The following is a 144179-nucleotide window of genomic DNA, read 5'->3' as shown; positions in this document are numbered from 1 at the left end:
TTGGCCAATTGGATAAGTAACTGGCTATGACATAGAAGACAGCGGGTGGTGGTGGATGGAAATGTTTCAGACTGGAGACCAGTTACCAGCGGTGTCCCACAGGGATCAGTGCTGGGTCCTCTGCTAGTTATGATTTTTATCAATGACTTGGAGGAGGGGGCTGAAGGGTGGGTCAGTAAATTTGCTGATGACACCAAGATTGGTGGAGTAGTGGATGAGGTGGAGGCTGTTGTAGGCTGCAAAGAGACATTGATAGGATGCAGAGCTGGGCCGAAAAATGGCAGATGGAGTTTAACCCTGATAGGTGCGAGGTGATCCATTTTGGTAGAAAAAAATTTGAATGTGGATTACAGAGTCAACGGCAGGGTTCTGAGGAATGTGGAGGAACAGAGAGATCTTGGGGTTCATGTCCACAGATCTCTGAAGGTTGCCACTCAAGTGGATAGAGCCTTCACTACTCTTGTCTTTCTCCTCAATCTCTCTACGGAGCGTCCTCACGACCTCCTCTGTGCCTCGCAATTGTGCCAAGCAGGCCACGATTGCCATCGGCTTGTGAGCTTTCCCTAAGCTCTTCGTATGGATCTCTGTCAGGTTCTCCCACCAAGTATGTCCTATACTTCGGGACCTGTTTCATCATTGGCGCAGAATTCACTCCAAAGGGGCCATCCTTTCCCTTTGAGATATTTTCTGATCTCTTCTTCCCAAACGGGACACTGTCCTACTCTACTGGTTGCTGCAACCTCGAATTCTTGGGGGTTCATAAGGCGTTCCATTGCCTTCATTGCCATTTTTCTCTATCTCTGTGGTCTCTACCGAATTTGGAACAGGGGGTGATAAAGTGGTGATGTAAACACGGGTACGGCTTACGCTAATTTCCGGCCTACAAAACTCCCGACAGTTTTACACAACAAAATCTCTCAGGTTTACCTTATATCCCTGTTAGTAGGCATGCATTAACACACTTCCAAATCTTGGAGGTTTGTTCAGTATCGTTCTTACACTTGTGGTTTTTCTGTTTCCAATTCAAATTTGGGTTCTCTTGGAGTGACTAGGCCACTTCTAGGTCGAGTCCCGTCAAAGGTCACCAGTAAATGTTGCTCTCTTTGATTGTTTCTAAATATGGCGGTCAATATGGTCGCCTTCCTTAATTCTAATTACGTTTGCTTTAGAGTCGCCAGGTATCTTTCGATACCGCCACAAGGTTCAAACCCGAATACTGATCAAAGAGTCGGTACACCAGTTAGTTAGTTCAAAGTTAATACTATTTATTTACATACACAGCAATATCTACTCATGCACGAAATACTACAGACTATACTTAGCTTTGGGCGCCCACTCAGTCAGAGGAACAATGGCCGTTGTTCGGTTCTGAGGCTGTTGGGGTCGAAGTGGTAGAGGGGAACAGCTAAGGTCGTCCGTGATGCACAATCAATTGTACAAATACAGGTTGGATACAACTGTGGCTTTATTGCAGTAAGATGTGTGGCCTCCCACAGCAGCTGGCGAAATGGCTGCTGAATAGAGGACACACATATTTATACTCCTCCTACTGGGCAGAGCCAGCAGGCAGGGGCTACCGGCGAACCTGTAGTACAGGTCCTATCTTATATCTCCTAATACAGGTGTAACAGTGGTTTACCACATTCACCCCCTGTTAAAATGAGTCCGGCGGGGGTGGTGGAGAACTATAGACGGTAGTGAATTTATGTACAGTGTTTTATTAGGAGAGAAAAAAAATGTCTTTTGAAAGTCCGGTGTCAGTTCGAGATTCAACCGGTCTGGTGCCTTGATGTTCCGCTGCAGCGACGTAACGGTGGCGGCGATGTCGATGCTGGTAACGTCGGTGCAGGCCTGATGTTGGGTGCCGAAATCCTCTTCATCCTCTTGTGTGGGCTGGGGATGGAGGGATGGTCCTGGTGGGGTTAATGTTGGGAGTGCCGGGGGAGGGGAGGGTGGCGCCGGGGAGGGGAAGTGTGTATGAGTGGAACCTGCTGATGCCAGGTCCCTGAGGGAGACAGTATCTTGGCAGCCGTCGGGGTATGCCACATAGGCATATTGGGGGTTGGCATGGAGCAAGTGCACCCTATCCACCAATGGGTCTACCTTGTGGAGTTGGACATGCCTACGGAGCAGGATCGGTCCTGGAGCTGCGAGCCAAGTCGGGAGCGACACCCTGGAAGTGGACTTCCTGGGGAAGGCATGAAGGCGTTCATGGGGTGTGTTATTCGTAGCGGTGCACCGTAGCCGGATGGAGTGTAGTGCATCAGGGAGGACCTCCCGCCAGCGAGAGGTTGGGAGGTTCCTGGACCGGGTAGGGCCAGTTGGACGGCCCTCCAAATCGTCCCGTTCTCCCTCTCTACCTGCCTGTTTCCCCGGGGGTTATAGCTGGTTGTCCTGCTGGAGGCGATACCCCTGCTGAGCAGGAACTGACGCAGCTCATCGCTCATGAATGAGGATCCCCTGTCACTGTGGACGTAGGCGGGGAAGCCGAACAGAGCGAAGATTGTGTTGAGGGCCTTGATGACGATGGCAAAGGTCATATCGGGGCAGGGGTTGGCGAAGGGGAACCTGGAGTACTCATCGACCACACTGAGAATGCACGTGTTATGGTTGGTGGAAGGGAGGGGCCCTTTGAAATCCATGCTGAGGCGTTCAAAGGGGCGGGAAGTTTTCACCAGGCGCGCACGGTCTGGCCGGTAGAAGTGCGGCTTGCACTCCGCACAGACCTGGCAGTCCCTGGTAACTGTCCATACTTCCTTGACGGAGTCGGGCAGATTGCGAGCCTTGACAAGATGGTACAACCGTGTGGCCCCCGGGTGACAAAGGCTGTCGTGTAGGGCCCGGAGTCGGTCTACTTGTGCGCTGGCACATGTACCTCGGGATAGGGCGTCTGGGGGCTCGTTGAGTTTGCTGGGGCGATACAAAATCTCGTAATTATAGGTGGAGAGCTCGATTCTCCACCGCAAGATTCCTCCACTCCCACTCTGAGGCCCGCTTCCTCCATTCTCACTCTGAGGCCCGTACCTCCATTCTCACTCTGAGGCCTGTTCCTCCACTCCCACTCCGAGGCTCCCTCCCTCCATTCCCACTCTGAAGCCCGATTCCTCCACTCGCACTCCGAAGCTCCCTCCCTCCACTCCCACGCCGAGGTCCCCTCCCTCCACTCCCACTCTGAGGCCCATTCCTCCACTCCCACTCTGAGGCCCATTCCTCCACTCCCACTCCGAGGCCCGCTTTCTCAATTCTCACTCTGAGGCCCGCTTTCTCCATTCTCACTCTGAGGTCCGTACCTTCACTCCCACTCTGAGGCCCATTCCTCCATTCCGAGGCCCACTTACTCCACTCCCACTCCGAAGCCCCCTCCCTCCACCCCCACTCCGAGGTCCCCTCCCTCCACTCCCACTCCGAGGCCCGATTCCTCCCCTCCCACTCCGAAGCCCGCTTCCTCCATTCCCATTCCAAGGCCCGCTTCCTCCATTCCCACTCTGAGGCCCATTCCTCCACTGCCACTCCAAGGCCCATTCCTCCACTCCCACTCTGAGGCTCGTTCCTCCATTCCCACTCCGAGGCCCATTCCTCCATTCCCACTCCGAGGCCCGCTTCTTCCACTCTCACTCCGAGACTCGGATCCCAGCTCCCACTTTGAGGCCCGCCTTCCTCTCCTATTTCGAGGCTCGCATCCCTGACTCCAGCTCTGAGGCCTGCTTCCCCCACTCCCACTCCGAAGTTTGCTTCCCCCACATCCACTCTGTGGCCCGCTTTCCCCCGCTCCCACTCTGTGGCTCTGAAGAAGCCAGCCTCCAATTGTGCAAGCAGCTGCTTCTCGGTTTCCTAATTTTATATATCAGCCTGGCCCTGGGAGCCTCCTGCCAGGCCCACACCATGCAAGGAATGTTGTAATTCACGCTGGCGCGTCATCACGAGGACGTGATTGGATGATCTAATGGGGGTTTTACCAGGCGGCGAGACCTGATGATTAAATTAAAATTCATGATAATGATGATGTGGTTCCTGATATTGAGCATCGGGAATTCCCGTATGTCACTGGCGAGGACATGGGAACAATTGCAATGAAACTTCCTGTTGACCTAAAATGTGATTTGGGCCTTTCATGGGATGTCCCGCTCCGGTCAGCAAACCTGCCTGAAAAGAATAGGAGCAGAAAATCCTGGCCAAGGTGTTGCCATTTAAGACCATAAGACCATAAGACATAGGAGCGGAAGTAAGGCCATTCGGCCCATCGAGTCCACTCCGCCATTCAATCATGGCTGATTTCAACTCCATTTACCCGCTCTCTCTCCATAGCCCTTAATTCCTCGAGAAATCAAGAATTTATCAACTTCTGTCTTAAAGACACTCAACGTCCCGGCCTCCACCGCCCTCTGTGGCAATGAATTCCACAGACCCACCACTCTCTAGCTGAAGAAATTTCTCCTCATCTCTGTTCAAAAGTGACTCCCTTTTATTCTAAGGCTGTGCCCCCGGGTCCTAGTCTCCCCTGCTAATGGAAACAACTTCCCTACATCCACCCTATCTAAGCCATTCATTATCTTGTAAGTTTCTATTAGATCTCCCCTCAACCTCCTAAATTCCAATGAATATAATCCCAGGATCCTCAGACGTTCATCGTATGTTAGGCCTACCATTCCTGGGATCATCCGTGTGAATCTCCGCTGGACCCGCTCCAGTGCCAGTATGTCCTTCCTGAGGTGTGGGGCCCAAAATTGCTCACAGTATTCTAAAATGGGGCCTAACTAATGCTTTATAATATTTAAAATGGAGATGGGATTTTTGTTCTCTCAGAGGGCTGTGAGTCTTTGGAAATCTCTTTATCAAAAAGTGATGGAAGCAGCGTCAAAGCAGAATTGGATAGATTGTTGGCGAGCGAGCGGCTGATCAGTTATCGGAGGTGGGCGGGATACAGATTGGAGGTAACTATCAGGCCAGACGTGATTTTATTGAATAGTGTTGCATGGTTGAGGGGCTGAATGGCCAACTCCTGACACTTGTTGGTATGTAGCTATGTCCTGATTAACTTTGTAAACTTTGCATACAACAAGATCTTATTTAGAGGAAGAAGCCAGCGAATCCTGCGACAAATCCACAATAACAGATCTCCCTCTTTCTCTCGCCTCTCTCTCTCTCTCATCTCTTCCCCCACGCCTCTCTTTCCCCTTCCTTTTCTCTCTCCCTGGGCGCAATTCTCCGAAATGGAGACAGAGTGTTCACACCATCGTTAAACGGGCGCGGGAACTACTGATTCTGGCCCCCACAGGGGGCCAGCACGGCGCTGGAGCGGCTCACGCCCCTCCAGCCTCCCTTCCCGGCACCAAATGGGCGCCGCGCCAACCCACGCATACGCAGGACACTTCTTCAGCGCGCCGTCCCCGATGCAACATGGCGTGGGGGTTCGGGGCCAGCGGCGCAACAAAGTAGGCTCGGGGGGTGGGGGGGAGGCCGGCTCGACGATTGGTTAGCTCCGATCGTGGGCCAGACCTCATCAGAGGCCCCCCCCCCCCCCCCCCCCCCCACAGTCTGCCCCCCCGACCCATCGCGCAGAGTTCGCGCCGGCAGCGACCAGGTGTGAACGGCGCCGGCGGGACTCTGGATTTTCCGCGCGGCCACTCGGCCCATGCGGGCCGGAGAATGGGCGGCCCGGCCATGTACAGCGGCCCGCGACCGGCGCCGCGTCAAACGCGCTGGCGCAAACGGCACCGATTCTCCACCCCTCGGAGAATCCATCGCCGGCGTTGGGGCGGCATGGCGCGGTTGCGGCAATTCTCCGGCCCGGCGCGGGGCCCCCCATCTCTCCCCATGTCTCATTCCCCCTTAATCTGTCTCTCTATCTCACACATACCCCCTCCCTCCACACCGCTCTGCCCAACGCAATGCTGTACCCCTAAGCAGTGACGAGGGCAAGGTCCGGCTTAGATTGCTAAGTGGTAAATGACATGTGAGCCACACCAGGGCAGGACATTACAACAAGAGTGAATTTAAACAGTTTCCCTTTCCGTGACACAACAATGACTAAATTTGCACCCTCCCTCCACTTCCCCCCCCCCCCACCTCCCCCCCCCACCTCCCCCCCCCCACCTCCCCCCCCACCTCCCCCCCCCCACCTCCCCCCCCCACCTCCCCCCCCCCACCTCCCTCCACTTCCCCCCCCCCCACCTCCCCCCCCCCCCCCCCCCACCTCCCCCCCCCCCCACCTAACTCACTCCCCCAAACCCTGCTTGCTATCCACAAGGAAGAAATCAGGAGTGTGATGGAATGCTCTCCACCTTCCTGGTTGAGTGCCACTCCAATAACACTGAAGAAGCTCAATGCCATCCAGGACAAACAGCCTATTTGATTGGGAGCTCACACACCACCTTAAACATCCACACCTGCCTCTCTGGTATGCAGTGCCAGAAGAGTGTATCATCCATAAAGTGCTTTGCAGCAGCTCACCAAGCATGCTTCCACCCAGAAGGGTGAGGGAGGCAGAGACATGCTAATACCATTATCAGGAAGCTCGCCTCCAAATCACACACTATTCTAACTTTGGAGATATTTTGCCTTTCCTTCCACCTTGCTCGGCCCAAATCTAGGGATTCCCTAATTATCAACACTCGAGTTGTACCCCCACCACCACATAGATTGCAAATGCCAGTCTGTTAGCTCAGCTGGCTAGGCGGATAGTTTGTGATACGGAGTGATAGCAACGGTGTGGGTTCAATTCTTGCACCAGCCGAGGTTATCCACGAAGGCCCTGCCCTCACAACCTTGTTTGAAGTGTGGTGACCTCAGGTTAAATCCCCATAAGTTGACTCTCGCTCAAAGGGCAATGGCAACCTTAATTTTCACCTAGAATGCAGTGGTGCAACGAAAACGCTCACCACACCTCCTCAAGGGTAATTATGTGTGGATAATAACTGCTATGTTTGACAAGAACACCTACATCCCATCAACAAACAATAATCTAACCACACCTCAGGGTAAACAGATACCAGTGGTCATATTTGAACCTGTAAAAGTGCCATTGGTTGAGAAAGTGGGCGGAATTCTTCCATTCCACCTGAAGTGGGTTTTGTGATGGACAGGAGCAGAGAATCTAGTGGCAAAAGGCGGGAACTAACCAGCGTAAAAACAATTTGCAATTCTCCCAAAGGCGGGTTAATGGCGCCTCAGTTATCCTGCTGCCTAGTGGTGTGAACACCATTTGTGTTTATCAGCATCTCGTGAATGCTCATTAAAACAGCTGCTCGCCGGAATCTCCCCGCCAATCTTCCTCCTTCCGGGGGGGAATCATGTTGGCATCAAACCTGTTTGAAAAAGAGTGCCGTGGACTTCCAGTGCGACATGTAGGCGGGAGGGCGAGCTTTTCGGAGCTTCGATCGGGATCCGACTGGTAAAAGGATTTTCGCCCGTTTTTTGGGATGTCACTCACCAGGGAATTGCGGAGACTGGCAGGTTAGGCACCCACAGGCAGATCCCAAGTCCAAACCTCAAGGAAGAGAGTCCATGAAGCCTGAAACTGACCAGGGGCTGGATTCTCCGGTTTGGAGAAAATGTCCCCATGCCGGCGTAGGAACGGTGGTGTTTTACGCCAGGAAAACAGGTGTAAAATGGCCACCGATTCCCCGTTTTGCTGTGGGCTAGCACGACGGCAGCATAGAGCACCCGGCTCTAGCTGCCGATACGCCCCGGAGAATAGCCAGGTCCGTGGCCGCGCATGCGTATGGCGGCGGCCTGCAGCGGCCGATCCGTAATTCATGGCGGACGCAGCCCGTGGACCCAGCCCGCAAAATAGTCTGCCTCCTTTCGGCCGGCCCGTGCGCCCCGTACGCCCCACCACAGTGCCCCGAATTTGTCCACCGCTGCCCGCAGATCGGCCTTCCCCCGACTGAGCCCTCAGCCGCCACGCCGAGTTCCCGACGAGTGAGACCATGAGAGACCCGCGCCATCGGGAACTTGGCCAGTTGGAGGTGGAGCATCGGGAGGTGGGTCTCAGGCAATGGCCTGAGGCCATGGATACATGGCGTGGTGTACTCTGCGAATACGCCGCTTTGGAAAGGGTGGAACATCATGCAAGCGGCACCACCCCTGATTCTGTCAGGAATTTGGATTCTCCAGCCCTTCACCGAACGCGATTTTGGCGTCGGCGACCGGAGAATCCAACCACAGATCTCGGCCGACCCCGGGAACTGTGTGGAAAACCTCGGCACTTAAGATGGTGACTGCAGAGCAGCTGTCCCAATCACGCTGGACACACTTTCAGACACCGCAGCCAAAGAATTCAATGAGCAATTTAACTTACATATCGAGAAGCAGTGGAAGCTGATCTCTCACAAAATACGTAAGTCAGTGGAGGAGGTGCTGAGACCGGTCCGAGCGGAGATAGAAAAAGCCGTTGGAACAGTAAAAATAACCATGGCGAGACGTTCGAAGGTGTCAAGGAGGCGCTTACGAGACACGGGGACCAGCTTGCGTCGCTCTGACAAGCTGCAGCTGCGTATACACATTACAATCCCCACGCACGCCAACCCAGCCAACATGATGGCAGCAGGGGGCACGGCCTCACGCTTCAAGGATGCCGAGCTGGAGACTCTCCTAGACGCAGTGGACTGGAGGCCTTTACCACAGGAAGGAGGCTGCCAGCTGCCGCCGTCCGCCGTGCCTGGTGGCAAGTGCTGTGGGCAACACAGTCCAGACCGGCCAAAAAACTGTACGACCTCCTCAGGGCAGCCAGGGTGAGTAGGCAGCACCCTTCCCCTGGCATTAACACCCATCGCACACACCCGTAACCCTACCCCTCCCAACCCCGAAAGCGGCAGAACCCCTACCCTGCACCACATGAGGGCACTCATACTGGCTGCCATGGGCTGGGTGCTCTGGTCACTGAGGTCACCAACTACCCACCCCCTGGGCATGTGTCTGGCTGTTGATTTCTGTTTGCCTCCCCCCCCCTCCCCAGAAGAAGGCCACCCAAAATTGCCGGGAGCGGGAGAAGACTGGAGGGGGACCGCCGGACTTGCGGCCCCTAACCATGGCAGAGCAGAGGGCCCTGGACATGGTCTGCGGCCCGGTAAATAGCGAAATCGCCGTGTGGAGTTCGGCTGTGGGTGAGGAAGTGAGATCCTGCTGAGGTGCAGTTCCCCATGACACGTGTGTCAATCCTCCCCCTCCACTACACCACCCCGCATCACTACCCCATACCATCCTCCCCTGCACACCACACTCATCTCGAACCTCACCCTACCCTCAGCCCCACACCACCCTCACCCTCACAACACCCTCACCTTCACTCCCACCCTCACCCCCACACCACCCTCACCCCCACCACCCACATTCCCCCTCGGCCCGCCGTCTAATCATGCATCTTGCCTTGTGTCTTACAGGACCTGCTGGGGATGGGGCTGGTGTCCCCGCCCCCAGCCAGTGACACAGCTGTGATTCGAGCAGCAATGAGGAGAGCAGCTCGGACACCAGCCCTCCACCCGAGACCCCAGAGTCCGAGTCTGATGATAATGACATTGATTTCCTATCACAGCTGTCTCCAACACACTCCACCATCCCAGAGACACTCACCTCCTTCTCCTCCAGCACATCACCCCTCTGCTGCGCGATGTTGTGGAGGATACAGTAGGCCGCCACGATGTGGGTGTCCCTCTCAGCGTCATACTGGAGGGCCCCACCAGAGTGGTCCAAGCACCTGAACCGCATCTTCATTAGGCCGAAGCACCTCTCGATTATGCCCCTGGTTGCTGTATGGCGTTGTTTTAGTGGGTCTCTGCGTCGGTCTGTGGCCTCCGGAAAGGTTTCATCAACCACGACCGCAGCGCGTAATCCCTGTCGCCCAGGAGCCAACCCCCCAGCTGGGGGGAGGGGGGGAGGGGGGGTGGGGGTGGGGGGGGGGTGGAGCGTGTCTCAAACATGTCAGCAATCGTTGTGTGTGCTATGATGAAGGCCCGGGTACCGGGCGCAGACGTGTATGATGCAAAGCTGCATGTTCATCGATTGGAACCCCATTCGTTTTGTGTATGGTAGCCGGTGACTGCGCGGATGCACCTGCTCACCGAGGTCTGTGAGCCCCCGGACAGGTCCCCACTCAGCGCCTGGAAGGACCCCATGGCATAAAGGTTTAAGCGACTATCACCTTGATCGCCAACGGGAGCGGGTGTCCTCCCCCCATACCCCCGCGGTGCCAGGTGAGCCATGATCTGGCAGATAGGTCACACTGTCTCTGCTCAGCCAATGTCTTCAATGGCGTGTCCGGCAGGTCTTCGAATGACAGGCGATGCCGGTGCACACAAGGACTGGGATGGGGGCGGATTTGTTTGCCTTTGCCTCACTGATAGCCCAAAGGTGGGTTCTGTTGGGTTGGGGAGCGTCCGCTCCACCTGGTGCTTCGCCTGGTTGGGTGACCTTTAGTCTTTTTATACCTGGAGAAGGTCAAGTGCACCGTCAGAGGACCGGTGGAGGGATTCTACCTGAGGTAACAGCCATTTATCTCTCACTTCAAAGAGTTAATTAGCTGTTAGGGGGAACGTAGGGTTTTTGGATTGGGTTAGGGCGTATAGAGGGAGAATTTAGATGTAGCTCTTGTTGGGTATTTTTTCTATATCTCTAATGTTTTGTGTAGTTGATGCGACAATTGTACCATGTTCGAATAATTTTTGCAGTTGTGTTGTAGTTCAGTTCATGTTTGTTAAATATAAAACCTTCAACAAAATATTGTGAAATAAAAAAGAAAAAAAGTGGCGTGCAAAAGTTGGATCTCAGTTTGCTCGTGACAAAGAACAAAGAACAATACAGCACAGGAACAGGCCCTTCGGCATTCCAAGTCTGTACCGGTCATGATGCCACCCTTGGCCAAAATCCTAAAGGACTTTGAGGTGCGTGCAGCACACACAGTCGACTTGCCATTGTGCTGCGCTGAGCTTGTTGCAGTGATTGCTGGGCGGGAGAGTTGATCTGCTCCTGCTATTTGCTGACCTTGTCCAGAAGGATAACATGGTGCTGTCGTACACATGCAGGCCTCTCCTTTCTGACCAGTACTGAGGCTGGGGTTTCAGAGTGCAGGGGTCTTCTGCACCCGGTGGCGGACACTGTTGTCCACAAGAGGGCTCCACTGTGCAGTGCATCAGGCAGCACTCCACTTCCACAAATGAGCATTTTGACTGGGGGGTGGGGGTGGGTATGACAAACACAAGGGGACAAAGGGGGAAGCAGGGAGGGAAGGCTGTGCGAGGACTGTGAAGTGGAAAGGACAAACGCATGGGGGGGGGGGGGGGCAATGGAGAGGGAAGGCTGTGCGAGGGCTGTGAAGGGGACATGATGGAAGGCAGAGGGGAAAGGAAGTGGAGGGGGGTGAGGAATGGAAGGTAGAGGGGAGACTGAGGGGTGAGAAGCTGGAGCCCAATGAAATAAGGAAAAACAAGGGGGACAAAGTGACACCACAGTTTTGACTAGAAGGGGACGTACACAGGCTCAGGAATATTGGGGGTGGGAGAGTTGTCAGTGTGGAAGATGAGGAATGGGTTACACAGACTCAGAAGGTGGGGGGGTGAGATGGTCTGGGAGGGGACACTGTCGTCCTTAGTCAATGGGGATCTCTGTGAAAATCCATGTGCTTGGTATGGGGTTGCAGTCAGTACTCACAGAGCACAGACACTCCTGTGGCGATGTGGAAAGGAGTCACAGATTACAGTCAGTCTCGGGGCTGATTGTCAGAAGCCAGAGAGAGGAGACAGTCCAGGGTGCAGCGGCCATACAGCAGGAGAAATCACTGGGAGCGTGGTGTACTCCAGCTGCAGGAAGGAATAGGATCGTGTGTTGCAGAGGAAAAGAAAGCATAGTTAGATATACCGGCCTGTCTCACAATCGCTGTCCCTGGGCTTGGCCATCTCTGTACTGGGTTGCAGACAGAATGGTGATGATTATTGGAGACATCTGCAGCCTGTAAATTGGAAACACATAATACAGTTGTGGGATAGGGGTGGTAGGTGAAAATCTCCTGGTGGGGGGTTTATCTCGGTAGGTGACCATGCACACAACCTTGAGATGCGGCAGCTACAGGTCCATATTGGGCATGGGCACATAACAGGTGATGGGCTCAGGGGTGGGTAGGAATGGCCACCAAAATAACGATGGGATCCAGCATTATTGGGAGAGGCTGAAGTACAGGAGGAAGTTCTACCTCTGGTTATTATATTCACATCCCAAAGTTTGAGGTGTATACTTGGCACATGCATGTGAGAGAGGGAGTGTTGGATTCTGTTTGGAAATAGAAGTGAAGAACGACCACAGTAATGGCACTGGCTCAAACAAAAAGACCAGCGAATGGGAAAGGGTCTGCGGCACTACGGGAGGACCGCACCTCTGGGCAAAGAGTCCTTTCTGGGGGCCCTCTCTAAGTTGCTGGTGCTGCAAGAGTGAACAGCAGTCATGTTAGAAAGGAGGACGGTCTTCTTGGGAAGAAAGCTACAGAAAGCCAGTGGGCGGGGTTCTCCGTCGGCCGACGCTGAAATCGGGAAACGCGGTTGGGCGGAGAATCGGTCCCAACGCCACAATTGTAGTGGATGCCAATTTCAAGCCGAATCACAATTGTCTGTCACCTTGACAGCAATGTCAATGCGTTCCAGAACACAGGTACTGTAAACACCGTTTGTATATCATTCTAATGTTCTCTATGTTCACGGATGGCGAAGTCTTTGTGGTTGAATCAGTTAGAGAACATACGGCTTTGTTAAAGAACAAAACTAACTAAACACTATAAAGGTTTCTACGGTGTGAACAATAAGTACAGTTGAATACTGTGGCTAAATACAAATAATTATGATTAATTAGTATTAATTACTATTGACTAGGGAGCTACTCGATATGCGACTGGACTCTACGTCTGCTATTCACGTTCTGCTGCACCCCTGGTGTATCACTGTAATGTTCCTTTCTGCTCATGCCATCTAGTGTTAGATTATAGAATTGTAATCTATACACACAGGCACTAATGTTTATATACAGTTTGGTTATTATATTATATACACAGATGATAGTTCACATTTCATCACAATCATTAGCGGGCCCGATCCGGTATTCTCCGGGGCCTCCGAGACAGCAGGATTGACCTGCGCTTTTAAAAATCGTGAATCAGGTATCATGGCCAACGAGGGAAGTAGGATATGAGAGGTGTGATTGTGCGCTGCTGGGCTGGACATTGGCCGGGCAGGCTGGGTTGAGGGCCCTGCCAGGGCCGGGGAGTGGATGGGGTAGGGGGGGGTTGATGGGGGAATGGGCCATGTGGCCGAGGTGACCCCCCATGGGACTGAGGCAGTGTTCAGGGATGGACCATCATTGCTGCGGCCTGCAAGGCAGCTAACTTTCTGTGCACCCCACTGACCACCCACCTTGGCCCCTGGTTCTGCAAAGTGACACCGGCTGTGTGGGTGCTGGTCATAGCTGATGATGACTATCCGGAGGCCACAGACTGACACTGAGACCTACTACAATGATGCCCATGCAGTGACCAGGGTTGTGATTAAGCAGTTCTTCGACCTCCTGAAGATGCGGTTCAGGTGCCTGGGCCGCTCTGGAGGGGCCCTCCAGTATGACACTAGGGTGCCCGATTGCGCTGGGCTATTCAATGGGACAGGGGCGCGAGGGGAGCTGTCCCCTGAGTCTCCCGACCACCTGCGCTGCCAGTCCTGGAGGCCCGCTCTGGTCTCGACCAGGGTCTGCACGCTCACGGCCATGGAGCACAGGGAGTGGACCATCTCCACCTGGGACTGCGCCACATCACCCATTGACTGTGCCACCACCTTCTGGGTTTGTGTCACATCAGCCAGTGACAGCGCCATCTCCCTCTGTGTCTGTACCACATCGGCCAGCACCTGGGCAATGCCACCAATGTTCCCAGCCACGGCCTGCTGTTACTAGGCCACATTCATGAGCGCGGCTGCAATTTCCAAGTGGCTCTGGCACATGGCTGCCTGTGAGTCGGCAACCCTGTCCTGGGCCTTGGCCAGCAGCTGCATAGAATGCCCCAGGCCTTGGACACGCTGATCCATAGCCAAAGCTCTCGCCCCCAATACCCCCATCGCAGATGCCACCTGTGCGGTGTTGGCCTGGGTGGCATGCATGGTCGGCATCACCTCCTGCTCCTGCACGCGGTTGGACACCTCCAACTGCACTTACAGGTGCTGGATGCTCGCGCAGAACCCCTCATGTAGTCCCTGGCTCTGCGGCTGTAACTCCACAATCAATGGGACTGTCCGTTGAGAAGTCCGGAACACCTGCTGTACCGGATAAGCTGTGTGGTGAGCGCCAGATAGTGTCCCAGGAACCTCATCACTAAAGTGGCCAACTGAGGTGAGTGTCTCTGGGATGGTGGAGGGTGTGCAGACAGCTGTGATGGGAAATTACTCTCATCATCAGATTGAACTCCAGTGTCTTGGGTGGAGGTCTGGTCTCCGAGCTGCTATCCCTCATCACTGCTCAGCTCTGGAGGGGGGGGGGGGGTGCTCTGGCTGGGGGCAGGGCATGACAGATGGACCCACCCCATTACCAGCAGGTCTTGCAAGACACAGGACAAGGCGCATGATTAGATCGCGGGCTGGGGCAAAGTGGGGGTGAGGGTGGTGTGGGGGTGAGAGTGAGGATCGGGGTAAGGGTGGCGTGGGGCTTTGGGTGGTGTGGGGGCGAGGGTTGGAGTGAGGGTGAGGGTGGTTTGGGAATGAGGGTGAGGATGGGGGTGAGAGTGGGGGTGGTATGGGGGTGAGGGTGGTTTGGGGGTGAGAGTGAGGATCAGGGTGAGGGTGGCGTGGGGTGTGGGTGAGGATGGGGTGAGAGTGGGGGTGAGGGTGGGAGTGAGGGTGGTGTGGGGTGAGGGTGAGGATGGGGGTGAGAGTGGGGGTGAGGGTGGTTTGAGGGTGAGGGTGAGGATTGGGGTGAGGGTGGCGTGGGGGTGTGGGTGGTGTGGGCGTGAGGGTGAGGATGGGGGTGAGAGTGGGGGTGAGGGTGGGAGTGAGGGTGGTGTGGGGGTGAGGGTGGGGATGGAGGTGAGAGTGGGGGTGAGGGTGGTGTGGGGGTGTGGGCGGTGTGGGGGTGAGGGTGAGGATGGGGGTGAGAGTGGGGGTGAGGGTGAGAGTGAGGGCAGTGTGGGGGTGAGGGTGGTGTGGGGGTGAGGGTGGGAGTGAGGGGTGGGGGTGAGAATGGGGGTGAGGGTGAGAGTGAGGGTTGTGTGAGGGTGTTGGTGGTGTGGAGGTGAGGGTGAGGATGGGGGTGAGAGTGGGGGTGAGGGTGAGAGTGAGGGTGGTGTGGGGGTGAGGGTGGGGATGGAGGTGAGAGTGGGGGTGAGGGTGGTGTGGGGGTGTGGGTGGTGTGGGGGTGAGGGTGAGGATGGGGGTGAGAGTGGGGGTGAGGGTGAGAGTGAGGGCAGTGTGGGGGTGAGGGTGGTGTGGGGGTGAGGGTGGGAGTGAGGGGTGGGGGTGAGAATGGGGGTGAGGGTGAGAGTGAGGGTTGTGTGAGGGTGTTGGTGGTGTGGAGGTGAGGGTGAGGATGGGGGTGAGAGTGGGGGTGAGGGTGAGAGTGAGGGTGGTGTGGGGGTGAGGGTGGGGATGGAGGTGAGAGTGGGGGTGAGGGTGGTGTGGGGGTGTGGGTGGTGTGGGGGTGAGGGTGAGGATGGGGGTGAGAGTGGGGGTGAGGGTGAGAGTGAGGGCAGTGTGGGGGTGAGGGTGGTGTGGGGGTGAGGGTGGGAGTGAGGGGTGGGGGTGAGAATGGGGGTGAGGGTGAGAGTGAGGGTTGTGTGAGGGTGTTGGTGGTGTGGAGGTGAGGGTGAGGATGGGGGTGAGAGTGGGGGTGAGGGTGAGAGTGAGGGCGGTGTGGGGGTGAGGGTGGGGGTGAGGGTGGTTTGGGGGTGAGGGTGAGGATCGGGGTGAGGGTGGCGTGGGGGTGTGGGTGGTGTGGGAGTGAGGGTGAGGATTCGGGTGAGAATGGGGGTGAGGGTGAGAGTGGGGGTGGTGTGGGGGTGAGGGTGGGGGTGGTGTGGGGCTGGTGTTGGGGAGGATTGACACACTTGGCATGGGGGACCACAACTAAGCGGGATCTCAATTCTTCGCCCAAGGCCAATCTCCACCCCGGCGACCTCCGTTTCCTCTGCCGCCAATCGCGTCCATGGCCCTCTGCTCTGCCATGCTCAGGACTGCAGTTCCAGCGGTCGCCCTCCAGTTTTCTCCCGCTCCCATTGGTTATGGGCAGCATTCTTCTGGGTGGTGGGGGAACAGAAAGCGACAGTGTTAGACAGGCGCATGCATCCTCGAAGGTGGGTAGCTGGTGGCCTCAGTGGCCAGGGCACCCAGCATGGTGATTGGTATGGGTACCGGCATGTGGTGCAGGGTGGGGGTTTGCCCGCTCTCCAGGTGGGGGTCTTGTCAGGTTACGGTTGTGTGTGACGTGTGTTAGTGCTAGGGGCAAAATGTTGTCTACTCACCCTGGCCGCCCTGAGGATGTTGTGCAGTTTTTTATGGCACTGCTGGCTGATCTGTACAGTGTTGCCCATGGTGCTGACTGCCTCTGCCACCTGTACCTAGGTGAATGGCAGAGGCTGGTAGCCACCTTCCCGTGCCGGGGTACAGGGTCATCCGTCTCCAGGAGGGTCTCCAGCTCGCCGTCCGTGAAATGGGATGCCGTTCTCCTCGCTGCCATCTTGTTGGCTGGGATGGTGTGTGAGGGGAGTGCAGTGTGTACATACAGCAGCAGCTTGTCAGCCTCCTGAGTGTCTATCGCGAATGCGGCAAATCAAACACCGTTTCCCATTGGAAACGATTGTGTTCCACAATCCGGCCGAATGTGAAAGTCTTTGAGATACAATCATGTGGTCATCTAGCGTTCAGTTAAAGATATGCAGATCTGTTCATTTCTGGCACGGCAGATACAACTGATTCCATTATTGCCATGAATACCAGAGTGGGTGCAGAAACCTTGCAGTTTAACTCTCCCTCCTACCAGTTGCCAGCAGAACTGGTGCCCAATACATTGACCTGGCAGAATCAATGTGGACAATGATGCTGTCCGACTGGTATTTGATACAACGATAACCGTCCCCTCCACTCCTGTGTTGCCAACACATGAACAGAGAAGGAATGAAGTCAGCAGGCTGCCTCTACCTCTGCTACAGATGTCAGGGCTGCACCCAGGCACAGTGGTAGGGTTCAGATTGTTGAATTGGAAATCTTTCCTACTTCGAGACTGTGGAGAAAACAACTTTACAACTATTTTTTGATAAAAATAACTTAGTCTTTATTGACCAAAGTCTGCATGCAGTACGGCTACAGTTTGAAGTGAGAGAGCAGTTAATGCAAAACTGCTGATTCTTCCTCAAGCTCGCAAAGACATAGAGAAACCGTTCAATATTTATACAGAAGCTGTATCATTTTACAAAAACAGACCTTGTTCAAAAATGTAATCAGTAGTAAGGACATCAATACAGTCATAACTTCTGAACAAACATGTTGTCAAGGAAAGACACTGACTTGGCTTATTCGCAGTATTTTGTCTTTAGAGGGTTTAAGACGTGGTCCTATTTTGCTTTCACCTCTGCCCTCATGATGCCTTGACGCAGATGGTCCTAGGTCATGAGGAGGTTGTGTTATTAGGACATTCCTAGGTCGTGACTTTGTTATCAGGTTTTACTAAGGTCAGGCACTATTTTCCCTCTTCTGGCCTTGTATGATACGATTATGTGGATTCTTAGCTTTGTCTAGTTTGCCAGGGTCTGGTCTTGGCAATAGCTGACAGCTTTCTTATACATGGTTACATAAGTTGGCTATTTTTCCCATCATGCTATTGCTGAGTTTGTACACTTTCACAAGATCATTGAGAAAGTTTGATGTCGCTTTTGGGTCACAAGTGTGCTATTTCTGGACAAAAGAAATACATTTTGTGCAAATATTTGATGGTTGTGTGGATGTTTTGGTCAATTGGTGTTATGGATTTGTACATTGCACTCCTCACTTGTCGAGGATTAGCCACCCTCCCCACTGTGAGATTAACATTCAGGTGATGTCAACCTGAGTTCAACTAGTCTCCACACCCTAGTGTGATGTCAGGGAGATGTGTTTAAATCTAACCTGACATCCTCGAGGAACACCATTGAGTGAGGGCAGCTTCTCAGCATTGATATTGTAGCAGCATCTGTGTCTCATCAGAAGACGAGACGTGCACAGGAGAGATCCCTAGGCAGGTCCTCATCTCAATCGCTGCAGTGTTTGCATCATTAGATGGCGGCGAAAGCTTCAAGTCTTCTCTCGCATCACTTTTGTTCCTCAGAGAACTCTGTTCTCAGAGTGAGCTCAGTCGCAGGGCACCATGGACTGTAGCAGAGCAGAGATCATGGCCTGCCTATTCACGAGTCCAGAATATTCAATACGAATGCAGGACTCGTTCTCACTGCGAGTGGTCGGACATTCCCTGAGATGAAAGGAAATGACATTGAGGGCTCGGAGAGATGGGAGAGATGCGGTATTATGTCACCACCTAACTTTACTCTTCCGGCAACCTGTCAATAATTAAAGTATCTCAGACATTTCGCCCACGACTTCCTTCCTCTGTGGCAGCATCGCTTATACCGAACCTCAGCGACTTCCAGAGGTTCCGGAGCCTCTGGATCTTCATCCTCCGATGAGCCTTCACCCGCCTCCAGGTCATCTCTGTCAAGCGATCATCTCTTTGCATTGCCAGATCGTGAAGGACACAACACACTGCCATATTGTGGGAAACCCTATCAGGAGTGTATTGTAATGAGCCATCTGAGTAGTCCAAGCGTCTGAAGCACATGACCTGCTCTATAAGGGAGCATGTGAAGCTGTGAGCAGCATTGTACCTCTCCTTGGAACGGCTCTGGGTGCGACGCACTGGTGTCATCAGCCAGCGTTTCAGTGGGTAGGCCTTATCCCCAAGCGGCCATCCCTGCAGCCATAATGCTCCCAATAAAATCTTCTGCATCTGGGGGTGACTCAGGATGTAGGAGTAACGGCAACTCTCAGGGTACCATGCATAAACATGCAGTATGTGCTTCTAATGATCCCACACCGATTGTACATTGATGGAATGGTAGCACCTTGGGATTTATAAACATTAGGGGCTGCTGCCATGAAGCTGTGTAGCCACTGTCAGAGTCCAAACACAATGGAGAAAGCAAGGGAGAGAAAGGTGATGCTGAGCACAGCTCCAGCAGGAGAGCCGTCTGAGGGACATGGTCAGAGGGAAACCACAGTATGAACAGGAACATCCTGCACTTTTAGGAAGCCTGACATGGTGACAAAGCCAGTGAGTCTCGCAGCCTTGCTATCTTCGACCAGAGCAAACCTGACATATTGATCGATCTTCCTGTAAAGGATATCAATAACCTTCTTCAAACACTGATGTGTTGCAAACTAAGAGATAGCGCACAGGTCTCCTGTTGATCCCTGGAAAGACCCAAAGGCAAAGAAATTGAGCTCTGTGGGCACCGTCAAAACCATTGGCAGGGGATAGCCTCCAACCCCATGGGATATGAGGTCTTCCTGAAGAATATGACATTAGTGATGTACCAGATCTCGGGACACTCGCAGACGTGCCCGACATTGCCTCTCGCACATTTGTAAACTGGAGACTCTTCTATGATAAACCCTCAGTCTGGCGAGTTGCCTCTATTATCTTGAGATCTCTGCCTGATGCTCCTGTGGTTCACCTTGACCATGTCCCTCAGACAGGGCTTCCTGCTGGAGCTGCGCTCAACATCGCCTCTCCCTCCTTCGTTCCTCCATTGCATTTAAACTCTGACGAAGACATTATTGAGCCCTGGATCCACCTCTCTGAAATGACACATTGAAGGCAAGAATTAATAAAGGTCATGAAATTAAGCTCTGAATATGAAATCTATGGGAAATGGAAGGGTCCACAGCATTTCCTGCCCTACTTTCATGGTAGCTGATGCAGCCTTGTCCGTGGGATGCTAGCACACACATTGAGGTGCCTAAGATGGCATCCCAGAAATGTGACACCTGGAGACCTACATGTGATGATTAGGTATAAACGAGCGGTCAAACTAGCTTGTGCTCCAAACTCTGATGTAGTAAGCTAATGACCAATCAGGTGTTCATCGTCATAGTCGATGTCCTTTGGCCCATTATGAATGCCAATTCTGGTAAACATGTGACTAGCCTTCATTGCTGGAATGTCGTATATGATAGAGCTGTGCCTCCTTCACTATTGCCTTCATTCACAAAGTCTACGGGTGGGATTTTCGGGCCCTCACAGCTGGCGGGACCTTCCGGCCCCATTGAAGGTGACCTCCCAATGCAGGTTCCCCAGCAGTGGGGCGGGTGAGCCACGCTTAAAAGTCATAGACCTCATCGGGACTGGGACATCCCGCTGGTGGCGAATGACAAGCCACCTCCACTACTGGAACATGCCACGAGAGGATCAGAAATTCCTGGTTTACATTCCAATGTGTATGTAACACATGAGGTGTAGTGAAGCCACTGAGTTCTGAATATCCCTTTAACAGCGCTGACAAAGGCATTCGGCGGGAATCCCCATTCCTGAGACTGTGTGATGGTGCCAGGGCACGATCCGTGAAATTTCACGACAGCAAAGCTGGTGGCGCACCTGGACCGATTCGGCGACCGTTGACGGGCAAGCACCGGCGCCACGTGGAACACGATCTATTCCAATCGAAAATGGTGTCAGATTTGCCGGGGTCGTGATTGACACTTGAATGGCTGACAAGCTGCAGCCGCATATTCTCATCCCAGCCAACAAGATGGCACTGGTTGCGCCGGAGCACGCCCAGCCCATTGATTGGTCGGCTGGGACCAGATGGTACCTGGGAAAGGTGGCCTGGGGGGGGGGGGCACCCATACAACCTGTGGTGCTATGTTCACAGTGGGCAGCCAGCAACATGCGCAGTCACATGGCTGCCTGGCAGGCTGCGGCAATGGTGTTCTGTGCCCGTCCACCCCAACCCCACGGCCCACCTCCTGGCCGCCCCACCGTGACTCCCACCCCAGCCCTGGCAGAAACCTCCCGGCAAGCGGCACAACAGTCAGCACACTATAGTGATGTTGGACACCCTCCAAACTTCGCCGTTGTGAATTCCCCCCTGTGGAGGCGGAGAGTACTGGGTCAGGCCCACTAATGATATGCCAACAGCGTTTACTGTACGTGCGGAATGGAACGCATTGATGCAGCTATCGAGGCATCGGAGAATTGCGATTTGGCGTGAAACCGGAGCTGGCCACGATTTCAGCATCAAAACCGATTCTCCGCCCAATCTCGTTTCACGATTCCAGTGCGGCCTGCGGAGAATCCCGGTCATTGTTTTTGTTCATATTTGAAGGTTTGTTCTTGAGGATCTGGAAATAAATGCAGTTAGTTATCACCAATATCAGTGTCTTTTGCAAATCTGTGAGAAATGGGGTCAAATGGTCCAAATCTGTGAAGCCAATTGTGATTGTGGAACAAAGGAGATAAAGAGAGGATGAGAATGTTTCTCAGTTGATGGGAGAACAGTGGAAACTGTGAATGACCTGGGACATTGGTGTGTTTCTTGATGCTGCAAAATAAGAGATCCCCTTGTCTGGGCCAGAAGGAAACGTAAGTAGCAGACAGGCTTCCATCTGTGAGAGCTCTGTTACAGACTGCTGCTAGGATTGCTGATGAATTTGGAGTCTAACAGCTCCAAGTTGCATATGTGATGAACAAATTTCAGCATTGGCTGCCTGCGCCCATATCCGCTCTGCCCCATGGTATCTTGCCTGCAGAAGGAGAGATGTTGGGTGGCCCACCTACCTGTCAGCTAATTAAATGGCCAATTTATGGCCTCTTAAATACCTCTCCCTGCCACTACTAGGATTATACCTGCAGCAGGGAACCCAAAACCGGGTGTCAGCCTGGGTTAGGATCAGTGGCTCTTCAGCTCCCCAGTGCTAAAAAAAAAAATCAAGGACGGGCTAAACCGATGAGAAATTCCCCAGGGCCCAAAAAAGTGACTGAGTGTCATTGAATAGCGGTGGGGAAAAAAGCAAACTATTGCGGATGCTGGAACTTGAAACCGAAGAGAAAATGCTGGAAAATCTCAGTGGGTTTGGCAGCATTTGTAGGGAGAGAAAAGAGCTAACATTTCGAGTCCAGATGACCCTTTGTCAAAGCTAAAAGACAGAGAAAGTGGGAGATATTTATACTGTGGAGTGAGAGAATGAAAGTGGAGTCATAGCCACCGAAACCAAGGGAACAGGGTGCTAAAAGCCACAGAAACCTGCTGGCAGAGTCGGCGAGAAACTCCCTGAAAAACCTGCCACTAATGAACTCAGAAATCTTTGGCGAGAATCGTACCCTGTGTTCTCAGGACCTCCTCTAGCGGTTGATTAAAGACATGACCCTGGACACATTATTTGCAAATAAAGTGCAGGAGTGCCCAACAGGGTTAATGAAATCACCCTGTTGCACGCCTCCAATTTTCTGTACTCCTACTCTGATAATTCCTCATTCCTCTTAAATATGGGTGGGTCCACTTCATTGTAGCCACTGCACATTTTCTAAATAATGTGGTTTGCATAGCTGGAGGTGTTAAAATTGAATCAATAATTTAAAGGTGTAACTTTGCGAGCTGCTTTCACATAAAGTGCAGGCCCAGGGACTTCCCACAGTTGCATAAGATGGTCACTGATGTTCTGTATGCAAAAAAGATGAACATTTTGTGATATATTCTTATTGTCTTTTCGTGCCCTGGTGTTGTGATAATAATCACAATTTAAGCGTTGAAAGATGAGAGCCATTTATCTGCTGCTCTGCACAAAAGAAGGACTAGTTTGGGTGAGTTCTGTTACACGTGGAAGGATCCTTCCTGGTTATAACCTTATTTCCCCTTTCTTTTATTTTGCTCTTGCATTTTTGATCTATGGATGATTAATGAACATGCTACTTCAAGACAAGCAGCCTGTAAGCAGCCTGTACCTTTAACTCAAACAGAACAATCCGGAAGGCTATGATGGTTTAACTGGTGATTGCAGGCTCGCCGGCACCAGTGAGGGCTCAGTTTGATTGATTGGCTGGTGGCCAATTTATTGGTCCAAAGGTCTGTGCTCTGCCCAATAGGGGCCTGAATGTGAACATCGAGCTGACGGTCCAGTTTGATAAGAATTAAGGGGTGCAAATCTCCGGAAAGATTTCTAAGTGTGGTAGCAAGCGGGAATTACCACAAGCTTCCTGGAGCTCGGCCCAGTGATGCCGGCAACGCTATTCAAGTTAATTGGTCCACTTAACGAGGCCTCACGGGCTTCTCGCCACAAATGAAGGATCGACAACTGATTCGCCGGGATGGTGCTCGTCAGCCCCGCGCAGACAAAGTTGAGCTGCACTTAAGCTGTACGTGCTTGGCCAACCCCCGCCAGCTCGCAACAATGGTGCCAAGGTGACCAGCCCCAAGATTTGGGGGTCAGATCTGGGAATGCTGCTAGATGCAGTGGAGGCCAGGAGGGGGGCCCTGTTCCTCCGAGGATTCCAGAGGGTTAGCCATAGGGCAGCCAGTGCTGCCATGGGCGAGGTCGTAGCAACTGTGAACTCGGGGAGTGTGACCAGGAGAACAGGCCTCCAGTGAAGAAAAAAAGTCAACAACCTACACCGGGTAGCACGAGTAAGCAGACACCAACGGCCCCCAACTACCACCCCCCCAAGGGAGCATCCACCCCTCAATTCCCCCAACCATCCCTCCACCCTTCCCCCTTCAACCTCCCCCCCCCCCACCGAACCCTTCCGTCACATCCCCCCGCCCCTATCATTGTGAACCACGCATGTGACTAACAAAGCCCTCTCTGTGTCTTGTCTTGTGAGAGTACCTTTAAGAAATGTGTGTTTATAAATGGGTTTGCATATAAATATCTGTAGTGAGAGTACCTTTAAGAAATGGGTGTTTATTACTGCAGAGATGTCAGAGAGTGGGTGGAGCTGGGCTGCCTGTCAGCTTTTTACTTTTGTTTTAGGCTGTTTGCTGCAGGGTATGTTTTAGTTTTGTTTTCAGAGCTGGATAGCTGCAGTCACATCCAGAAGGTGTATGAATTTCTCTCTGTAATCTAAAGACTGAAAATCGATCTTGGTGATTTAAAATTAATAACAGTAGTGACTTTAACCTGATGTGCATCTGGTAAAAGGTGTTTTAAGTCTTATGGATGTTAAAAGGAAAGCTTAAAGGATTACTTAGTGTTGTATTCTTTGGGGGTTGTATTTGAATTAATGGTTGCTAAGGTGTTCACTGTATGTTTTAAAAAGGTTAACTTGAGTTCACAGAATAAACATTGTTTTGCTTTAAAAAATACTTTTCCATTTCTGCTGTACCACACCTGTAGAGTGGGCCATGTGTTCCCCATACCACAATCTAGTAAAAGTTGTGGGTCAGGTGAACTCCATGATAGACTTTGGGGTTCTCTAAACCCTGGCCCATAACAGTCTCCTCAGGAAAACCTTTCCCATAATCGTCGGGAGAGGGCCTGGACTGACAGATGGATACAGGACTTAAGAATCCTTACCTCCTTCGATGAGCAGTCACCAACGCGGAGGATGCCGCAGAGGTGAGGAACCACTGGGCTCCACCCAGAGGACCTGTCAAACGTGCCTTACAGACTGACCCAACTCTCCCACTGACCACATCTTCATTCTCCCACAAGTCCTCCAGCCAATGGTGCTGGCCCATCCCAGGAGGCACCCTCTCCTGACTCTGAGGAGAAAAGCTCTGAGGATGCAACTGTGTCTAGTCACGGGACTGTTGTCATCCCCACCCTCTGCCAGCACAGATACACACACCTCGGTGGGACATGTTAGTGGGCAGGCTCCTGTGGCACAATCTGGTGAGCACCACACTGCTGATGATGCACATCAGTTCGAGGCAGGAACCCCCAGGCAAGGCAGCAGTTGGAAGGCTGCTGGATCGCAGAACCAAGCTGGGTCCCAGCCTGATGCAGAACCTGTGGAACAGGGTTACCGGGAGCCGATTGAGGCGATAGGGAGAAGCCGGGACTTTCAGAGGGAGATGTCTGCGGCACTCCAGCAGGTTCATAACTGAGTGGAGGACTCACAGAGGCTACGGGTGCAGGAGATGTCTCCGGCAATGCGCGGCACTGAGGCCAACCCAGCTAGGGTGGCGACCGCAGTGGAGAGCCTGGTGCATAACATTGGCACCGTTAGTGAAGGTGTCCAAGGCGTTGCGCAGTCGGTGACGGCCATGGCTGAGGGTCTCGGCAGAATGTGATGTGACCCAGTACCAGGCTGACTTTGATGATGTTCTGCGGGACATGTCCCGCTCTCGGATGGGAATGGCCGAGGAGCTGCGGAGTTCATCCCAGTTGCAGGTGGGCATTGCCGAGGCGCTGCAGAGCATGGCCCAATCACTGAGGCTGATAGCGTCAACACCATGGTGCAGACCATGGGGAACCGCCAGGGCTGGCAGAGCCAGAAGGTGCAGGAGCAGCCGGGTCTTGAACCAGCTACCCCTCCATCCCAAACTGAACCCCAGGGCCCTATTGGCACCGTCCGGGAGGAGGGGGCATGATGCCAACCCAGACCTGCCCCATGGAGTGGCTCCCCCGAGTTCCACCCCATTGATGAGGCCATGTCTCAAAGTCAGCACATGGGACTGGGTGGGCCGACTGTGCATGTGCTGCCGGCAAGTGAGCCGAGGTCCCCTGGCCCCAGAACCCCCAGAGGACGCCCACCAGGGGCATCGTAGGCTGCCTCCACCTCTGATGTGCATCCTGCGGAAATACCTAGACATAGTGGTAGAGCTAGGAAGGCCAAGCACGTTGAGGGTCACTGAGGGCACCAGGAGGAGAAGGGTGTTCGGGTGTTGACTGCTGCGTGTTGCCTCCCGCAGTGTTAAAGCACAGGGTCCAGGCATCAAGGTGTGATTGGGATGCTGGGCAATGACTCCCACACGCTGCCGGTCCCACCCACCCACGGGAATCCACTTGGAATGTGTGAAGTGCACACTTAACCATGATAGTCAAGTCCCTGTTAGCGATAGCCTTCAGCCACACGGCCAGAGGCCTCGGCAGTCGATTGGGGTCATGAGTGGTTGGCGGGGCAGACAGGCGGGATCGAGGGTTTCCCCCAGAACAGGTAAATGATTCTGGGGTTGGCATGGTGGTGCTGCAAGCAGTTGCCCCCCGGTTGCCTTACCAGCACCTCCCCCACTCACCTATGACAGCCCACACATGCGGAGGGTCCCCCATCTCCCACCGCGCACTGGGATGGCAAACCCAGCACCCCCGGGCTCTTTCCCTGTGAGCAAAGATGGCTGCTCATCTCCTCAGCTCTCCACAGATGCCCTTCCGCCAGGTTCATGTTTTTCAAAAGGAGTACTAATCGGTGCCAGCGTGACCACTTGCTGGGGAGGCTGCTGAATGACAGGAGGCCATTCGATATGGGGTCGCTCTCGTTAATCGTATGGAAATTGGGCTAAAGTGGTGATAATTGTTTTCTCGCCACGCGACAGCGTGATCCCAATTTCGCCTATGGGAGCAGGCCAGTTGCATCAATAACTGTTTGGCGCCTGGCGTGCATCTTGATTTTGGCCTCTCTTGCTATTCACTGGCTCGTTACACTTGAGTGAGAGCGCAATGAGACCTGAGAATCGTGCTCAAGGTATCTCTCCAGGAAGCCTGCTGCCTGTGAGTACTGCATTTTCAAAACTACAGGGACCCTGAATGAATGACTCTTCAAAGAAGACAATTAAGGCTGTAAATCAGAGACTTACTCAGCAAGTGTGCTGTGTAGAAAGTGTGCTAAAGAACCACAATCTAAAGCAAAGACTGTTATATTTTGACCTTCATCCTTATTATTTTTACCCATGTCCACCCCTCTATGTTTGTCTGTCTTGTATGTGTGGGTAGAGTGTGGAACAATTAAAGGGGGTAGTAGGTATTAGCTTGTTGCTATCCAGTTCTATTTACTGCATATTCCGTGATAGTCCTTGTTATAAATAAAGAGTAATTATGTTTAAACTTACAAACCTGGTGACTGTTATTACAGGGCAGCCAAGGGGCAAAGACTTTGGGTATTTTCATGAGAGTTATTGGTAATTCACTTCTGCTGTGACTCTGGGGCATGTGGAGCTGGAATTGACTGAGCACTAGCCCAGGATGGCATAACTCACATCACATGACTCTCTGGTGCAACAATGAAATGTTGTCTCAGCACAATTTCAAGTAACAATTAGTTCCCAGTTGATTGGTTCCTTGCTCTTTACAGACAATACCACAGTGTGTAACATTCCTTTTACTTCAAAACATAATGCTCCTATCAATGTATCTGTTTCAGTTCGTAACCTTTGTAAACTTAGAATATTATCAATTGACCTTTGACAATTAGACCTTCTTTAGAGTATTTTATAACATGCATTCTTTTGTTAAAAATATTATTCATGGCATCTGAAAAAATGTTGTGCCTCCGACTTCTCGATTTGTCATTCATTGCTCTTAGTGCTGCGTTGGCACACTGCACCGGTGATGATGTGTGTTTCTGTCCCTGGCACACTGCACAGGCAATATTGTGTGTTTCTGTCCCTGGCACACTGCACAGGCGGTGTTGTATGTTGCTGTCCCTGACACACTGCACAGGCAATATTGTGTGTTTCTGTCCCTGGCACACTGCACAGGCGATGTTGTATGTTGCTCTCCCTGGTACACTGTACAGGCAATGCTGTGTGTTGCTCTCTCTGGTACACTGTACAGGCGGTGTTGTGTGTTGCTGTTCCTGGCACACTGCACAGGCGATGTTGTATGTTGCTGTCACTGGCATACTACACAAGCAATGTGTGTTTCTGTCCCTGGCACACTGCACAGGCAATGTTGTGTGTTGCTCTCCCTGGTACACTGTACAGGCGATGTTGTGTGTTGCTCTCTCTGGTACACTGCATAGGCGATGTTGTATGTTGCTGTTCCTGGCACACTGCACGGGCGATGTTGTGTGTTGCTCTCTCTGGTACACTGTACAGGCGATGTTGTGTGTTGCTCTCTCTGGTACACTGTACAGGCGATGTTGTGTGTTGCTGTTCCTGGCACACTGCACAGGCGATGTTGTATGTTGCTGTCACTGGCATACTACACAAGCAATGTGTGTTTCTGTCCCTGGCACACTGCACAGGCGAGGTGGCATGTATCTGTCCTTGGCATACTGCACAGGCGATGTCGTGTGTTGCTGTTCCTGGCACACTGCACAGGTGATATTGTATGTTGCTGTCCCTGGCGCACTGCACAGGCGATGTGTGTTGCTCTCCCTGACACACTACACAGGCAATGTTGTGTGTTGCTGTCCCTGGCACACTGCACAGGCAATGTCATGGGTTGCTCTCCCTGGCACACTGCACAAGCGATGTGTGTTGCTCTCCCTGACACACTACACAGGCAATGTTGTGTGTTGCTGTCCCTGGCACACTACACAGGCGATGTGTGTTGCTCTCCCTGACACACTACACAGGCAACATTGTGTGTTGCTGTTTCTGGCACACTGCACAGGCAATGTTGTGTGTTGCTGTCCCTGACACACTACACAGGCAATGTTGTGTGTTGCTGTCCCTGGCACACTGCACAGGCAATGTTGTGTGTTGTTGTCCCTGGCATATTGCACAGTCGATGATGTATGTTCCTGTCAATTCCTGAGGTATTTTGAGTTCTCTGCAGACTTCCACGGAAAGTGACTTCTTACAGCCTCCTTTATACCGTTCAAAATACACAAAAATAGTTGCTGTGGTCATTTTTTAATATGCTAATAGGATGTAGGTGTCACTGGCTAGGCCAGTATTTATGGCCCATCCCAAATTACCCTTGAGAATGTGGCGGTGAGCTGCTTTCTTGAACTGGTGCAGTCCAGGAGTTGTTGGAACATCATCAATGGCGTTCGGGAAGGAGTTCAGGATCCTGAACCCATGACAGTAAAGTTAATGTTCCATAAATCATTGTTTCAAACAAGCAAGGAAATTAATTGCATTGAGGTCCTCTGACATCCCTTCCAGTCTCCTGCTCCCTTTGTAAGAGTCCTTCCTCTTTATTTCCTTTGTTCCCATTTCCCTTATTTTGTTTTATTGTTTTGGTCATTGGACCCATAATCAGGATGTGCCTTTAAACAGAAGACTTAAAGTTGGAAAAGCCTGCTTGCCAGGACATCGTGTTCCCTGGTTTCATGTTTGGAAGAGGAGAAGCCAGACTCTTCAGCACCGGGTGGATGTTAGGAACCGGTTGTGGAGGGAGTGGTTTTATTGGTTAACTGTCACCCAGTGGGTTTGTCAAGGACAGCATTCTGCCTGCCAATGGTTAGTGATTGGTTCCTGCGCGATGCTTTCTGAGAGAACTTGGCAGAAGTGTTTTAGATCTTGGAAGTGAAAGGAATGCTTTCTCTCTTCCTCTTGTTTGAAGATAAAGAACTGCTCTATTGGTCTGAAAGCAGAGTGCGTGGCACATCCTTTGCTGTGACCTGGAATGATGCTGAGTCTGCAGAGAGGGTTGACAACCTTGCCTGAAAAAACATATCAAGCCTAGAAGGAAGAAGTACCAAAACACAACCCTGAACGTCAGAAAGACATTGACTAGAAGTCATCCCAGTGCATTAAAGATCCTGAACATTTTATTTTTATTAATATTTTCTTTCCTTTTCCACCACCCTTTCCCCTCTGTTTGTCTGTGTGTGTGTACTGTGTGGGGCGAGTTAGGAAAGGGTTGGGAAAGGGATATTAGATAGTAAGTTACATTTTCTGTCCATTTAATTATAATACTGCACATAATAAAAGGCTACTTGTTGTGTCAAATTACAAACTCAGTGATTGAGGTTTATTGGGCTTAACCAAGGACCTGGGGAATTTTAAATAAAATCTAACCTGTGTTGCATCTCAGGGTCTATTGGGGCTGGAATTGACCACACACTAGCCCAAGGTGTCGTGACACCTTAGATGCCAAAATGTTTCCACACCATTTAGAAGATTCAATGGACAACTCTGGAGAAGTCTTTGTATTCTGTAGACTCTTTGAAGCCAGCTCTAGAGGTAAGGGGCTAACAAGGTTTGAACAGGCTGTCTGTCCATACTTCTATTTTAAAAATGGCTTTTAAACTCAATTTAAAGACTTGGGAACATAAATGTACCTTTAAAACATTTGTCCTTAAAATCTGTAATATCATAATCACATGCTAGTGAAACTACATACTGCCAAAAGGACCTTTGGAGTAATTTCAGAGCTATGTCCTGAGCTAAGTTGCTGCCAAGGGACCATAAAGCCAGCCTGTAACACCCAGGAAGAGAGATAAAAATCCTGGGCCCTGGTGTTTCTCCTGTTTCTGGGTCCTTATCCACTCCTGTTACAAACATCTGGTCAGCCCTCAATAATGGATAAGCTACTGAACCAGAAGTATAACTTTTTAAAGTTTTAAGATGTTGCAGAAAGATCGATTTGTTCCAGGAGTGATAATATAAGAAATAGGGCATGGTTATTTTATAAACAAACTTTATTAAAACAAAATAATACAATGTTTAAACTCTTAAACTTCAACTCTACCACTAACTGTTTACATATAGTTTCTTAACCTTAACATAATCAGTTCCCATTAAACATCACTCTAAATAACACACAACTCTTTTCACTTAGATAGACAAGCAAAGATGATTCTTGTATATACAAAACAATTCTGTGCTCTTTCGAACTCTTTTTGAAAGTCTATAATCTGGAACAGCTTCCTTCATGACCTCTCTGGGTACCTCCACAGCCTGCTGCTTCTTTGCATATTCCACATTGATTCTTTCTTTCTCGCTAAGCTCTGGCCAGCCCTTCAAAGGTCCTCCTCAGGAATGTCCAGACTGGAACTTATCAACTGTGGTTGGGCTGCTTGATTGCCCACTCCCGTGTACACAAAAAGCCAGAGCTATGTCATTCATGTGCAACTACCTTCCATTGATGGACAATGGGTCATCAGACTCTGTAATAGGATAATGGTTGGTCATGCAGGGATGTCCCAAAAGACAACGGACCTCACATGAATTACCTTATGCATTCCCTAACGACTTTATGGCTGAATGGGACCATTTGTGACTCAACCAGGTGTGAGCATATCCCTTTGAATCCGGCTAACAGTATGCTCTTTCAGATTGTTTAAAGCCTAAATTGCCTGCTACATCTTGGACCCCATTTCTGGACCCAGTTCCTAATATCTCCCTATCATGACAGCCCTCCCCTTTAACTGCCCCTCATATCCTTCAGGTGCCCAGAATTTGGAATTACAGTGACATTGAAATGAAATGAAAATGAAAAAATGAAAATCGCTTATTGTCACAAGTAGGCTTCAATGAAGTTACTGTGAAAAACCCCTAGTCGCCACATTCCGGCAGCTGTTCGGGGAGGCTGGTACGGGTCAAACTATTTTATATATGCCAATTTTCTTGGCTTTTGTACTTTGTGCCTCTATTCATAAAGCCCATCCAAAGTCCAGGTTTCAATATGATGGGCGGATTCTTCGTTTCAGAGACTAAATGCGAATGCTGGGACTGAACCGGAGATATTATACGACCATGAAATCAGTGGCAGTCCCGGAGCAATTCAGGATCCGTTAATGTGCTAGCACCTGCGCCACAAGGAACTAGTCTAATTTCAATGTAAAACAGCACCTGATTTGCCGGGGTCAGGATTGGCACTCGAGAGGCTGACAAGCTGCAGCCATTCAGGGCCCATAAGTATTCCGTTACCCACACACACTTATCCCAGCCAAGAAGATAGCATGCCGAAGAGTAGCGCCCCCCCCAAGGAGAAGGTGGCGCACAACCCCAGAGGGAGAGAGCAAACTAGAGGGGGACTGCCGGACATGCAACACCTCACCATCGTGGAGCGGCAGGCATTGGACCTGATCGGTAGACCCAGAGAGCAGGCAGTCGCCGAGGCGGAGGTCAGTATTGGGTAACCAAGTGAACCCCTGCTGGGTTGCAGTGTCCCTACAGCATGCGTGGCATCACCCCCACACCCCAGCGTACCACCCGGCCAGCACTCCACACACTCCACACCACCCCTCCACTACCTCCACCCCAGCACCTTACCCCCTCCCACCAATGCCACCCTCGATCCAACCATGCTTAATGTTTTGTGTCTTGCAGGGTCACCTGGCGACGAGACGGGACCTTCTAGTATCCCCCGCCTCTGGCCACAACACCGGACATGTCGATTGACGAGGCGGCACCAGACAGTGCTGCAAACCGCCAAACGCCAGCCTGCCAGACAATCAGGGCACCAGTCTGGGGTGACACCGATTTTACGTGACAGCTGCCTCCAACACCCTCCACCATCCCAGAGACACTCGCCTCTGTTGGGCTTTATAGTGAAGAGGCTGCTGGGCACTATCTGTTGCACACCACATACATGCAGCGGTACATCGGGTGGAGGTAGGAACCCCCGAGGGGACGGCTGGTTGGAGGGTGGCCCGACCCCAGGGACTAGCTTCCGTCCAAATGTGTCTCGAGCTTCTGGAAAGGGTGGTCCCATCGATGCAGACACAAAGCCGTGGACTACATGAGGGGGTGTCAGCAACAATCCGCCGCCTGCAGGTGCAGTTCGAGGAGTCCAAACGACTGCAGGGACAGGGGATAGTGCCGATCATGCGTGCCACCCAGACCAACACTGGTGGCATCTGTGGTGGATGCCTTGCGAATGAGGGTATCGGCCACGTGTCAAGATGTCGAACGCCTGGGACACTCTGTGCAGGCAGCAGCCCAGACACATGACAGGGCTGCCCTATTACAAGACGTTATATACCACGCCACCTGGCCATTGCAGCGGGGCTCCAGAGCATGGCCCAATCACAGCAGGTCATGGGTGTGGGTATTGACGATACTGCCCGGGTGCTGGTTGACCTGAGCCAGTCACAGAAGGAAGTGGCCCAGTCCCTTGCTCCATGGCCACGACCAGTGAGACCCTGGTTGAGACGAGAGAGGGCCTGCAGGACTGACAGCGCCAGATTGCGGGGAGCCACCAGAGACTGCTCCAACTGTACCCCATCCCAAGGAGTAGCCCAGAGGTCACCGGGTCCCCGAGAGAGGAGCAGGTGATGAGGCCCATGCCGGTGACCCCGCAGGGGATGTGTCTGAACACCGCAGCACCTCGGACTCCCCCCCGCCCCCCATCCTGCCCCTGACACATCCGATGGGCAGCGGGCAGAATAGGATTGCACCACGTGGCCTGGGACACCCGAGAGCCTGCCGGGCCTGACCAGACCCAGTCGCTCCACAGGATGGCCGCCAAAGGGGACCCAGGTCACAGGGCGGGAATTGCAGCAGGCCGGCCCCACCCCTTATGTACAGTCTGGGGTCCACTTAAATTGAGCGTTAGGGCCCATAAGGCCAGGAAGTTAGACGCCTGTTCAGTTGGAATGGATACAGCACACAGGATAACGTTAGGACCTACGGCACAAACCAGTAGAAACATGTTCATCTGCTCACAATAAACACCTGTTCACAAACTTTCCAACCTGCCTCTGTGCTCTGTCAGAAGGGCGTGAGGGATGGGCTGGGAAGGCTGCAGAGGGGAAACTGGGGGAGGGGCACAGGCTAAGGCCCTTTGGTCAGCCACCGCACATCTCCCTGGTACCCAGCTCCACCCCCCCCCTCCCTTTCAAACCCCTCCCTTGACCCCGTCCCACCTTTGCCAACCCAAGGGTTTGATGGGACCGTGTGGAGGAATGGTCAGCTTGCATGCAGGGAGCACCCAGGTGCACAGTGAAAAGTGCTACTGTGGGCAGGAATCAAACATTGTCGAACGATGCGTAGAACCAGACCTCATCGCAGCGTGGGTCGTCGTCATCCTCCAACCCATGGACCAGACCTGCTGATACTGTTAACCCAGGGCCCGCACCCCATAGTGAGGCAGGTAGAAGTCACGGAGGGGGCTAGAAGCGCGAGGGGGAGGGGGGGATAGAGTAGACATGGACGGGGTGGTAGGCTGGGGGTGGGAGAGGAGATGTGGGGTGGGATGGAATGTTCGTGGCATCATCGGCCCTCCTCCACATCCGCCTTGGCGGTCGAGGTCTGGCGTTCATCCCCCCCCTCACCCAGCACGTTGCCCATCTGCCGCACAATGTTATGGAAGACGCAGCAGGCCACCATGATGTGGGAGACTCTCCCAGCGCTATACCCCTCCAGAGCAGTCCAGGCGCCTGAACCACATCTTCAGGATGCCGATGAACCGCTCGTTCACGGCCCTGAACGCAGTATGGGTGTCATTGTAGCGGGTCTCCGCATCGGTCTGGGGCATCATCATCCATGACCGCTGCGGACAACCCCTGTTGCCCAAGAACCTTGGGTGCACATCAAAGGTGTTGGGCACCATCGAGTGTGCCAGAATGAAGGCGTCATGCACGCTGCCTGGGTAGCATCTCGTGATCACACACCAACTGCATGTTCATGGAATGACATCGCTTACGGTTTGTGAAGGCTACCCTCATAGGGTATGCCGCATATGTGCCGGTGCTCATAGGGGGTCATACATTCCATTCATCACCTCCTGGACCTGGGCATCCCGGCGATGGAGGCCAACCCTGCTAGCCGGGTAGCCTAGTTGGAAAATTCTACAATGAATTTGATGTAACGTGTTGACTGGGCATATGGCGCCTCCGTGATGGCACGGATGCACCTGTGCACCGAGCTCTGTGAGATCCCAGACAGGTCCCCACTCAGCACCTGGAAGGACCCTGTGGCAAAAAGCTTCAGAGTGACCGTCACCTTGACAGACACTGGGAGCGGGTGTCCTCCCCCATACCACCTGCACACGGGGGGATTTTTGAAACAAAAAGTTGGACTTTGCATTGAGTGATAAATAGTTTCTAATTTTAAATCGAGATATATTACACATACAAAAGCTCAGCTTGGGGAATATAAGAGAAGATCAACCACTGTAGATGCTGGAAATCTGAAATATAAACAGATGCTTGCCAGGCAGCATCTGTGGAGAGAGAAACAGAGTCCCAATGGTGGCAGAGAATTGGGCATCGGGACAAAAATGGATTGGTGCCTATTTACGATGCTCCAGCCCCCGCCCCCACCTCCAACCCCCCCCCCCCCCCCACCTCCCCCCCCCCCCCCCCCCCCCCCCCCCGGCAGTGGGATCGGGGGTCTCTCGCCTATGCGGCAGCGGGAGGATGCTAATGGGACTTAATGAGCCATTTGCATCCACTTAGTGGGCGGGGCATCAGATTCTCTAGGCCCACGTGATTCTCCAGTCTACTGGGCATGGATTACAATAAGTATGGACAATGTTTACAACCAGCTACCACATCAAATAGAGTTAAGTGCATTCCAATCACAGCCCTTCATGCTCAAGTGATTTTAAAATACTGAGCTGGAAATTGATAGCACTTAACTCTCTTTGATGTGGTTGATGTTTTTGAACGTTGTGGTTACAGCACTTTTTCTGGGGGGGTGGGGTTCTCCCTATTTAGGAGTGCCCTATAGGGGGTCTTCCTATTTAAATGGTCCCTGTGGAGGAGCGGGTTCGGGTCTCTGCCCATTGTCATTGTCTGCTGCGCTCTCTCCAGGGGTGTACCTTTGAACCATAAATAAGCTGATGCTGTTGGTCTTGCCTCAGACGAAGACACCAACATCCACTGGGATGCAGATCCTGGGCAGCCAGAAGACCAGGATGTGGAGGCTGAAATCAGGAATCTTCAGGGGAGCAGGGACACCAGGGAGGCCTTGGTTCAGTGCTCTTTTGGCTAGGCTGGCATGCCCTGCCCTCCCACAGTGTCCAGAGGCAGTACCCCATCCCAAAGAACTTACACTTAACCACTCAATGAGCCCAACTGCCTCAATAATAAAGATTTACACCCCAGATATTTCTCTACAGACATTTAAGAGGCTGACATAGTACGAGCAAACAAGACACTGATGGGTTATGAGCAGTAAGTAGTTTATGGCAAGAATAATAACATAAAACAAATTGAAAACATCCGGTTGAATCAGCAGCAGTATACAGTGATAGGGAAATAAACAAACCCACACTGTGCATACCCCTGGTTGTGCTCGCAGTGTCTTCAGTTTACAGTTGCGGGTCCTATACAAAGAACAAAGAACAAAGAAATGTACAGCACAGGAACAGGCCCTTCGGCCCTCCAAGCCCGTGCCGACCATACTGCCCGACTAAACTACAATCTTCTACACTTCCTGGGTCCGTATCCTTCTATTCCCATCCTATTCATATATTTGTCAAGATGCCCCTTAAATGTCCCTATCGTCCCTGCCTCCACTACCTCCTCCGGTAGTGAGTTCCAGGCACCCACTACCCTCTGCGTAAAAAACTTGCCTCGTACATCTACTCTAAACTTTGCCCCTCTCACCTTAAACCTATGCCCCCTAGTAATTGACCCCTCTACCCTGGGGAAAAGCCTCTGACTATCCACTCTGTCTATGCCCCTCATAATTTTGTATACCTCTATCAGGTCGCCCCTCAACCTCCTTCATTCCAGTGAGAACAAACCGAGTTTATTCAATCGCTCCTCATAGCTTATGCCCTCCATACCAGGCAACATTCTGGTAAATCTCTTCTGCACCCTCTCTAAAGCCTCCACATCCTTCTGGTAGTGTGGCGACCAGAATTGAACACTATACTCCAAGTGTGGCCTAACTAAGGTTCTATACAGCTGCAACATGACTTGCAATTCTTATACTCAATGCCCCGGCCAATGAAGGCAAGCATGCCGTATGCCTTCTTGACTACCTTCTCCACCTGTGTAGCCCCTTTCAGTGATCTGTGGACCTGTACTCCTAGATCTCTTTGACTTTCAATACTCTTGAGGGTTCTACCATTCACTGTATATTCCCTACCTGCATTAGCCCTTCCAAAATGCATTACCTCACATTTGTCCAGGTTAAACTCCATCTGCCATCTCTCCGCCCAAGTCTCCAGACAATCTAAATCCTGCTGTATCCTCAGACAGTCCTCATCGCTATCCGCAATTCCACCAACCTTTGTGTCGTCTGCAAACTTACTAATCAGACCAGTTACATTTTCCTCCAAATCATTTATATATACTACAAAGAGCAAAGGTCCCAGCACTGATCCCTGTGGAACACCACTGGTCACAGCCCTCCAATTAGAAAAGCATCCCTCCATTGCTACCCTCTGCCTTCTATGGCCTAGCCAGTTCTGTATCCACCTTGCCAGTTCACCCCTGATCCCGTGTGACTTCACCTTTTGTACTAGTCTACCATGAGGGACCTTGTCAAAGGCCTTACTGAAGTCCATATAGACAACATCTACTGCCCTACCTGCATCAATCATCTTAGTGACCTCCTCGAAAAACTCTATCAAGTTAGTGAGACACGACCTCCCCTTCACAAAACCGTGCTGCCTCTCACTAATACGTCCATTTGCTTCCAAATGGGAGTAGATCCTGTCTCGAAGAATTCTCTCCAGTAATTTCCCTACCACTGAAGTAAGGCTCACCGGACTGTAGTTCCCGGGATTATCCCTGCCACCCTTCTTAAACAGAGGAACAACATTGGCTATTCTCCAGTCCTCCGGGACATCCCCTGAAGACAGCGAGGATCCAAAGATTTCTGTCAAGGCCTCAGCAATTTCCTCTCCAGCCTCCTTCAGTATTCTGGGGTAGATCCCATCCGGCCCTGGGGACTTATCTACCTTAATATTTTTTAAGACACCCAACACCTCGTCTTTTTGGATCACAATGTGACCCAGGCTATCTACACCCCCTTCTCCAGACTCAACATCTACCAATTCCTTCTCTTTGGTGAATACTGATGCAAAGTATTCATTTAGTACCTCGCCCATTTCCTCTGGCTCCACACATAGATTCCCTTGCCTATCCTTCAGTGGGCCAACCCTTTCCCTGGCTACCCTCTTGCTTTTTATGTAAGTGTAAAAAGCCTTGGGATTTTCCTTAACCCTATTTGCCAATGACTTTTCATGACCCCTTTCATGACCCCTTCTAGCCCTCCTGACTCCTTGCTTAAATATACCTCAGTGCATTTCCCAACCTTGCTGTCATGAGAGGCAGGTTGCTCAGTTGGATGCCTTGTTGGTGGGGCCTGAGTAGGCATCACCTGGGAGGGTTGGCGACATAGCTGGGCACTCCACTGTCATCACGGTCTTGGAGGATGTGGCGGTGACTGGCAGAGAGGAGCTGCTTCCCTTGACCAGGGTGCTGTGAGTGGAGGCCCTAGAGACAGCAGCCAGATTGCCCACCATTGCAAGGTGAGTCCTCGCCTCCCTGATCATCAATGAAGGATGGGCACCCATCAGAGAGACTGGTTGCCATATTCATCTCCCACATTGGCAGTGACCTGTGTGAGGGCTTGCAGGTCTGAGCATAACCCAAGAATGCCTCATTCTGTTACTGGAGTTGCCTCTCCGTGACAGTCCCCTCTCTCTCAGTGACTGAGGCTGAGTGCTCAGAGACAACTCATCCGACACAGTAATTTCTGCACAGGTGTTTGGTGCTGAGAGAGGGTGTGCTGTGGGTGCATCCTGCTCATTATCACACTCAAGAGTCAAAGGAGGGTAATTGGCCTTTTGGCTGCCTCAGGTGAATGAGTCAAGCGAGGGATGGAACAAGTGGTCAGAATAAACACAGGTATCACACAGAGTCACTTTTCAAAACGTTATGCTCAGTGAGATTGGTCTCGGTTGCCTTGAAGTGTTTCAGTGACTGGTGCATCACTGAAGTTGTTCTGAGAGATGAGACACCCGAACCTCATTCTTTCACAAATCAGCCCACTGGGCTCTTCCCTGCCCCCAGAGACTCCAGCCTCTGCATGACTTGATGACCTCCTTCTTTGCTCCAGGGTTCCTAGTTCATGTCTGGTGAAGATGGCCAGATAAGCACCCCACTACCATTGGCTGCCCTCTCCCACTTGTAGCTATGTTTCTCCTGCAGAGCTCCATTGAGTACCTAACCCTCCACCTCCAATGCCAAACCATGCTACCCCCCAACTTAGATCACTCCCGAGAGACTAGGGGATGTTACCACCACTTTCGACACCCGGCCCTTTAATGGACCTAAGGCTTTAGATTCTTCTCTCCAGCCTTGAGACACATGGGCAGAGGTGTGCTCTGAGACTCCCTGAATCCCACACACTCGATTGCAACAATGAACGGGCAGCTTCCTCTCTCCCACACACTGGACAATACACACTCAGGCCTCACTCAAGCCGAGTGCAGAAGTTCACTGAACCTTTTCCAGTACTGGGTCCACTGAACCTTTTCCAGCACTGGACCAGGTCATGCCCACTGACCTAATATGCCACCTCTGCCCATGCCTTCTTGATGAAGTGGGTGGCCTCCTCCTTCCATCCCTGGGCAGTAGTGGCTGTCACCTCCTCCAACACGACTCACGTACAGTTGTTGGAGAAATGAGGGGTTTGCTGGTGGCTGGAGAGCCCTTAATGCATGGCGAGGGGGCCGGGGGGGGGGGGGGCGGTTTCCAGCATCCTCCAGTTTCTTCAGCGAGTTCAGTGCATTGCCTTTAAACTTCGTGGCGGGCCGCTATTGGACACGGAGTACGCCTCGCGCCAACCCCACTCACCCAATGTGGCCGCAATTCACGCTGACTGCTACTTATGCAGAATGCCAGCATACTCTCACGATTCCTGGGTGATCGGGGGCGGAACCACAAAACGCGGCTGATTCCGGTTCTGCCCACCGAACGGGCATGAAATTCTGTCCCCGAGTGAGATAGAAATGTGGTCATTCTGTTTGTTTAGGGAGCGTGTGTCTTTGGCCTTTCACTCTCAAATCCAAACTTTCTGACTTGGTTCTAATGGTGCTAAAGTCTTCATTCTCAGCCTGGAGGTATACCAGTATATCTACTGTTCCCGTTGGCTGTTCTCCACATTCCTCATTCTTTTGTGGATTCTGATGTAACCTTTTGTTTTAAGTTTTACTTCATCAAATAAATTTGTGTTTTCAGCTGGTCGGCCCATTAGCAGCTCTGCCGGTGAAAAGCTTTAGGGTGTAGCTCTGTCATTCATCAAAGCTAAATTCCAATCGCTATTCTTAGTCATGAGCATTTTAATATTTTTCACCAGACTTTCAATGTCCCATTGGCCTGAGGGTTAGAGGAGAACCAGTAATGCAAGTGATCTCACAGACTTCAATAACTTTCCTGAAGCGCTCGACCATGAACTGAGGTCCATTTTCCGAAATAGTTCTGTGAGGAAACCTGTGTGTAGAGAAGTTATTCCGTGATGCGCTTATCACAACCTCAACCCTCATAGTGTGCAGTAAGAACATGAGAACACAAGGACTAGGAGCAGGAATAGGCCTTCTGGCCCCTCGAGCCTGCTCCGCCATTCAATGAGATCATGGCTGATCTTTTGTGGACTCAGCTCCACTTTCCCGCCTGAACACCATAATCCTTTATTCCTTTATTCTTCAAAAAACTATCTATCTTTACCTTGAAAACATTTAATGAAGGAGCCTTAACTGCTTCACTGGGCAGGGAATTCCATAGATTCACAAGCCTTTGGGTGAAGAGGTTCCTCCTAAACTCAGTCCTAAATCTACTTCCCCTTATTTTGAGTCTATGCCCCCTAGTTCTGCTTTCACCTGCCAGTGGAAACAACCTGCCCGTACCTATCCTATCTATTCCCTTCATAATTTTATATGTTTCTGTAAGATCCTCCCACATCCTAAATTCCAACGAGTACAGTCTCAGTCTACTCAACCTCGTAATCCAATCCCCTCAACTCTGGGATTAACCTAGTGAATCTCCTTTGCACACCCTCCAGTGCCAGTACGTTCTTTCTCAGGTAAGGAGACCAAAACTGAACACAATACTCCAGGTGTGGCCTCACTAACACCTTATCTAGTTGCAGCATAGCCTCCCTAGTCTTAAACTCCATCCCTCTAGAAATGAAGGACAAAACTCCATTTGGCTTCTTAATCACCTGTTGCACCTGTAAACCAACTTTTAGCGACTCATTCACTAGGGCACCCAGGTCTCTCTGCACAGCAGCATGTTTTAATATTTTATCATTTAGATAATAATCCCTTTTGCTGTTATTCCTACCAAAATGGATAACCTCACATTTGTCAACATTGTATTCCATCTGCCAGACCCTAGCCCATTCACTTAAACTATCCAAATCCCTCTGCAGACTCCCAGTATCCTCTGCACCTTCTGCTCTACCACTCATCTAAGTGTCGTCTGCAAACCTGGACACATTTCACTTGGTCCCCAACTCCAAATCATCTGTGTAAATTGTAAACAATTGTGTGGTAGCTTCTAAGCACCCTGAATAATTATCCACTGTGACGAGGCATGCTTTTCCTCTAAAGATGAAGAGATCTAGTCCCAATCTTTTCCAAGGCCTATAAGCTAATTGGTACTAAAGGTTCTGTTGGTGGCTGGCATGACAAAATTATGTCTTATATTGCCTTTGAAGTTCCTGCCCACAAATCTCCTGGCTCAATTTACCTGCATCGGAGTGAAAATTTCTGTAACTTATTGGGAGAAAAACCAGTGAAAGCACATATTACAGTGTTGGTGCACAGAATTATGACAACCACAGTTTCTATTAACTTGTTCTTTATTTTCAATAGGATATTTGATTTGTGTAGTGAATCCATTGAATTTGTGGATCAGTAAAAAGAGGTATTTTGGGCTAAATACAATTAATATTCTAAACTGCTTTCAGTGTAAACATGTAAGAAATGACATTGAAACATATATTGCACAGCAAAATATAGTAATAAAAGCAAAATATTGCAGAAATAATGCTGGAAATCTGAAGTAAAAACAGAAAATGCTCGATAAACTCATGTCTGTCCTTGGCCTGCTGCGATGCTCCAGCATTACCCAACGCAAACTTGAAGAACAGCACCTCATCTTCTGATTAGTCATGTTACAGCCTTCTGAGCTCAACATTGAGTTCAACACCTTCATTCTGTGAACTTTCCCACTATCTTGACTCCCCCCTTTTGTTTTCTGTTATTTGATACCCTGGGCTGTCCCAACACAATCCCACCCCTCCCCCACATGGCCACTGTCCCTTGTTGTTCAGTTTGTTCCCACTGAGCACTGACCTGTCTTCCTAGTAACACATTTCGCTATCCTACCTTTGCCACTATGAACACTCTTCAGTCCCTAAAGGGCACCATTAACAGCCCCTTTGTCTCACGTCCATGACATTTTTGTCAATCTCTCCTTAGCTCTGCCCTAACAATGGCTTTCTATTCTGTCCCAGTCCCTCTCCAAGTATATAATTCATCACATTTCCATCCCTCTTCAGTTCTGAGGAAAGGTCATATGGACTCAAAACATTAACCCCGTCTCTCTGTCCACAGTTGCTGCTAAACCTACTGAGTTTTCCAGCATTTTCTGCTTTTATTGTAAAAATATATTCACAGTACAATGTATGCTAAAAGGTGTTTTAAGGCTTAAATGTCATATTAACATTATCTTGTTACAAATTCTGCAGTAAATTGAGCAATTAAATCAATTGATTGATCAATTTCAAATTAAAAAGCAGAAACTATATTATGAAATAGTTCATGATTAAGCTTCATTGAATAGTTAATTTTGTCTTACATTGACAATAACATATCCATTCTCTATAGGCAAAATATTCTCCATGAGTCGATGGTGCAGTAGCAAAGCACATTTACTTAGGTACAGTTCATCCACCCAACTTGTCGGGAAGATATTATTAATTTAGTACCATGGTATTTGTACACAGAAAGTCCACTTGTGAGGTAGTAATCCCCTGTCAATTGAAAAAAAGTTTATTTATTATTTGTTTAAAGCATGCAAACTGCATTTCCTCATGTGTTCCATTAGGTTTATGTTGTGACTCTAGCAGGACACTGAAACATCCTAAAAACAGAGGGATGCATGGGCAGAAGCTTCGTAGAAGGCCAATTACGTCAAAAGTACAGAGCGAGAACAGGGGGCAAGGATTCCTGATGTTGGGATTTCCTAAATTTCTAGACCAGAAAGGATTGATGTAAGGTTCAAAACTGGGATTCCATGAAAGAGCAAATGTAATGATCAACAAAATGGTGCAAATGTGTGCCATTGGTATTGCCAGACCTGCGAAGCAAGCATTAAAAAAAAGATAGGCTTGCATATTGTGGCGAATGTAAGAAATTGTTATCTATTATATTTTATATTTGTTGCAGCAATGTTATTAAAAGCCCTGGTTTAAGATATATACAGGCAGTATGTCTGCCAAAGCTGTGATTAAGAGGTCATAAAAGTGAGATAATCATTAAACTAGCCATTTGCTTGTTTACAGAAAGATGGCTAATGGAACACTGTTATGATTTTGGAGGATCCCTGGGGTGTAGATATTTAATGACGGATGGTGCTTAGTCCTGGATAAACAAGTCATGGGACATCTTAGTGGGAGGAGACCAAAGTATGGCTTATGATGTAATTAAAGGATGGAGCCAGGTCTGTCTGTAGTTTTGCAGTTTGCCAGAGGATTTTAGTCTGACAAGACAGAGCTTAAGCTGGCTCCTGAGAGCTTCTCTCCAAGGTATTTGCAAAGAAAAAAGCAAGTAAACCTGTTAGTGGTTTGCTTAATTGAAATATATATAGTTGCAGGTGTAGGAAGTAAGTTAATGTTTTTCTTTTTATTTAAAAATTGTTTCAACTGTTAACTGTAAAGTTGTTACTTTGTAGCTTATGTGATTAATTCAGTGTTTAAATTAAAATTTGTTTTAACATAAAAGATACCTACTGGTCAATGTTATCATTCCTAGAGTGAAGTATCCTTTCCTCACAGTTTTACCAATTGCAAATTATTGTGTTCTCATCCGGGAGCCTAACTATATATATATATATATATATATATATAATAAAATGCTTTTCACCACACATCCGTGAATAAGAAATTGAATGGGATTGACAGGGTTGATGTAAAATGGATGTTTCCTCTTGTTGGACATTCTGGAAGGAGAGGCCATAGTTTTAGGCTAAGGGGTGGCAGATATGAAACAGAAATGAAGAGGAATTACTTCATCAAAGGGCCATGAATCTGTGGAATTCTCTACCCCAGGGTGCAGTGGACGGTAGAGCACTAAACACATTTAAGGAGGAGATAGATAAAGTTTTAAATTCGTAGCGGGATGAAGGATTATGGAGAACGAGCAGGAAAGTGGAGCTGAGGCCGAGAAGAGGTCAGCAATGATTGTACTGAATGGCGGAGCAGGTGCGAGGGGCTAAATAGCCTAATCTTGCTCCTAGTTCTTATGCTCTTATCTCAAAGCACTTTCAGCCAATGATAGTGTAATCACTGTCGCTCTGTAGGAAACCAGCACTCAATGATCTACCCAACTTCTACATTCAGATAATGTAGAGACAATGTTGTAACTTTGTTAATACTCTTAGGAGTATGTGTAATTAGGGTTGGAGAAATTTTGTTTTCTCTCCGAAAAAAAAGACTCTGCTCTGCTATTACCATGCCGAAAGCAAAATAAAATATATTGAAAAAAAAAGGCCGGAAAAAGTATCTGTGACTGATGTTATGGGCCAGGGTTTAGAGAACCCCAAAGTGTAGCATGGAGTTCACCTGACCCACAACTTTTAATAGATTATAGTATGGGGAGCACACGGCCCACTCTACAGGTGTGGTACAGCAGAAATGGAAAAGTATTTTTTAAAGCAAAACAATGTTTATTCTATGAACACAAGTTAACCTTTTTAAAACATACAATGAACATCTTAGCAACCATTAATTCAAATACAACCCCCAAAGAATACAACACTGAGTAATCCTTTAAGCTTTCCTTTTAACATCCATAAGACTTAAAACAACTTTTACCAGAAGCACATCAGGTTAAAGTCCCTACTGTTATTAGTTTAAAATCACCAAAGGATCGATTTACATTCTTTAGATTACAGAGGGAGACTCTGATACACCTTCTGGCTGTGACTGCAGCTATCCAGCTCTGAAAACAAAACTAAAAACACACCCTGCAGCAAACAGCTTAAAATGAAAGTATAAAGCTGACAGACAGCCCAGCTCCACCCCCTCTCAGCTGGCGGGGCGGAAATCCCTCCGGCGTCGGCCTAGCCCCTCAATGTTGGGGCTCGGCCCCCAAAGATGCGGAGCATTCCGCTCCTTTGGGGCGGCGCGATGCCCGTCTGATTGGCGCCGTTTTGGGCGCCAGTCGGCGGACATCGTGCCGTTGGGGGAGAATTTCGCCCCACATTCTAAAGAGAAATGCCGATGAGTAGAGGAATGGATGGATTGTGCAGAGACGTTGTTCAAAGAGACTGTCAATCGAGAAAGATTTCGGTTGGAAGAAGAATAACAAAGAAAAATGGACTATATTGTTATACCTGTTTGCATGTGTTGTTTTATTTTAAAGAAACAAAAATGTATATTTACTGTGTGGATTTCTTACTGGATGGTGCAAAAGTGAAAAATGAAACCATCTTGAAGTTGATGGGTTTTTTTTCTTGGGGGAGGTGTCATGCAAGAGTGCCTTTAAGAACTAGATGTTTAAGCAATGTACCTTTAAGAAAACAGTGATGTCATAGAGTGGGTGGAGCTCAGCAAGGTTCAGCCATTTTGCAGTTTTGATTTTGCAGTTTTGAAAAGTGCCTGGCTGGTTTTGCTGAGAGCAGTTTAAAAGTGCCTGGCTGTTTTGAAGTAAGGGGTGTTAAGAGGTGATTAAAAGGAGAAAGCCAGTTTGAGACAGCAGCTTGAGAAGTTCTGGTTTGCTGTGATCTGATTAAATGGTGAAAGCCAGTTTGAGACAGCAGCTTGGGTGTGTCTGTGTGTGTCCAGAGAGTTTGCAGGAAGAAAGCAAGGTGCTGGCACTGAAGTCACCCAAGCTAATATATCTCTGCCATTCTACAGAAACTATATATATCCTTTAACCTGATGTGATACTGTTGAAAAGTGTTAAGTCTCTTGGAAGTTTGAAGGAACATTTTGAGGAATTATTTACTGTTGCAATATTTTCGGAGTTATCTTTGAAGTAAGGGGTGTTAAGAGATCCAATGTTTATTTAAGATGTTAAGTTGAGTTCATGGAATAAACATTGTTTTGTGTTTAAAAACCCACGTGTAGGAGGAATCGAACGGACTCTCAGAGATGTTAGTGTATATGTATAATATGTATAGGTAGTTGTTATAGGTAATTGTATATTGGATTGTTGGATTGTATTTTTGGAGAGTATTTATTTTGGACAAGGCAGTTGCCATTCAGTTTTGTTTTTGTTTTTGTTTATATATTATTTATTCACTTGTTTAAAACTGGCCACTGTTATTTATATTGCTTTATTGTTGTGTAAAAGAAATACTACGTACTGTTATGTTTGGCCAAAAATCTTGAATAAAATATATATATTTAAAAAAACCCACATGTCCATAATTGTAATCCCACACCTAGGGAAAAAGCCGTGTACGAGGAAAAGCACCAAATCCATTAAAGGGAGAGGTTGGTTGAACTCCATGTAACCATTTTGGGGTTCTGAAAATGCCTCGCCCATAACACTATCATCAACCCTAATTTACATCCATTTGAATCTTATTAATGAGATTGAAGTCGAAAGCAGCGGACCCTTCGGAATTACCCAACTCTCCAGCGGGATGTCCCGTGGGCGTCGTTTATACCCCTTTCCAAAAACGTGAAGTTACCGCAATGGCTACCGAGGGGAAGTGAGGAGGTGAGTGGCCATGGCAATTATCTGGCATGCAGCTCGAGGGTCCTCGGGGAGGGTTGGGCATGATCGGGGGGCTGAAACGTTCTCGGTTGGAGGTTGTACCTGGGCCAGGGGGTGGTCAGGGGCTTTGCGTCTGTGAGGCCTTCAGGCCATCTTTAAATATTATGGAGGTCCATAACAGGGGCAATCACAGTTGCACTTGTCTGCCCTACCAAACTCTTCCAAGACAGATCCATGCTCAAGCTTCTCTCCTGAAAATCAATTCCATTCCCTTTGAAGTCAGCAGCCTCTAGCTTCACAGCTGAAGGCTATTTCAAATGAGGAATTACCTTGCTAGTTGTGAGAGCACTTCATGCTCCTCATCTTTCAGATGCCTATGATGTGGAGATGCCGGCGTTGGACCGGGATTCATGTCGCATTACATTCATCCCCCAACATCTGGCCTGCAAAATCCCGCCAACTGTCCTGGCTTGACACAATTCACACCTCTTTAACCTGGGGTTACCCCATCTCTGGATCTGTAAAGATTTAATCACCTGCTAATGCTCGCATTCCAAGCATTGTCTGGCATCTTTGAATCTGTCTATATATATGTTTCTGGAACATACCTCTTCATTCACCTGAGGAAGGAGCAGCGCTCCGAAAGCTAGTGATATCGAAACAAACCTGTTGGACTTTAACCTGGTGTTGTAAGACTTCTTCAGGTGCCTAAGGCACAGGTGCCATGTCTCCGAGGATGATTAGTGCACTGCATGTCCAGCAAACATTGATCCTGAACAGTGTGCCTGTTCTCGAGGAGCATCAGCACCATAGAGGCAGTTGTCAACAATCAAACAGTAAAGAGCGGGGCTTCACCACTGAGGACCCTCTCACGGTCAAAGGGTCTGTATATGGATGAGTAGAAGGCAGTTCAGCATGGCCTCCCTAATGTTCCCGACAGAGGCCTGGGATCTAGAGGTTCCTGATCTGGCTGGGGCAATTGTACAGAGCAAGGTTTACCAGAACAACTGGCTCGCTGAATGGCACTGCAAGAGAAGACGGGGCAGTCATAGTAAGGCTGGGGAGATTTTAAGGCCCCGGGATGGAAGTCCTCACTGATAATCGATCTCTCTCCTTCTCCAATTCCTTCCAGTTAAAACTGTTTGTTAGTCTGGATCTCGCGGAGGCTGCCTTCACTGTGCTTATGGTAGCAGAGGCGGGCAGAAGGCAAGGGCACTGATGTTCCAAGGTGTACAGGCGTCGTTGGTTATTCACTTAGGAGGGCCCCGGCTCACTTGTCAGTGGCACATGTACAGCCGTGTCGCCCTGTCCCGTGTGCTGACCCCGAGACGCAGCCTCATCAGGGGGGTGGAACACAGGTATGCAGGTGGCCACTGTTGCTGCCCCATGGGACAGGCCAGGATTAACACTCAGAGCCTCCTCCTCCCGGTCAGTGCCCATAGATCCCTGGGGTTCACTTTGGGAGAGAGGGGCAGCTGGTTCAAGCCCCGTCTGCCACTGCATCATCTGGCTCTGACAACCCTGATTGTTCACCACAGTCTGCACCATCGTGTTGGCGCCCTTAGAAATGCTCCTCAGTGACTGGAACATGCTCTGCAGCACCTCAGTCATGCCCACCTAGGACCGGATCTTATGTATCTCTCCGTATTATGGAGAGATACCAGAAAGTCTCCTGTAGTCTAAAAAGTATAAATTAGTAAAAGGACGAGGAACAGGGGCGAAATTCTCCCGAAACGGCGCGATGTCCGCCGACTGGCGCCCAAAACGGCGCCAATCAGACAGGCATCGCGCCGCCCCAAAGGTGCGGAATGCTCCGCATCTTTGGGGGCCGAGCCCCAACATTGCGGGGCTAGGCCGACGCCGGAGGAATTTCCGTCCCGCCAGCTGGCGGAAACAGCCTTTGTTGCCCCGCCAGCTGGCGCGGAAATGACATGTCGGGGCGGCGAATGCACGGGAAATTGTCAGCGGCCGCTGACAATTTCCCGCGCATGCACAGTGGAGGGAGTCTCTTCCGCCTCCGCCATGGTGGAGACCGTGGCGGAGGCGGAAGGGAAAGAGTGCCCCCATGGCACAGGCCCGCCCGCGGATCGGTGGGCCCCGATCGCGGGCCAGGCCACCGGGGTCAGATTGCCCCGCGCCCCCCCCAGGACCCAGGAGCCCGCCCACGCCGCCTTGTCCTGCCGGTAAATAGTGCTTTAATTTACGGTGGCGGGACAGGCAATTTATCGGCGGGACTTCGGCCCATCTGGGCTGGAGAATCGAGCGGGGGGGCCCGCCAACCGGCGCGATTCCCGTTCCGCCCAATCTCCGGTGCCGGAGACTTCAGCAACCGGCGGGGGCGGGATTCACGGCAGCCCCCGGCGATTCTCCGACCCGGCAGGGGGTCGGAGAATGACACCCCAGTTATGACAAATTTAGTGAAGTTCTCCCGATGGATGCCTTGCTTTACGGAGCAGAGATCAGAGAAATGACTGTCATGTCCGCTGCATTGTGCCAATTCTGATGTTCCAGTGACAATATTTGATCATTTCATTTCATTTCCTAAATTCCATAATCCACGTTCCTATAGATATGGGCCGGGATTCGCTGAAATCCTGGGCAAGTGTTGATGCCGGTGACAAAACCGGTGCGTGCGACGCCGGTGTCAACGGGCTGCCAGGCCCTGGCATTCACCGCTTCCTCGGGGGCTAGAATGGCACCGAAGTGCTGTGCGCTGCTCCGGCGCCGAAAGCCAGCCCGCCACGGCCGTCTCCACGCTGGCCTCCGGGCAATATGGCCGAGCCCTCCAGGGGCCCGGCACGGAGGAACTTAGCACCCCCCCCCCCAGAATGAGCCTGCTCACCGATTGGTTGCCCCCGATCGCGGGCCTGGCCACCGTGGCGGCTCCCAACAGGGTCGGCTCCCCCCGCCCCCCACCAGGATGGCCCCCGCATCCAGAACGGTGAGGTCCCGCCGGGTAGGACCATATGCAAACGACGGCGGCGGGATTCGGCGGAACTCGGCCAGTTGAGCACGGAGAATCGCCGGGGGGGGGGGCACTTTCAACGGCCCCCGACCAGCGCCGTGGTGACCGCGCCGGCGCGATTGGCGCCGATTCTCCAGTCGTCGGAGAACCGGCAGCCCAGGGTCAGCGCGGCGTGGCAGGATTCGCGTGCCCCCCCTGCTGATTCTCCAACCCGGCGCGGGATCAGACAATCCCGCCCATGGAGTTTGTTCAACCAACAGTCCTTATATTATTAATGAAGATCCATTTAGTTAAGAACTTCTGCATTAAAACACAATCCTTTAAATTTCTCTAGTGCATTTCATACAGTGATTTTATTATTTCAATTGTGCTGCTGTTCCAAAACAGTCATTTATCCTTCTCTGCCAAGTGGACACTTACCATGATCCTTAACAGCTGCATCCACGGTCGAAATGTTGCTAAAGACATCTGCAATTAAGCTTGGGCTACTGCTACTCATTTCATTTTCATCTATATTATACCTAAATAAAAAAGTATATGGTTCAGTATGTTATGATTTGCAGGGCAACACATAATCACAAAGGCGTCAGATGCTGGGTCAAACTTAGAAAATGTTATGAAAGTGCATACCTCCAGAACTGCTCACCCACAAAAAACAGTATCCAACTCCGGTCAACTCGCATTGCGGCATCTATTTTAGTAACATTGCTCAGAAAACCAAAATCAGAGATAGGCCTTGGGAATCCCGATCTCAGAACATTCCCAGTGTAAAGCCAGTATCGAGATCCTGCAAGGTAAATGGATTTTATTTAAAGAATAACCACAGAATTATTGGCCAGACTGTCATTCAGTTTCATATCAAAGCAGAGCTTACAAGGTTTTATGATATTGTGACACCAGAGGGCTGTATTTTACACATCTCAATGAGTTTATCAGGCAGGATGGAAACGGATTGGGAGGACAAATTAAATCATGAGGGTATCATGTCATTTCTGTAAATGAGACATGATTGAGAGAGGGGCAGGATTGACAGCTCAATGTTCCAGGATACAGGATCTTCAGGCAAGACAGGAAAGGAGGTAAAGGAGGAGGCGGCATCGCAAGTTCGGGGAATCAGGGAATCAATTACAGCAGTAAGGATGGATGGCATCTTAGAAGGCTCTTCAACTGAAGCCATATATGTAGAATTTAAAACCAAAAAGGAACGATAATATTGCTGGGAGTGTTCTATCGGCCCTCCAACAATCCGAGAGAAATAGAAGAGCAGATATGTAGACAAATTTCAAAGAAGTGTAAAAGTAATAGGGTAGTGATAGTGGGGGATTTCAACTTCCCAAATGTTAACTTGGGTAGTCATAGTGTAAAAGCTTGAGAGGGAGTGGAATTCTTAAAATGCATCCAGGAGATGTTTTTAAGCCAGTACGTAGAAGGGCCTACAAGAGAGGGGCGGTCCACGACTTAATTTTTTGTATTGAAACTGAGCAAGTGGTTGAAATATCAGTGGGGGGAGCATTTTGCAGACAGTGATCATAACTTAGTTAGATCCAAGATTTTTATGGATAAGGATGGGCCTGAAATCAAAGTTCTAAACTGGGAGAAGGCCAATTTTAATAAGATCAGATATTATTTGGCCAGAGTGGACTGGGAGCAAACACCCTAGGTAAATCTGTGACAGAAGAGGGAAACGCATTCAAGAAGGAAATAGGGAGAGTGCAGGACCAACATGTTACATGAAAGAAAAAGGGTGGGACCAACAAATCCATTGAACCCTGGATATCGAGGGATATACAGCATTTGATCATGAGAAAAAGGAAGGCTTATGGCAAATATTGAGGGCTCAAAACAGCAGAAGCCGTAGAGGCATATAGAATGTGCAAGAGGGAGCTTAAAAAGGAAATTAGGAGAGCAAAAAGGAGACATGAAAGGATACTGACAGGTAAAATAAAGGAAAATCCTAAATGGTTTTACAAGTTCATTAAGTGTAAAAGAATAATTAGGTGAAGATAAGGACCACAGGGGAAGGCCTCAGGGGAAGTCGGTACAGTTCCAAAAGCAAGTAGCAGGGCAGAGAGTAAAGAAATAGTCAGGAACCCAACTTCTACTGCAGCTAATGGTAAAACTACAAGTATACAAGAGAAAAATAATAAACAACCGAATAAAGCATCCAGTGCTGAAAGACAGGTTCGGGGGTATGCCCCAATTAAAAGAGTTCTATATACTAATGCATGGAGTGTAAGAAATAAACCGGATGAGCTGCAGGCGCAAATGCAAATTGAACATTATAAATTCATAAATTTCTAAGATATTGGAGCAGAATTAGGCCATTCGGCCCATTCAGTCTGCTCCGCCATTCTATCATGGCTGATATGTTCCTCATCTGCTACCGACAATGTTACAGACCAAGAGCTGGATTGCAAAATCAGCCAAAGCATCTGCTCCCTGGAACACATGACCTAGGAACAGGAGTCAGCAATTTAGCCTCCCGAGCCTAACACACTCAATGTGGTCATGGCTGATCCCACCCTTGCCTCAACTCCACTGACCTGTTCATTCTCTATAACCCTTCAACCCATTACCAATTAAAAATCTCTCTAACTCCTCATTAAATTTACTCACTGTCCCTGCATCCACCACACTCTGGGGTAGCGAATTCCACAGATTCACAACCTTTGGGAGAAGTAATTTGTCCTCAAATCTGTTTTAAATTTGCTACCTCTTATTCTAAGATCATGACCTCTCGTTTTAAAACGCCCCACAAAAGGCAGCATCAGCCCCACGTCTACTTTATCCGTACCTTTTAGCATCTTGTATACCTTAATGAGATCTCCCCTCATTTTTCTAAACTCCAGAGAGTACAGGCCAAAACTGTTCAATCTCGCCTTGTATGTCAAACCCCTCCTCTCTGGAATCAATCTCGTGAACCTCCTCTGAACTGCCTCCAATGCCACTACATCTTTCCTCAAATAAGGGGGCCAAAACTGTCACAATACTCCAGGTGTGGTCTTACCAATGCCTTGTATTGTTGCAACATTTCCTTACCTTTATACTCATTCCTTTTGTTATAAATACCAACATTCAATTTGCTTCCCTTATTATCTGCTGCATCTGCATGCTCGTTTTCTGTGACTCATATACAAGGACACCCAGATCCCTCTGCACGGAGCACCCCAAAGTCTCTCCCCATTCAGTAGCTATTATGGAGACATGGCTGCAGGATGGTCAGGACTGGGAACTAAAAAGAAACGGTTATAAAGTTTGCAGGAGGGACAGGGTAGATGGCAGAGGGGCAGAGCAGCCTTGCTGATTAGAAATACTATCACCTCAGTTGTGAGGGAGGATATAAAAAATATCTGCACTGACCCACTGAAAGAGAACTCCACCCAAGCTCACCCCCATCCCAATAACCTCCTCAGCCAACCTACACTAAAGGGCAATTTAGCATGGCCAATCCTCCTAACTTGCACATCTTTAGACTGTGGGAGGAAACCGGAGCACCCGGAGGAAACCCACGCAGACACAGGGAGATGGTGCAAATCCACACAGTCACCCGAGGCCGGAATTGAACCCGGGTCCCTGGCGTTGTAAAGCAGCAGTGCTAACCACTGTGTTACAATTAGCCTTTACTCAAAGTCAGCCTGCATCGCTGAAAGTGTAGATAAATGTTGACGAGAGCAGGTGCTGAAACTGGTTGCATAAGAGAGTGTGGCCTCAAAGACCACTAAATAACAGCACAACATGAGACAGTATTAGTTGCAAGATTTTCCAATTCCACATTGAAGGCCTTGGTGAGAGATATGCAGAGGACCAGAGATGCCATCTACTTGAAATGAAATGAAATGAAAATCGCTTATTGTCACAAGTAGGCTTCAAATGAAGTTACTGTGAAAAGCCCCTAGTAGCCACATTCCGGCGCCTGTTCGGGGAGGCTGTTACGGGAATTGAACCGTGCTGCTGGCCTGCCTTGGTCTGCTTTCAAAGCCAGCGATTTAGCCCTGTGCTAATGAGGGGAAAGCATCCAATGGAGACCATAGGGGTAGAATTGAGGAACAAAAAAGGATCTAAAACCGTAATAGGTGTTGTGTTTTGACCCCGGCAGCAGTTCTGAGTGATAGATTGTATAAATGCAGGAATTAGGCAAGTGTGTAGCAAAGGCAGAGTAGCATTATGGAGGATTGTAACTTGCACATAGATTGGGAGAGGCAGACACGCACCAAGAATTCCTACAGTGCAGAAGAAGGCCATTCGACCCACCGAGACTGCACCATGCCTCTGAAAAATCACCTTACCTAGGCCCACTCCTCTGCCCTATACCCTTAACTTCATAACCCCACCTAACCTGCACATCTTTGGGCACTAAAGGGCAATTTAGCATGCCCAATTCACCTAACTTGCACAGATTTGGACTGTTGGAAGAAACTGGAGCACCCAGAGGAACCCATGCAGACAAGGGGGAAAAGTGAAAACTCCACACAGTCACCCAAGGCTGTAATTAAACCCAGGTTGTCAGGCAGCAGTGCCATTGTGTCACCCCAGACCTGTCAGAAAGGGTAGTGAATTTTTGGAACGTGTCCGGGATAGTTTCCTGCAGCAATATTAGATTTATTTATGAGCAATGAGCCAAATTTAATTAGTAGCCTAACTTCACGAACATTTATCACATAATGATCACAACATGACTGAATTCAGTGTTGTGTTTGAAAATGAAAAGCATGATTCAGATACTAGAATTCTAGACTTTCGTAAATGTGACTTTAAACGGAATGAGGCCGAGGCTGTCGATGGTAAGCTGTGTCCAGAGGGGTCCTGCAGGGATCAGTGTTGGGGCCTTTGCTGTTTGTGGTTTATATAAATGACTTAGATATTACTGTGGGAGGGTTGATCATTAAGTTTGCGGATGATACAAAAATTAATGGGGTGATAAATAGTGACAAGGATAGCCTTAAATTACAGAAGGATATAGACGGGCTGGTCAGATGGGCTGATCAATGGCAAATGGAATTCAATCTGGATAAGATAGAGCACTTGGGCCGGACAAACAAGGCAAGGGAATACATGATAAACGGCAGAACCCTGGGAAGTACTGAGGATCCGAGGGACCTTGGTGTACATGTACACCAGTCCCTTTAGATAGCAGAGCAGGTGTATACAGTGGTTAAGAAGGCATATGACACACTTGCCCTCATTAGCCGAGGCATAGAGTTTGAGAGTAGGGATGTTATGCTGAACTGCATGAAACCTTTGTTAGGCCACAGCTAAAGTATTGTATGAAATTCTGGAATCCATATTAACGGAGGGATGTTTAGCACTGGAAAGAGTGGAGAGGGGATTTACTAGGGTTTGCCTGCGCTGGAGAGTTCTAATTAGGAAGAAAGTTTGCATAGACTTGGATTGTTTACCTTGGAGCAGAGGAAACTGAGGGGAGATTGAAATGTATAAAATGACGAGGGGCTTAGATAGAATAGATAGAAAGAAACATTTCCCCTTGGTGGAGGCATCAATGACTAGGGGCCATAGATTTAAGGTAAGGGACAGGAGGTTTAGAGGGGATGTGAGGAAAAACTTTTTCACCCAGAGAGTAGTGGGAGTCTGGAACCTGCTGCCTGAAATGCTGGTGGAGGCAGAGACCCACATAACATTTAGTAAGTATTTAGATGTGCACTTACGATGCCAAGGCATACAAGGCTATTGACCAAGTGCTGGAAAATGGGATTAGAATAGTTAGATGGTTGTTTTTGACCGGCGCAGACAGGATGGGCCAAAGGTGCTGTAGACCCCTAAGACTCTATGGCAAACACACCCTTGTTTTACGGCACTAGGTTCTGTATTTCTGGTAAGTAAAGAGTTTAAATGTCCCAAAGATTCTTAAAGGTACGGAGAGAAGGTAAGTGTTGAAGAAGACATGTTTGATAAGGAGAATGGAGAAGAGAGTAGAGTGGTAGGTTGGTGAGGTGGCAAACAAGTAGGATGGCAGCTGGGTGGGATGGGTAGGTGATTAAGGTGGTAGAGTGACAGGTGGGCAAATCAGAAAAGGTTGCCCATTAAGACGGAGATGTGGAGGAATTTGTTCTATCAGAGAGTAGAAAATCTCTGGAATTATTTTCTGTAGAAAGCGGTAGAAGCTGGGTTGTTAGGTTCATGGTTGAGATGGACAGACTTTTAATCAGTAAGGGAATCAAGGGTTATGACATAAGGCGGGAATGTGGAGTTGAGGATTATCACGTCCAATCAGTCATGATCTCATTGAATGGCAGAGAGGCTTGATAGGCCGAATGACCTACTTCTGCTCCTACATCTACTATTTCTAGGGCCACTTCCTTAAGTACTCTGGGATGAAGATTATCAGGTCCTGGAGACCTATTCACCTTCGATCCCATTAATTTCTCTAAAATTATTTCTCCACTATTACTAAATTCCTTCAGCTCCTCACTAACGCTTGTGTTTCTCATAACTTCTAGTACATTGTTCATATTTTCCTTTGTGAAGACAGAAGCAAAGTACGAATTTAGTTCCTCAGCCATTTCTTTGTTCCCCGTTGTGAATTCCCCCGTTTCTGGCTGTAAGGGGCCTACATTTGTTTTTAGCAATATTTTTGTCTTTACATACCTATAGAAAATTTTACAGTCAGTTTTTATGTTCCCTGCTAGCTTACTTTCATATTGAATTTCCTTGGTCTGCCATTGCTGAATTTTAAACTGTTCCCAATCCTCTAGTGCACTGCTTTTTCTTGCTAACTTGTATGCCTCTTCTTTGCATCTAATACCATCTCCAATTACCCTTGTAAGCCATGGTTCGGCCACGGTTCCCATTCTACTTTTGCACCAAATAGGAATAAACAACTTTTGGATTTCACCTATTTGTTCCTTGAATGTCTGCCACTGGCTGTCCACTGTCCTTCCTTTCAGTAATGTTTCACAGTCCATCATAGTCAGCTCATGCCTCATACCATCATAGTTACCTTTATTGAGGTTCAGGACCCGGGTGTCAGAATCAACTACCTCACTTGCCCCCTTTATAAATAATTCTATCATAGTCTGGTCACTCATCCCCAACGGTTCTCTCACAACTTGATTGCCGACTAATCCTTTCTCATTGCACAACACCCAGTTCAAGATGGCCTAATCCCTTGTTGGTTCCTCAACGTATTGGTCCAGAAAACTATCCCTTATATACTCCAGAAATTCCTCCTCTATTGTACTGTAACTAATTTGATTCACCCAATCTATATGCAGATTAAAGTCACCCATGTTCCTTTAACACATGCATCTCTGATTTCCTGTCTCGTTCTATTCCCAACATTACCACTCCAGTTTGGTGGTCTCTCTACCATCCCTACGAATGATTTGTGCCCCATAGTGTTTCTTAATTCAACCCATACAGATTCCACATCAACTGTGCAAATATCTTTTGTTAATATTGCGTCAATATGAAATGAAATTAAAATATTTTCTTTAATCAACAATGCAACTCCACCACATTTTCTTTTCTGTCTGTCTTTCCTAAAAACTGAATATCCCTCAATGTTTAGTTCCCATCCTTGGTCACCTTGGAGCTATGTCTCCGTAATCCCAACTATTTCACACACCTTTACATCTATGTGCACAACTAATTCACCCATTTTATTTTAAATGCTCCGAGATTCAGGTACTAAACCTTAAGGCTAGTCCGCTTAACGTTCCTTGACCCACTCCTACTATTTTTAACAGACATTATATGATCAATGCCCTTGGTTTCTCTGCCGATCACTTTTCTTATTCCACTTGCTTTTTTCTGTTGTTCCTGATTCCCCTTGCTCTGAATGCTTATATAGATCATCCCGTCCGCCCACCGCCCCCCCCCCCCCACCCCCCGCCATATTAGTTTATACCCGACCCAATAGCTCTGGCAAGAAATCCCCCAAGGGGTGGTTTGAGGAAAGGTGGGGGATGTTTGTGACCGTGTTTGAGGGGCTTTTCGTCGCTGGGGAGGTTGGGGATGAAAAAGGGGGAAAATCTGTGCAGACTGTATAGTTGATTGTTGGGAGGTATGTTTCCCAGGGTGTTTATTCGCTGTAACCTGTTTTGAAACATGTTTGTAATCAAATGCATTTAAAAAAAAAAAAATCCCCCAAGGACATGAGCCGTGGTCCTGCCCAGGTGTACCTCGTCCAGTTTGTAGAGATCCCAGCCCCCCCCAGAACCAGTCCCAATGCCCCAGGAATCTGAAACCCTCCCTCTTACACTAACTCTTCAGTCACGTATTCATTTGATATATCCTGTGTGGTAGTCACCACTGTTGTATTATATTGTATATACTGCACTGCATACGAGGGTATTACGGCAAGGCCCCTGTATTACAGGTACGCGGGTCGATCCCAGCCTGCTGGCTCCGCCCAGTAGGCGGAGTATAAATGTGTGTGCTCTCCGAACTGCAGCCAATTTGGCAGCAGCTGCAGGAGGCCACACATCTATGTGTAAAAAAAGCCTCGATTACTCTCTACTCTCGTCTCGTTGTAATTGATAGTGCATCATCCTGCTATTTCTACTCTGACTAGCATGTGGCACTAGTATTAATCCTTCGATCGCTTCCTTTGAGGTCTGACTTCTCAACTTTCTTCCTAATTCGCTATATTCTGCTTTCAGGACCTCATCCCTCTTTTTGTACCTATGTCGTTTGTATCAATGTGCACCACGCCCACTGGCTGTTCACCCTTCCCCCCACCCAGAGTCTCCTGTAACTGCTCTGAGACATCTTTAACCCTTGCACCGAGGGAGGCAACACACCATCCTGGAGTCTCGTCTTCGGCCACAGAAACATCTATCTATACCCCTTACAATTGAATCCCCAATAACTGTTGCATTCCCATACTTTTACTCCTCCCCTCTGCAGCAGAACCAACTGTGGTGCAATGAATTTGGCTGTTGCTGTTTTCCCCTGAGTTTTAATGCCTACCTCAGAACGACCACCGGCCGGGTCTCAGAAGACCCAAAACTGCAGGTCCTGCACTCGAGGGTGAGCACGGAGATTTTCTCCCTCATCGAAGACTCGGAGGATTTCCAGACGGCGTTCGCAGCACTGAAAAGTCTCTATGTCCGCCCAGTTAACCAAATCTACGCTCGCTACCAGCTCGCGACGAGACGGCAAGCTCCCGGAGAATCGATGGAAAAATTCTACGCCGCGCTGCTGATTTTGGGACGAGCCTGCAGCTGCCCGTCGGTGAACGCAAACGAACACACGGACATGTTAATGCGCGATGCTTTTGTGGCAGGTATGCAATCCTCCCAAATCCGCCAAAGACTTCTAGAAAAAGAGTCGCTAGGACTCTCAGAGGCACGGGCCCTAGCAGCCTCCCTAGACGTGGGCGCACGTAATACCTGCGCCTACGGCCCCGACCGCGCGGCAACCCATTGGGCCCCGTATGTACCCGTCGCGGCAAACCTCCTACCCCCCTCCCCGGACACCCCACAGGCTTGCGCGGTCCAAACGCCGAGTCACACCGGGGGCGCCCGCTGTTATTTCTGCGGCCAGGCGAAACACCCCCGACAGCGCTGCCCGGCCCGCGCAGCTATCTGCAAAAGCTGCGGGAAAAAGTGCCATTATGCGGTTGTGTGCCGGTCCCGCGAGGTCGCCGCTGTCCCGGGAGCACAGGGAGCCCTGCAAGCAGTTTACGCGCCCCAACCCCCCCAGCACGCCATGTACGACCCGCAGGCGCAGCCGCTCTGGGTCCCGACCACCGCGGTCCCGGGAGAACTGGGAGCTCTGCACGCCACTTACGCTCCCCAACCCCCCTCCCCGCAGCCCATGTATGACCCGCCGCCGGCGCTACCGCTTTGGGTCCCGGCCAACACTCTCCACGGAGAGGAGGGAGTTTTGCGCGTCCCTAACGCCACCCTAACCCCCACTCCGCGCCGCACGCCTGACCCGCCGGCGCCACCTACTTGGGCCCCGACCACCGCTGTCCCCGGTGAGGGAGCTCCCCGCGGTCCTAGCGCTCGCGGTCCTAGCGCTCGCGGTCCTAGCGCTCCCCAGCCCCCCCAGCACACCATGTGCGACCCGCAGACGCCGCCATTTTGGGTCCCGGCCACCACGAGGGGAGGAGGGGCGCCAATGTGCGACCCGCAGACGCCGCCATTTTGTCCACCCCCGCCGCCATCTTGTGACCCCCCAGCCACGTGCGATGTATGGGGGCGGCCATTTTGTCCATCCCCGACGCCATCTTGGACGGCAACAACGGACCCCACTCCACTACTACAACTACGGCTCGCTTCAATTACGCTCGATCAAGCTCGGCCCCGGACACTCCAGACGACGACGACAACGGTGCTAATAAACGGCCACGAGACGCCATGCCTAGTCGACTCCGGGAGCACGGAGAGCTTTATACACCCCGACACGGTAAGACGCTGTTCCTTGACCACCTATCCCAGCGCACAAAAGATTTCCCTAGCTGCAGGATCCCACTCCGTACAGATCCAGGGATTCTGCATAGTTACCCTAACGGTGCAGGGGAGGGAGTTCAAAAACTACAAACTAAACGTCCTTCCCCAACTCTGTGCCCCCACCTTGCTGGGACTAGATTTCCAATGCAATCTACAGAGCCTTACATTCAAATTCGGCGGCCCCATACCCCCACTCACTATCTGCGGCCTCGCAACCCTCAAGGTGCAACCCCCGTCCTTGTTTGCGAACCTCACCCCGGATTGCAAACCCGTCGCCACTAGGAGCAGACGGTACAGCGCCCAGGACCGGACCTTCATTCGGTCCGAAGTCCAGCGGCTACTAAAGGAGGGCATAATCCAGGCCAGCAATAGTCCCTGGAGAGCGCAGGTGGTAGTAGTGAAGACAGGGGAGAAACAATGGATGGTCATTGACTATAGCCAGACCATCAACAGGTACACACAACTAGACGCGTACCCTCTCCCCCGCATATCCGACATGGTCAACCGGATTGCCCAATATAAAGTCTTCTCCACCGTGGACCTCAAGTCCGCCTACCATCAGCTCCCCATCCGCCCAAGTGACCGCAAGTACACAGCCTTCGAGGCAGAAGGGCGATTATACCATTTCCTACGGGTCCCTTTTGGCGTCACAAACGGGGTCTCGATCTTCCAACGGGAGATGGACCGAATGGTTGATCAACATGGGTTGCGGGCCACGTTCCCGTATCTCGACAATGTAACCATCTGCGGCCACGATCAGCAGGACCACGACGCCAACCTCCAAAAATTCCTCCAGACCGCCAAAGCCTTGAACCTCACGTACAACGAGGACAAGTGCGTTTTTAGCACCGATCGGCTAGCCATTCTGGGCTACGTAGTGCGCAATGGGATAATAGGCCCCGACCCCGAACGTATGCGCGCACTCATGGAATTTCCCCTCCCGCACTGCCCAAAAGCCCTGAAACGCTGCTTGGGGTTCTTCTCATACTACGCCCAGTGGGTCCCCCAGTACGCAGACAAGGCCCGCCCCCTAATACAGACCACGACCTTCCCTCTGTCGACAGAGGCTTGCCAGGCCTTCAGCCGCATCAAAGCGGATATCGCAAAGGCCACGATGCGCGCCATCAACGAGTCCCTCCCCTTCCAGGTCGAGAGCGACGCCTCCGACGTAGCTCTAGCGGCCACCCTTAACCAAGCGGGCAGACCCGTGGCCTTTTTCTCCCGGACCCTCCACACCTCAGAAATCCGCCACTCTTCAGTAGAAAAGGAAGCCCAAGCCATAGTGGAAGCGGTGCGACATTGGAGGCATTACCTGGCCGGCAGGAGATTCACTCTCCTCACCGACCAACGGTCGGTAGCCTTCATGTTCGATAATGCACAGCGGGGCAAAATCAAAAACGACAAGATCTTAAGATGGAGGATCGAGCTCTCCACCTTCAACTATGAGATTTTGTATCGTCCCGGAAAGCTGAACGAGCCGTCCGATGCCCTATCCTGCGGCACATGTGCCAACGCACAAATTAACCGCCTCCAAACCCTCCACGAGGACCTCTGCCACCCGGGGGTCACTCAGTTTTACCACTTCATCAAGTCCCGCAATCTCCCATACTCTTTAGAGGAGGTCCGTACAGTCACAAGGGACTGCCACATCTGCGCGGAATGCAAGCCGCATTTTTTCAGGCCAGATGGAGCGCACCTGATTAAGGCTTCCCGCCCCTTTGAACGCCTCAGTCTCGATTTCAAAGGGCCCCTCCCCTCCGCCGACCGCAACGCATATTTTCTTAATGTGGTGGACGAATACTCCCGCTTCCCTTTTGCCATTCCCTGTTCTGACATGATCGCGGCCACAGTCATTAAAGCCCTGAACAGCATCTTCACACTGTTCGGTTACCCCGCTTACGTCCACAGCGACATGGGGTCCTCTTTCATGAGTGACGAGCTGTGCCAGTTCCTGCTCAGCAAGGGCATAGCCTCAAGCAGGACGACCAGCTACAACCCCCGGGGGAACGGGCAAGTAGAGAGGGAGAACGGCAAGGTCTGGAAGGCCGTCCTACTGGCCCTACGGTCCAGGGACCTCCCAGTTTCACGGTGGCAGGAGGTCCTCCCGGACGCTCTCCACTCCATCCGGTCGTTATTATGTACGAGCACTAATCAAACGCCGCATGAGCGTCTCCTTGTTTTCCCTAGGAGGTCCTCCTCTGGAACGTCGCTGCCGACCTGGCTGGCGGCCCCAGGACCCATCCTGCTCCGAAAGCATGTGCGGGCACATAAGGCGGACCCGTTGGTTGAAAGGGTTCACCTCCTCCACGCGAACCCCCAGTACGCCTACGTGGAGTACCCCGACGGCCGACAGGACACGGTCTCCCTGCGGGATCTGGCGCCCGCCGGCAACACGCACACCCCCCCGACACCATCAACCCAACCCCCCCCCTTCCTGCCACCGCCGCACCCCGCGACCGCCCCCTTCCCAGGAGGATCGGTTCCCCTCCCCTCAGCACCGACCAAGAATAAAGCCCAAGCTGAAACCGTAAGGCTCCTGGAGGCGACGACAACGGTACAAGCACCACCACCACCGGGGCCGAGGCGATCGACACGGACGACCAGACCACCCGACCGACTCGTGGCGTTGATCTAAAACTAAATATGGACTTTCACAAGAACATTTTGCTTTTCTTCCCATACCCTCTGTAAATAGTTGCAACAGGACAAAATTGTACGATACTGTATTGCCTTGTGAATATTTTTTTTCCTCCCAGGACCAGCCCTGTAAACCCTTACCACCATACGAAGCATCACCCCGCCGGGTTCATTTTTGACAAGGGGTGAATGTGGTAGTATGTATTGGGGGTCATGTGGGACTGGAAGCCCTAATGTCATTGGCTGACAGATCCCGGGTCCTGGTTGGTCGTTGACCTCTAGCTCCGCCCTGAAGGCGGAGTATAAGAAGCCGGAGTCTTCCCCCGCAGGCCAGTTTACTATCGAGCTGCGGGGGAACAGACACGCTTAATAAAGCCTCATCGACTTCACTCTATTCGTCTCACGGAGTCTTTGTGCGCTACAGTAGGTTACTGTTGAATTCACATCGAAGCGTTCGCCAGGGAGGCCGAACATGCTGAGTGGTGATGGATACCTGAGCAGACGCAGGTGATTCAGCAGCTCAAACAAACTCCCACACAGGCACAAACCTTACAGGTTCCCAACCCAGAAACTCGCTTTGCATTGGAATATGCAGCAACTACCTCAGCTATCTCTGCCATTCTGTTGCACGAAAGACATGGCAAATTTAAGACTGTCGCCTGTGCTTCACAGCAATTAACTTCACTGGAACAGGTTTCCTCTGTGTGTGACCGCCACCTTTTGCTAGTATTTTGGTCAGTCCAGTATTTTAATGATATTACAGGTTAAAATCCCCTCACCATCCTGACTGATAGAGCACACTCCTATCCAACATTTAATGGATACGAATGTAGGTATTATGAGCAGAAGTGGGCAATTCAGCCCTTCGAGCCTGCTCCGCCGTTCAATCAAATCATGGCTGATCTCTTCCTGGTCTGAAATCCACCTCCCTCGCTGTTCCCCATATCTCTTCAACACATTTAAAAAAATCAGAAATATATCTATCTCCTTCTTGAAACCATTCAATGATTCAGACTCCACCCCATGATGGGACAGTGAGTTCCACAAATTCACCACCCTCTGTGAGAAGTAGTTCCTCCTCATCTCAGTTTTAAATCTACCACTTCTCAACCTATAACTGTGGCCGCTGGTTCTAGATTGCCCCATAAGGGGGAACACTTAGTCTATGTTTACTTTATCAATCCCTCTTAGTATTTTATATATCTCGATCAGATTCCCTCTCATTCTTCAAAGCTCCAGCAAGTATAATCCCAAACTCCGCAATCTCTCCTCATACTTCAACCCTTTCATCCACAAAATCAATCTGGTGAATCTGCTCTGAACTGCTTCCAATGCCACCACATCCTTTTTCAAATAAGGGGCGGGATTCTCCGACCCCCCGCCGGGTCGGTGAATCGCCAGGGGTCGGCGTGAATCCCGCCCCCGCCGGCCTCCGAATTCTCCCCCCCCCCCCCATAAACCGGCGTGGCGTGAGTCGCGCCTCCCGCCTCGGAGAATGGCAAAGTCCGGCGCGACTCAATGGGCCCCGGAGCCGCCCGAATTCTCCGGCCCGCGATGGGCCAAAGTCCCGCCCGCCTGTAGCTGGTCCTGCCGGCGTAACTTGGAGTTGGTCCCTTACCGGCGGGACCTGGCAGTGTGGGTGGCCTCCGGGGTTATTGGAGGTCATGGGGGGATCTGGCCCCGGGATGTGCCCCCACGGTGGCCTGGCCCGCGGTCGGTGCCCACCGATCCGCGGGCGGGCCTGTGCCTTGGGGGCACTCTATTCCTTCCGCACCGGAGGACGTGGTCATCCGCCATTCCCGGTGCGGAAGTGACTCCATGTGCGCATGCGCGGGGAAGACGTCAGCAGATGCGGACCCGCGCCGGCTGGCGGAGCCCCTTCGGCCCCGGCTGGCGCAGCGCCAAAGGCGGGGCGCAAACCGCTCCGTCGCTGGCCTAGCCCCTGAAGGTGCCCGCCGATTCCCGGAGAATCCCACCCAAGGAGATCAAAACTGGACACAATACTCCAGATATGGTCTCACCAATAGCCTATATAATTGCAACAAGACCTCTCTACGTTTATAATCCAGTCCTTTTGCATTAAACGCTAATATTCCATTTCCCTTTTTGATTACATATTGTACCTGCATACCAAAGTTCTGCGATTCATGAAAAAAGACACCAAGACACATTTTGAATCTGCTTTCCATTGAGATAATAATTTGACTTTCTATCTTTTCGGCCAAAATGAATAACCTCACACTTATCCACATTAAACTCCATCTGCCAAATTCTGGCCCAATCTCAAAGCCTATCTATATCCGTCTGTAACCTCCTTATCTCCTCTTCTGGATGGACGGATAAAAGATGGCACATTCAGCCACAACCGGATTGCTGATGGACTCTTGTGCTCCAGGGTTGGGATATCGCAGTCAAACAAATTCACTCATAACCACTCTTAGTGGACAACATTATTTACCATGGGACCACACATGAATGTACTCCTTGAGAACAAATGTGCTCAAGGGCCCATTTGTGACAAAATTTAATGGGGAGGTTCCGAGAGACCATTGGACTTACAATTAGACCTAAACTAAAATTTTCAGAGATGGATCTTCCATGGTGGAGCATAGTCCTAGAAAAACAGGCCGTGGTATTTACGTTGAACACCACACAGGCGAACCTGTGATAGGATTAGCATTGAAGCTGCACTTGACAATGAGTGCACAAGCAGCTGAACTGGCAGCTGTAGCCTATGTGGTTAGCTATCCAGAGGATCTTGCACCACCACTGTTATCTAGTCAGACAGTATGTATGTGTGCAGCAGCCTAACAGATTTCCTGCCTTTATGGCCAGCACTAAGCCTGCTGGGAAATGTGGCCAAGTAACAGAGACACTGAAGAAACCAAAGAGACATTAAGAGCTGAGAGTACAGATTCTGAAACAGAAAAGAGGACAGCAGATGATGGCCCCAGACTGCTAGATCGATCATTATTGACAAAAAGTGCAAGAGGCTAGAGATGGAAAAAAGGCCGGGAACAATCACCCAGGAAGAGGAAGCATGAAAGATAAGTTGGTTTGAAATATATTGGGCCATAAACATTAACATTTGCTGTGGTCTGTGCGATGGAAGGGGATGTTACGTGTAGGAATTCATACAGGTGATCGGTCACACAATCCCAAGAAAGTTTTAAATATCAACGCAGAAGTGGCCAAGGTACGCAAAATCTTGAGGAAGAACAATTGCAGAAGATAATCTCAAGCCTCCAGCTTGAAGACAGTATCTGACCCCCACTTGTGCTTGGCCAGTATGATTGGGTGCTGAAATCTCCACAGGTCCACTAAAAGTTATTCGATAAGCATTAACAGTCTAACCTATGCTTAAGAATGTATAGTTTAATACAGAAAGGTAGATTCATTTGTGTGCTTTTGATACAGTGTATGATAGAACTTGTCTTGTAGTAGTGATACGTATTGGGATTTTTGTTTTGTGTTTAATGATTCATAGTTAAAGGTTTTGTGTCCATCTATCAGCTGGAGCAAGGGTCCCGGTCAACAACTTAAAGGATAAGGCATTTTTTTGTCTCTTCTTGCAAAGTGCCCTTAACTTATTTTGCCAGGACCAAACACAATACCACTCATAAATTATCTACACCCCAGGGGTCCTTCAAATGTAAACAATATTCCATTAGCTGGCTACCTGTGAACAAGTAAATAGCTCTCAAGATGTATTCGGAGGCATGTCACCTAAAAATCAATGATTACCTCACTTTTATAACACCTTAATTATCATTCTAGCAGCCATACTGTCTGTATTTGAATATGTGTAAATTGAAAGAGTTGGATACTCAGTGAGACCTTGGTATTCTCGTGCATCATTCGCTGGAAGTAATTGCCAGACACAGCAGGCAGTAAAGAAGGCAAATGGTATCTTGGCCTTCATAGCGATAGAATTGGAGTTTAGGAATAAGAATGTTTTACTGCAATTGTATAGGCCATTGGCGAGGCCACACCTGGAGTATTGTGTGCAGTTTTGGTGTCCTTATCTGAGGAAGGTTATTATGGAGGTAGTGCAGCGAAGGTTTACCAGCCTGATTACCAGGAAGACGGGACTGTCATACGAGGAGAGACTTAGTCGGTTAGGATTATATTCATTGGAGTTTAGAAGAGTGAGAGGGGATCTCATAAAAACGTATGGAATTCTAACAGGATTAGACAGGGTAGATTCAGAAAGAATGTTCCCCATGGTGGGGTGTCCAGAACAAGGGGTCATAGTTTGAGGATAAGGGATAAACATTTTAGGACAGTGGTGAGGAGAAACTTCTTCACCCAAAGACTGTGGAATTTGCTACCACAGAAAGTATTTGAGGCAAAAACATTGTGTAATTTCAAGAAGGAATTAGATATAGTTTTGGGGGCTAAAGGGATCAAGGGATATGGAGGAAAGGCAGGATCAGGGTATTGAACTTGATTATCAGCCGTGATCATAGTGAATGGCGTAGCAGGCTCGAAGGGCCGAATGGCTTCCTTCTGCTTCTATTTTCTATGTATGTCTCTATGTATACATATCAGGTTTTAATAACATTATTGCAAAAATCTAAAATATGACAATTTCTTATATTCATCACAAGGAGGAATTACTGAAGAAGAGTCATATAAACTCGAAATATTGACCGTGTTTCGCTCTCTCCACACTGCTGCCAGACCTGCTGAGGCTTTCCTGCACTTTGTTTTTATTTCAGGGGCGAGATTCTCCGACCCCCCGCCGGGTCGGAGAATCGCCGGGGGCTGGCGTGACTCCCGCCCCCGCCAGTTGCTAAATTCTCCGGTACCGGATATTTGGCAGGGGCGGGGATCGCGCTGCGCCGTTGGCGGGCCCCCCCCCGGCGATTCTCCGGCCCGCGATGGGCCGAAGTCCCGCTGCTGGAATGCCTGACCCGCCGGCGAGAATCAAACCACCTACCTTACCGGTGGGACTAGGCGGCGCAGGCGGGCTCCGGCGTCCTGGGGGCGGAGCGATCTGACTCTTTTCCCTCCGCCTCGGCCACAGCTTTCACCATGGCCGACACGTAAGAGACACCCTCCCTGATGACGCTCCCGCGCATGCGCGGACTTCCGCCGGCCGGCGAAGTCCTTTCGCCGCCAGCTGGCGTAGCGCCAAAGTCCTTCCATGCCAGCCAGTGGAGCGGAAACCACTCCGGCGCGCGCCTAGCCCCTCACGGTGAGGGCTTGGCCCCTAAAGGTGCGGAGAAATCCGCACCTCTGGGGCGGCCCGACGCTGGAGTGGTTCCCGCCACTCCATCTCGCCGGGACCCCCCGCCCCGCCGGGTAGGGGAGAATCCCGGCCCAGATCTCCCACATCCATAATACTTTGCTTTTACTCAACTTGAATCAATTTGGTGGTTATTATTTCCCAAAAGCAGCTCCCATCACCTTCTCAGGGTGCTTAGGCGATCTTTAAGAGTCTCAATCTTCTAGGTCAGCTGTGCATTATTCTAGCTGCACTTGCACCTCAGCGTCCCGCTGACCATGCAGCCAGTCAGCAGCATTTTTCACACAGGACTGCAATCTGAACGCATTTCGATGAGCAGGCACCATGATGTTTGTCTGCTGTTTGTCTCGCTAATCTTTCCACTATGGTTCCCTGAGCTTTTCCTCACTGGTTTTCTTTGTGCCATTTCAGGATTTGTTTGGTATAATTCATGGACATTGAATACATCAAAGTAGGTAACGTGAAATGCATTCAAGTATGAAGGGAAAGATGGATAAACAATCCACCAAACATCTGTCTCTGGAGTAATAAAATTGTTAATCACTGACTAGTGAAATGTATTGCCGTGTGAAATTGAATGGGAGTTTTGCATTTCAAATACTGTCAAAGGATTTGAAATTCTTTTAAGTGTACTTGGCTTTTGAGGAAGTCTCTGACACTTTTGTCTGAGGCAGCAGATGTTAGGGAAGGGTAAGTGAAACTGCAGTGATTTTTCGCTCTACTGCCTGGACTGTTATTCAGCTTTCAGGCAGGGATGCCTGATGGGATGGGGGGGGGGGAATGTAATCTGATTGAGGGCGGGTCGTGTGAAGGGAAGGTGTTGGGTTACCCGCATGTGTGCATGTTGTTGGGGAGTGACCTGTTATTCCTGTGGTGGTGGTGGGGTTGCTGCTCCTCGTAAGGGGGTTGGGGAGGGGGGGGTCCACCGCCAGAGTTTGGGATCGGGCTACCTGCTCCAGATGGAGCCCTGGTTACAGGATTCCAATGGAATCTGGTGAACTCTCCACCATGTGTAGATTTGTGTGGAGAAAGGGAGAGACTCGCATCCTGAGTCTTGCTCGACCACCAGCAGAGACCAGCCCTGCGGATCCTCCACTGGTGGGAGTACTAAGGCTCCAGGACAGAGAATCCTGGTCCTCCTCATCTTCAGCCTTCTTATTACCTCTCTCATTTGCACATTAACTGATCATTATACTCACTGCAGAAAGTTAGTGCTCAGAATTAACAAGCTAAGTACTCTTTTAACAATGCAATATTTGTTAATACAATGCTGATCAATCTCCACAGCCCAGTAAGAGACAATTTAAATTATACAGTCTTTCTTCTAGTTAATTATTCTGTCTGATTCAAACATTGTGGGCTGGATTCTCCGTTCGGTGATCGGCTGGAGAATCCATGTTTACGCTGGAATCGGGGGTGGCACCATTTTTCCGATGCTCCGCCCCCTCAAAAACAGCAAACACGGCGAGTATGCTGCATGCCATTGGAACGGCCTCACACTGTCACCTGAGCCCCTCCCCCAATGCTCCGCTCCCGATGGGCAGAGTCCCCGAAGCCGTGGGGCGCATGTCCTCACACCTTTTAAGGACCTCGCGCGGCGGCTGTGGACTGTGTCCAGCACCGCCAAAGTCGGGAGGAGCATTCTGTTGGCAAGGGGGGCTTCGGCAGGGGCTGGGGGGGGGGGGACTGGTGGCGGTGTTCCGGGGTGGTGAGGGGATTTACACGGGGTCAGTTGTTGGCAGGCTGGGACCACGTGCGGCTGGCGCCATGTTGTACAGCGCGACCGCCGCAGACCGCTGCCGTGCACATGAGCGGCCACGGATCCGGCCATTCTGCGGCCATATCCACAGGTAAAGCTTTATGGATTGGATTGGATTTGTTTATTGTCACGTGTACCGAGGTACAGTGAAAAGCATTTTTCTGCGAGCAGCTCAACAGATCATTAAGTACATGGGAAGAAAAGGCAATAAAATAAAATACATAATAGGGCAACACAAGGTATACAATGTAACTACATAAGCACCGATCGGGTGAAGCATACAGGGTGTTGTGTTAATGAGGTCAGTCCATAAGAGGGTCATTTAGGAGTCTGGTAACAGCGGGGAAGAAGCTGTTTTTGAGTCTGTTCGTGCGTGTTCTCAGACTTCTGTATCTCCTGCCCGATGGAAGAAGTAAGATGGAAGGGGCGCGGCTGCTATCCCCCCACCGGGTGGAGGATCGGTGCGGGGGTGTGCTGACTTTTTGGTCATAAGAACAGATGGATCCTGTGGACATAGCTGCAGAATTGGAGAATCCAAGCTTATAAATTTCATTCAGAGCCCAGGGCCGGGATTCTCCCCTACCTGACGGGGCGGGGAGTCCCGGCGGGATGGAGTGGGGGGAACCACTCCGGCGTCGGGCCGCCCCAAAGGTGCGGATTCTCCGCACCTTTAGGGGCCAAGGCCTCACCCTGAGGGGCTAGGCCTGCGCCGGAGTGATTGGCACGCCGCCGACCGGCGGGAAAGACCTTTGGCGCCATGCCAGCCGGGGCCGAAAGGACTCCGCTGGTTGGCAGAAGTCCGCGCATGTGCAGGAGCATCAGCGGCTGCTGACGTCATCCCCGCGCATGCGCAGGAGGGGGTCACTTCCGCATTGGCCATCGCGGAGGCTGTGGCCGAGGTAGAAGGAAAAGAGTGCCCCCACGGCACAGGCCCGCCCACAGATCGGTCGGCCCCGATAGCGGGCCAGGCCACCGTGGGGGCACCCCCCGGGACCAGATCGCCCTGCGCCCTCCCCAGGACCCCGGAGCCCGCCCGCACCGCCAGTCCCGCTGGGAAGGTAGGACTTCGGCCCATCGCGGTCCGGAGAATCGTCGGGGGGGGGGTGGTCCCGCCAACCGGCACGGCATGATTCCTGCCCCCGCCGAAATTTCGGTGCTGGTGAATTCGGTGGCCAGCGGGTACGGGATTCACGCCGCCCCCCGGCAATTCTCCAACCCGGCGGGGAGTCGGAGAATCCCGCCCCAGATTCCTATTGCCCCCACCATATGTTATTAGCTGTCACTTCCAGCAATTTACAATGAAAATTGTACTGAGATGAATGGAAAAAATTAAAAGCTAACTGACTATGTATACTCTGCAAGGTTTGGCCCATCGATGATGTTTGATTTAAAAACAAATTTGGCACTCAAATCTAAATCAAGATTTGCTGATGTATGAGCAGTTGGCATTAGAGACAATAGACAATAGCTTGCACGATAATGGATTACTACAAAAAAATCATAAATGAAATGAGTAACCTGTAAAGAAAGCATAATTTGTTTCTTGGTTGGTCCTGTGGTATTGAACAGCAGCATCAATATTTGACACAATACTTGGCCAAGTGTTGTAGACTGGGATTACCTCTGAAGATCGTGCCTTCTGATAGAACCTATACAATAACAAACAATATCATATCAGTGGTTATCCTGATTTGATGACATAATCTTCTACCAATGTGTTGATGGCTTGAATTCTCAGCTGCCAGTACTTAATCAGGAATGACTTCAGATTGCTTTAATTTGTCATTTTGGGAGAAGGATTACTGTGCCTGCTATGTGTAGCAAAGTTGTAATTTAGAGGTCTCAACTTGTAGTGCTGAAATGGAATAAAACAGCCAAAAAGATTGAGTAATGTTGAATACAAATTTGTCCAGTGAATCATATTTTACAATACAATTATTTTAAAACTTCATACAGGAGGCCAGCATCATCCACAAACTGGCCTTACCGCAAATTTAAAAGGTCACCTAAATTTGCCTGTTCATGAGACTTCAGAAAAGCTCTTAATATTCAGTTTATTTTAAGCGCAAAGTATTAATAACTACAGAATAAAATGTTTTGATTTTAAGTCTTAATGTGACTAAGAAACTAACTACTGAATACCAATGTAGCAAGCAAATGATTCTGTGTATTTTCAAAAAATTCTTCTTTAGTTAATGAATATATGTTGGGGAGCTGAACCTTGGGCAAAAAGAAGATGGGCGAGATTCTCCGGCAACTGGCCAGATGGCCCGATGCCAGTGCCAAGAGCAGTTCGAACCACTCCGGCGTCGGGTCGACTGGAAGGTGAGGTATCCTCCGCACGTCCGGGGGCTAGGCCGGCGCAGAGGGGTTGGCGCCGTCAACCGCACCGAACGGCTGGTGCGAATTGGCGCATGCGCAGAACCGCCGGCATGGTTCCGCGCATGCGCAGTCCGGCTGGCGTGTTCCTGCACATACGCAGGTGGGTTCTTCTCCATGACGGCCATGACGGAGCCCTACAGAGGCCAGCGCGGAAGGAAAGAATGCCCTCACGGCACAGGCCCGCTGGCAGATCGGTGGGCCCCGATCGCGGGCCAGGCCATCGTGGGGGCCCCCCCCGGGGTCGGGGTCCCACCTCCACCCGCCCCCCCGCGGACTCACCTAGCTGGCCTACAAGCCAGGTCCTACCGTGATGGACCATGCCCATTTCACGCCGGCAGGACTGGCACAAAACAGGTGGCCGCTCGGTCCATTGGGGCCCGGACCGCTGCCAACGGCCCCCGACCGGCGCAGCATGATCCCCGCCCCCGCCCGAAGACCTGCGCCAGAGAATTCAGCAGCCAGCGTCGGAGCGGCGGGCTGGGATTCACACCGCCCCCCGGGGATTCTCCGACCTAGCAGGGGGTCGGAGATTCCCGCCCCATTTCTCTGCAAACTGGAGCAATATTGAACACAATTTGTGCAGGAATTGACAATTGTTTTCAGAGCAGAAAATCTTTTTCAATGGATTTGAATTTTGATGTTGCTGCACATGGAAATCTTGCCCAATAAATAACTATTGCAGATAAGAAATCTTATTTACTTCTCAGTAATCTGACTTAAAGAAAGCTCAGGTGCAGAAAATATATTATATATAAAATTAAAGAAACTTCAACTGCAAACAATCTGAGTAAAGATAAAACAAAATTGTTGGAAATGTACAGCAGGTCCATTCGAATCTGAAGGCAAAAAAGGTTACCATTTTGGGTTTAAGCCCTTCCCCAGTTGTAGACCTTTCTTGCAAATAATGAGCTATTTCCAGCAAATTGATTTGTCATAGCAAACATTTTGCATTGTCTGTTTTCAAGCTTGCTGGTCGTTACTTGGGAAGTCTTTTCAAATGCACGTTGTCTAATATGAAGGGCAGATGTGTTATTAGCACTCAATGATTAACTATAAATTCAAGTGGCGGAAAGGGTGAGGTGGCCACCCTGAAATTAGACCTTTGCAATTCCCAACACATTCCTGTTCTAATCTTACCCATTGCTGGTGCTTCATTAGGGTGGCCAGTGTTTCAGTTGGCACTTAGTTTAATTGTGAAAATCCAAGCCCTAAAGATTCACATTTGCAATTTCTAGATATGCCATCCATACTTTTGTCACTTGTTTCATGTGATAGACTATAGAACATACAGTGCCGAAGGAGGCCATTTGGCCCATCGAGTCTGCACCGGCCCACAAGCCCTCACTTCCACCCTATCCCCATAGCCCCGTAACCCAATAACCCCTCCTAACCTTTTTGGTCACTAAGGGCAATTTATCATGGCCAATCTACCTAACCTGCACGTCTTTGGACTATGGGAGGAATCCGGAGCACCCAGAGGAAACCCACGCAGACAAGGGGAGAACGTGCAGACTCTGCAGAGACAGTGACCCAAGTCTGGAATTGAACCTGGGACCCTGGCGCTGTGAAGCCACAGTGCAATCCACTTGTGCTACCATGCAGCCCAAATGAGTGGTCCAACTAGTGGTTTTTGAAGGAACTGTTGGCATTTGCTCATAAAATGGCCCAGGCAATGTCTTAAGTGATAACAGATAATGCTTGAAGTATTCAACAGATTTAGCAGCATCTCTGCAGAGAGAATCAGAGTTTTTAAATATTTCCGGACTATGACAGTGGGCAGCACGGTAGCCTTGTGGATAGCACAATTGCTTCACAGCTCCAGGGTCCCAGGTTCGATTCCGGCTTGGGTCACTGTCTGTGCGGAGTCTGTACATCCTCCCCGTGTGTGCGTGGGTTTCCTCCGGGTGCTCCGGTTTCCTCCCACAGTCCAAAGATGTGCAGGTTAGGTGGATTGGCCATGATAAATTGTCCTTAGTGTCCAAAATTGCCCTTAGTGTTGGGTGGGGTTACTGGGTTATGGGGATAAGGGTGGCGGTGTTTGACCTTGGGTAGGGTGCTCTTTCCAAGAGCCGGTGCAGACTCGATGGGCTGAATGGCCTCCTTCTGCACTGTAAATTCTATGATAATTACTATGATAATGACCTTTTATCAGAAGAGGAAATGTCTAACACCTTCTTGTTGGGTTCAGGAGCAGTCCAAGCATTCCTTCCCCGACCCCATGCTCTAACTATTGTCCGGTACAGCCTGGGAAGCAGATAATGTCCCACCCGACTGAAAAAAACAAGCTGTTGCACTGCGGGGGGTGGGGGTGGGGTTGCTTAATGTCGGTTTCTTGCTGGAAGAGAGAAAATGAGGCCAAGGCTTATAAACCACTCAGACATCTTGCTGGCAAGTAAATGGTATTATTTACTATTGGTAGTCAAAAGTAGCTCAACTATATTTGCTTTTAGTTTAGATGAGTATAGTATAAATAGCGTTAAACTAAACAGGAGATGTAACAAGCATGTTCCTTACCCATTCTTGAAGATAAAAATGGATCGGTTTATTTTAACAGCAGCATCCATAAACATATCTGGGTCGCAGATCGATGGTTCCTCAGTTGGAGTCTGGTCTGAGGTCTGTGTTGGTGTTTGGATTGACCTAACTGGAGGTCCTGAATTTAAGGAGATTTGATTATAAATAGTATGGAATTAAAGGATTTTATTAGTCTAAATACATAATTTGGCATAGAGAAGGAAAGACAGACTGACATTTTAAATTCATTGAAGTCGGATTATGAATCTCAGAGTTTTCAGTCAATATCCTCCATCACCATCCTTGGTATGTCCTGTCCAATCAGCAGGATAGATCCACCAGAAGTGGCAACACAGTTGTATAGAGTAAGAAGGGACTAACCCAGACAACCTCAAAATGGACTCTGGGCATCATGAAGACTCAAAGACCCATCAGGCCAAATACACACAAGGGAAATCTTCTGACGATGACTACCAACTATCCTTCCTCAGTTGAAGATTTCTTTTTTACTCTTTCGCAGAATGTGCATGTCATTGGCTAGGCTAACACTTATTGCCCATCCTTAATTGCCCTTGTGAAGGTGTTGGTGAGCTGCCTTTTGAACTGCTGCAGTCTATGTGATGTACACGCACAGTTAGGGCCAGGATTCCGACTCAATGACAGTGAAGGAACAGCTACAGAATGGCTAGAACTCCTGTGGAGTGATAATCATAGTCAGATTCCCACCTGATGCCTTTTATTTAACCAAGTCAGAATCTTTTTCATCAATGACCTTCCCTCCAACATCAGGCCATATGTGTTCATTGAAGATTGTGTAGTGTTCCGTAACATTGAGAACATCGCAGATGCTGAAGCAGTGCAGGACCATCTTGAAAACATTGAGGTTTGGACTAAAAAGTGGCAAGTAACATTAATGCCACTCAAGTGTCGAGCAATGAAAATCTCCAGCAAGAGAAAAATCTAACTATCTTTGAGTAATCAGCATCCAAAACACACAAGTCCTCCATTGACTCGAATGCCCTGCAAAATCATAAATAGAACTTGTGGTAGCTTTAACTTTGAATATGGACCAAGTAAGAGAGGAAAGCAAAACAAAAATATATAAAACTACTTAGAGTTCAATTGGGGTACTATGTCTAATTCTGTGCATTGCATTTTAGAAAGGATGTGACGGCTTTGGAGAAGAAAACATTGGTAAGAATGATACCAAGATACTTTAGTTAGTTAGCTAGATTGGAGAAGTTGGGGTTAGAGGTGTTGAAAATCATGATAAATCCAGACTGAGTAGATAGAGAGAACCTGTTCCCATAGGTGAACGGGTCAATAATAATAATCTTTAGTGTCACAAGTAGGCTCAGATTAACACTACAATGAAGTTACTGTGAAAAGCCCCTAGTCGCCACACTCTGGCACCTGTTCGGGTACACCGAGGGAGAATTCAGAATGTCCAATTCACCTAACAGCACGTCTTCCGGGACTTGTGGGAGGAAACCGGAGCGCCTGGAGGAAACCCACGCAGACACAGGGAGAACGTGCAGACTCCGCACAGACAGTGACCCAAGCCGGGAATCGAACCTGGGTCCCTGGCGCTGTGAAGCAGCAATGCTAACCACTGTGCTACCGTGCCGCCCACAACCTGGAGTCATTGATTTATGGTGATTGGCAAAAGAACCGACAATGGCATCGGTGCTTTATCCAGTGAATGGTTGGAATTTCAACTGCCCTGCCTGAGGGTGGAGTGGCTGCAGATGTAACTGTGGCTTCTATAATGGAATTAGATAAGTAGCACAGAGGCCACTCAATAGTATAGCAAACTCAGGAATGTGGTGAGTGATGGAATGCCGTGTTTTACAGATTGATTGCTTTCTAAAATCTTGTCATGTTGCATTTAGCATTCACCTTAACGTTAATATAAACTTGTAGTTTATTTCCGTGGTAAACAAACTGCCTGCTGGCCGCAGTTGCACAATTTGTTAATCAGGTAGCTATTTAAAACTGGTTCCATAGTCAACAGTGCCTGACTCAAGGCTTTGGAATTCCAACTAGCATCATTAGGGAAAAATTATCCTCACGCATGGAACAAGTAGCATTGAGGCCACCCCAACAGGTATCCATCTTTAGCAGAGTGCTGATCTGAGGGAATTTGGCACAGTGAGGAAATAGAATGGGAAGGGAACACAGTTTTAGCTGCAAGTAGGTTGGTGATGGATCGGTAAGTTTAAAGGTTTCTTTCTCTAAACTGGGACACTTGTTTAAAATAGTAAAGGGGAGAGAGAAATCCTATATAAAATGTATAGCTTACATTGTTAAACAACAAATAACCATTGACTTATATTTTAAAACTTAGATTAATGAAGGGCAACAAAAGTGGCAAGGTAGGGGGTGTGTTGCAACTGGTAGACATGAGTGTCCAGGCAGCCCTCAGGCTGACAACACAATTGGTTCCTGAAAATGGCATTATAAGTTGAAACACCATGGGCGGGATTCTCCGATCGCCGTCACCAAAATCGCGTATGGCTAATCCATTTTTACGCCGAAATGTTGCGCGGTGTGGCCGTTGCAGGTCGCCGCTGTGCGCATGCGCGGCCAAGGACCCGGCCACTCTCTGGCCACTGCAAGCGGGAGCTTTACTTGGCGTGGCTGCTAGCCCCTCACTGGGTGGAGCATCGGAGCAGGGGCGGCGGCGACCTTTTGGTCAGAAGACCAGGCGCTCCCTCTGGTCGTAGCCGCAAAATTGGAGAATCCAGCCCCTTGAGTCAGAATCGATTTTCCCATAGGAACGGATGTTTTCCATAGGGAAATGGTTCATGAAGCAAGGCCGGAAATTGCTCATGGGATGTCCAGCAATGTTAAATGGTCTCAATTCTTGCCCTCTCAAGTGACTGTTGGTGCCTGCATGACTTAGCACAGGTTCATTGGTTAGCGTAGGGGATATAATGTAGCCATTCGTCACTGTCAACTTCCTGATCAACCTAGAACTAGTGTGAATCTGAGCACATATTAAATATAACAGAAGTGTGTAGATGCATTAAAAATGCGATGGTTGTGCCAAAAACATTTAGCAGAATAAAGCATTTGTTTGCTGCAGGATATAGCCACAGGATCAGAAAATCCAGCCCGTGATGTTGTTCCCTTTGATGAAAGTGTAGAAAATAGGAACATTCTATAAGGTGAGAGAGATTACGGAATGTTGAGGTGCAGAGGATCTGGATGTTCTCGGCCATGAATTACAAAATGTTAGCATACTGGTGCAGTAAGTAATTTGGAAGATAAATCAAATGACGCCCTTTCTAGTAAGGAGGATAGAGGATACGAGTGGGGAAGTCTTACTGTAACTTTCTGGGCATTATTGAGACTAAACCTGGAGGACCACTCTTCTTATTTGAGGAGAGAAATGCTCGTATTTGTGGCAGTTTTGAGAAAGTTCATTTGGTTCATTCATGGTATGAAGGGTTTGTTATGTGGAATGGTTGAACAAGATGGGCCTTTAGTCATTGGAGATTAAAAGGCTTGACAACATCTCAGTTTCCGATGCCACTCTTATGCAGGAATCTAGAATGAGGGGAAACAGTTTAAAAATAATGGATCTCCCATTTAAGAAGAGTTGAGGAATTTATTTTCCCCAAGGGGTTGTGGACCTTTGTAGTTCTCTATCCCAGAGTGCAGTGCAGGTTGGTCAGTGAATATATTCAAGGCAGAGGTAGGCAAAATTGGCAAAAACCGAATGAGAAATGGCATTATGAAATGTTCATGTTGTTACTCCAAATTTTCTGGAGTTATTTCTCTGCTGAGGTTATGCCAAAAGATCAATAAAACCCCTGTGGAAATTCTACTCCAAAGTTCATAAAGGGGAAAAAGAATTCAATACCTAGTCATGTGGTAGGATCGGAAGAATTGGCAAACTATAGATTTGTGCCAAATGTAAAGATGAAAAGAGAGATGAAAAAGAGGAAGATCTTAATGTAGGACATTTCAGGTGATGAAGCAAGGCAGTATAAAGATTCTGTAACCATTAATGGAGTAAAGGAACATGAGGTTCACAAGCTGTGGATGCACTCACTAATCTACTTTGGTTCCCTGTTAAGCTCCCTTGATTTGAAGATTCCCAGACTTGGTTTCAAATTTTTTGGTGATCTTGCAACCCCTCATCTTTCATGTGTCTTTTGAGGCACCTATTCTTCCCATACAAGGAGAGATTGTGTCTACTAGGCCTGTACTCACTGGAGTTTAGAATAATGAGAGGGGACCTCATTAAAATGTCTAAAATTCTGAGAGGGCTGGACATGCTGGATGTAGGTATGCCATTTTCTCTGGCTGGGAGGAGTCTAGAACAAGGGCTCAGTCTCAGGATTTGGGGTAGGCCACACCTTCACTCAGAGGGTGGTAAATCTGTGGAATTCTCTACCACAAAAGGCTGTGGAGGCCTAATCACTGAATATATTTCAGAAGGAAATGAATAGATTTCTAGACTCTAAAGGCATCACGTGAGAATGCGGGAGATAGAGGATCAGTCATGATCATATGGAATGGGGAGCAGGCTCAAAGGGACAAATGGCCTACTCCTGCTCCTATTTCCCATGTTTCAATCTTTCTCGAATACTACTCCTTTTGCATTCCTGCTTTTAATCATTAAAGTTTGCTTTGTGCCTACATGGCCAAGGATCCTAGCTCCGAAATTCCTTCTGTAAACTGACCTTCCTTTCTATCTTTTTTTCCTCTTACCAGATGTTAATTAAACTCGACAATTTTGCCAAGCTGATCAGCCCAAATGTGTTGTCAAGTGATTCAGTGGTTAGCACTCGTGAGTACTTTAAAAACGCTACATAATTATTCATTAATTTTGTACCATATAAAGCCTGGATTGCTTTAACATCACCACTTGGAAGTATAAATCCATCTGTTTCCACATATTTATATTTGCGAAACATCATGTCACTTTTATCCTCAGAATGACCAAGTCCAAGAGAGTGTCCAATTTCATGGAGTGCAACGAGAAACAAGTTGAATCCTGGAAAAACAATGTTAAAATATTGTGTTCAAACTTGCTTCAACTTTAAATTATTGGGCATATTTTTCCATTATCGATGTACAATATACTTTAGTTCTTTTGCCAATCATGTAGGTTGGTATTGAATTAGATTTTAAAATTACAGATCAGTATATTATCCTGATCATATCGGAGACTGCTACCTTCTATCAACATGTTGGATTGGATTTGATTATTGTCACGTGTATCGAGGTGCAGTGAAACATATTGTTCTGCGTACAGTCCAGACAGATCGTTCCATACATGAAAAAAAAACATTGGGCATACATAAATACGCAATATAAATAAATAGACACCTGCATCAGGTGAAGCCTACAGGAGTGCAGTGCTACTCAGTAGAGAAGATGTGTGAAGAGATCAGGTCAGTCCATAAGAGGATCGTTTAGGAGTCTGGCAACAGCAGGGAAAAAGCTGTTTTTGAATCTGTTAGTGTGTGTTCTCAGACTTTTATATCTCCTGCCCGATGGAAGAAGTTGGAAGAGTGAATAAGCCGGGTGGGAGGGGTCTTTCATTACGATGCCCGCTTTCCCAAGGCAGCAGAAGGGTCTTTGATTATGATGCCCGCTTTCCCAAGGCAGCAGAAGGTGTAGACTGAGTCAATGGATGGGAGGCAGGTTTGTGTGATGGACTGGGTGGTGTTCACAACTTTCTGTAGTTTCTTACGGTCTTGGGCCGAGCAGTTGCCATTCCAGGCTGTGATACAACCAGATAATGCTTTTTATGTTGCATCTGTAAAAGATGGTAAGTGTCAACGTGGAAATGCCAAATTTCCTTAGTTTCCTGAGGAAGTATAGGCGCTGATGTGCTTTCCTGTTCATAGTGTCGACATGGGTGGACCAGGACAGACTGTTGGTGATGTGCACACCTAGGAATTTAAAGCTGTCAACCATCTTCACCTCGGCACCATTGATGCAGACATGTATACGATACTTTGCTTCTTGAAGTTAATGACCAGCTCTTTGTTTTTGAGGGAGCAATTGTTGTCGTTGCAACACTCCACCTGGTTCTCTATCTCCCTATAGGTTTCCCATATAGGTCACAGATTTATATTTTCCAAAGTGATCCAGGATCATATGGACCAGAACATGATCCCAGGAATGAAAACAAGCAGACACTACATCAGTCGAACATATGTTGCACTGGCAGTTCAATCCATAACATTTTCAGTCAATTTCAGACCCTGATTCTGATACTGAGTCAAGCCCATTTGATCCATCACACACTTATTTAGTTTTCCAATTGTTGTAGGCAGATGAAATTGACAATTCCCTGAGAATGGTCTCATTGATTTCTGAAGTGAATCTAAGTGCCATATTTCAGGTTATGTTACAAATTTGGTTTACAGTCTGGCAATAGATACAGTGGGTAGCCTCCATCAACCTCATTACGTAATGTATCAATGCCATGTTTCAGACCCCCCTCACCAGAACAAAGCTGCTCAAGGCATCCCAGCATGTCCAACCATCAGATTCATATTTACATGGCCAAGAACGATTATCATTTAGACCAGCTACCAAGCGTGGCTCAGTGGTAGCACTCAAATCTTTGAATTAAGTGTGTTCAGATTTAGTTCAGCATTGTCTTTTGAGTGTATAATCTAGTCTAACAGCTCAGTACAGTACTGATGGAGTGCTGCATTATTGGGGCTTCAGTGGGTTGGATGCGAATGTCAATCAAGGCCTCATTTACCCTCTCAGGCGGTTGAATGTGATTTCATTAGAATAATGGTAGTTTTCTCAATATCATTTAAGATTCGGCCAAGGGCACTACTCCAAACATATGCATGTTCGGTGGAATGGCCATGGTCAATGCACAGGGTTATGGGAGAGGGTAGGGAAGTGTGCCAGGTTGGGGATGTTCTTTTGGAGAGTCAGTGCAGAGTCGATGGGCCGAATGGGCTCCTGTAGGGATTCTATGGGTGGGATTCTCCCGCAATCGGCGGGATGGCTTGACGCCGGCGCCAAAAGCGGCGCGAACCACTCCGACGTCGGGCCAGCAGGAACGTCGGAAAACCTCCGACCCGGAAGGTGCTAGCAGCACCGTGACGCCAATCGCGACGGCGTCACCCATCACAGACGTGCGCGGCGTCATTGATGCTGCGCGGTGTCGCAGCACAAAAGACGCCCCAACCGGAGACGCCCGACGCACAGCGCCGAGGTTCCAGGAGCACCCCCCCCCCCGGTCGCCCTCGCCACCCCCCCCCCCCCCGGGCAGACGACGGGACCGTGCGCTGCAGTGTCAAGGCCGCATGCAGGGACGGTCCAGGTGGAGGGTGTTACTGTGGCCATGAGTCAGATATTGTCTAACGATGTAGAGCCCGGAGCTCATCGCAAGGCGGGTTGTTATCATCCTCCATGGCATACAATAGACCCGCTTCCACTGGCGACGTTGTGAGCCCGGCCCGTTGTGCCGCAGGTGGATGTGCATTGGAGGGGTGGTGTGCATGCGCGTGGGGTGGGGGTGGTTGGTGGTGGGTGGGTGGGGGGAGAGTGGTTGGTGGTGGGTGGGTGGGGTGAGGGTGGTTGGTGGTGGGTGGGTGGGGTGAGGGTGGTTGGTGGTGGGTGGGTGGGGTGAGGCTGGTTGGTGGTGGGTGGGTGGGGTGAGGATGGATGGTGGTGGGTGGGTGGGGTGAGGGTGGTTGGTGATGGGTGGGTGGTGTGAGGGTGGTTGGTGGTGGGTGGGTGGGGTGAGGGTGGTTGGTGGTGGGTGGGTGGGGTGAGGGTGGTTGGTGGTGGGTGGGTGGGGTGAGGATGGATGGTGGTGGGTGGGTGGGGTGAGGGTGGTTGGTGATGGGTGGGTGGGGTGAGGGTGGTTGGTGGTGGGTGTGTGGGGTGAGGGTGGTTGGTGGTGGGTGGGTGGGGTGAGGGTGGTTGGTGGTGGGTGGGTGGGGTGAGGGTGGTTGGTGGGTGGGTGGGGGGAGAGTGGTTAGTGGTGGTGGGTGGGGTGAGGGTGGTTGGTGGTGGTGGGTGGGTGAGGTGAGGGTGGTTTGTGGTGGGTGGGTGGGGTGAGGGTGGTTGGTGGTGGGTGAGTGGGGTGAGGATGGTTGGTGGTGGGTGAGTGGGGTGAGGATGGTTGGTGGTGGGTGAGTGGGGTGAGGATGGTTGGTGGTGGGTGGGGTGAGGGTGGTTGGTGGTGGGTGGGGTGAGGGTGGTTGGTGGTGGGTGGGTGGGGTGAGGGTGGTTGGTGGTGGGTGGGGTGAGGGTGGTTGGTGGTGGGTGGGTGGGGTGAGGATGGTTGGTGGTGGGTGGGGTGAGGGTGGTGGGTGGGTGGGGTGAGGGTGGTTGGTGGTGGGTGTGTGAGGTGAGGGTGGTTGGTGGGGTGAGGATGGTTGGTGGTGGGTGGGGTGAGGGTGGTTGGTGGGGTGAGGATGGTTGGTGGTGGGTGGGGTGAGGATGGTTGGTGGGTGGGGTGAGGGTGGTTGGTGGTGGGTGGGGTGAGGGTGGTTGGTGGGGTGAGGATGGTTGGTGGTGGGTGGGGTGAGGATGGTTGGTGGGTGGGGTGAGGGTGGTTGGTGGTGGGTGGGGTGAGGATGGTTGGTGGGTGGGGTGAGGGTGGTTGGTGGTGGGTGGGGTGAGGGTGGTTGGTGGGTGGGGTGAGGGTGGTTGGTGGTGGGTGGGGTGAGGGTGGTTGGTGGGTGGGGTGAGGGTGGTTGGTGGTGGGTGGGGTGAGGGTGGTTGGTGGGTGGGGTGAGGGTGGTTGGTGGTGGGGGTGGTGGTGGATGGGTGGGGTGAGGGTGGTTGGTGGTGGGTGAATGGGGTGAGGGTGGTTGGTGGTGGATGGGTGGGGTGAGGGTGGTGGGCTGGTGCCATACTGTGCTGTCTGTGTCCATACTCAGTGATTCCCACACCCTTCTAGTCTGTGAACCGGGTGGCTATTAGCCCGCCTGTGCTCGCTGGCCCAGCCGATAACGGTGGGTAGCCTCCCGTCCATGTCCAGCCTGTCTGTCCTGTACATTGCCCCCATCCTCCTTGATGCACGATCAATGACCACTAAAGCATGATTGTAGTCCGACTGAAGGCTTTAATAAGCTAGATGTTTCCCCCAGCAGCTCAGGTACAGAATGAGGGCTGCTGGGGCGGCACGGTTTCTTATACCCCGCCTAGCAGGGCGGAGCTATTATACACTCTCGCCAATAGCAAGCAGACAGGTTCTACCAATGGTGCTTTAGCCTCTCAGGTTCCGTAATACCTATAATACCACATTCACCCCCTGTTAAAAAAAGTCCGGCGGGGGTGGTGGCCAGAAACTACAAAACATAACAACATGGTATAATTAGTTATGGAGGTACCGTAATACCTCCGTACAGTGTTTAATAACTATTTATAAGCCTGGTAGCTATGTACATTTGGTGGTTTATATTTACAGATTACAGTTAAAATGAAGCAATCAGTTGATCGGGGACCATGGTCGTCCTCTGTGATCGTTGGAGCCTCGGTGGTGACTCCTGTGGAAGCTCGGGCGTATGTGACGCCGGGAGCATGGCTTCGATCTCCATGGCAGCTTCGTCACCCCTAGATGGCATTGGTGGGGAAAACGGTTGACCTGGGAAGGGAGCGTCTGCGGGGGGCGTCGGTTGGTGGGGGGGGCCTAGACGGGGGCGGCGGAAGGACCGATCCTCCTGTAAGGTGCTGCGGTGGAGGGGAGGGTGAGACTGGTGGCTGGAATGTGCGTGGAGTTCCGGCGGGCGCCAGGTCTCGTAGGGAGACCGCATCTTGTCGGCCGTCGGGGTACGCCACGTAGGCGTACTGGGGGTTAGCATGGAGCAGATGGACCATCTCGACCAACGGATCCGACTTTTGCGCCCGTACGTGTTTTCGGAGCAGGATGCGTCCGGGTGCTGCCAGCCAGGTCAGGAGCGAGGTCCCAGAGGAGGACTTCCTGGGGAAGACAAGGAGCCGTTCGTGAGTTGTCTGATTGGTGGTTGTACAAAGTAATGACCAGATGGATTGGAGGGCATCCGGGAGGACTTCTTGCCAGCGGGAGACTGGGAGGTTCCTGGCCAGTAGGACGGTCTTCCAGACCGTTCCGTTCTCCCTCTCTACCTGTCTGTTACCCCGGGGGTTGTAACTGGTCGTCCTGCTCGAGGCGATGCCCTTGCTGAGCAGGAATTGACGCAGTTCGTCGCTCATAAAGGAGGACCCCCTGTCACTATGTATGTAAGCGGGCAACCCGAACAGTGCAAAGATGCTATGGAGGGCCTTGATGACGGTGGTGGCGGTCATGTCGGGGCAGGGGATGGCGAATGGGAACCGGGAGTACTCGCCAATCACATTCAGGAAGTACGTGTTGCGGTCGGTGGAGGGGAGGGGGCCTTTGAAGTCCATGCTGAGGCGTTCAAAGGGACGGGAGGCCTTTATCAGGTGCACTCTCTGTGGCCGGTAGAAGTGCGGTTTGCACTCCGCGCAGATTTGGCAGTCCCTGGTGGCAGTCCTGACCTCCTCGATGGAGTAGGGCAGGTTGCGTGTCTTGACGAAATGGAAAAAGCGAGTGACCCCCGGGTGGCAGAGGTCCTCGTGGAGGGCTCGGAAGCGGTCCACTTGTGCGGTGGCACATGTGCCACGGGACTTGGCATCAGGAGGCCCGTTTAGCTTCCCGGGCCGATACAAGATCTCGTAGTTGTAGGTGGAGAGTTCGATCCTCCACCGCAAGATCTTGTCGTTTTTTATCTTGCCCCGCTGTGCATTATTGAACATGAAAGCAACCGACCATTGGTTAGTGGGGAGAGTGAATCTCCTGCCGGCCAGGTAATGCCTCCAATGTCGCACAGCTTCTACAATGGCCTGGGCCTCCTTTTCGACTGAGGAGTGGCGGATTTCGGAAGCATGGAGGGTATGTGAGACGAAGGCCACGGGTCTGCCCGCTTGGTTGAGGGTGGCCGCCAGAGCTACGTCGGACGCATCGCTCTCGACCTGGAAGGGGAGGGACTCGTCGATGGCGTGCATCGTGGCCTTTGCAATGTCTGCTTTGATGCGGCTGAAGGCCTGGCGGGCCTCTATCGTCAGGGGAAAAGCTGTGGATTGGATCAGGGGACGGGCCTTGTCTGCATAGTTGGGGACCCACTGGGCGTAGTAGCTAAAAAACCCTAGGCAGCGTTTCAGGGCCTTAGAGCAGTGAGGGAGGGGGTACTCCATAAGGTGGCGCATGCATTCAGGGTCGGGGCCTATAACTCCATTTCGCACTACGGAGCCGAGAATGGCTAGCCGGTCGGTGCTAAACGTGCATTTATCCTTATTGTATGTTAGGTTAACGATTTTAGCGGTCTGGAGAAATTTTCGGAGGTTGGTGTCATGGTCCTGCTGGTCGTGGCCGCAGATGGTGACATTATCGAGATACGGGAATGTTGCCCGTACGTAAACCGTACCGGTCAACCATTCGGTCCATCTCGTGCTGGAAGACCGAGACTCCGTTAGTGACACCAAAGGGAACCCTTAAGAAGTGATAGAGCCACCCGTCTGCCTCAAAGGCAGTGTATTTGCGGTCACCAGTGCGGATAGGGAGCTGGTGGTAGGCGGACTTGAGATCCACCGTGGAGAAGACCTTATAATGCGCGATCCTGTTTACCAGGTCGGATATGCGGGGGAGAGGGTACGCGTCCAGTTGCGTAAACCTGTTGATGGTCTGACTGTAGTCGATGACCATCCTGTGCTTCTCCCCGGTCTTTACCACCACTACTTGAGCTCTCCAGGGGCTGTTACTGGCTTCAATGACCCCTTCCCTCAGTAGCCTTTGGACCTCCGACCTAATAAAGATCTGGTCCTGGGCACTGTACCGCCTGCTCCTGGTGGCGATGGGTTTGCAATCCGGGGTGAGGTTCGCAAACAGGGAAGGTGGGTCGATCTTAAGGGTCGCGAGGCCGCAGACAGTAAGGGGGGGTATAGGGCCGCCGAATTGGAAGGTCAGACTTTGATGGTTCCACTGGAAGTCTAAACCCAGGAGTGTAGCCACGCAGAGGTGGGGCAGGACGTAGAGATGGAAATTTTTGAACTCCCTTCCTTGGACTGTGAGGTTTGCTACACAAAACCCCTTTATCTCCACTGAGTGGGAACCGGAGGCCAGTGAGATTTTTTGATTAACAGGGTGGATGAGGAGGGAACAGCGCCTTACCGTGTCGGGGTGTATGAAGCTCTCTGTGCTCCCAGAGTCAATTAGGCAGGATGTCTCGTGCCTGTTGATGAAAACGGTCGTCGTAGCGGTTGAGAGTGTTCGAGGTCGAGACTGATCCAGAGTCACCGAGGCCAATCGCAATAGTTGGGAATTCTGTTCAGGCAGTGTGTGGTCGGCCGAGCTGGTGTCCTGGGGCTTCATCCAAGATGGCGTCTCCCATTGGTCGCACATGGCCGGGGGTGCACAAAATGGTGGCGCCCATCCCTCAAGCGTGGCGTCCGCAGAACAAGATGGCGGCGCCCGGGGTCCCCACGTGGCCCTGGGATGTGGGGGTGGCGGCGACCGCTGGCCGCACGGGGCCCATGGAGAAGTTTGTGGTGGTGGTCCAGATTCGCCGCTGGAGACCGCGGCCACCGCTCGGGTCTGGCATACCCCCACGAAATGGCCCTTTTTGCCGCATCCCTTGCAGGTGGATGCGCGGGCCGGACAGCGCTGGCGGGGTGCTTGGCCTGCCCGCAAAAGTAGCAGCGGGGCCCCTCGGGCTTACCAGGCCGCCTTGCAGCGCAGGCCTGTGGGGGAACGGGGGAAGTCTTGGGGTCGGCCGCTGCGGGGTTCCACGCTGCCCAGGGGGCTGCCGCGCGGTCGGGAACGTAGGCGCGGGCATTCCTGGAAGCCACATCCAGGGAGCCTGCCAGGGCCCGTGCCTCCCTGAGACCCAGGGTGTCCTTCTCTAACAGGCGCTGGGGGATTTGTGACGAAAGCATACCTCGCACGAAAGCGTCCCTGACTAAGAGTTCCGTGTGTTCGCTCACCGAAACCTGCGGGCAGCCGCAGCTTCTTCCCAGCACCAGGAGTGCGCGGTAGAATTCCTCCAGCGATTCCCCAAGGGTTTGTCGCCTTGTTGCAAACAGGAGCCGGGCGTAGACCTGGTTTACCTGGCTAGTATAGTGTCCTTTTAGCATCTCAATTGCTGCATCGAAGTCTTCCGTTTCCTCGTTTCCACATGTAAATCTCCGGGCTCACCCTTGAGTGCAGGACGTGCAGTTTCTGCTCTCCCGTGGGTGCGTTTTCGGCCGTCTCGAGATACCCTTTAAAGCACGCCAGCCAGTGCTTAAAGATTGCCGCTGAGTTCGTGGGGATTAAGTTGCAGACACTCCGGCTTGATTCGGAGCTCCATCCTTTCTTCTTAAAAATCTAGCTTATTAAATTGATGCACGATCAATGACCACTAAAGCGAGGTTGTAGTCCAACTGGAGGCTTTAATAAGCTAGATGTTTCCCCCATGCAGCTCAGGTACAGAATGAGGGCTGCTGGGGCGGTACGGGTTCTTATACCCCGCCGAGCAGGGTGGAGCTATTATACACTCTAGCCAATAGCAAGCATAGTGGTTCTACCAATGGTACTTTAGCTTCTCAGGTACCATAATACCTATAATACCACACTCCTCATCTGGGAGGCCTGCCTTCGTAATGTTGCTCCTCCCCCTCCCCCTCCGTCTCCTCTGCCTCCAGCACATTGCCCCTCTGCTGGGCTATGTTGTGCAGGACGCAGCAGACCACAACGATGCGGCCTACCCTATCCGACGGGTACTGGAGGGCCCCTCCAAGGCAGTCCAGGCACCTGAAGCGCATCTTCAGCAGCCCAAAGCACCTCTCGATCACACCACTGGTCGCTGCATGGGCATCGTTGTAGCGGTTCTCCGCATCAGTTTGTGGCCTCCGTCTCGGCGTCATCAGCCACGACCGCAACGGGTAACCACTGTCGCCCAGGAACCCGCCCCTCAGCCGGGTGGGGCGGGGGGGGGGGGTGTCCCTCGAACATGGCGGGGATGAACGATTGCTCCAATACGAACGAGTCATGTACACTGCCCGGGTACCGGGGGCAGACGTGCAGGATCCTCATGCGGTGGTCACAGACCACATGAATGTTCATGGAGTAGGTCCACCGGTGCACCGATGCTTGCGAGATCCCCATTCGGCGACTGGAATGACCCCATCGCGTAGATGTTCAGGGCCACCGTGACCTTGACGGACACCGGGAGAGGATGTCCTCCCCCAGTGCCACGCGGCGCCAAGTGTGCCATGAGATGGCAGATATGGGTGATGGTTTCCCGACTCATTCTGACTCTCCTCCTACGTGCCCGGTCCGTGAGGTCCTGGTACGACGTGCGGCGCCGGTACACACGGGGCCTCATCGGGTGTCTCCGTTGCCATGGCACGACCACCTCCTACTCCTCCTCCTCTTCCTCCTCCTCCTCGTCCTGTCGGGCGGGCTGCCCTCCAGCCTGGGCGGCTGCCACCTGCCTCTCAGCGGCACGCTCCTCTGTGGCAGCCTCCGCCACTTCCCTGGCACGCTCCTGCTCCAGCTCCCCAGGGCAACATGTAGAAGGGCGGCTCCCACCACGGCGGCCAACATCGCTGGGTGATGTCCAAACATAATGGTCTGCAGGGGGTGGGGGGTGGTGGGTGGGGGATAGACGACATGTCATCATTGCCCATACCCCCCTCCACAGCCAGGTGCCATGGGCTGCATGGTCCGACTGTTGCCAGCTGGCACCTGGCCAGGCCAAACCTGCCCCCCGGGCCCTCAACCTCCCTGGCATTCACACTCCCTGGCACCCCCCCTCCCCGGCATTCACACACCCCAGCCCCCCCCCCCCCCCCTCTTCCGGCACTCACACTCCCCAGCACCTCCCCCCCACTCCCCAGTATTCACACTTCCCAGCAGCCCCCCCCCCCCTCCCCTCCCCGGCACTCATACTCCCCAGCAGCACCCCCGCCCCCTCCCCGGCATTCACACACCCCAGCACCCCCCTTCCCCGGCACTCCCCCTCCCCGACACTCACCCCCCGCTCCCCGGCACTCACACTCCCCAGCCCCCCCCTCCCCGGCACTCACCCCCCACACCCGGCACCGACCACGATCACCGGCACACATCCTCCACTGGCACCCGCGCCGCCCCCCACCTATAGCCGTGCCGTCACTTCTCCGGTGGCTGCCACACGCCGACCCCTACCTCCACGCTGGCCGCCGTCAACCAGCACGACTGGTTGACGCCGTTAAAAAGGTTGTTTGATTTACGCCGGCGGGACTTCGGCCCATCCAGCCCGGAGAATTGATTATCGCCCTGTAGACCTTTAGGTACCTGGGGCAGGATGCCCCACGACACTGTACTTGGATATGGAATGAAGAATTTGCTTCTTTACTTTCATTCTCTATTGCCAGGTTAAGGGATGGGACTCGCAGTATGATGCAGTTTGATGGACAAGTTGCCACCATCCAGCTACTGCCAGCTATTGAGGGGCAATGCTGCTGTTTTTCAGGAAGAGCTTCAGAGTGTTTCTGAAGTGTTTTCTTTGTCCTGTCCAGAATGTTGGCCATTGGAGAGAACAGGATCAAGTTGGGACGGTGATTTTCAGCCATCTGAACACTGTGCCCAGTCTGTGGAAGTTGATTTTGCAGACGTTCTTCCTGAATGCTTGTTGACATGGCTTCAAGAAGCATTTGTTCAGTGGTCCTTCCATTTATGGGTCTTGCTTCTGGAATTTCTCCAATGTTCTTATTTGTCACTCACACACAGTCTCGTCCCACTGCAGTACAGGAGTGTGCTGGTGGCGGTTGCTATGTACAGTAGGGCTTCTGTTGAATTGGGAAGATCTTTGTTGTCAAGCACTCACTGCTGTAGTTTGTAAAAGGCTGAGCCAGCTCAGTTGATCCAGTGTTGGATCTTCGCCTCAATCGTGGCCTTTTGAGACAGGTGGCTGTTAAGTGCATCTGAGATCCTATTCCGCATGGTGAAATGGTCGCCATAGACATGAGGGTGCCAGTCAGTCTTTCCTTTACGGGCAGCACGGTAACACAGTTCCACCCTATCACTGTAACCCAATAAGCCCTCATTTCCACCCTATCCCTGTAACCCAATAACCCCTCCTAACCTTTTTGTTTGGACACTAAGAGCAATTTAGCATGGCCAATCCACCTAACCGGCACATCGTTGGACTGTGGGAGGAAACCGGAGCACCCGGAGGAAACCCACGCACACACGGGGAGAACGTGCAGACTCCGCACAGACAGTGACCCAAGCCAGAATTGAACCCGGGTCCCTGGTGCTGTGAGGCAGCAGTGCTAACCACTGTGCACTTTGTTGTGACATCGCATTATGAGGTAGCACTGGAAAGCTGACAGACTTCAGTAGTTCTCCCTAACATGGAGCATCTCTGATGAAAGTGGATCTGCCGTACAACAGGCATCAGTGAGGCCACAATGGCATTTCTCACTCCCACAGCAACACATCAGGAGTCAACTTTCTTTTTTTAGTTACTTCGATCCAGAGATTCTCTCAGCATCCAACATTAAGTTACTTCAGTAAGTTTCACCATTGTTTCTCCCTGTTGGCCTATGCTTCTCCCACTATGTTCTCCTGTACATCTTATTACCCCCCCCCCCCCCAATCCCTCCTAGATTCAATTCTTCCTGCTAGAATTTAAATCAGGCACACTGCTGACATACCGACATAATCTGTTCCAGAAGAATCTGAACATTCATGCTTTGTCATAGGATGGGAAGTTCATGGCCCTCCTGCTAGTGGGATTTTCACATCCCGCCGAAGGCAGTGGACGTTTGAACAGTTCGCTGCATTTCAAAGCCCCATCCCCACCTTGACAGGACTGTAAACTTCCACCCATAATTTCCTGGAACCTTTGTCTCGCTCTATCAACACCCACATCAAAACAGTGAAACGTTGATTGCCAGAGCGGTTTCTCCATATCAACCCACAAAAGGAGCCTGAATGGCCACTATTATTCAATGGAGGACAGTATATGCTGGCTTTGCAAGTGATGTCCATATCCCAATAATGGATTTGAAAGAAAATTGGCTGAGAACACACCCAAAGGAGAATCTTGCCAAGATGGCTTCGAGCTGAACTTGCACCAGGAATTCAGGAGTAGCACAAACCTGAGCTCCAAATGCCCCCATTTTCTGATCCGTATTTCTGCCAAGGCCACCTCAGCAGCTCAATGTTTTTCTGCAAGTTGACTAGTCTGGAAATTGTGTAAAATTGGAATAAATGTTCGGAGCATGTTTGCCCTCTGTGGAGCCTGGCTATCGGGATTGTGGATTGTAAAACTTGAGCCAGATGGGAAATCTAAGGCTACTCAAGTGATTTCCTGAAACAGAATGCAAATGGTAATTTCCATATCATACAGTTTTCCTTTTCATTGCATGCCAAGATTGTTCCCTATAGATCACTCCAATTTGGACTGCAATATATCACCATCCAATATGGTTATCCCTTCACCTATTGTTCCAAATCTATGCCTGCAGTCATCGACCTGCACCTCTCATATCTCGACCTTTTAAAATTCATTCCGAGGATGTAGGCGTTGCTGGTTGCCCATCCCCAATTGCCCTTAAACAAAGTCAACCACGTTGCTGTAGACCTGGAGTCACAAGTAGGTCAGATCAGGGCAGGATGGCAGATTTATTTCCCTAAAGGACATTAGTGAACCCAGTGGATTTTTACAACAATGGTTTTGTGGTCACCATTAAACTTTTAATTCCAGATTTTTTTTTATTGATCATGGTGGGATTTGAACCCAGAATCCCAGATCATTACCTTGGATTCATTGTTAATACCACTACATCTCCGCCTCCCCCTGACTTTCTAACATGCACTGACAGCAACAGTGTGTGTAGCCATCAGCAAACACTCAAGCAAGTGGCAATTACTGGTGAAAAACACTTACCATGTCTTCCTATTGTCCAATTTTCATCCTCATTGAAATGAACATCACTTCCTGTACCTGGTCCAGGAAGAAAGGCATGGGCCAGAACCCTACCGTGTCCCTCAAATGGAAAGAAATCGCCATGATCTAGCAAGCAAGATTGAATGAACGTGTCAGTAAAAATTCATTTGCAGCTAGAGATGAAAACATCATATACAATTGTTTGAACTTGAATCAGAGAATGCTGGTAATAACAGTTGACCAATCCAGCTGATCCCGCCTTTTTTCCATCTTTATTTCATTAATCAAATTTAAATTCGCCAACTATCAGGATGCACTTTGATGCACTATCAATTACGACGAGACGAGAGTAGAATGTAATCGAGGCTTTATTACTCAGAGATGTGTGGCCTCCTACAGCAGCTTACAAAATGGCTGCTGTTCGGAGAGCACACACATTTATACTCTGCCTCCTGGGTGGAGTGAGCAGGCAGGGATCTACCTCCATACCTGTAGTACAGGGGCCTTACCGTAATACCCATATTATACAATATAATATAACAGTGGTGACTACCACATTCACGCCCTGTTAAAAATGAGTCCAGCAGGGGTGGTGGAGAACTATACACAGACAAGTTGCTTTTAAAAATCACAGAGAATATTACAAATTTAGGCAGTCCGGTGCCTTGATCTGTTGTTGAGAGCGCCGCAGTACTGGTGGTGACTCAGGCGTCGGCTTGGTCTTCGGTGACTCCGGGAGCGTGTCAAAATCCTTTCCATCTCCGGGTGGGAGCAAGGGGAGGAAAGATTGTCCTGGAGCGGGAGCTGATGTGGGGTGCGCCGGGGGAAGGGAGGGTAGTGCCGGAGCAGGGGGGGGGCGTGTGTGGTGGACACAGCTGGTGCCAGGTCCCTGAGGGAGTCTGTGTCTTGGCGGCCGTCGGGGTACGCCACGGAAGCGTACTGCGGGTTGGCGTGGAGTAGCTGTACCCTCTCAACCAACGGGTCCACCTTGTGGAGTCGCACGTGTCTATGGAGGAGAACGGGTCCTGGAGCTGCCAGCCATGTCTGAAGCGAAACCCCGGAGGTGGACTTCCTGGGGAAGGCAAAGAGACGTTCATGGGGGGTTTCGTTAGTCGCGGTGCACAGGAGCGACTGAATGGAGTGAAGTGCATCGGGGGGGGACCTCCTGCCAACGGGAGGCCGGGAGGTTTCTGGACCGTAGGGCCAGCTGGACGGCCCTCCAGACCGTCCCATTCTCCTGCTCCACCTCCCCGTTTCCCCTAGGATTGTAGCTGGTCATCCTGCTCGAGGCAATGCCCCTGTTGAGCAGGTGCTGGCACAGCTCATCGCTCATAAATGAGGATCCCCAGTCACTGTGGACGTAGGCGGGAAAGCCGAACAGAGCGAGATAGTGTTGAGGGCTTTGATGACGGTGGCAGACGTCATGCCGGGGCATGGGACGGCAAAGGGGAATTGGGAATATTCGTCTACCACACTGAGGAAGTACATGTTACGGTCGGTGAAGTGGAGGGGCCCTTTGAAGTCCACGCTGAGGCATTCAAAGGGGCGGGAGGTCTCACCAGGCGCGCACGGTCTGGACGGTAGAAGTGCGGTTACACTCCGTGCAGACCTGGCAGTCTCTGGTGATAGCCCTGACCTCCTCGATGGAGTAGGGCACATTGCAGCCCTTAATGAAGTGGTAAAACGGGTAAGTCGTGGGTGACAGAAATTGTCGTGCAGGGTCCGTAGTCGGTCCAATTGTGCACTGGCACATGTGCCTCGGGATAGGGAATTGAGGGGCTCGTTGAGCTTACCGGGGCGATACAAAATCTCGTAGTTGTAGGTGGAGAGCTCGATCCTCCACCTCAAGATTTTATCGTTTTTGATCTTACCCCGCTGTGTGTTGTTAAACATGAAGGCAACCGACCGTTGGTCAGTGAGGAAAGTGAATCTCCTGCTGGCCAGGTAATGCCTCCAATGTCGCACAGCTTCAACGATGGCTTGGGCCTCCTTTTCGATGGAGGAGTGACGAATTTCGGAGGCGTGGAGGGTGCGGGAAAAGAATCCCACGGGCCTGCCTGCCTGGTTGAGGGTGGCGGCCAGAGCGACATCTGATGCATCGCTCTCGACTTGGAAGGGGAGCGTCTCGTCGACCGCGTGCATCGCGGCCTTGCCGATGTCGGCCTTGATACGGTCGAAGGCCTGGTGAGCCTCGGCCATCAGTGGGAAAGCGGTGGAGTGGATGAGTAGGCGGGCCTTGTCCGCATAGTTTGGGATCCACGGGGCGTAATACGAAAAGAACTCCACACAACGTTTGAGGGCCTTGGGGCAGTGTGGGAGGGGGAGCTCCATGAGGGGGCGCATGCGATTGGGGTCGGGCCCCAGAACTCTGTTCTGGACCACATAGCCGAGGATGGCTAATGGGTTCGTGCTGAACACGCACTTCTCCTTGTTATACGTGAGGTTGAGGAGAGTGGCGGTGTGGAGAAATTTGGAAAGGTTAGCGTCGTGGTCCTGCTGGTCATGGCCGCAGATGGTGACGGTGTCCAGGTACGGGAAGGTGGCCCGCAGTCCGTACCGGTCAACCATTCAGTCCATCTCCTGTTGGAAGACCGAGACCCCGTTGGTGACGCTGAAGGGAACCCTAAGAAAGTGGTAAAGGCGGCCGTCTGGTTTGAACGCAGTGTATGGGCGGTCCGCCTTACGGATGGGGAGCAGGTGGCAGGCAGATTTCAGATCCACTGTCGAGAAGACCCGGTACTGTGAAATCTGATTGACCATATCAGATATGCGTGGGAGGGGTTATGCGTCAAGCTGCGTGTACCGATTGATGGTCTGATAGTGGTCAACGACCATCCTGTTTTTCTCCCCAGTTTTCACCACTACCACTTGGGCTCTCCAGGGGCTGTTGCTGACCTCAATGATACCTTCCCGCAGCAGCCGCTGGACCTCAGACCTGATGAAGGTCCTGTCCTGGGTGCTGTACCGTCTGCTCCTGGTGGCAGCGGGTTTGCAATCCGGGGTCAGGTTTGAAAATAGGGAAGGCTGGTTGACCTTAAGGGTCGCGAGGTCGCAAACGGTAAGGAATGATAAGGGCCCACCAAATTTGAGGGTTAGGCTCTGGAGGTTGCACTGGAAGCCCAGGCCAAGTAGCAAGGCAGCGCAGAGGTTGGGGAGGATGTAGAGGCGGAAGCCGCTGAACTCCACGGCCTGGACGGTGAGGCTGGCGTGCAGTACCCCTGGATCGCCACGGAGTGGGATCTGGAGGCCAGGGAGATTCTCTGTTTAGTGGGGTGTACCGCGAGGGAGCAGCGCCTTACCGTATCGGGGTGGATGAAGCTCTCAGTGCTCCCGGAGTCCAGAAGGCAGGAGATCTCGTCAACCTTCACCTTCATCGAAGCGGTCGCGAGGTTGTGCGGTCGAGACTGGTCAATCGTGACCGAGGCGAGACGCGGCTGGTCAGCAGTGGTTGCAGGCGATGAGCAGCCTGATGAGGTGCCTGACAGGCAGGGCTCCTGAGGCGGGTAAGACGGCGGCGCCCAAGGGCCGCACGTGTCTTGGGGGAGGCAAGATGGCGCCGTCCATGGACGCACGTGTTGTGAGTAGAGCAAGATGGCGGCGCCCATGGGCCGCACGTGGTCCGAGGAGGGGAAGATGGCGGAGCCCACTGGCCGCACGTGGTCCGAGGAGGGGAAGATGGCGGAGCCCACTGGCCGCACGTGGGGAGTGCTGGGACAATAGCGGCGATTGAGCGGGCCTGGTACACTGCAGCGAAATGTCCCTTCTTGTCACAGGCCTTGCAGAGGGCATTCCGCGCCGGGCAGAGCTGCTGGGGGTGTTTTGTCTGTCCACAGAAGTAGCACTTGGGTCCCCCGGGGCTGGTTGGCTGCCGCGCGGCGCAGGCGTGAGGTTGGCTGAGGGCTGTCGATGATGGGGTCCATGATGGGGTGGCCGTCGGCGGGGTCCACGGTGCACAGGGGGGGTGGGCAGCGCGGTCAGGGGCATAGGCCTGAACGTTGCGTGATGCGACCGTATGCGAGAGCGCTAGTTTTTTGGTCGCCGCGAGGTCAAGCGTGGCCCCTTCTAAGAGGCGCTGGCAAATGTAGTCAGACCCTATGCCCGTAACGAACGCGTCTCTCATCAGCAGGTTTGAGTGTTCAGTGGCCGAAGTGACCTGGCAGTCACAGTCTCTCACCAGGGCGAGCAGGGCACGCCAGAAATCTTCCACAGACTCACTGGGAAGTTGGCGCTGCGTGGATAAGAGGTGCCTGGCGTAGATCTTGTTGGTCTTCTGAGTGTAATTTTCCTTCAGTAGTGCCATGGCCTCTGCGTAGGTCGGCGCGTCCTGGACGAGGGGAAAAACGTTGGAGCTCAGCTGTGTGTACAGAATCTGGAGCTTCTGTGCTTCTGAGATTGGGTCTGGCGCAGACCCGATGTATGCTTCAAAACAGACTAGCCAATATTCAAAGTATTTTTTGGCGTTGTCTGCTTGAGGATGCAGCTGCAGGCGATCCGGCTTGATGCGGAGATCCATCTCTGAAAAATCTCTGTGTAATAAATTGATGAACTATCAATTACGACGAGATGAGAATAGAATGTAATCGAGGCTTTATTACACACAGATGTGTGGCCTCCTACAGCAGCTTACAAAATGGCTGCTGTTCTGAGAGCACACACATTTATACTCCGCCTACTGGGCGGAGCCAGCAGGCAGGGATCTCCCCTCGTACCTGTAGTACAGGGGGCTTACCGTAATACCCATATATATACAGTATAAATCATCAGTGGTGACTACCACACACTTATCACTGAGGTCCCTGCCACGTTGGTGTAATTGTAAGGTGTAAGCCCAGTTCACCTGACCAGCTTGTCCAACAGCTATTAATCAGCCATTGGGCTGTTAATTTGTTTGAGATAGCACTACTGCTCCATTTCAAGAGACTAAACCTAAAACTGAGGCCACTGCTGTGGCTGCAACATACACCGAAAAGGCGCTCAGCAATGCAGCCCAGTTGGTGAGTTACATCCGGACTCACACCGTGACCATGCTAGAAGGCAGGGAGATAACAGGTCAAATGCTGGATGAGGAGGGCCAGGATGGGGCAATTCACTTTGGGGTAAGGCCTCTGATAGATAAAGTGATCTCTAAAAGGTGACACCCACTCTCCCTGCCCAGCCACCAATTCAGCAAGTTTCACCAGGTAGGCTCAAGTATTAATGCCGAGCCCCCTACCCTGCCCCTGAACCTATGCCATTGCAGGTACAATCCCGGTGGTGGTAGGAGGAGGCACTGAAGAGTTATTTGTTGCCCATTTTAAGGCCTCACTTGGCCCTTGGGTGAGTATGCAATCTGATACATTCCCGACACTGGTTAAATTGTAGAGGCAGATTGGCTGGCATATTTGGGCAGGAGGCATGTGTCGCTGTCATGGTTCCCAACTTACAGAGCCTCTATGTGTTATCCTGCCATTGGGAAAGACCCTGTATTCCTGGCCCAAGTCTCATGACAATAATCTGGGCTTCCTGATTCCCTGTACAATAATATAATCAATAAAGCTTTCAACCCTCTGTACCAGAAATGCCAGAACTTATCGTTCTTATGTTCAAACCTCTGATTGGTCTATTGAATTTCTGTTCTTATTTCATATTCCAGCATTTGTGATTGTTGCTTTTAATTTTATTGTTTGAACCTACCTCCAGAAACAAATTTAATTTCAATGTCTGCAGGAAATGTTGTCTGTGTAAATGTCAATGGAGTAACATTAGCCCAAACTTGGAAAGCTTTCTGCAAAATGCCATCCACCACATTCTGCGGTAATCCAGATGTATAGTTCTGTACTCTGTGTGGAGACAAAATCAATTGCATCACTATCTTAAAAAACTATAGGAATAATTATGCTGATTATATGCAGCTGTTTCTGAGATCAGTGTTCGCCTGTCAGAAAACGGCTCACGCTACTTGCTCCAGTCACTTCTGTGGTGACAAATATTAGCATCCAAACAGGGGAGTTTTAATGGCCAATTTCCGGGAAAAGACTATGTGAATCACTGAGAGAGCATGAGGAGGGATTCTGACAGGAGAATTGGTTACTGATTTTCTTCTTCTCCTGAGCCCATTGACTTAGACCCCAAAAGTCCTGTCTCACATTGAATTTGGAGATTCAGTAGAAGAACTTTATCAATTTATTTGGAAGTGCCCAAGCAGCATGAAATGTTTGGGGACATCTCTGTGTGAAACTATTCTGCATTTGTGCACTGCTATGTAACTGTCTGATTGAGCTGTCCAATACCATGCAGACCAGGGCCTTCGACAGCACTCCTTGTGGGCAAGATGCTAAACTCAGACAAATCTTACTTGAGGGACCAGTTAGGCCAGTGGTTATGGTGCTACTTACAACCTGCAGATTGCGGTGTTGACAAATCCTAGATTACACAACGTGACAATGGACCCACAACGTGGATCGATTACACGACGCGACAAAGTGACATTAGATTCAACAATTGGATCGGTTGCGGATTAGCATCAAAATAATGATAATGGAAGCTGCTGGGTTGCTGTAAAGTTCCAACTGGTTCCCTAATGTTCTTCACCCCTATTCACTACAGCTTGTGTGTGATTTAAATCTCACATTGTGTGTGATTGATACAATTTGGGTAAAGGAGAGCTCTGCAGCACGGGATTTCATTTTGGATGAGGTTGAATAAGAAAAGTTGTGGAGAAATGCAGTTTTGCTCTCCTGACATTAATTAAAGGTGGTTCTCATCGCCATTGTTGCGAAACAGTTTGTATGGTCAAATAGTTTCCATTTGTAATGCCCTGCACTTTGAAAAAACCTGCAAATATTAAAATGTGTACTAGGCTAAATGATACAACTGTCCGATACAGGAGTCAACTATGAACGAAACAATATTTCACAGGTATCTCCAGCTGTTACTCAGAAAGAACAGCGCTAACAAAGCTCAAGGCAATGATCACCCTGCAACCAGCGACAATATTTTTTCGATGAAAGTGTTTGTCGGTGTGGCATATTTCTCTGGATATGTCTAGATGTAGTCACTTTAGCCTGTCTCCTATAGGGGAGAAGAAGCAAGGATGTCTACATCTTCAGCACTCAAGCTGTAACTGGTCTCCATGTGTATGTTCTCGTTGATTGTCCTTTTCCGCCTCCAGTTACAGAAGGGAGTGTGGTATGCCTGGTGAGATATAATAATACACTGTAGTTGTGGTCAATTAGAGTGTCTATACCTCTCTCAGATTGGAGATCAGGAGCAGTTTAAACAAAATTAACATCTACCTAAAAGCCCAAAGACTGGTCATTTGCAATATGGCTTTAAAATGATTTTTTCAACACCTATCAAGAAAAATGGACATATGAATCAGTATTGCTTAGCAACTGGAACACTGTTCAGAGGCCCAGGTTACATTGAAGCATTTACCTAACATTATTTTCCTAAATAAATAATGAGTCTGGCTAAAGCCAATGTGTCAGCACTAGTGTCAAATATTCTGTTGGATGGTGTGCTGAAATAAGCCTGCAGTGCTTAAGTACTGGCTAATCTGTGTTATTTCCACTTGAAACCGATTCCCAATTCATTTTTTCCAATTAAGGGGCAATTTAGCTTGGCCAATCCACCTACCCTGCACATCTTTGGGTTGTGGGGGTGAAACCCACGCAAACACGGGGAGAATGTGCAAACTCCACCCGGACAGTGACCCAGGGCCGGGATCGAACGTGGGACCTCAGCGCCTTGAGACGGCAGTGCTAACCACTGCACCTTCGTGCTGCCCAATTCCCGTCAAATTGAACAATGTTAGTGAATGACTGACGTGTCACATAACCAAGATCTATACCTGTAGGTGATATTATGCTTTTCAAACGTTGGTTGATCTGGACCAATGTTGGAGTCTTTTCTCATAGCCATAACACATAGAGGACCTTCTTGTGGACCTATTGCTCCAACGACCGGGTCTACTTTAAGATGATAAGTTTTCTGCGCATCCTAGATGCAAGATAAGAGTTTAATTTTAGGTGATAATATTTCATTCTCTAATTTTTTTATTATCATTACGAGTTGAAATTCCTTTTTAAATGAAGAACAAAAAAATGCCTATTTTTTACCCAGAATTGCCAATCCAATGACTTAAATCACAAAAACAAAAGTTGTGTTTTGAGACTGCAATTTTGTTGGTGGGTTCTTATTTAGGCGAAACAGTCATTTTTCATCTTTCATTCAAAGAGAAGCTTCTTCCTAATCTTTGTATCATCCAAATATATACACTTGATAGTTTTAAATGATTTCAAAGTTTTTAAATATCGTAGTATTTTCACTGTAGCAATTCATTTTCAAAACCTTTTGGGGCTGGATTCCCGCTCCCCGATGCCGAAATTGCGTTCGGCGACGGAGCGGAGAATCCGTTTTGGCGCTGAAAACGGGAGCGGCGACGGTCTTTCAATTCTCTGCCCCTGAAAATCGGCGTACTCATGGAGTACGCCGCGCCGAGTATCCACTGCCGCAGGCCATTGCCTGAGGCCCGCCCCACGATGGCTCCGTTGCTGACCGGCTGAATTCCTGACGGCATGGCTTACATGTGCTCACACCATCCGGGATCCTCATGTGGCGGCTGCGGACTCAGTCCGGGGCCGCTACAGTCGGGGGCGGGCCGGGGGGCTTCATTCGGGACTGGGGGCAATGTGAGCAGGCGGTCCGGGGTGTGCAAACGGCCAATGCGGGGCACTACTTTGGTGGTCCATTCCATGGGCTGAGTCTCCGCCATGGAGCTCACGCAGCCGCTGCAGGCCGCTGCCATGCGCATGCATGGCCTCTGAACCACAAGTGCTGGGGGGCGTATCAATAGCTAGAGCGGCAAACTCCACACCAGCTCCCTGTTAGCCCCCAACAAAACGGGGAATCTGTGGCCTTTTGACACCAGTTTTCCTGGTGTAAAAGACCGCAGTTTTCACGATGGCATGGGGACTTAGTCTCCAAAACTGAGAATCCAGCCCATGATCTCTCAATAAAACTCTCCTGAAATAAAATCCAAATACATATAAGGAGGATGTGTATTCCCCGGGAGCAGGTTCCAGTGCTGGCTGTTCCCACTGCAATCCTGCCAGTATTCTCCACTGATATGGGCACACACAACCGTGCATCCTCCAAGAACACATTGAATTGGCACTATGTTGGTGTCACACAGCCCAACCAGCTGGTTTGATGTCAGGGTAACACATTAGAACAATGCAGGCCTTAGCAACATCTATGTAGTTCACTTTTTGGAAAAGAGAGTGTGGAGCAGTATGATGGTTGGGGAGTAGGTGTGCACATGAAAGACATGTATCAGGAATGGGGGCCTCCGAGTCTACAGCACAGTTTAGTAGATTGGCCAGAGACAATTGAGCATAGGCTCTGCACTATACCCCCTGTGACATTGTAACCACAGTTCTCCATACTCCTTGAGAGTTTCAGGACACTTTCTGGGAAGCCAGGCAATGAACACATCATTGCAGCGTGCATGCATATTTGGTATTTTCTTGTATGTTACCCCATCTGTCCTTCATGTTCTCGGCAACTTCAGCTTGTTGAAACATAAAAGATCCAGAAGGCTCTTGATTGGGTGGATGTGGAGACAATGTTTTCTCCTGTGGGAGAATCTAGAAATCGGGATCACTGTTTAAAAATAAGCGGTCACTCTTTTAGAACAGAGATGAGATTTTTTTACTCTCAGAGGGTTGTAAGGATCTGCAACTCTCTTCCTCAAAAAACAGAGGAGGCATATTTGAATATTTTTTAGGCAGAGGTAAGTGAATTTTTGATAAGCAAGGGTGAAAGGTTATTGAGGTAGGCAGGAATGTGGACTTGAGGTTGAAATCAGATTAGCCATGATCGACTTGAATGGGGCCCAAGGGATTGGGTGACCTGCTCCTGCTGGTAATTCATGCATTGATATGGTGCAGGCCTACATAACAAGCACCATCATGCAATGAACAATCTCCTTCGCAGAGCTCAGGAAATGAGAGTGTACTTGTCCCATCATGGGCTCTTCCCTGTTCCATTCTTTTGTATAGCACTCTGCCCTCTCAGAGCGCGAAGAGCATGTCAGTGATTATGTGGCATTGTATTTAGGTGTTGTCATAATATACACCAGTATATCATGGTGCAGACACACACACACTGATGGACACACAGCAAGACCAATCAACACACACAACACCGCAGCCAATCACCAGTTAGAGCAGACTCACTATAAAGTCAGGGGGCATCAGAGTTCCCGTTCATTCGGGATGCAGCCTCCTACAAGGACAGAGCTTACAGCTTACAGCACAGGTCCTCGCCATGTGCTGAGTGCATAGACTGGTTCGGACAGGCATAGGTCTTTAGTTTAATCTAACATCGTGTTAACCCACAGTGAAAGTATGTTCAACAGTTTCTAACTTAATAAAATTGTGTTGCACTATTTTAAGTGTTGGTGGCCTGTATGTGTTCCACGGATCCAGAACACCCAACACATCAGGTGCTGATCGCACTTTAGATGAAAACTAGGAGGAAGTGGGGGCAGCGATAGTTGGGTGTGCAGTTGACAGCATTGATAAGTTTGTGAAGCGGGGAACTATCTGGATGTTAGGCCTGATCCCTGAGTGTCAGACCATCCGTGAAGTGCGTGATGGGCTATTTTGTGTTGAACAGTGTGTGAGGTCGGTGTGTGGTGAGGAAGAGATGTCGTACAAAGAAACATTTATTAACACTGACCCACCCTGGTGGGAGACTGACTCAGGGCGATTCCTGAGGGGTTCCTGGCTCCCTGCAGAACTGTTGCCTCACTTGCACCAATAATGGGCGGGATTCTCCGCCGGCGGGATTCTCCGTTTTGCCGGCGCCCGGGGGTTTCCCGACGGCGTGGGGCTGCCCCACAACGGGGAACCCCATTGACCGGCTAGCGTAACGGAGAATCCCAACGGCGGGTCGAACAGAAATGTGGCGCGGCGGGACGGAGAATCCAGGCCAATGTCTCCAGTTCTGTGTCCATCACTATGGACCCTCTGTCTGGTCTAGAATTCAGTTTCCCCAAATTTCCATTGCAGCGGGCTTTATGTCAGCTTCCCTTAAGAGACAGCCAGCTTCGAAGAAGAAACTGTGCAATGTCATCCATCTGAGGCATTGTTCACTATGCTGGGCTCACCTGTTGCAATTGGAACAAAGATCAGATTTAGACCAGTTGGCACCACAATCATTCAGATACGTTGGCTGCATGAATTCCGTGTCCTACCCACATTAACCTTTACGGTTTCTCATGAATCGTGAGCCCCATGCATAAGAATTGGAACAGATGTATTTCTATCCTGAACACTGTAACTGTCGATTGCTTCTTCTTTCTCGGCACTGTACGTTACTCTTACTGGTGATGCAATTGATGATTTATTTTCTGGTCCTTTTTTGATGATCTCCAAGTCTGTCTCCAAGCATGTATTTTTCAGCATATATGTCCTTCATTCATTGTCTATATTTAATTTTGTTGATAATTTCTGTGTATTTCAGCTTCCTTTAGATTGCCAACACTTGGAGTTTCCAATCTCTGAAATGTTTCAATTCTTACTTCCTCATCTGTTCTGAGGCTAAAAATGAGACAACAATAAATGCATGGTTCTGAATGGCTGATCCTCCTTTATCTCCTTTGCACAGAGATCATGGGCTGGATTCTCCGATTTGAGGCTATGTCCGGAGGAAGCGTTTAGTTTTATGATTGAAAAGTCGGCGCCTCCCCCGCACCCATGCTTCGTCCGGTGGGGGACTAGCAGCCACATCACGTAAAACCCCCGGCGTTCCCGACAGAAAGGACCGGAGAATTGCTGGGTCCGTGGCTGCGCACGCGCACGCCGACGACCTGCAGCGGCCGCGCTGTACAACATGGCGACGGCCGCCCGCGGGCTCGGCCTGCCAGATGGTGCCCCCCTGTAGACCCCCCTTGCCATCCCGACCAGTCCCCCCAGCCCCCGCCGAAGCCCCCCTGGCCAGCAGAACAGCTCCCACTTCGACTGTAGCGGCGCTGGACACAGTCCGCAGCCGCCACGCGAGGTTGACGTAAACTCAGAGCACAAGTGATCCACGCCGTTCGGGAAGTTGGCCCATTGGGGGCGGAGAATCGGTGGAGGGCCTTCAGGTGATGTCCTGAGGTCGTACCAATGGCGTGCGGAGTACTCACTGATTAAGCCATTTTGGAGGGGCGGAGCATCCAAAAACAGGCGGCGCCCCCGATTTCGGCGTCAAAAGGGATTCTCCGCCCGATCGGCGAATGCGATTTTGATGTCAGCAAGCGGAGAATCCCGACCCATGCCTTTGTTGTTAGCTCGTGACATACATAATTGTACCTTAATAGTGAAACATTAATGAGGGCCCTGCCTGCCTTGACGGGCTGCTCTCAGGCTACTAGAAGCACGGAAGTGAAAATGGTAGCAGCACAGCAGGAAGAACCAAAGGTATTTTAAAGAGCTCTTCACCCAACCTCCCATTGCAGGAAAAGTACAACTCAGTATGTATCGATGTTGAACATATTTATGATTCACTCCACAGAACAATCAGAACAATTCTTTTTCTAAGTCTGTTGAATTTACTGTAAATCTACACTTCGCAGATGGAAAACCAAATAAATACTCAGCCATCCAATGTTGAGATTCCGAAAGTATTTGAACTGAATTTTGTACCACATTTAAATTATTGACACTGTCAATAAAAAAGTAATTTGAAATGCACGCCAGTAACATCATTGGCTATATATTAAGTTTGGTGACAATATGTGGGCAGCACAGTAGCACAGTGGTTAGCACTGTTGCTTTACTGCTCCAGGGTCCCGGGTTCAATTCCCGGCTTGGGTCACTGTCTGTGCGGAGTCTGCACGTTCTCAGTGTCCAAAAGAAAAAAGTTATGTGGGGCTCCTGAGTTATGGGGATAGGGTGGAGGTCTGGGCTCTAGTCAGGTGCTCTTTCCAAGGGCCGGTGCAGGCTCGATGAGCCGAATTGGCTCCTTCTGCACTGTAAATTCTATGATTCTATGAATATGAACAAATGATTATTGCTTTCAGGCACTGCTCCTCACTCTACAATTTAAATGGAAGAATTTCCCCCGAAGATAAACTGGTGAATTTTTAGCTTTATGGTAATAAGAGAATAAAAAAATCTCCTTTCATTAAAATACTTTTGAAGTGTTCCCTTTCTTTTAAAGTAATGACCAGCCTATAAATAAGAACACACAATTTTTGCTGCGCAAAATGCTTCAATTAATGAGAAAAATCATTAGCCAATCACGTGGTATCTGCGATAATAGGAGAGAGGCCGAAATATAAGGGAGTAGTGGGGGCTTCAGTTAACTTGTTAAAACATTTTCCAAAATTAAACAGAGGAACATAGGAGCAGAAGTAGGCCATTCGGCCCTTCAAGCCTGCTCCGCCATTCAAAAAGATAGTGGCCGGGATTCTCCTCCACCACAGGCATGGCCCATTCCGCCCCCAACCCCCATCACAGGTCTCGCCCACTCCCCCCCCCCCCCACCCCCACCACAGGTCTCACCCACTCCCCCCACCCCCACCACAGGCATCGCCCATTCCGCCCCCCAACCCCCATCACAGGTCTCGCCCACTCCTCCCCCCCCCACCCCCACCACAGGCATCGCCCATTCTGTCCCCCAATCCCCATCACAGGTCTCGCCCACTCCCCCCCCCCCACCCCCACCACAGGCATCACCCATTCCGCCCCCCCACCCCCACCACAGGTCTTGCCCACTCCCCCTCCCCCCACCACAGCAATTGCCCATTCCGCCCCACAACCCCCATCACAGGCATCGCCCATTCCGCCCCACAACCCCCATCACACGCATCGCCCACTCCCCCCCCACCCCTACCACAGGCATCGTCCATTCCGCCCCCCAACCCCCATCACAGGCATCGCCCATTCCGCCCCACAACCCCTATCACAGGCATCGCCCATTCCGCCCCACAACCCCCATCACAGGCATCGCCCATTCCGCCCCACAACCCCCATCACACGCATCGCCCACTCCCCCCCCACCCCTACCACAGGCATCGTCCATTCCGCCCCCCAACCCCCATCACAGGCATCGCCCATTCCGCCCCACAACCCCTATCACAGGCATCGCCCATTCCGCCCCACAACCCCCATCACAGGCATCACCAATCCCTCCCCCAACCCCCTTCACAGACATCACCAACTATCCCCCATATACCCTCATCACAGGTATCGCGCACTCCCCAATCCACCCCCATCACAGGTATCGCCCACTCCCTCCCACCTCCATCAGAGGCATCTCCCACTCCCCCCTGACCCCCACCACAGACAATCGCCCACTCACTTCTCAACCTCCACCACAGACATCGCCCACCCCCCCCGACCCCCACCACAGACATCCCCCACTCCCCCCCGACCCCCACCACAGACATCGCCCACCCCCCGACCCCCACCACAGACATCGCCCACCCCCCCGACCCCCACCACAGACATCGCCCACTCCCCCCCGACCCCCACCACAGACATCGCCCACCCCCCGACCCCCACCACAGACATCGCCCACTCCCCCCTGACCCCCACCACAGACATCGCCCACCCCCCCTACCCCCACCACAGACATCGCCCACTCCCTCCCGACCCCCACCACAGACATCGCCCACCCCCCCGACCCCCACCACAGACATCGCCCACTCCCCCCTGACCCCCACCACAGACATCGCCCACCCCCCCTACCCCCACCACAGACATCACCCACTCCCCCCCGACCCCCACCACAGACATCGCCCACCCCCCGACCCCCACCACAGACATCGCCCACCCCCCGACCCCCACCACAGACATCGCCCACCCCCCCTACCCCCACCACAGACATCGCCCACTCCCCCCTGACCCCCACCACAGACATCGCCCACTCCCCCCTGACCCCCACCACAGACATCGCCCACTCCCTTCTCAACCCTCACCACACAGATCGCCTACTCCCCTCTCAACTCTCACCACACAGATCGCCTACTCCCCCCTGACCCCCATCACAGGTATCGCCCACTCCCCCCTGACCCCAACCACAGGCATTGCCCCCTCCCCTCTCAACCCTCACCACACGTTTCGCCCACTCTCCCCTGACCCCCATCACAGGTATGGCCCACTCCCCAATCCACCCCCATCACAGGTATCGCCCATTCCCTCCCACCCCCATCACAGGTATCGCCCACTCCCTCCCACCCCCATCACAGGCATCTCCCACTCCTCTCCCCACCCCCATCACAGGTATTGCCCACTCCCTCCCACCCCCAACACAGGTATCGCCCACTCCCTCCCACCCCCATCACAGGTATCGCCCACTCCCTCCCACCTCCATCACAGGCATCTCCCACTCCTCTCCCCACCCCCATCACAGGTATCGCCCACTCCCCAATCCACCCCCATCACAGGTATCGCCCATTCCCTCCCACCCCATCACAGGTATCGCCCACTCCCCAATCCACCCCCATCACAGGCATCTCCCACTCCCCAATCCACCCCCATCACAGGCATCTCCCACTCCTCTCCCAACCCCCATCACAGGTATCGCCCACTCCCTCCCACCCCCATCACAGGTATCGCCCACTCCCTCCCACCCCCATCACTGGTATCGCCCACTCCCTCCCACCCCCATCACAGGTATCGCCCACTCCCCAATCCACCCCCATCACAGGCATCTCCCACTCCTCTCCCCACCTCCATCACAGGTATCCCCCACTCCCTCCCACCCCCATCACAGGTATCGCCCACTCCCCCATCACAGCTATTGGCCTCCCCACCCCACCCCACCACACTTAAGTGGAACCTCGAAATAGTGTTCCCCTGAGGATCCCAAGGTGGCACTGCCAGGTTATCAGGAAGCAGGGGCAAAATTCTCCCCCAACGGCGCGATGTCCGCCGACTGGCGCCAAAAACGGCGCCAATCAGTTGGGTATCGCGCCGGCCCAAAGGTGCGGAATGCTCCGCATCTTTGGGGGCCGAGCACCAACATTAAGGGGCTAGGCCGACGCCGGAGGGATTTTCGCCCCGCCAGCTGGCGGAAATGGCGTTTGTTGCCCCGCCAGCTGGCGCGGAAATGCGGCGCATGCGCGGGAGTGTCAGCGGCCGCCGACAGTTTCCCACGCATGCGCAGTGGGGAGAGTCTCTTCCGCCTCCGCCATGGTGGAGGCCGTGGCGGAGGCGGAAGGGAAAGACTGCCCCCACGGCACAGGCCCGCCCACGGATCGGTGGGCCCCGATCGCGGGCCAGGCCACCGTGGGGGCACCCCCCGGGCCAGATCACCCCGCGCACCCCCCCAGGACCCCGGAGCCCGCCCACGCCGCCTGGTCCCGCCGGTAAATACCAGCTTTGATTTACGCCGGCGGGACAGGCAATTTCTGGGCGGGACTTCGGCCCATCCGGGCCGGAGAATTGAGCAGGAGGTCCCGCCAACCGGCGCGGCCCGATTCCCGCCCCCGCCCAATCTCCGGTACCGGGATTCACGGCGGCCAACGGCCATTCTCCGACCCGGCGGGGGGTCGGAGAATGACGCCCCTGATCCCTCACTACCCATGGGCTATACTTATTTGTGCACTATTGGCATCATCATCGTGACTGGTTCATTTTTGAAAACCAGCAGTGATTTACGCCGGCATGACAGCACGCCAGCTGGGTGGGACGATACAAAGAGGGTGAAAGTAGTGCCATTAAGCCTGCTAATGATCTTTTAATTTATTATAATCAATACAAATCAGACTCGCACCTTTCCTGGGCATGAACCTGATCCTGTCGTCAGAGGGGGCGGGGTATATCAGGTTCTGAAATCTTTCTGGCGTAAATCCTGTTTTTGGTCTCTTGCGATATTAACCGTCCGTTAAGAGATTTATATCTGTGGCGAGTGTGGCTGTTTAATCGTAGCCTCTGTTTCCACAGCCTCTTGAGGAAGGGTGTTCCAAAAACTCACTGCCCTCCCAGAGAAAAAAACATTCTTCTCATATCTGTCTCAAAGAACGACCCCTCATTTTTAAACAGAGACCCCCTAGTCCAGATTCTCCCACAAGAGGAAACATCCTTTCTACATCCACCCTGTCAAGCCCCCTCAGGATATGCTTTGATCATGTCGGCTCTTACTTTTCTAGACTCAGGTTCCTGGTATGAGTCTTGTTAATGTTCTCTGAACTGCTTCCAATGCGTTTACATCCTTCCTTAAATAAGGAGGACAATACTGTACACATTACTGCAGAATTAGTCTCACCAGTGTATGACTGCAGTATAATCTCCCTACTTTTATATTCAATTCCCTTCACAATAAATGACAACATTCTATTAGCTTTCCTAATTACTTGCTGTATCTACATACTAATCTTCTGTGACTCATCCTACCAACCAGAAAAACACCCATATATGGCTGCCCATGTTCCTGCTCGCAAGCCAATCTTTCATCCACGCCACAATAGTCTCTGATATAGCACCTCATCAAGTTCCTTTTGGAAATCGAAGTACAACTTACCTTTTTACCAATCTCAGTATCATCAGCCAATTTAGCTACCATAAATTTGGTCCCTTTATCTAAACCATTAATATAGATTGTTAGCTGAGGCTCCAGTACTGATTCCTCCGGAACTCAAGACTTTCAATCCTGTTCTCTGCATCCTGTTATCTAAGCAATCTTTTAGCCATACTAATATGTTACTCCTTACCATGTTCTCTAATCTTGTGTAGTGACCCTCAAAATCACCACGTCTACAGGTTGCACTTTACCCGCTTTGCTTGTTACATCCTCAAAACAACTGTCCTAAATTAGATAAACATGATTTTTCTTTCACACTCATGTTGTCTGCCTGATTTCCAAATATCCTGCTAAACCTCTTATGAATTGGGGAATTTCCCTGTGACAGATAATGGGCGAAATTCTCCGGAAACGGCGCAATGTCCGCCGACTGGCGCCCAAAACGGCGCAAATCAGGCCGGCATCGCGCCACCCCAAAGGTGCGGAATGCTCCGCATCTTTGGGGGCTGAGCCCCAACCTTAAGGGGCTAGGTCGGCGCCGGACGTATTTCCGCCCCGCCAGCTGGCGGAAAAGGCCTTTGGTGCCCCGCCAGCTGGCGCGGAAATGACATCTCCGGGCGGCGCATGCGCAGGAGTGTCAGCGGCCGCTGACGGCATTCCTGCGCATGCGCATTGGAAGGAGTCTCTTCTGCCTCCGCCATGGTGGAGACCGTGGTGAAGGCGGAAGGGAAAGAGTACCCCCACGGCACAGGCCCGCCCGCGGGTCGGTGGGCCCCGATCGCGGGCCAGGCCACCGTGGGGGCACCCCCCGGGGCCAGATCGCTCCGCGCCCCCCCCAGGACCCCGGAGCCCACCCGCGCCGCCTTGTCCCGCCGGTAAGGTAGGTGGTTTAATTTACGCCGGCGGGACAGGCATTTTAGCGGCGGGACATTGGCCCATCCGGGCCGGAGAATCGCGCGGGGGGGGCCCGCCAACCGGCGCGGCGCGATTCCCGCCCCCGCCAAATCTCCGGTGCCGGAGACTTTGGCAACCGGCGGGGGTGGGATTCACGCCAGCCCCCGGCAATTCTCCAACCCGGCGGGGGGTCGGAGAATCTCGCCCAAGAGGTTAATTGGTCTCTTTCTTTCGACTTAGTCTCCCTTCATTCTTGAACAAAGTTGTTACATTAGCTATTTTCTAATCCATTGGGACACTGCCAGAATCCAAGGAATTTGGGGGTTTGGAAGATTATACCCAATACACCTACTATCCAGACTCAAAATGTTAGCTCCTTTTGCTCTCCACAAATGCTGTCAGACTTGCTGAGATTTTCCAGCATTTTCTGTTTTTTGCATCTACTATCTCTGGAGCTACTTCTTTTCATAACCAAAGATGCAGGATATCAGCTCTTGGGGACTTGTCAGCTTTAATAGTTGTCAGGTTTAATAGTTTTCCCATTTCCCCAGCACCTTTTCCCCGGCGATGGTGATTGTATTACATTCCTTCCTCCCATTCATCTTTTGATTTTCAAGTACCTTTGGGAAGTTTTCGAAATCTTCTATAGTACTGCACCCCTTCAAACAAACACAAAATTCTATGATGCTAGGATCGCTGTCACCTTAAGGTTTCTTTACCATGAGGTTATTGACTGACCCCCTGTCTCATTGCTCATTACCAGGTTTAGAATAGCCTGCTCCCTGGTTGGCTCTAGCACATACTGCTCTCAGAAAGTATCCCACATATACAATTAACTAATTTTCCTGGCTACCTTTACCAATTGGATTTTCCCAATCTACGTGTAGATTGGTAATCAGCGAGGTGCATAGCCGCATGGATGCTTTGCATGCTGCAGCAATGGCTGTCTGTTCCTGGCCACCCTGACCCCACGGCACTCCTCCGAGCCGCTGCCTGCTACTTCCCCGGCCCTGGCAGATGCCACCCGGCCAGTGGCACAACTGCTGATTATTGCAGGACCTTCTTACAAACTCCATTAATTTCTTCCCACACACTCTGTCCTAAAGTATAACCCCTGTCAGGTAGCTGACAGACCACCCGCAAAGTGACCTCTTACCTTTCTTGTTTCTTATCTCTACTCAAAGTCATTCTACATCTTGCTCTTTCCAGCTAAGCCCATCTGCCACTACTACACTAATGTCATTCTCAAACAACAGAGGGCAGCGCGGTAGCATTGTGGACAGCACAATTGCTTCGCAGCTCCAGGGTCCCAGGTTCGATTCTGGCTTGGGTCACTGTCTGTGCGGGGTCTGCACATCCTCCCCGTGTGTGCGTGGGTTTCCTCCGGGTGCTCCGGTTTCCTCCCACAGTCTAAAGATGTGCAGGTTCGGTGGATTGGCCATGATAAATTGCCCTTAGTGTTGGGTGGGGTTACTGGGTTATGGGGATAGGGTGGAGGTGTTAATCTTGGGTAGGGTGCTCTTTCCAAGAGCCGGTGCAGACTCGATGGGCCGAATGGCCTCCTTCTGCACTGTAAATTCTATGATCTATGAACGGAGCTAACCGACTGCCTTCTCCTAACTTCTTGTCTTTTCTAAATGTCAATAACTTTGCCCGGTCACCCTGATGAAGGAGCTGCACTCCAAAAGCTAGTGATTCGAAACAAATCTGTTGGACTTTAACCTGGTGTTGTAAGACTTCTTACTGTTCTCTGATGGTTGTCAGGTCATGCAGATTTATTTCCACCTCAGTTAATAATTTATCCATTTTCTTACAAATGCTGTGTGCATTCAGATACAAAGGGCAGGATTCTCTGTTGGCTGATGCCAGAATTGGGAGACATGATTGGGCGAAGAGTTCGGCATCAGCCGAAAATCTAGATTGGTGCCGGGTGGCAAATGGAGTGCTATGCTCCCATCCCTCGACAACGGCCTGACTGTGTTCTCCATTGCATGTGGGCATGCAAATTGTACAGTAAAGGACATTGGCAAATCACTAACGGGCCAGATGCGGTATTTTCTGGGCCTTCTGCGATGTTCCAACTCCGCCAGGAGGAATTACCAACGGTGAGGTTCACTTGTGGTAGTCCAAATCAGGAAACAGGTGCTGTGGCTGCTGAGGGTGTGTGAGGTGGTATACAAACTGTGTCAGACATCACTGCAGTGTGCTGACAGTTGTGCCGCTGGCCGGGTGGCATCTGTCAGGTCTTGGAGGGAGTAGCAGGCAGCTAGGAGGAGGGTCGTGGGGTCTAAGTGGTCGGGCACAGATGGCCATTGCCACAGCCTGCAAGGCACACATGCAGCTGAGCACGCAGATGACTGCCAACTGGGAACTTAGGGCCACGGTTCCTATGGGTGCCCCTCCAGGCCAGACCCCTCGCTACCCTCTGGCCCCAGCTGGCCCATCAACAGGATAGGCATGCTCCACTGCAACTAGTGACATCATCTTGACTGGGATCAGGGATGGCATGCTTTGGAATTGCTCGAGTTCTACGTGGCACCGATGCTAGCTGATTAACGAGCTCTGAATCGCTCTGGGACCGGCACCAATTCTGTTGTGGTGGAAGTCCACCGATTCAGTCCCGACACCAACACATAGCGCTGGATTCTCCGTTTCAGTGGCTAAGGTCCGGCTGAAATGGAGAATTTGTGGATGTTTTACGATACTCAACTCGGCGCCGATCCCAGGACCAGTGAAGGGCGAGCAGCGGCGCCGAGTGAAACTGCCGACTCCCATGCCGAAAACAGACAGAGAATGGCCGGGTCCCTAGACGCACATGCGCACAGCGACGACCTGCAGCGGTCGCGCCGTACAACATGGTGACGGCCGTGCGTGGACCCAATCCGCCACCCGCGACACCACAGGCTACCCCCTGGCCGCCCCCCACCAGTAACTGTCGTGTGGCGCGCGACATGATGATGCCATTCTGGAGGGGGCGGAGACTTGAAAACCGGTGTCAAACTGCGCCACCGCCAATTTGGGCATCGGAAGGGATTTTCCGCCCGATCGCCGATTACGATATCAGCATCGGACAGCGGAGAATCCCACCCTGAGCATCTCAAATGGAGAATCTTTTAACTTTGACTTTTTACTGTTTTTGCCATCTCTGGATTTATCTGCTGGTGCACTCTTAAGTGTGTACACTCTATCCGGTGTAGTTGGAGGGGGCTAAGGCCAAGTGGGAGGTGGTGCTGGGGGTGCCATTCGAGGAGGGGTTGTGGTGAGAGATGTTGCAGAGGGTGAATGCCTCAACGTCGTTTGTGAGACCAGGGTTAATACAATTAAAGGTGGTGCACAAGGTGCACCTGACGAGGTCAAGGATGAGCCGGTTGGAGGACACTTGCAATCTGTGTGGAAGGGCCCAGCCAACCATGTACATGTGTTCTGATCCTGTCCAAAGTAGGAGAAATTTGGGGGTTCTTTCTCCAGCACCATGTCGGTGATCTTGCCATGTTTGTGGTGTCAGATCTGCTGGAGCTGCAGACAGGAGTGGGGCCAGATGTTTTAGCCTTCGCCTTGCTGATTACACGCAGGTGGGTCCTGTTGGAGTGGAGGTCAGCTTCTCCTCCCTGTACCTCAGTGTGGCTGTGGGACCTGATGGAGTTTCTGTATCTTGAGAAGATTAAGTTCACCTAGAGGGGGCGATTGACGGGTTCCATAAGAGATGGCGTCTGTTTATTCTTCACTTTAAAGAGTTGCTTACAATCAGCTGCTAAGGGGAAGGAGGGGTTATTGTTCGAGTCATATGTTTATTGGTTGGTAGAATGGGGCAGGACTTCTGTTATCCTTTTTGCTTTGTGTTTTGTTTTATGTATAAAATGTTAAAATGTTAAAAACTGAAGGAAAATATTTTTAAAAAGTTGGTACATTCTGTCCTTACCTTCCGTACTCTGGTTACCTTTACCCAAATCGCTACCCTATTATTGTACTTTGTTGCTACCCTTTGATTTACTACAGCTCTTCTCACAAGATCCCTTGACTTCACTATTTAATTTAAAGTCCTGTTTACTGCACTAGTTCTACAGCTTGCCAGAACACTGGTTCCAGTACAGTGAAGATTGACTATCCCAATGGTACAGTTCCCACTTCCCCAGTACTAAGCCAATGCCCAATAAATTGAAACCCACTTCTCCCATACCAGTCTTTGAGCCATGAATTCATCTCACCTTTCTTATTTATACACTGTCAATTTGATTGTGGCTCAGGTAATAATCCAGAAATTATTACCTTTTGATATTCTGCTTTTTAATTTAGCATATAGCTACTCAATATTCATAAGCAGAACCTCTTTCCTGGTCCTACATATGCCCATTGCTACCAATGTGCACCATGACCTCTGAAGCACCTCACCACTGCAAGTTCCTCTCCAGCCTAGAATAAATGCTCAGAATCCTCCAATGAGCCATCATGGCTCATGCGCTTGGCAGCAGAGAACTGTGTCAATCCCCTGATTGTTTCCTACTACTACTACATTCCTATTAACTCGCCCTAGCTCAATGCCTCTTGAGTTGAAGCTCCTCAAGCTGTTGACACTTACTGTAGCCTTATTTGGACCCCACTGGTGTGCAGAAAGTCCCACATTCTGCAGTCAGAACACAACACATGCCTTGCCATCTTTATTATGTTTGAATCAATTAATTGTTTTCTTAATTGATGATTCTTAAACACTACTCTCAATGAACTGAGCTCAGTGACCAGCTACTATCTTCATACTTGCTTATTTTGACCTGTTTATGAGTCAGCACTACTGGCTTGAGAAACTAGTTCAAAATAGCTCTGTAAGTAACTATTACAGCTGCCTGTCCTATAAGGAGCTCATTTATCTCTGACTAAGATTGTAAGAGACTTAACTTTAACAGTAAATTGCCGTTAAATTCACAAAGCAAACTAGACTAGATTGTAGGGATAGTAAAATTCCCTTACTCACCAAATTCTCAAGTTCACACACTGTGACTGGCTGTACTCAGTAAGAAGCTGCTGTCCAACAGGTCTTTCCGATACAGATTCTGCTGGAAATTCCTTCCCACTATGGTCCCACACATGTGATTAAGAGTTGTAAATTTCTGCGCCATTTCAAGGCATCTAGCCCACGTTTCTAACGGCAGGGTCAATGTTGGAGACATCCACAAATAGGTCAGGGTAGCATATATCTGTCCTCCGAAAGTTTGAAGTTTGGGTAAAAGTAACACACAGCCGGAGCTCAACCTTTGCTGCTGCTTCATTCAGAATGTTCAACCTGACAATTTTCAAGCAACACACAAGCACTTAACTGTGTAGGTGTCTCAAAGCTTGTTATAGGTGTGGTACGTACAATGGATAAATGGTACAACTGAGTATTAAAGCTGCAAAGCTTTACACGGACATTTGGCACTAAATGCAGCAATGGAAAATCCCATAGCCCCCTCAAGCTTCAATATGCCTAATACTTCATATTCCTTAATGTTATTATCGGCAATGTTTCATCAAAAACATGAAAAAGAAAGAGATGGAACAGAACATCAATACGTCCAGAATAATCAACTGCTATTCTGAAGTATCTGAATGAAACAATATTGTTAGATATTTCTGCATTCCCATTGAAATAGTTAACCCGAGTTTGTTACATACCTCAGGATGTCTTGTAGCCATCATCACTGAAGACAATGGAAGTGCAGTGGAAGAAAGGGCTAGTAAACCTATTTTGAGTACGACGATATAGTAGCAGCACATTGCCTCCATTATGGCTGTTCACTGTGGAGAGTGGGTCAGTTCGCTCAGTGGATAGATGGCCAGGATCTGATTCAGAATAACACCAACTGCACAGGTCTGTTTCATATTCCAGCTGAGGTCATCGTGGGACCTTCCGCTGAGCGGAGAAGGCAATAGCAAGTCACCACTGACAAGAGAACAGCTAAGGATAAGCATCAGCAGATACTGAATCATGCACTTACCTTCAGGCAGACCACACATACCATACCAAACAGTGTGGAAATCAACCTGAAGATATAAAGCAGTGTCCATTACCTATCTCTATGAAACACTGGTATATTAATCAACCAAATGACCCTGACCAAAACTTCATACCTCAGAGAAATTATTGCTGAGACATTGGAAAAGTATTTCCTTATGCAGTGATTGTGCTGTTGCTTAACATAATTTCAGTAAAAACAAGGAAGCAAAAACAATAATACAGAAGGAAGTGTACGTCATAAAGCATCAGAGAAACTATTATGTAATGTTCTACAAAAACATGAAGTGACGGTATTTTTCAGCCCAGGACTCTGGGGAGGCAGTGGCGCAATAGCATTGTTGCTAGATTAGTCGCCCAGAAGTAATCCAGAGACCCAGGGTAATGCTCAGGGTTGCTGGGTTCGAATCCAATCATAGCAGATGGTGAAATCTGAATTCAATAAACAATCTGGAATTACGCTGGGAGACTTCCTGTGACGGGGATGCACTTAAAAAGCCGTCCATCAGGCAGCTCTCCTCCCACGAACCTGAAAATAGGTTCTTTTCACCCTAAATAGCCCATTAATACAAAGAAAAAAACATCCCCACACCTCTACCAGCAACAATACGAGGGGAAAATGCCATGGATGGAGGATGTTACTCACAAGAGAATTGAGAGAACATCGGGAAGAGACAAAAACAATATTCAAGCTGCAGTCATGAGTTGGATTACCGAAGCTCTGGCGACCATGCAGGTAGCCCTTGACAAGGGGGAGAGGTGACTGGAAGCTCAGGAAAATATTATTAAAGAGCTGGAAAAAGCTGCAACAGACCAGGATGACCGGATTGTTGCCCGAGAGAAAGAGCTGGCAAGGCTGGTCACGACACAGGGGAGGCTGAAGGGGAAAATCGATGACCAGAAGAACCGGTCAAGAACCTAGGATCATGGGCCTGCCGGAGGGGATCAAGGCAGGATCACCACAGACTAATTGGCCCAAATGCTGGGCAACCTGGTGGGTAGGGACAGCTTCTCCAACCCACCAGAAATAGACAGAGCACACCAGTCGCTCCGCCAAAGCCCAGAGCCGGGGAGCAGCCAAGAGCAATAATTGCCAAAATGGACCGGTACCAAGACCAGGAACAAATCCTCTATTGGGCGAGACAAACTAAGAAGTGTAACTGGGAAGGTCACCGGATTCGGATCTACTAGGACTTTGGGGCTGACCTGGCCAAGAGGCGGGCAGAATTCAATGGGGCGAAAACCGTGCAGTACAAGAGCAGCATAAAGTTTGGGATGCTGTACACAGCTAAGCTCTGGGTCACATTCCAAGGCAGGGAACACTTTTTCTTGGCCCCTGCGACGCGGACAAGTTTGTCCTGGAGAACGGACTCAAGAAATGGCAGCAGGGGCAGCGATGAAGAGTCCATCAGGAGAAGCGTTTACTTTTTGAATGGCCAACTTATACCCCGCCTTGCAGGGCAGAGCTTCCATACAGCTTGACCGATAGGAAAGATAAAATAGCTACCAATGGTGTTCCAGCATTACCAGGTACCGTAATACCTCGACACAGACTACCACACCTCCAAAGCCTGACCCTGAAGTTTGGCGGGCCACTACCCCTCTCACCGTATGTAGCCTCGGAACCCTTAAGGCCGCCCCTCCCTCACCCTTCGCGAACCTCACCTCCGACTGTAAACTCGTCGCCACCAGGAGCAAGCGGTACAGTGCCCAGGACAGGACGTTTATCAAGTCGGGGGTCCAGTGGCTCTTGAGGGAGGGGGATCATCGAGGCCAGTAACAGTCCCTGGAGAGCCCAGGTGGCGGTCGTCAGGACCGGGGGAAAGAACCGGATTGTCGTGGAATACAGTCAGACCATAAATCATTACACGCAACTCGATGCGTACCCCCTTCCCCGCATAGCGGACATGGTTAATCAGATTGCACACTACCGGGTTTTCTCCACGGTAGACCTAAAGTCCGCATACCACCAGCTCCCGATCTGCCCGGAAGACCACCACTACACTGCCTTTGAGGCAGACGGCCGTCTCTTCCACTTCCTCAGGGTCCCCTTCGGCGTCACCAATGGGGTCTCGGTATTCCAAAGAACGATGGACCGAATGGTTGATGAGTTCAGGCTGCGGGCCACGCTCCCGTACTTGGATAACATCACCATCTGCGGCCATGATCAGCAGGACCACAACGCTAACCTTCAGAAGTTCCTCCAAACCGCCCAAGCCCTCAACCTCACCTACACCAAAGAGAAATGCATTTTCCGCACAACCCGACTAGCCATCCTCGGCTATGTCGTGGAAAACGGAGTCCTAGGGCCCGACCCCGACCGCATGCGCCCCCTCCTGCAACTCTCCCTCCCCCACTGCCCCAAGGCCCTGAAGAGATGCCTGGGGTTCTTTTCATATTATGCCCAGTGGGTCCCCAACTATGCGGACAAAGCCCGCCCACTTATCAAAGCCACCATCTTTCCCCTGTCGACTGAGGCCCGTCTTGCCTTCAGCCGCATCAAGGCAGACATTACCAAGGTTGTGATGCATGCGGTGGACGAGTCCATCCCCTTCCAAGTGGAGAGCGGCGTGTCGGATGTCGCCCTGGCCACTACCCTTAACCAGGCAGGCCTGTGGCCTTTTTTTCCCGTACCCTCAACGCCTCCGAAATTCGACACTCCTCTGTCGAAAAGGAAGCTCAAGCCATTGTGGAAGCTGTGCGGCATTGGAGGCACTACCTGGCCGGTAGTAGGTTCACCGTTATGTTCAACAACACTCAGCGGGGCAAGATCAAGAATGATAAAATCTTGAGGTGGAGAATCGAACTCTCCACCTATAATTACGATATTGTGTAACGTCCGGGGAAGCTCAATGAGCCCCCAGATGCCCTGTCCCGCGGCACATGCACCAGCGCGCAAGGTGACCGACTTCGGGCCATCCACAATGACCTCTGTCACCCGGGGGTCACCCGGCTTCTCCACTTCATCAAGGCCCGCAACCTGCCCTACTCCACCGAGGAGGTCAGGGCCATGACCGGGGACTGCCAGGTCTGCGCTGAGTGTAAGCTGCACTTCTATCAGCCAGACAAGGCCCACGTGGTGAAGGCATCCCGCCCTTTGAGCGCCTCAACGTCGACTTCAAAGGGCCCCTCCCCTCCACTGACAGCAACGCGTATTTTCTTAACGTCGTTGACGAGTACTCCCATTTCCCCTTCGCGGCCACGGTCATTAAGGCCCTGCACAGCATCTTCACCCTGTTCGGTTTCCCCACTTACGTCCACAGTGACTAAGGCTCCTTGTTTATGAGTGACGAGCTGCGTCAGTGACTGCTCGGTAAGGGCATTGCCTCGAGCAGGACTACCAGCTACAACCCCCGGGGAAACGGACTGGTGGAGAGGGAGAACGCAACAGTATGGAAGGACGTCCTTCTGGCCCTATGGTCTAGAAATCTCCAGGTTTCCCGCTGGGTGGTGGGGGGGGACTTTAATTGTATACAGGACCCTCCGACAGCCAGGTTGAATCCCAAAACCGGGAAGACCTCCAGCCATGCGAAAGAACTCAGCACTTTCATGAAGCAGATGTGGGCTATGGACCCATGACGGTTCACCCACCCTGGGGAGAAGGAGTTCTCCTTCTTCTCCCAAGTACACAATGCATATTCAAGGATCAACTTCTTTGTAGTGGGGTTAATCGGTGCTTCCAGGGCTGGTAAGAGTGGAATACTCTGCGATTGTATTTTCCGACCACGCTGTGGTAGTCACCACTGTTGTATTATATTGTATATATGTGTATTACGGTAAGGCCCCTGTACTACAGGTACGGGGGTAGATCCCTGCCTGCTGGTTCTGCCCAGTAGGCGGAGTATAAATGTGTGTGATCTCCGAACAGCAGTCATTTCGTAGGAGGCCTGTGGCAAGAAGGGACATTTTGCTGCAGTGTGCCAGGCCCACTCAATCGCCGCTATTGTCCCAGCACTCCCCACGTGCGGACAGTGGGCGTCGCCATCTACCTCTCCTCAGACCATGTGCGGCCCGTGGGTGCCACCATCTTGTTCCACTCACACCACCTGCGGCCCGTGGGCGCCACCATCTTGCTTGCCTCAGAACCAATGGGCACCACCATCTTGCCTGCCTCAGGACTCGTGCGGCCCATGGGCGCCACCATCTTCCCCGCCTCAGGACCCCTGCCCGTCGGGCACTTAATCGGGCCGCTCATCGCGTGCAACCGCCGCCGACCAGCCGCATCTCGCCTTGGTCACGATCGACCAGTCTCGACCGCACAACCTCGCGACCGCTTCGACAAAGGTGAAGGTCGACGGGCACGGGATATCCTGCCTTCTGGACTCCGGGGATACTGCATCGCCACCCTCACTGTCCAGGGCGTAGAGTTCAGCGGCTTCCGGCTCTACGTCCTCCCCAAGCTCTGTGCTGCCTTGCAACTCGGCCTGGATTTCCAGAGCCTAACACTAAAATTTGGCGGGCCCCTACCACCCCTTACTGTTTGCGGCCTCGCGACCCTTAAGGTCGACCCACCTTCCCTGTTTGCAAACCTCACCCCGGATTGCAAACCCGTCGCCACCAGGAGCAACCGGTACAGCGCCCAGGACAGGACCTTCATCAGGTCTGAGGTCCAGCGGCTGCTGCGGGAAGGTATCATCGAGGCCAGCAACAGCCCCTGGAAAGCCCAAGTGGTAGTGGTGAAAACCGGGGAGAATAACAGGATAGTCGTTGACTACGGTCAGACCATCAATCAGTACATGCAGCTCGACGCGTACCCCTCCCACGCATATCTGATATGGTCAATCAGATTGCACAGTACTGGGTCTTCTCAACAGTGGACCTGAAATCTGCCTACCACCAGCTCCCCATCCGTAAGGCGGACCGTCCATACACTGCGTTTGAAGCAGACGGCCGCCTTTACCATTTCCTTAGGGCTCCCTTCGGCATCACCAACGGGGTCTCGGTCTTCCAATGGGAGATGGACCGAATGGTTGGCCGGTACGGGCTGCGGGCCACTTTCCCGTACCTGGACAACGTCACCATCTGTGGCCACGACCAGCAGGACCACAACGCTAACCTTTCCAAATTTCTCCACATCGCCACTCTCCTCAACCTAACTCACAACAAGGAGAAGTGTGTGTTCAGCACGAACCAATTAGCCATCCTCGGCTATGAGGTTCAGAACGGAGTTCTAGGGCCCGACCCCGATCTCATGAGCCCCCTCATGGAACTCCCCCTCCCCCACTGCCCCAAGGCCCTCAAACGATGTCTGGGTATTCTTTTCGTATTACGCCCAGTGGGTCCCAAACTATGCGGACAAGGCCCACCCACTCATTCAGTCCACCGCTTTCCCACTGACGATCGAGGCTCACCAGGCCTTCAACCGTATCAAGGCCGACATCGCCAAGGCCGCGAGACGCTCCCCTTCCAAGTCGAGAGCGATGCATCAGATGTCGCTCTGGCCGCCACCCTCAACCAGGCAGGCCTGTGGCATTCTTTCCCCGCACCCTCCATGCCTCTGAAATTTGGCAGTCCTCCGTCAAAAAGGAGGCCCAAGCGATCGTTGAAGCTGTGCAACATTGGAGGCATTACCTGGCTGGCAGGAGATTCACTCTCCTCACTGACCAAAGGTTGGTTGCCTTCATGTTTAACAACACACAGCGGGGTAAGATCAAAAATGATAAAATCTTGAGGTGGAGGATCGAGCTCTCCACCTACAATTACAAGATTTTGCGTTGCCCCGATAAGCCCAACAAGCCCCCCGATGCCCTGTCCCGAGGTACATGTGCCAGCGCACAAGTGGACCGACTCCGGACCCTGCACGACGATCTCTGTCACCCAGGGGTAACCCGCTTTTACCACTTAATTAAGGCCCGTAATCTGCCCTACTCCATCGAGGAAGTCAGGGCTATCACCAGAGACTGCCAGGTCTGCGTGGAGTGTAAACCGCACTTCTACCGGCCAGACCGTGCGTGCCTGGTGAAGGCCCCCCACACCTTTGAACGCCTCAGCGTGGACTTCAAAGTGCCCCTACCCTCCACCGACTGCAACACCTACTTTCTTAATGTGGTTGACGAGAATTCCCGATTCCCCTTTGCCGTACCATGCCCCGATATAACGTCTGCCACCGTCATCAAAGGCCTCAACACCAAGACACAGTCTCCCTCAGGGATCTGGCACCGGATGGGTCCCCTCACACCCCCCACCCCCCCTGCCCCGGCGCCACCCTCCCCTCCCCTGGCGCACCCCACCACAGCCCCGCTCCAGGACAATCCGTCCTCCCCTTGCTCCCACCCGGGGATGAAGAGGATTTTGACACACTCCCGGAGTCACCGAAGACCAAGCCGATGCCTGAGTCGCCACCAGTACTGCGGCGCTCTCAACGACAGACCAAGGTGCCCGATCGTTTAAATTTATAACCTTCTCTGTAATTTTAAAACCAATCTGTATGTATTTAGATTTCCACCCCCCCCCCCCCTTGCTGGACTCATTTTTAACAGGGGGTGAACGTGGTAGTCACCACTGTTGTATTATATTGTATATATGGGTATTACGGTAAGGCCCCTGTACTACACGTACGGGGGTAGATCCCTGCCTGCTGGCTCCGCCCAGTAGGCGGAGTATAAATGTGTGTGCTCTCTGAACAGCAGCCATTTCATAAGATGCTGTAGGAGGCCACACATCTCTGTGTAATAAAGCCTCGATTACATTCTACTCTCATCTTGCCGTAATTGATAGTGCATCACACACTCCGCATTACGTGGATGTGAGGTTGCAGATGGGCCATGCCCAACGTCCTTAATGGAGGTTGGACACGGCCCTAGTGGCAGATAAGGCTTTCTGCGAGAAAATATCACAGGCCATAAATGAGTATATTACTAACAACCAGAATGAGGAGGTCTCACCCTTCACGTTCTGGGAGCCTCGCAACGCTGTGATTGTGTGAAATTATCACTTACAAAGCACAGAGCGAAAGGGAAAAGAGGGCTAGGCAACTGCAAGCCCACTCCATACTGGAAGTAGACCGGCGACACTCCGAGGCCCCGACTGTAGAACTCCTGGCAGAGAGGAAAAAGCAACAAATGGACTTTGACCTGCTCTCCAGGAGGAAAGCGGTGCACCAACTCCGCCAGGCACAGGGGATCCTGTACGAGCACAGAGACAAGGCCAGCTGCCTGCTGGCTCACCAGCTGAGAAAGCAGGCAGCTACGAGGGAAATAGTCCAGATTAGGGACAGCGGAGGCAAACTAGTGAGAGGGAGGAGCTGAGTGGGGGCGGTCGAATTGCGCTCTGGGAAGGTGAGTGAACTGATATATTTGGGCAGTGGCTGAACCCGAGACACTACACGTGTAGTGTCTCCCACCCGCCCTCCTCCTCTAACCAAAAAAAAAGACTGTGGTGTGTTGATAAGGTAAGGGTTTTCTATTTCTATTTCTTTTTATCGTGTGTTTGGTAACAATTTTTCTTTATTTTTTCCTTTTTCATTTATCTATTATTGGATATTATAGTTGGACTAAGTGAAGCTTAAGATTAAAAATGGCAGGAGATCTCAGACCCGTGTTATGCTCCTCTTGCTCAATGTGGGAGCTCAGGGACGTGGCTGATGTCCCTGGCTCCTTCACGTGCGGGAAGTGTGTCCAGCTGCAGCTCCTGTTAGACTGCATGACGGCTCTGGAGCTGTGGATGGACTCACTTTGGAGGATCCGCGATGCTGAGGAGGTCGTGGATTGCACGTTCAGTGAGTTGGTCATACCGCAGAATAGGATTGGTGAGGGAGAAAGGGACTGGGTGACCAAAAGGCAGAGAAAAAGCAGGAAGGCAGTGCAGGTGTCCCCTGCGGTCATCTCCCTCCAAAACAGGTCTACCGTTTTGCATACTGTTGGGGGAGATGGCTCTCCAGGGGAAGGCAACAGTAGCCAGGTTCATGGCACCGTGGCTGGCTCTGATGTACAGAAGGGTGGGAAAAAGAGTGGAAGGGCTATAGTAATAGGAGATTCAATTGTAAGGGGAGTAGATATGCGGCTCTGTGGTTGAAAACGAGACTCCAGAATGGTATGTTGCCTCCCAGGTGCACGGATCAGGGATGTCTCAGATAGGCTGCAGAACATTCTGAAGGGGGAGGGTGAACAGCAAGCTGTCATGGTGCATATAGGCACCAATGATATAGGTAAAAAAACAGATGAGGTCCCACAAGCAGAATTTAGGGAGTTAGGAGCCAAGTTTAAAAAGTCAGACCTCAGAGGTAGCAATCTCAGGATTGCTACCAGTGCCATGTGGTAGTCAGAGTAGAAATGAAAGAATAGGCAGGATGAATGCGTGGCTTGAGAGATGGTGCAGGAGGGAGGGCTTCAGATTTTTGGGACGTTGGGACCAGTTCTGGGGGAGGTGGGACTACTACAAATTGGACGGTCTACACCTGGGCCAGACTAAACCAATGTCCTTGGGGGTGCTTTTGCTAACGCTATTGGGGAGGGTTTAAACTAATGTGGCAGAGGGATGGGAGCCAAATGAGGAGTAGTGGACAGTAAGGAGGTAGTAACTAAAGCCTGTAAGGAACTAGATCATGAATTCAGCGTGACTAAGCGGAAGAGCAGGCAGGGAGCAGATGATGAACGCAAAGGGACTGGTGGTCTGAGGTGCATTTGTTTTAATGCAAGAAGTGTGTTACTATTACTGAGACTTGGTTGAGGGAAGGGCATGATTGGCAACTAAATATCCCAGGATATCGATGCTTCAGGCGGGATAGAGAGGGAGGTAAAAGGGGTTGAGGAGTTGCATTATTGGTCAGAGAGGATATCACAGCTGTGCTGAAGGAGGGCACAATGGAGGAGTCGAGCAGTGAGGCGATATGGGCAGAGCTCAGAAATAGGAAGGGTGCGGTAACAATGTTGGGGCTGTACTATAGACCTCTCAACAGCAAGCGTGAGATAGAGGTACAAATATGTAAACAGATTATGGAAAGATGTAGGAGCAACAGGGTGGTGGTGATAGGAGATTTTAATCTTCCCAACATTGACTGGGATACACTTAGTGTCAGAGGTCTAGATGGAGCAGAATCTTTAAGGAGCATCCAGGAGGGTTTTCTAGAGCAGTATGTAAATAGTCCAACTCAGGAAGGGGCCATACTGGATCTGGTGTTGGGAATGAGCCCGGCCAGGTGGTTGAAGTTTCAGTAGGGGATTACTTTGGGAATAGTGATCACAATTCCGTAAGTTTTAGAATACTCATGGACAAAGACGAGAGTGATCCTAAAGGAAGAGTGCTAAATTGGGGAAAGGCCAACTATACCAAAATTCGTCAGGAGCTGGGGAATGTGTATTGGGAGCAGCTGTTTGAAGGTAAATCCACATTTGATATGTGGGAGGCTTTTAAAGAGAGGTTGATTAGAGTGCAGGACAGACATGTCCCTGTGGAAATGGGGGATAGAAATGGCAAGATTAGGGAACCATGGATGACAGGTGAAATTGTGAGACTAGCTAAGAGGAAAAAGGAAGCATACATAAGGTCTAGGCGACTGAAGACAGATGAAGCTTTGGAAGAATATCGGGAATGAACCAATCTGAAACGAGGAATCAAGAGGGCTAAAAGGAGTCATGAAATATCTTTAGCAAACAGGAAAATCCCAAAGCCTTTTATTCAGATATAAGGAGCAAGAGGGTAACTAGAGAAAGGGTTGGCCCACTCAAGGACAAAGGAGGAAAGTTATGCGTGGAGTCAGAGAAAATGTGTGAGAATCTTAACGAGTACTTTGCATCGGTATTCATCGAGGAGAGGGACATGACGGATGTTGAGGTTAGGGATAGATGTTTGATTACTCTAGGTCAAGTCGGCATAAGGAGGGAGGATGTGTTGGGTATTCTAAAAGGCATTAAGGTGGACAAGTCCCCAGGTCCGGATGGGATATATCCCAGGTTACTGAGGGAAGTGAGAGAGATATTACAATATATCTTTGCAGCATCCTTGAACACGGGTGAGGTACCGGAGGACTGGAGAATTGCTAATATTGTCCCCTTTTTTAAGAAGGGTAGCAGGGATAATCCAGACCGGAGAGCCTGACGTCAGTGGTAGGGAAGCTGCTGGAGAAGATACTGAGGGATAGGATCTATTCTCATTTGGAAGAAAATGGGCTTATCAGTGATAGGCAACATTGTTTTGTGCAGGGAAGGTCACGTCTTACCAACTTAATAGAATTCTTTGAGGAAGTGACAAAGTTGATTGATGAGGGAAGGGCTGTAGATGTCATCTACATGGACTTCAGTAAGGCGTTTGATAAGGTTCCCCATGGTAGGCTGATGGAGAAACTGAAGTCTCATGGGGTCCAGGGTGTATTAGCTAGATGGATAAAGAACTGGCTGGGCAACAGGAGACAGAGAGTAGTAGTGGAAGGGAGTTTCTCAAGATGGAGAACTGTGACCAGTGGTGTTCCACAGGGATCCGTGCTGGGACCACTGTTGTTTGTGATATACATAAATGATCTGGAGGAAGGTATAGGTGGTCTGATTAGCAAGTTTGCAGATGACACTAAGATTGGTGGAGTAGCAGATAGTGAAGGGGACTGTCAGAGAATACAGCAGAATATAGATAGATTGGAGAGTTGGGCGGAGAAATGATAGATGGAGTTCAATCCGGGCAAATGCGAGGTGATGCATTTTGGAAGATCCAATTCAAGAGCGAACTATACGGTAAATGAAAAAGCCCTGGGGAAAAGTGATGTAGAGAGAGATCTGGGTGTTCAGGTCCATTGTACCCTGAAGGTGGCTGCGCAGGTCAATAGAGTGGTCAAGAAGGCATACGGCATGCTTTCCTTTATCGGAAGGAGTATTGAGGACAGAGTTGGCAGGTCATGTTACAGTTGTATAAGACTTTGGTTCGGCCACATTTGGAATACTGCGTACAGTTCTGGTCGCCACATTACCAAAAGGATGTGGATGCTTTGGACAAGGTGCAGAGGAGGTTCACCAGGATGTTGCCTGGTATGGAGGGCGCTAGCTATGAAAAGAGGTTGAGTAGATTAGGATTATTTTCATTAGAAAGACGGAGATTGAGGGGGTACCTCATTGAGGTCTACAGAATCATGAGAGGTATAGACAGGGTGGATAGCAAGAAGATTTTTCCCAGAGTGGGGGACTCAATTACTAGGGGTCACGATTTCAAGGTGAGAGGGGAAAAGTTTAAGGGAGATATGCGTAGAAAGTTCTTTACTCAGAGGGTGGTGGGTGCCTGGAACGCATTGCCAGCGGAGGTGGTAGAGGCGGGCACGATAGCCTCATTTAAGAAGTATCTAGACAGATACATGAATGGGCAGGGAGCAGAGGGATACAGATCCTTAGAAAATAGGCGGCAGTTTTAGATAGAGGATCTGGATCGGCACAGGCTTGGAGGGCTGAAGGGCCTGTTCCTGTGCTGTAATTTTTCATTGTTCTTTGTTCTTAGTAGCGAAGCCGGGAAAGGTCAACAAAGCATTCGAGACCAGCTATGAGGGCCTGGAAGCACCACTAACACTGGGAGAGATCATGGTGAGTATTAACTCAATGCACGTGGGGAAGGCGCCGGGACCGGACGGCTTCCCACTGGGCTTGTATTCTACAAAAAATGTGCGATGGCACTGGCTCCGCACATGCGGCAGATGCTCATAGATTCACTACATAGGGGCCCAATGCCACCTATGCTAGCACAAGCCTCAATCTCGTTGATACCCAAGAAAGACAAAGACCCAACAGAATGCGGGTCCTACAGACCCATCTTACTGGTAGACGTGGATGCGAAAATACAGGCCAATCCTAGCCAAGAGGCTGGAGGACTGCATATCAGAGGTGGTAGCAGAACACCAAATGGGCTTTGTCAAAGGTAGACAGCTAACATCGAACATCAGGCGCCTGCTAAGCGTAAATCTGACCCCATTTGGGGAGAGAACACTCAAGGTGATTGTTTACCTGGACGCAAAAAAGACCTTTGACAGAGTGGAATCTAAGTACCTTACAGAGGTACTGGAGTGGTTCAGGCTTGGGGTGGGGTCCACTGCCTGTGTGAAACTCCTGTACGGCGCTTCCACAGTGAGCGTATGGACAAATACTATAAGCTCTAACTACTCCCAGCTGTATAGAGGCACAAGGCAGGGATGCCCCCGCTGTTGTTCGCCCTAGCTATCGAACTACTAGCAATCGCGCTTAGGGCGGCAAAGAAATGGAAGGGGATCCGCTCTATGCGGATGACCTGCTCCTCTACATCTGGGACTCGCAAAGCAGCATGGACCGAATCATGGCGTTCTTGAAAGAGTTTGGAGCCTTCTCGGGCTACAAACTCAACCTGAGCAAAAGCAAAATCTTTCCGGTGATCCCGCAAAGGGGGAGGGGCAGAGCTGGAGGGAATACCGTTCAAACAGGCCCAACACAAATTCTGCTACCTGGGGATCCAAATCACTCATGACTGGACATGGGTCCACAAATGGAACCTGACCAGCCTGATTGAGGAATTAAAAATGGACCTGCTGAGATGGAACACGCTCCCACTCCAGATGATTAAGATGGATGCACTGCCCAGGTTCCTCTGTTCAGATCCGTCCTGATCTACATCCCCAAGGCCTTTTTCAACTCACTAGAAAGACTGATCATGGTGTTTGTGTGTGTGTGTGAGTGTGTGTGTGTGTGTGTGTGCGTGTGTGTGGGGGGGAGAATATAAGGGTCCCAAAAAGCGTACTGGAGAGAGCAAGAACCATGAGGGGCTTAGCCCTCCCAAACCTCAATATTACCATTGGGTGGCAAATGAGGCGAGGGTAAAGGGGTGGATAAAGGAGCCAGAAGCTGAGTGGGTGCTTATGGAGAAGGGCTCTTGCAGGGGAACCTTCTTCCGGGCCCTAGCCAAGGCAGCACTCCCATCCCCACTGAACAAATATTCAATGAGCCCAGTGGTGGTAGCAATACTCCAGTCGTGGAACCAACTGCGACAGCACTTCAGGGTATTCAAAATGTCCAATAAGGCCCCCATCTGCAACAATCACAGGCTCATGCCCATAACAATGGATCCTACCTGCAAAATATGGAGTCAGCACGGTGGAACGCTGACAGTTAGGGACTTCTACACTGACAACAGACTGACAATGCTCGAAGACCTAACAGAGAAGTTCCAGCTGACGGGTGGGAATGAACTAATGTACTTGCAGATCAAAAACGTCTTGCGCAGGGAAACAAGGACATACTCATGACCACCACAGCAATCACTGCTAGAGGACCTATTGGATGTGGACATCCTAAGGAAGGGGAATTGCTGCGACGTATGGGCGACTACTAAGGAGGGCTAACACTCAACTGGACGAGACAAAAGAAATGTGGGAGGAGGACTTGGTGTCTGAAATAGGGTGGGGACTCTGCAGTGAAGCATAGGGTCAACTCCACCTTCACATACGCAAAGCTAAGCCTAATGCAACTAATAGTGGTACACAGAGCACACTGAACCAGAACCTGAATGAGCAGGTTCTTCCCGGAGGTGGAAGACAAATGCAAACGGTGCCAAGGAGGCCCGGCCAACCACGCCTACATGTTCTGGTCTTGCCCCAGACTTGCTGGGTTCTGGACAGCCTTCTTTGAGGCAATGTCCAAGGTGGTGGGGATGAGAGTGGAGCCTTGCCCAAAAGTGGCAGTCTTCGGGGTATCAGAACAGTCAGATCTCTTCATGGGGAGGAGGGCTGATGCTCTTGCCTCCCTAATCGCCCACTGAAAAATGCTGCTTGGCTGGCGATCAGCAGCACCACCCAAAGCTGCAAGCTGCCTGTCCAATCTATTGGAATTTCTCCGGATGGAGAAAATTTAATTCACCATCCGAGGGCAGGAAGACGGCTTCCACAAAACATGGGAGCCATTCACTCAGTTATTCCAAGACCTGTTTGTAACCAACAGCCAATAGGCCAAAGGAAGGGAGCGGGTAGCCATGGTATAACAAGGAGAGGAAAGGGGAGGGGGGGAGGGAATAGGGAGGCATGGTGTTGCTCTTATTAGCCTTAGTTTTATTAGCTCTAACTCTGTCACCTTTGCTCACGAGTCGCCACGTATCTTTCTGATACCGCCACGTGGTTCAAGCTCAAGTAATGATTAATAATGCAGCACACCGCTTAGTAAATGTTAAATCAACGATCATTTATTATATACAGCAAGAAACACTTATACAATAATCCTACTTCTAGAGTATTACCTACCACTAAAGGCCAATACTTAACTTTGGTGATGGCCCACCAGGTCAGGGAAACGAATGGTCTATCGAATTAGGTCTGGCCTGCGGGATTCAAAAAGGCTGGTACGGGTCGATAGTCTGGAACACCTATCTGGTAGAGATCGCTGGAGTAAGACTTACTTGTTCTTTCGTCGAAGGGTCTCGAAGGTTGCGAGTAGGAGAAGAAGGGTCGATCTGAACTTGGCCCCTATGTTTATAGTCCCTAGGGGCTTCCCGCCTCTCGGGGCGGACATTGACCCTGGTTCCAAGTGATTGGACTTGGTCCCAATCACTGGGTTCGATATGCTCCAATAATGGGGCGATTTCTTGATCGGGGGGTGGTCGTCCACCTTTCTTTGTCTCAGCCACCGCTGGCGCCGAGAGGTCTGGACCGGCTTTCAATTGCTCATTTGTAGCAATTGTTCCCGGGGATGGCCGATTAAAATGCAGATGGCTGGGTTGATGTGCTGTTAATGGTTGCAGGGCCGACTTCCCCAGAGCCAAATACACTGTTCTGCCTGCAGCTGTCCATTTGAGTCCTGTTGGCTGATTTTCCCATCAGCCTCTTTCATTCGCCATTTTACATCGGGGTTTGTCCATTTTACTCGGGAATCAGCCATTTTAGGTGGCTACATTCCCACCTTGTGATCCTAACATGAAGCATGAAGGATCACATAAATTTGTTCTTTCCATTCCCTGACCGGGGGGGGGGGGAAACACCTCCTATGGCCACTGCTCTTGCCCTAGCTATGCACAATTTTTTTTACCTAAACAATTCTAAGGGCGTTTTGTCATGCAGGGACATGCATTTACAAAATAAAAAACTTGGAACCTCTAATTTTACCTCAATACACTATACTCACTAAACATTGCATTATCCTATCTTCCTAAAATATACAACAACAATCACAACATTTAATATACTCTTTCCTGGCTTAGCAGTCAAGCTCAGGATCATACATTTTTTTTTGTTCATGAAAAGTTTTGTACATCTTTTTATTTACAGTAAAAACGCAAGTGCATGTTCTTTATTCTTTTGTTATAGGTCGCGGGGGTCGGGGGTCTGGTCATAACAGAATATAGGGGATCGGATCCGATATACCGGGGTTCGAGCGCGGTACGCTCTCCTTCTCCATTTATGGAGGCGCATAGTCTGCACTACACAGCAGAGTATCGCCAACGCTAACAGTGCTTCGATCACGTAGGACAGGGAGTACCAGGTTATGAACCTGGCACACCAGGAAGATGTAGTGTCGCTGGTGACTGGGCTTTGGGTACTGCGGGGCAGTGAAACATTAACGGCAGGGAGGTTTGAAGTAATGGGGTCCGTGTTCCTGCGCAACCAAATGTTCATAAAAAGAGTGGTGAGCACGATGAAAGAAGTCCTCATGGCTGTCCTGGCTGTCCTCTTTCCCTTTCCTTCTTGTGTTCTTTTGTTTTCTCCGGTTCTGGAGCCTCTGGAGTTCTGTGAAAACAAGCATAGTATCTGTAACTACCTTGGTTTAATATCCGGTGTGTTAGTGTGTCTGTCCTTTGGGGCCAATTATACCCTTATAATTGGTCACTATGTGTGACTCCTTCATTTTTTTTCAAAACAAATTTTAGGACACGGCACACTTTCCAATGAGGGACCAGTGCTGATTTACCATCCGAATGTTCCAGGATGTAAATAGCAGATGGCAGCAACCTAAAGGTCGCCTAAACAAATAAAAACTTTTTGAAATGAAAAATGCCAAATGAGGTGCGTATGGGCCGCGACGGGTAAGATTTGGATGGAGTCCCCGGGTAGGACGGCTACCAATGCCGTATCTCCCCTACCCGAGCGTGTTTGACCAACGGGGGGGTCCCCACGCAGGGCGGGTCTCACGCCGTTTCTCCACTGGCTGAGCAACCGACAAGAACGGGCAAAAATGTAGTCATCGTGGTGGGGCTGCTATAGTGATTCTAACCTTGAATCAGAAGAGCAGTTATGATCGGGCGTCCGGTGAGCAGGTATCTGCTGAAAAGCTAGTTCCACTGAACAAGCGTGTGGTCTGTTGACCAGGTATCTGCAGACAAGTTGGTACCGCTGAAGAAGCGGCTGGAAAAAAAATTCTCCTGTAGGACGAACAACACAAAACAAACGTACGAACAACATAAAACATCCTGAAGGTTCCATCAGGAAGGACAACACTTCTCCCAAGCGTTTCCTTTAAACATCATGTGGACACCTCAGTTCTCTGTTGCGAACAGGGTCGCAAAGGGGTTGGCGGTTTGGGAGTCGGACTCGAGGTCGTCCCCTTCTCCCGGGTGCCAAACTCTGGAGTGAATCAGGGCTGAAAGGGCTGCATGGTGTGAGTTGGGGTTGCTTTCGTCGTTGCGGACGAGTCTGTAGGAATTGTCGCGGTGCCAATGAGTTGTGTCGAGTTGTGTGGGGACAAAGTCGGGGTCGTCCGTGTGGTTCGGTGGTCGGTGGTGGGATTTGTTTAGAAAAGTGATCATGAACGGATCACTGGAATCGAAATCGGAGTCGCTGGGTGTGGGTCCGGTTGCATGGGGATAGTAGGGAGGCGTGCTGTGGCTATCGTCCGAGTCACAGTCGCTGTCTCTGCTGCTGCAGTCTGTGGGAGTACCGGGGCGGTGTGTAGATTTTGGGGGTGGAGTCGAGGTCGAGTCCGTGGCTGGGCTGGACGTGGTGGGGATTGGTCTGGTTACGTTGGCTGTGGGCGGGGTGTGGTCTGCTGTGTCAAGCATGACGTGGTGGGCATGGTTTGACTGTGCTCCAAAAGCCTTTAACTGGTTGATATGAAACCACGCAGTCTTACCATTTGGGTATTTAATTTTATATACCGATGGGCTTACTTTATCCGTAATGGAGTACGGACCCAAGTATTTTGGAGACAGGAATGTGCTGGGGTTATATACAGACAACATCACTTGCTGTCCTATATCATATTCCGTTGCATGCACTGCCTCATCAAAACAGGCCTTGCTCTGTTTCTTTTTGGTGCCCAATTTAACTGCGGCGGCTAACTGAGCCGTTTTTACATTAGCAACTAATTGCTCCGCGGTTTTCTCGTGGGTGAGGGCCATAAATTCAGGGCTGGTCAGGTCTAAACCTAACAAGAATTCTGTCCCTTTCATGGGGCGTCCGGTCATAAGAGTGTGTGGGGTGTAACCTGTGGAGGTGGAAACAGTGTTACGCAAAAACATCAGCGCAAAAGGGAGGACTGAGTCCCAAGTGGTGTTGATCTGCTGGACCATTTTTCGGAGGGTGCTTTTTAGGGTCCGATTCATGCGCTCCACTATACCACTCGACTGTGGGTGGTAGGCAATGTTGAAATTTTGGGTTATGCCAAATATCGTGAGGACGTTCTGCATGACCCGTCCCGTAAAGTGAGAACCTTGGTCCGATTCAATACTGCGGGGGAGTCCCCATCTTGTAAAGATGTGGTGGGTTAGGATCTTGGCTGTGGTTTTCGCGGTGTTGGTGCGGGCTGGAAATGCTTCCACCCACTTTGTAAAAGTGTCTATGACCACCAGAAGATATTTATAGCCATTCCTGCAAGGGGGCAATGGACCGATAAAATCAATCTGGAGGTTAGTCCAGGGGCCGTTAACGGGTCGGGTGTGGCTGAGTTGGGCCTTTTTGGCATATCTATCGGGGTTGTTCTGCGCACAGATAAGGCAATTTTCAATGTAATGGCTTACATCTTCCTTGAGATTTGGCCACCAACAAAGCTGTTTGAGGTGGGCTGTGGTGGGATTGATTCCCTGGTGTCCATGACCATCATGGAATAAACAGATTAATTGGTTCCTATCCTGCTCAGGAACTACATAAAGGGTGTCCTTTAACACCACACCGTCATGTGTGGTCAGTGTATTTCTAAACCTCTCGTAGGAGGCTGGAAACTTTCCTTTCACAATCTCAGTGAGAGCGCTATCCTGCTTCTGGTCCTCTACTAGATCTTCGATCCTAGTCTACGTGACCTGAACTGCACTCACTGGCGCGCTTTCGTGGGGTTTCCAAAAGTACCCATGCCTGTATCCTGCCTTAGCCAGTGCGTCGGCTTTTACATTTCCAGGGGGGGAGGAACGATGGTGGCTGCGGACTTTTATAATGCCAAAAGTCCTGTTCTGGGCTTTTTGTAGAATATGGCGGAGTAATGGGTCTGAGGGGAGGGGTTTCCCATCCGCGGAAACAAATCCTCTTGTTTCCCACAGGGGCAGAAATTCGGTGAGGCTGTTGCAGACATATAGGCTGTCCGAGTATATGTCTGCTGGGCTGGGGAAGGAATCTGGGTGGTCTACTATGTAGGCGATGGCCGCAAGCTCTGCTACCTGCGCGCCTAAGTGCCCGGGGAGTTTTAATGCTATCAACTCGAGGGTGCGTCCCTGCGCGTCCTCAACATAAATCCCGCAACCTGTTATGCGTTGCCCATCTAAGACTGTGGAAGATCCATCCACATAAATCTTAATGGGGTCACAAGTGTCCGGGTGAGGGGGGCTCTGAGATGGATTTGCTAATTTTCTGGGGGGTGTTTTAGCTATAAAGGGGCCTGTATTATGGTGTGGAGAGATGATTTCACACTCATGGGGGGTTCCGGGGTACTGTAAATTGTCCGCTAAGTATGTGTGAGTCTCTGTCCGTTTTACTGTGATGTCCCGTCCTTGTAAGAGAAGGGTCCACCTAGCTGCGCGGATTTGGCCGACGGTACCGTCCTTAAGTCGTCCGTCCAGTAAAAGCTGGGTGGGGGTGTGCTCGGTCAGAATGGTGATGGGGTTCAGTCCGGTAATGTATGAAAAGTACTGGACTACCCAGAAAACTGCGAGCAGGTGCCTGTCACAGGCTGAAAATCCCTGCTCCACAGCATCTAAAATTCGGGAGGCATAAGCTACGGGTCTTAACTGGTCGTGCCTTTCCTGCAGGAGCATGGCTGAAAGGGTGGGGTCTGTGGTCGCTACCTCTATTGCGTAAGGGGAAAGCGGGTCTGGAACTTTGTAGCGCGGGGGCGGCTATGAGCACCTGTTTTAAAGATTACACAGCATCCGTATGCTGCGGAAGCCACTCCCGGGGGCTCCTTTCTTTAGGAGGTCTGAGAGGGGTGCTGCCTTGCTGGCAAAACCGTCAATGTGGTTTCGGCAGTAGCCAACCAGTCCTAAAAACAACCGGAGGGCTGAAACGTTCTGGGGAAGAGGCAATTTAGCGATCGAGTCAATTCTTTTATGCTCGATCTCGCGTTTACCGTGTGTGAAAATTGTACCCAAATATACCCCTTTTTCTTCCAAAATCTGGGCCTTTTTGGGGTTTACTTTACAGCCAATGGAATGTAATAATTCCAGGAGTTCGGACAGAAGCTCAATGTGCTCTTCCTTTGTGTCTGTCTGCAGTAGTAGAGCATCTACATACTGTACCAGACATTCGGGGCGAGAAAAGTTTGCTAGTCCATTTACCAGCTGTCAGTGGAAAATGGAGGGGGAGTTGTGGCAGCCTTGTGGCAGGCATGTCCACGTGTACTGCTGCGCTCAGAAAGTGAAGGCAAATTTATACTGGCACGCCTTTGCCAATGGAATGGACCAGAATCCGTTACTGACGTCCAAAACCGTGAAATATCGGGCATTGAGTCCCTGTTTGAGCATGGTCTCGGGACTTGTTGCTACGGCGGGGGCTGCTGCGGGGGTGACTTTATTGAGTTCCCGATAATCAATGGTCAAGCGCCATGATCCGTCGGGCTTTCTCACTGGCCAAATCGGGGCATTATTAGTAGAGGCTACCGGTCTTAGTACACCCTGCTCTAATAAGCTCTCTATAACTTTTAGGATTTCTCCCTCGGCTTCTAGGGGGAATCCGTACTGTTTTTGGGGTCTAGGGTCTGGTCCTGTTACTTGTACGGAGCCAGTCATCCGTCCGTCCACAGTCGTGCTTGTGGGTCGCGAATGCTGCCCTGTTCTTTTGCAGGACTGCCCTAACCTGCCGGTCCGTGCTGAGTGTGGTGGGGTTGAACCAAAACTCGCCTACTGCACTAATTTTGTTCATATAGTCCCCAATGTTGAGTGATGCGGATTTCGCCATCTTCCAGACACACTGGTTGACTGGATCGAAAGATAGGTGGTGGGAATTCATAAAGTCGATTCCCAGAATGTGTTCTGCTGTGTGGGGCAGGTCTACTAAAACTACGGGATGTTTTGTGGTAATGTTTCCTATTTGGATGGGTACAGGGGCTGTGATGTGTCCCTGCTGTGAGTGGCCTATAAGGCGGCTGATGGTGTTAGTGGCTGTAGTGGGCCACGTGTCCTGACAAAGGGTGGAGGAATTCATGGTGGTGCGAGACCCTCCTGTGTCCCAAAGAAACTCGATAGGCTGTCCCCAAATTTTCGCTGCAACTACGGGTCGTCCTGACCTATCCCAAAGGGTATCGCAGACCCAACTGGGGGAGCCCGTACACCGTCAGTCCGTTCCGGTCAAGTCCGTCTGATCTGAACGGGCGCTAACGCTATGGATGGGCTCTGCCTTTTTCTTACTCAGAGTGCCTGTCTGTTGGGCTCTCGGTGGCTTTTTAGGGGCATTGCACTCTTTGGCAAAATGTCCCAACTGTCCGCAGTTGTAACATTCTTGCGGTTTTGTTGGGGGGCTGTTCTTTCCCTCATTTACCCAGGCGGGGTTGTGAGGTGTGGCTTTTACTGCCTGAATGTCTGCGGCGGCTTGCTTTTCCTCTGTGGTTTTAGCGGCGGGTCGATTGTGAACAGACTGCTCCCAAACGCGGGACAATCTTTTAACCACCCACTTCTTGTTATGAGCCTCCTCCGAGGGATCATAACTATTGCAGGCATTCTGTCCTGCCTCTGTGGCATGGGAGATAAAGGTGCGGGTCCATTTGGCCATATTGTCTGGGGACAAATGGGCATGGTCTACGTCTCCAAAAACGGCTTCGAAGTGAATCCACAGGCGTCCTGCAAACGCTGTGGGGTGCTCAGACTTCTTCTGCCTACACTTATGTAGGCCATCTACGGGGTCACCCCGGTTATACCCGATCGCATCCAGGATCGCAGTATGCATTTCTACAAGGGTGCCTCCCCCTACGTTCTGTGGGTCGGGAAGGGCTGCTGCTACCGATGGATCTAGACTTAGAACCGTGAGCTTTACATGCTCTCTCTCATCCAAGCCGTACATGGTCGCCTGATGTTTGACGGTGGCAAAGAAATGGTGTGGGTCTGAAGCGGGGAGGAACGGTGTGATTTTTGCACACGCGTCCCGTAATTGGGTCACTGTGAGGGGGGTGGAATATAGGAATTCCGCCTCGTCTGATGTGGCTGTGCGGTGGGTTGTTACTGGGTTCATGGGAGCCTGAACTACCTGCTGTGTGGGGGGTGGGGGTGCTTTTCTCCTTTGGGGCTTTCCCTGCGCACATGTTCCCTGAACATATCTCTGCGCTGTTTCCTGTAATTCTTCCCAATCAGGGCCGTCTTCCTGGTCTAAACTTTCCCCAAAGGTTTCTTGGAATCCCTTTTGGACAGAAAGCAGTGATTGCAGGTCTGCAATTTGCTTCCGGCACTTCGCATGGTCTATGGTGCTCTGCCTTTGTTCCGTGGTTGCAGCATGGAGCGCTCTCAAGGCTGCCTTGAGATCACTACATTGCTTCTGTAGCGTCTCCACCTGCTTCTCTGTCTCTTTCTTTACCAGGACTGCACGCTGCGTGTCCTGATAAGCCTTTTCGTACTGGGACTGGAAACTACTCAAATGCGCCAGACAAGACTGGTGACCCTGTTTGGCGTCAGCCACGTCTTCGTCCTTTGCTGCTAATTTCCTCCTTAATTCTAGATTCTCTTTCTCCACCTCGCATACATCGACTTTACTCATACGATGTATGCCCTCTACTTCTTTGCGGAGCATCCTGATGACCTCCTCTGTGCCTCGCAATTGTGCCAGGCAGGACACAATTGCCATCGGCTTGCTTTTGCTCAGTTCTTTTTGTGGATTTCACTCATGTTCACCCACCAAGTATTCCCTATACTTCCGGGACCTGAGTTGTCATTATTACAGAAATCATTCCACATGGGCCATCCTCTGCCCTTGAGGTATTTCCGAATTTCCTCTTCCCAAGTGGGGCACTGTCCCACTCTACTGCTGCTGGTCGCTGTGACCGCAAATTCCTCGGGGTTCATGAGGCGTTGCATTGCCTGCATGGCCATCTCTCCTATCTGCTTGCTTCAGTTAAATTTGGAACAGGGGGCTAAGGTGGTGTCGTAGATGCGGGTACGGCTTGCGCTAATTTCCGAAAATACAGACTTCCGACAGTTTTGACGCACCAAAAATCTATCAGTTTTACCTTATAGCCCTGTTAGTTACGCAGGCATACACACACTTCCGAATTATGAATTATTAATCAAAACTGCTTGAACACCTGTGGGTTTTTTTTTGTTTCCAATTGGATTCTATTTCAAAATTTCTTGGGTTCTCCCAGAGTGGTTTTCCACTTCTAGATCAGGTCCCGTCAGGATGTTGCCAAAATGTTGCTCTTATTAGCCTTAGTTTTATTTGCTCTAATTCTGTCACCTTTGCTCACAAGTAGCCAGGTATCTTTCTGATACCACCACGTGGTTCAAGCTCAAGTAATGATTAATAATGCAGCACACCGCTTAGTAAATGTTAAATCAACGATCATTTATTATATACAGCAAGAAATACTTATACAATAATCCTACTTCTAGAGTATTACCTACCACTAAAGGCCAATACTTAACTTTGGTGATGGCCCACCAGGTCAGGGAAACGAATGGTCTATCGAATTAGGTCTGGCCTGCGGGATTCAAAAAGGTTGGTATGGGTCGATAGTCTGGAACACCTATCTGGTAGCGATCGCTGGAGTAAGACTTACTTGTTCTTTCGTCGAAGGGTCTCGAAGGTTGCGAGTAGGAGGAGAAGGGTCGATCTGAACTTGGCCCCTATGTTTATAGTCCCTAGGGGCTTCCCGCCTCTCGGGGCGGACATTGACCCTGGTTCCAAGTGATTGGACTTGGTCCCAATCACTGGGTTCGATATGCTCCAATAATGGGGCGATTTCTTGATCGGGGGGTGGTCATCCACCTTTCTTTGTCTCAGCCACTGCTGGCGCCGAAAGGTCTGGATCGGCTTTCAATTGCTAATTTGTAGCAATTGTTCCTGGGGATGGCCGATTAAAATGTAGATGGCTGGGTTGATGTGCTGTTAATGGTTGCAGGTATCAGTCTGGGCCGACTTCCCCAGAGCCGAATACACTGTTCTGCCTGCAGCTGTCCGTTTGAGTCCTCTTGGCTGATTTTCCCATCAGCCTCTTTCGTTCGCCATTTTACATCGGGGTTTGGCCATTTTACTCGGGAATCAGCCATTTTAGGTGGCTACAATGGAACCCAATGATGCCCAGCAAATACAAAACACCTGGCACCATGCCAACCCAACTGGAGCAGGACACTGAAGCATACGAGTGAAAAAGGCATGCCAGACGGCCAGAGGGGGGGGGGGGGGGGGGGGGGGGGGTCAGGAAGAAAGGGGGAAAGGGGAGTCTGCACATCCTCCACGTGTGTGCGTGGGTTTCCTCCGGGTGCTCCGGTTTCCTCCCACAGTCCAAAGATGTGCAGGTTCGGTGGATTGGCCATGATTAATTGCCCTTAGTGTCCAAAATTGCCTTTAGTGTTGGGTGGGGTTACTGGGTTATGGGGATAGGGTGGAGGTGTTGACCTTGGGTAGGGTGCTCTTTCCAAGAGCTGGTGCAGACTTAATGGGCCGAATGGCCTCCTTCTGCACTGTAAATTTAATGATAATCTATGATTAATCTAGGACAAAGGTTCGGCACAACATCGTGGGCCGAAGGGCCTGTTCTACATAGAACATAGAACATAGAACAATACAGCGCAGTACAGGCCCTTCGGCCCACGATGTTGCACCGAAACAAAAGCCATCTAACCTACACTATGCCATTATCATCCATATGTTTATCCAATAAACTTTTAAATGCCCTCAATGTTGGCGAGTTCACTACTGTAGCAGTAAGGGCATTCCACGCCCTCACTACTCTTTGCGTAAAGAACCTACCTCTGGCCTCCGTCCTATATCTATTCCCCTCAGTTTAAAGTTATGTCCCCTCGTGCCAGCCATATCCATCCGCGGGAGAAGGCTCTCACTGTCCACCCTATCCAACCCCCTGATCATTTTGTATGCCTCTATTAAGTCTCCTCTTAACCTTCTTCTCTCCAACGAAAACAACCTCAAGTCCATCAGCCTTTCCTCATAAGATTTTCCCTCCATACCAGGCAACATCCTGGTAAATCTCCTCTGCACCCGCTCCAAAGCCTCCACGTCCTTCCTATAATGCGGTGACCAGAACTGTACGCAATACTCCAAATGCGGCCGTACCAGAGTTCTGTACAGCTGCAACATGACCTCCCGACTCCGGAACTCAATCCCTCTACCAATAAAGGCCAACACTCCATAGGCCTTCTTCACAACCCTATCAACCTGGGTGGCAACTTTCAGGGATCTATGTACATGGACACCTAGATCCCTCTGCTCATCCACACTTTCAAGAACTTTACCATTAGCCAAATATTCCGCATTCCTGTTATTCCTTCCAAAGTGAATCACCTCACACTTCTCTACATTAAACTCCATTTGCCACCTCTCAGCCCAGCTCTGCATCTTATCTATATCCCTCTGTAACCTGCTACATCCTTCCACACTATCGACAACACCACCGACTTTAGTATCGTCTGCAAATTTACTCACCCACCCTTCTGCGCCTTCCTCTAGGTCATTGATAAAAATGACAAACAGCAACGGCCCCAGAACAGATCCTTGTGGTACTCCACTTGTGACTGTACTCCATTCTGAACATTTCCCATCAACCACCACCCTCTGTCTTCTTTCAGCTAGCCAATTTCTGATCCACATCTCTAAATCACCCTCAATCCCCAGCCTCCGTATTTTTTGCAATAGCCTAGCGTGGGGAACCTTAACAAAGGCTTTGCTGAAATCCATATACACCACATCAACTGCTCTACCCTCGTCTACCTGTTCAGTCACCTTCTCAAAGAACTCAATAAGGTTTGTGAGGCATGACCTACCCTTCACAAAGCCATGCTGACTATCCCTGATCATATTATTCCTATCTAGATGATTATAAATCTTGTCTCTTATAATCCCCTCCAAGACTTTACCCACTACAGACGTGAGGCTCACCGGTCTATAGTTGCCGGGGTTGTCTCTGCTCCCCTTTTTGAACAAAGGGACCACATTTGATGTCCTCCAGTCCTCTGGCACTATTCCTGTAGCCAATGATGACATAAAAATCAAAGCCAAAGGTCCAGCAATCTCTTCCCTGGCCTCCCAGAGAATCCTAGGATAAATCCCATCAGGTCCCGGGGACTTATCTATTTTCAGCCTGCCCAGAATTGCCAACACCTCTTCCCTACGTACCTCAATGCCATCTATTCTATTAGCCTGGGGCTCAGCATTCTCCTTCACAACATTATCTTTTTCCTGAGTGAATACTGACGAAAAATATTCATTTAGTATCTCGCCTATCTCTTCAGACTCCACACACAATTTCCCATCTCTGTCCTTGACTGGTCCTACTCTTTCCCTAGTCATTCGCTTATTCCTGACATACCTATAGAAAGCTTTTGGGTTTTCCTTGATCCTTCCTGCCAAATACTTCTCATGTCCCCTCCTTGCTCGTCTTAGCTCTCTCTTTAGATCCTTCCTCGCTACCTTGTAACTATCCATCGCCCCAACCGAAACTTCACACTTCATCTTCACATAGGCCTCCTTCTTCCTCTTAACAAGAGATTCCACTTCCTTGGTAAACCACGGTTCCCTCGCTCGACGCCTTCCTCCCTGTCTGACCGGTACATACTTATCAAGAACACGCAGTAGCCGATCCTTGAACAAGCCCCACTCATCCAGTGTGCCCAACACTTGCAGCCTACTTCTCCACCTTATCCCCCCCAAGTCACGCCTAATGGCATCATAATTGCCCTTCCCCCAGCTATAACTCTTGCCCTGCGGTGTATACTTATCCCTTTCCATCATTAACGTAAACGTCACCGAATTGTGGTCACTGTCCCCAAAGTGCTCTCCTACCTCCAAATCCAACACCTGGCCTGGTTCATTACCCAAAACCAAATCCAACGTGGCCTCGCCTCTTGTTGGCCTGTCAACATATTGTTTCAGGAAACCCTCCTGCACACACTGTACAAAAAACGACCCATCTATTGTACTCGAACTATATCTTTTCCAGTCAATATTTGGAAAGTTAAAGTCCCCCATAATAACTACCCTGTTACTTTCGCTCATATCCAGGATCATCTTCGCCATCCTTTCCTCTACATCCCTAGAACTAGTAGGAGGCCTATAAAAAACTCCCAACAGGGTGACCTCTCCTTTCCTGTTTCTAACTTCAGCCCATACTACCTCAGAAGAAGAGTCCCCATCTAGCATCCTCTCCGCCACCGTAATACTGCTCTTGACTAGCAGCGCCACACCTCCCCCTCTTTTGCCTCCTTCTCTGTGCTTACTAAAACACCTAAACCCCGGAACCTGCAACATCCATTCCTGTCCCTGCTCTATCCATGTCTCCGAAATGGCCACAACATCGAAGTCCCAGGTACCAACCGATGCTGCCAGTTCCCCTACCTTGTTTCGTATACTCCTGGCATTGAAGTAGACACACTTCAAACCACCTACCTGAACACTGGCCCCCTCCTGCGACGTCAAATCTGTGCTCCTGACCTCTATACTCTCATTCTCCCTTACCCTAAAACTACAATCCAGGTTCCCATGCCCCTGCTGCATTAGTTTAAACCCCCCCAAAGAGCACTAACAAATCTCCCCCCCAGGATATTTGTGCCCCTCAGGTTCAGATGTAGACCATCCTGTCTGTAGAGGTCCCACCTTCCCCAGAAAGAGCCCCAGTTATCCAAAAATCTGAATCCCTCCCGCCTGCACCATCCCTGTAGCCACGTGTTTAAATGCTCTCTCTCCCTATTCCTCATCTCACTATCACGTGGCACGGGCAACAACCCAGAGATAACAACTCTGTTTGTTCTAGTTCTGAGCTTCCATCCTAGCTCCCTGAAAGTCTGCCTGACATCCTTGTCCCCTTTCCTACCAATGTCGTTAGTGCCA

The 144179-nt window shown here is 50.5% G+C and overlaps 1 protein-coding gene across 1 annotated transcript; it reads right to left on the bottom strand.

Annotated features, from left to right (window-relative positions):
* Window positions 1-41573: 41573 nt before the first annotated feature.
* On the bottom strand, window positions 41574-116780 carry LOC140391649 (stromelysin-1-like). Its single transcript, XM_072476344.1, has 10 exons — window positions 116521-116780; window positions 100313-100461; window positions 98155-98300; window positions 92482-92607; window positions 79431-79592; window positions 74585-74723; window positions 71207-71337; window positions 50257-50413; window positions 50047-50147; window positions 41574-42748 (listed from the first exon to the last, which is right to left on the bottom strand). Exons 1-10 carry the CDS (start codon window positions 116629-116631, stop codon window positions 42651-42653), a joined length of 1320 nt encoding a protein of 439 aa, XP_072332445.1. The 5' UTR covers window positions 116632-116780; the 3' UTR covers window positions 41574-42650.
* Window positions 116781-144179: the final 27399 nt, after the last annotated feature.

Source organism: Scyliorhinus torazame, chromosome 15, assembly GCF_047496885.1.
Source record: "Scyliorhinus torazame isolate Kashiwa2021f chromosome 15, sScyTor2.1, whole genome shotgun sequence".
NCBI classification, from domain to species: Eukaryota; Metazoa; Chordata; class Chondrichthyes; order Carcharhiniformes; family Scyliorhinidae; genus Scyliorhinus; species Scyliorhinus torazame.
This window is presented reverse-complemented; position numbering and strand designations above follow the sequence as displayed.

What these genes read in the sequence shown, in the direction of transcription:
- LOC140391649 (XM_072476344.1), bottom strand. Translation starts at nt 116,631, where the DNA reads ATGGAGGCAATGTGCTGCTACTATATCGTCGTACTCAAAATAGGTTTA. An exon ending in AAGCATAATATCACCTACAG is followed by an intron (nt 98,301 to 100,312) that starts GTATAGATCTTG and finishes GTCTCCACACAG; the next exon opens with AGTACAGAACTATACATCTG. An exon ending in GTGGGTGAGCAGTTCTGGAG is followed by an intron (nt 50,148 to 50,256) that starts GTATGCACTTTC and finishes TTTTTTATTTAG; the next exon opens with GTATAATATAGATGAAAATG.